This window comes from Rousettus aegyptiacus, unplaced genomic scaffold, assembly GCF_014176215.1.
Source record: "Rousettus aegyptiacus isolate mRouAeg1 unplaced genomic scaffold, mRouAeg1.p scaffold_m13_p_8, whole genome shotgun sequence".
In the NCBI taxonomy this organism is placed as follows: domain Eukaryota; kingdom Metazoa; phylum Chordata; class Mammalia; order Chiroptera; family Pteropodidae; genus Rousettus; species Rousettus aegyptiacus.
The window spans coordinates 31,887,737-32,031,915 of NW_023416311.1; the positions used below are offsets into that span (position 1 = coordinate 31,887,737).

Below are 144,179 nucleotides of genomic sequence, written 5' to 3' on the forward strand. Positions count from 1 at the left end.
AGGTTTCAAAGCACTTTGTCTCATTTAAAATTTTCTGAAATGGGCTTCTGAGACACTTGGTAATTTCTCTTCCAGTCATCTTACGTTATATGCTATTTATTATAAAAACAGAGTCTATTCTACAACTTAATGCAGCTTATATAATGGGAAATAATTATTCAAATATTTTTCCTTTTCTTTGACTTGTATTGTGATTTCCTTCCATTTTAAGATCTCTGGCAAAAGTGAAGACTAGGTTGAGAAAAACTACCTGTGATTTCATTCAAATCAAATGAGAAATGCAGAATGCCACCCATGAGAATTAGGCATCTCTCCTTTGGTCTTCTGAGGCTGCAGTGAAGGAAAGATTCTTGGCCAAATTGAGGTCCCTGTAACTTGATATTTCAATACCTCCCACCAAAGAATCCTATCAGTGTTTATAAATTTTAGAAAAATCTCTCCGTTCTTTAGCCCCTTTTCAGTGATGTATTTTCTCATTCACTTAGCCATGTATTAGGTGGTTTAGCATTCACTCATAACCTGTTTAATGTGGTTTGAAAAAGGAATCGTTATTAATATATCACATCTCAAAAGTAATTGAGATGGATACAATTCATGATGTAATTCATTGACCTGAACTTGTTACCTGTGCTGAGAAAATCATAATGTGGACTTTGCCAAACAAACTAAAATATCTTGACCAGGATTCAATTGAGTATTCAAAGAATCAAAGGCGAAGAATCAAAGCAAACTAACAAAAATCTCCTCTAATGAGAATGCTGTTTAAAAATACATAGTTTAGCTTTGAAGAGAGAGAGAGGAAAAAAAAAACAAAAAGCTAGCTGAGCAACAAGACTCTTAACACTTTTCAAGCAGAGACACATTTTAATTGTTGGATCGTTTATGAATTTTAGAAGGGAAATTGGTGATTTATGTGCCATTTCTAGAAAAGGGAAAAGAGAGGCAATTGGGATTCTATATGCTGTGCTTCTGTTATGGCTCAGAAGATGGAACTGCAAAAGGCCCATTCTTCCCTTTAGGGACTGTATTTCATTTGCCAAAATGAATGTAGGATATCAAGTCATTCATAATATTTAGTAATATTCTCCCAGGTCAGTAGAAAACCATTGTGTACCAGACATTAGCAGAGTAGAGCATGCTGATAAGATCAGAGGTGCTGGGAATAGTTTAGCTTTGTCAAATGACAGTCCCTGGCCATGAAGGTTATTCAGTGGGGCTCTCTGTTCAATTATCAAAAGAAGTACTAGATATCTGGTTTATTTGTCTGTATAGATACCCTCTTTCATATCCTGGCCGAAGCTATTTAAATTAAAATCCTACAAATGCCATATTCCTGGAAGAAATCTAAAATGTCTATTTACCTGCCAGGGTAGAGAAATAGGGATGGTGTTATGATAGTATGTGTGTACATTTCTGGCATAAATATTTACTCATCTCTGCTTGTCAACAACTGAGTAATTTTTTTGTCCTCCCACTTGGAGTCAGATGATGTCCAGTGAACATCACCTCCCGTGGAGGCTGCTAGTATTTATCTTCCAATATTAAAACAAAGCTCTTGATTCAGGCAATAGCAAGCCAAGAAATTTCTGAGCATTATTTCTCCTTTTCTAGAGTCTTCCATAAGGATAATTACCTTAAAGATTATAAATCATTGTGCTATTTTTTTCTACACAAGTCACAAGAATTTTCTTGGCCAGAGGTGAAAAAAAATAAAGTACATATTTAAAATAAAAATAAAAATATTTATATCTTTCAAAAATTCTATTGTTCTTTTAACTTTTAAGCATGTTTATGAAATATTTTTACAATTATTTTTAAAATTATTTTTTTAAAATGTTTACAAAAATGGAACCCTTTATAGAGAGTCTATAAGATGCCCAAAAAGTTCTTATTTCAACTATAAGTCCTTTCTTACATAGACAATTAAATTTTTAAGTTCTGTGAGGGTACACACCATTGTAACTTCAGTAACCACCAAACAGTAAGTGGTTAATAATCATTTGTTGAATGAATGAATAGAAAGATAGAGTATTGACAAAATGAAAGTCTTGTTAGTAATATAAAAACAATAATGGAATAATAATACAATTATATAACTTTACAATTGAACGTTATTTTGATTTAGTCTGTGGAATTTTTAATAATTATTTTCATCAAAAAAGTCATTCTGTGAAATTATTATGCTTAGTATTAACAATATATTTAATTATTCCTCCATGTTTGGCCTTTCCTTGCTTTATTAAACATGTTTTTACATTCATTTCTTATGAGAGGACTTTAAAATGGCAAGGACAACTGACTCTGAAAATAGCATACCATGCTGAAAAACAGTAATGGCAAACACACAGAAGCAAACTAGACTGTTTACTTGGCAATTTTAAAAGCTTGTCACATGTATGATCATTATTTCATTGTAAATTATATGGTGAAAATTTAGAAAATTAGTTTTATTTATTTTTGTTTTTCAGAAGCCTTTTATGTCTTCAGGAAACAGAAATCAAACTGTTGTTGAAACTTAGAAAATAATTTAGAACAGTGCTTAGACTTTTATATTTCTTTTTAAACCAATGTAGAACAACAAATTAATATTTATAATCTGCTATGTACCAGTACCATGCTAAACACTTCACAGTATATAAAGAGAGTATATGGCATAATAACTGCGTTCAAGTGACATATTTTTTATAGGGGAAAAATGTAACTAACAATCATGAACAAGTACTAAATTACTCCAAACAGAAGGAATTAAGTCTTAGCTAGGGAGAAAAGAAAGCTGCCTAGCAAAGATGTCATAAGGTGGTTGAAACTGATCTTGTCTCTTATGGATATGATTCAGAAAAATGAAAAGAAGGTGTGGGCATGTCTAGCCTGTGAGTTAACAGGAACCTGATAGCAGGAAAGGAATGCACATGGCATGAATGAAATCAGAATACTGGCTCAAGGAGAACTGGTGGTGCTTTATTAGAAGAGCATATGAGATGCTAGAACTCTTTTTAGGGCAATGTACAAGCTATTGTTAGCAGAGGTGTGAATGGAAGAAAGGATTTCTTTTAGAAGCCACATCAAACCTGAACATTGTTCACTTGTCAGGGGAATAATTCGAAATATTAGTTTGTTCTTTCCTCCTGTGCTCATTCCATGATGGATCTTGAGATATGGGGTTGTCATTTGCTTAGGGCAAGTTATCTGATGGGGCTGGAGAGCAAAGACTCCAAATTCTTGGCTCCTAAATTCAAAAGCATTGATGTGGGTGTAACATACAATTGCAAAAATATCTGAAAGGAAAAGCAACTTGGTAAAGTACATCTACAAGTATATAACTGTCTCCAGATCGGAAAACCATATGAGCTATTCAGGAAAAGGGAGCAAATTTGGAAGAGAATCAAGAACCTGTAGACTTTTGTCTTCCTTTGTGCTCTGCCCCTGTCCCTCCCTGTAATTCACTCCACATCTGAAGGCCGGGAAGGATACAATGGAATTGTCATTTAAATTTTGGTTTCTGATAACAAAAGGGACTGGTGGACAAGTCCCCGGCACCATCATGATGGAAGAGAATACATCACTGGTCCAGTGTGAACTCCAGACTGGAGTTCGCCACCAACCCAATGTCCCTTATCAGAACAGAATTTGCTGATAATAGAGAGGGGTAAGAGACAGTGTTAAGGACACAGTGAGAGCCTCTGTGCATCCCTGAACCCTGAATCTCAAGATGTGGGGAGAATAAGTAGGATATGGTAAGAAACACCAAAAGAAGCCTAGAGATTGGGCCAAGGAAAATGCAATATGACAACCAGAGACCATGGCAACATCACAAACTTCTAAATAGATAAATTCTGAGCAGAGGCTGATGACCAAGCTCTGATTACCATTTTGACAGGTGGTAAATTGTGAGATATACCTGAAATTTGAAGTAGACTAGTTAAAGCTTAAAGGACATCTTCATAGGATCAAACACATTGAAACTAGGAATCAAATGGTTTCCATAGGTTTTGAGCAAGGTTTTGAGCAAGGTTCCTCCAACTTAGACTCAAATCTAGGGAGAAAAGAGGTGAGAAAAGCCAAAGATGAAGTTTTATCCAGAATGTGCCTGGGTTATAAACTAGGATGGCTGAGAAATTACCATATTTTCACAGTTTACCTAGAATAAATTATGCTTATGTTTATGTACATGAAAAAAATGAAGACTTAAAGTCAGAAAATGTATTTTGATTATAGAAAATAGTGTTATATTTTTGAATTCCAGTTCATGTCCTTGCAATTCAACCTGCTAAATTTATCTTTAGGGTCCTTCCACATTAAAGTTTTTCAATTGCTGGTGACTTCATTCTCCATTTTGGCCTTCTCTGCCCACCCTTGCTTCAGGGGATCAGGGTTCAGAATTATCTAACCCAAACTATCAATAGTGCTACTATTGAGAAACCCTACTGTATATAAATTTTCTTCACTTCTTAAGCATTTCTACCTGTGAGTGGAAAGACCAGAAATGGTCTTCTGGATTCAGCCAAAGATCTGAGTCTGAATGGAACCCTGAAACTTCCAAGGCTCATCAAGCTATAACTCTTGCTCTTAACTCACGGAATATTCACAAATTATCATGAACATTTCGACCTTTTCCTTTTATCTGTACTGTGGGATACCTCTGCCCAAATCACTATTCTGTTTAGATGTTGCCTTCCATCAGCAGCAGCAGCATGATATAAACAAAGGCTGCCATTAATTGAATTGAATTGAATGTCATACTCTTGGTATACATTTTCTCATTTAATCTGCACAACAACCCTCTGAAGTAGGTTTTACTATGCTGTAACCAAGGATCAGAGTTAATAATTATTTTCCTAAAGCTCACATCACTGGTAAGGAGCAAAGCCATAATATGATGATAAAAACTTTTCTAATAACTATTCTATACTCCATTACTCTCTGCCTACCCTTTCTTTCATCATTGTTTTCTAGGAACTAACATAGTCATGCACCATGTTCTCTCTATTGGCTAAACGGGTTGTTTAACATTGGTCTAACCCCTACAACATGACTCCAATTTTGAATCAGGACTATCTAGAAATGTCTTTGTTTTTGCAGACTCACCAGATTGGAGATGAATATACTCTTGAATATCAGCACAAACCAAAACTAAATCCCAGTTTACACATTCCTTTGACAATTTTCTGGGCTGGAATCCAGTCAAGAACCTCTTTCTGTCTATTTAGTCACCATGTCTCTTTTGTCTCCTTTCTCTATCATGACCTGACTCTCTTGAAAAGTATTGGCTAGTTTTTTTGTAGAATATCTCTCACTTTGGATTTGTCTGATGTTTCCTCATTATTAAATTCAATTGTACTTTTGGCAAAAAATACAAAAGACATGATATTGCGCCCTTGGTCTAGAGATGAAGCCAAGAATATGACTGGAAAATCTTTTGTTAAGACCTCAAAAGATCAAAGATAATGCCTCAGAGAACTATTCGGTCACACAAAAGCCCCTTTTGAGATTAAAAGTGTGCCACTGCCACCTTGGGTTGAAAGGACAGAGACAGTATAAAAGTACAAAGAGGAAATTGGATCCTCCAAAATGTCAGAAAGCAGCCTGGGAAAACTACTCAATGGCAAACATGTGACATCTTTCATGTAAAGAGAAAGATGACTCATCAGGCAGGACTAAGAGCCCTGTTGTAGATTGAATTGTGTCCCCAAAATTTATATGAAGCCCTAACCCTCAGTGTGGATATAGGGCCTTTAAGGAGGTAATTCAGATTAAATGAGGACATAAAAGTAGAGCCCTAATTGGTTAGGACTGGCATGTTTCTAAGAAGAGGAAGTCACACGAGATCTCTTTCTCATGGTACACGCACAGAGGAAAGGCCATGTGAGGACTCAAGGAGAAGGAGGCAATCTGCGAATGAGGAAGAGAGGTTTCACCGTACACCAACACTGCTGGCCCCTTAATATTGGATTTCTGGCTTCCAGAAATGTGAGAAAATACAATTCTGTTATTTATCCACCCAGTCTGTGATATTGGTATGGCAGCCCAAGCCAACTAATACAAGCCCAGAGGACTGAGCCAGACGAATGATTGCTGGGCCAAATCAAGGCATTTTCAACATTTTTTCATTTAGATTTCATAATTGCAATGAACCAAAGCCTCATTTCTGGCTCCTATTTCCCCGCTTCTTTGACTGGGAATAATGATTAGCCTATGTCTCTTCTCCTATTGTATGTTGAGTGTGTTAAGAGCAAATAAACTGGATCTTTAGTTTCACAGGTCTGTATGTGAGAGAAACTGCACATAAAGAGCTGTAATTGAGTAACTACACCTGAAAAGACTTATCTATACCTGGACCTGATTTAGATGACAAGATTCGGGACTTTGAGCTGATGCTGTAATGGAATGAGATTTTGGGGACCTTGGAATGAGGTAAATGTATTTCGAATGTGAGGAATGTTAACTCTTGGACTTAAAGTGCATACCATAGTAAGCAGCCTCCCTTATAGCCTCCACTGATCCCCACTTTCCGGTATTCTCACCTTTCTGTAATCTTCTCCTTGTGGGCTGGACTTAATTGACATGCTTCTAATGATTTGAAGGTATAGCAGAAGCAATGGCATGTCATCAGAAATAGGCTGCAAAAAGGCTGTGGCTTCTTAAGTTTTCTCTCTCAGTCACTCTCTAAAGAAAACCACTGCCATGTTGTAGAGCTACCCAATGCCGAGAACCATCTGAGCAAGGAACTGACATCTCTGGCCAACAGTCAGTGAGGATCTGAGGCCTGCAAAGAGCTACATAAATGAGTTTAGAAGCAAATATTTAACCTAGTCAAGCCTTGAGATGATTTAAGCCCCAGTCGACAACTTGATTGCAGACCTGTGAGAAACCTTGATCCAGAGACACCCACCTAAGCCGTGCCCAGATTCCTGATTTGCAGGACTTTGAGATAATAAATATTTGTGGTTTTTTTAGCCACTAAGTTTTGTTATAATTTATTGTGCACTGAAAAATAACTAATACATTTGTTACCACTGCATCTCTCCTTCTTGAAATATCTCTAGTGTGCCTTTAAGTTTGTCTTTCATCCAATATTTGCATTTACCTTCCAATTCTTAGTCTATTAATCTCTTAGATCAGCTTATGCTAATTTTATATAGTATAACTAATAAGTAATATATATTATACCTTATATGTTATAGTATATATTAGCTAGTTATAATAAATTATATATAAGTAGAAAAGATTTTCTACCTATAAAGCAGAGTAAAATAGTGCAGAAAAGGGGCCTGAGAGACAGCAAGTGAAGAGGGCTGAGGAGAGATTGAGAATTCAGTATAGCCAGAGCTAGAAGTCAGAAGTCATCAGAAAAATGTAAGTGACATCTCTCATCAACCAGCCCCCAAAGAAATCAATACAGCTGCTGGAAAATATGCTAGGTTTCCAACAATATATGAGGAAAGGAGTCAATGAACTTTTTACTTAAATATTAAAGGAAGGTGACTCTAGAAATCTAGAGTACATGTGGTTTCTCCAACAGGCCGATGTCTTAGTTACACACCCAGACACAGACACTTGCATACAAATATGCCTTCTGTTGATGAAATCAGAAGCAATACTACTACTACCGATGCCTTTTAACACATACATAAGTTCACAGCGGGTTTTGTGAAAGAAGAGAGAATCAACTTTACCATCTGGTTCTACTATGCCAGTGAACTCCCAGATATGATGGTGCCCAAACAGAGGAGGGTTCTTAAAGATATAATAATAAACAAGAATATCATATTCAATTGGCATAAGAAAAGATAGTGTTTCAGTCCTAGTCTGTGGATTGCAGTAACTTTAAGTTAAATATGAAGTAACATTTTTACTGGTTGTAAAACTCCTGTGGTAAACCAAATCCAATTTACTATGTCTCAAAATTAAAACCCAGAGTTTTTGTTTCCTTTGTTTTACACAATCAAGGCAGCAGAGGACATTGTGAATTTTATATAAGAATTTTTTATCCCAGCCTTAGAAATGTGCTTTTTTTTTTTTTTCAATAACAGCACCCATGATTCACAACTCTACTTCAACCCATAAAACTAAGAATTTTCATCTCAGTCACCTAACTCACTGTACTGGAGGAATATTTTATTTTTCTTGGATTTTATTGTCAAACACAAAGGAATAATATTACAGGGCAATTTTCTCTCTGTTGCCCATAACAATGATAAACCAAAAATGTGTACAAGTAAGAGTAAAATATGGTGTCAATCAAAAAACGATCAATTTTGCCATATGAAGAATTATTTTTTTTTAATAAAAATATCTTCCTAGTGTAAGTATTAACCTGTCCTTGATTTCTGAAAGGAGGATGGTTTTACTGAATATAGTCAAGGGTAACCAATATCTTATTTTTCTCTCATATTCTCATTTTATGAGTTAGTCATTTCTTAGTTTAAAATTACAAATTGTCATGTCCCAGCAGCCCATCATGTTCCTGAGTTTATCAAAAACATTTTAACATTGGAGTAAGGAAAGCAAAACGTTATTTAGAAGTAAGTCTGTGTACATATCTATATACACACTTACATTCAGCCACAAGCACGTATGTATGCCTGAATATGCGTGCATGGGTAGGTGTATGGAATGAGAGAGAGAGAAGGGAAGACGGAGAAGGAAAGGGAGAGAGAGGAAGGAAGAATAGAAACCAGCACGCCATGCTCATTCTCCTCTCTGAGCTTCTGTTTATCTACGTCTTGCTCTCTTGACAGTGTGTCCTTCTGTCTCCTCTCCTTATCCAGCTTCTTCTTATCATTTAAGATCTTTTGCAAGTCTTTCCCAGCCCACACTGGCCCTCTGTATTCTTCCTCTTCTTCATGTCTTTTTAATATACACCACATAACTGAACATTTAACTACACACTTTTATTGTTCTCTGAATGGTCTATTTGTCAGTTTTGTCTCCCCAACTAGATTATAGATGCCTTGAAGGCAAGGACTCTGTATTATCATTATGCATTATCACATCCTCCCTTGCTATGCTATATTGTGGATGCTAAATAAATGAGCATAACCATAACGAAATAACAAATTTCTAATGAGCTTGTAATTTTGATTGATAAATTATAATTGATTCTTAAATTGAGGCCTAAACTTTTTAGACTGTTTCTATGCATTTCAGACATCTATGTCCTCAATTCGAAATATAATATAGCTTAGTGGTTAAAGTCACGCTATTTTTGAATCTCAGCTCTCCAATTTACGAATTGTGTAATCTTGAGCAAGTAACATAAATGTCCTCTGCCTAGACTTACTCTGTTAAACAGGGATAATGATAGCAGCTAACTCACAGAATCCTGGAATAATTAAAAGAATTCACGATCAGCATGTAGAATGCCTGGTATAAAGAACCCTGCAAATGCTGACTATTCTGCTATGGTTGAATGAAAATCGTAGCTTGGTAACCTCACAAAACTTGGCTATAATTGGTTTCAAAAAAAAAAACAAAACAAAACAACAATGTTATTAGTCTCATGTTCTAGAAGACAATCTAAGAAGCTATGGGGAGGTGAGGTCTAAATTAAATCATGGGAGGTTATACCAAACACAAGGCAAGAATGATCAAGCTCAGCCTGTGTCAAAGCTTAAAATGTAATGTCTTTCCCCAGGTCTACATGTTTTTTAGATCCCTGACCTAAGGTTTAGTACGGCAAAGTTGATCTCAGGAGCAACGCTAATATAATAGCTTGGCGTTTTGGAGTTAATATGACCAATAGCCTAAGAAAGTATGTGATTAAACTAATAAAAGTGGTGTTTATTTTGGGGAAGGGATAAAAAGGTTATATGTACATGTATATGTATATGTATGAAATAAATTCATTAAATTTATGACTCTGCTATTTGGTATATCCCATATGCATCTGTTGCTCTCTTGAGAACCTCATTCAGAGGAAAGGTGTCTTAGATAAGTTGTAAATGGGTCCCTTGGCTTATCATTATCTAATAATATCCTATCACAGCATAATGTATTTCATAAGACCTTTGTGAAAACTAACAATAATGTTTGTAAAGTTCTTAGCGTAGTATTCAGTACATAGAAGAGGAAGAAAATAATATGTGTTATACCTTTTATTATTTTAGTTATTACACTCAGGAAAAAGAAGCTCAGAAAAAGTTACTCTAAAGTCAGTTAATGGCAGAATGAAATTCAAAACACGCATTTCTTATTATAACTTCCTTACCTCCATTTTCCTCTGTTTTATGTGCCTTTTGAATCCTGGGTAGACTCCAGATCAATGGCCCCTCACTCTGGCACTGCCAAACCTGGTTTTCCTTCCTTTCCTCTCACTGTGGCCCCTTCTCATTCACCAGATTACTTTCCTTCTTGTATCCTCGAAATGGAAAGTTTCTAAAGGCTCTCTCTTTTCCCTGCACTTAGTAACCCATTCCAACTGTCACTACCTTAGAACGAGTTCCTAAGTCTATATCTCCATTCTGACATCTGTCTTGTGTGCTGTTTTTTTGGTTTGTTTGTTTGTTTGTTTGTTTTTAAATGCCTATAGCACCTGGTCTTCCTAGGTGGTCTTCCATCCAAGTACTACCCAGGCCAGACCCTGCTTAGCTTCCGAGATCAAACAAGATCAGGCACGTTCAGGGGGGCATGGCCATATACTTGCATGCTGTTTTTTAACCCTGTCTTTACAATTGCTTGCTACATATTTCCCAACAGCTGTTTTGCTGGCACCTTTAAATCAAAATGATGGAATCATTACTGGCTCGGTCTCTCTCTCTACTCTCTCCAACCACATGCATCTTCTAACATTTCCAGTTTTAATAAAGGAACTATTCTTCCTTTAGACTCAAACCCTCAAATGCTCTCCCCTCTCCTTCCAGGTCCAATCATATATGATTTGTTGTCATTCTGGAGCTACACTAAACAATAAGGTAGCTGCTAGCAACATGTAACTATCTAACATTTAAAATGTGGTTGGTCTGACTTGAGATAAGCTGTAAGTGCAAAATGCACACCAGGCTTTGAACACTTACTACAGTTAACAAGAGTGCAAAATATCTCATTAACACTTTTTACATCAATTACATGTTACAATGACAGTATTTTGGATATATTCAGTTAAATAAAATATATTATTAAAATTATTTTTTTATATTTCTTTTTATTTTATTTTAATGTGGCCCCCAGCAAAGTTAAATTACATATATGGATTGCTTTATACTATATATTTATATATTGTATATTATATTTATATATTCTTTATTTATATATTGTTATATTATCTTTATATATTAGACAGCATTGTTCTAGATCATTTTAGTCTCCCTTCTCAACATTTCTTGAATTTCTTCCATTCCAGCCTTACTATTATCATCTAGTTCAAGCTTCTTCCAGTGCATACCAGCTGGTCTTTGCGTATACATTTTCCCTCCTCCAATGTCCTCATCCATGCTGCACTCTTTCTCCAAATCAATCTTCCTAATGAAAGGTTCAAATCAAACCATTCCCTACTCAGAAAAAAAAAAAAGCAATTACTTCTCTTTGTCCATTAAATAAAGTTCAAACTGTTATAGCCCCCAGCTCACTGCTTCTTTACATATTAGCTGTGATGCCTTGAGATAATAAGGTAATACAGAGCAAGATGATGCTCTATTTAGCTGGAAGAGTCATCTTTTTTTATTTTTCTTTCTTGAAAGGGAAGGAGTCACATGGCAAGTCTATAGGGACTGGTCCATGACTTTTACTTGACCTGCTCAGAGGAAGTTATCCTTTGAAATATTTTACAAGCTGAAGGGATATATCTTCTTTCATAAGTTCACCAAGCTATCAACCTGCTGACAAAAACTAGCAACTTTTATAAAAACAGGGTAGAAGGAGGGATTCCTGATGCCACTGAAGAACAGTTTTGGCTCCTCTTTTGAGATGCCAAGATTGGTAATAGTGTGCTGTAAAGATCTCAAATGCCTACATTTTACCTGCCAGTGGTAAAAAATAAAATAAAAAACAAAAAACAAAGAAATATCTTAGAAGAGCAAGAAATAACCAAACTTTTCTGAAGCAATTAATTGGAACAACTGGAAGTACAAAGGGAAGAGTGACAAGACCTCATGCAATTATCTAGCCATTCAGTGCTATTTTCTGAATGCCAAATGATCACTAGAGCAGATTCAAAAATTTTTGCTCTTCCAAACTAAAATCTAATACCATTTTATTTTATTATTATTATTTTTTAACACTTACAGCACTTAGTATTCCTACGTGGTCTTCCATCCAAGTACTAACTAAGCCTGACCCTGCTTAGCTTCTGAGATAAGACGAGATCGGGCACGTTCAGGGTGGCATGGTCGTAGACAACTAATACTATTTTAATATTAAATCTGATTATTATTAACGTGTTCACAGTAATCACTTCAGTTTGATTTTCAAGACCAAAATCTACTACCGTTTCTTGTAACATGACCCCCAACATACCATCTTACCCTGATTACTGCTCATTTCAGATCATTGATACTAATTCCAGGCCTTTTCAAGGCCATAGAATGGTAGAGCTTGGAGAGAAGTTGGAGATCATCTAACCTAACTCCTCATTTAGTAAATGAAGGCCCTGAGGTCCTGGAGCTCATGAAGCGAATTTCTGGCAGTGGCCAGAACCCAGATCTGCCACTTCTAAATCTTCTGTCTTCTTCTTCGTCTTTCTTCTTATTTTGCATATTAAAGTTTCACCTGTTTTTCAAGATAGATAAATGGCACATCTTTGATTATGATCAACAAGCAGAGACCTACCTTTTTGGCACACATTAGGTACGTAACTTGCTGGGTGTTTGTGATCTTTAGCTCCCTTTTTGAATTTTAAACATGTTGATGCCAGTGATGCTACCTGATACAGTGTGCAGCCAGTAAAATGCCTTCCACATGGAAACCCTTCGTGCATTTTTGTCAGATTCATGACTGAACAACAACAACAACAACAAAAACAACTTAGCAACTTTGGGCTTTGACTATTATTAAATCTGTAATATGAGACAATGGTTACATAAAAATGTAAAAAAGTGTAGGTCATAATGCAATGCATTTTGGTCTCCTTGAATAAAAAGCTTCCCCCTACATTTCAAGTTTGTTATTGATTTCTTTTTAAATGTCATCCTTTCTCTTCAAGCCTTTCTTTTCATAAGAACAAGCAGGAGGGAATTAGTGAATTATAGCAGAGACCACACTATTAGGGATTTAAAGATTAAGTTTGGAAATCCATCTGTCTCTTTAAAATATGAAGAGACAGTTCAGCTGAGTACAGAAAGGCTGCCAGCCAAAAAGATTCAGTCAAGTTAAATTGAAAAAGAGTTGGTTAGTTTTTGCCAGTGGATGTTTAAGTGTAGGATAATCCATCACCCCAATTCCTCTTTCCTGGTGTATTTATTAAGTAAATGTTTATTATACTAAATTCCATTTCAAACTGGGGTTAGGGGTGACTTTTAAAAAGCAGAAATTTCTTATAATGTGGGATTAGTTTAAAAGGGACAAAGCCATCAATACGTTTCTATTTTTAAATGTGCTGTTTACATGAGACTAGAAGGATGGTTAGAAAGTAAAACTTATCCCCAAATGAAAACTAGCCCTGAGGAAAATCCCCACATGAGATACAAAATTCCCTCACAGAGAATTTTTAGTAATTTTTTAAAATAGGAGAGGGTGAATAGAAAGAACGAAAAAGGCAGTAACAGGCCTTCCATGTTTTTAACCATAGAGTCAAGAGTATGGAAGTTTATCAGCCAGTATTTAGTGGCTTTGGGGATAAGTAGATATTTGGGCACTTAATCACTTAATTAAATTCTCTTCTATGCTATGCAACAATTGTTGAATATTTGTTATATCTAAATCAGTGTATTAGCTAGGAAATATAAAGTAAATAAAGATGATTACACATAATTTCTATCCTCAAGTTAACCAGAAATTTCACAGTGTGGATGCTGTTTATAGATCAGCTGATTTGTATATCAACCACCTCCTCATTTATAGACTCTAGTACTGATTCCTTAGGGATCTGAGTTACCTAGGTAACTTTCCATTCACCATTTAACAGTTCTTTATTTGGCCTAAATCTAAGTGTTTTCATTAAATCCATCTTAAAGATATTTCCAGAAATCAAACATTGGGCAGTTATGAGATCTAAAGACCTCATTCAAGACATTTATATTTCAATAACATTTACTCATATATCATATTTTACTGAATTTTATGAAATACTTTACATTCACTGAAAAACTAACGGAGAATCATTTTGTTTCTAGAAGGTAAATTGAAACAGATCAAACTTGAAGGGCATCTTGGGGACAATTTTACTAAAATTTTTTCCTTCTTCAAAAATTATTAGGTAGTAAATAGAACCTGAACGCCTTTCTGCTACCCATTAGGCACTTGGTAATATAAGTTGATGAGTGAATGAATTGTTTCGTGAAAAATGTAACCTTTAACATTTGGAAACCTTCTCTTGTTAAAGTTTAATTACCCAATAAGGTAAGCAAAGGTGGAGAATGACTCAGTAATGTAGAACACTCTAAGAAAACAAGCTGGCGTTTCCCCAGGACAAAAGAGAGAAGTTACATTTTGAGAAGAGTTGCTGACCACAGGGGCCTTTCCATTCGACCTTAGTGTTATCCTGTAAGACACACCGATTGTAAGTTTCTCCCTAGAGGTGTTTATCCCATAGAAACCTCACCACTGAAAGCTGTGGCCAATAACCTGATATCCTGGAAAACAGTCCAACGTACGGAGCAGAGCTATCCGATTCCAAAGAGTCAACGGGATTTATTGCCAAAAATTCCTTTACAAAAGTTAGAGGACATATCATTCTCATATTTTGCCCTCCTTGGTGAGATATTTAAATAAACACATAGTTTCATTCTTGCACTCACTAGCTGGGTATTCTTTAAAACTTCAGTTAACAGATCACTCAAAAGAACAGTGTGACCTTCGTGAAAGCTAAGTCTTGGAACTCTGTGAGGAAGGTAATTACAAGATTAATGTTTTCCCTATTTAAAACTAAAAACTAAATATAGCTGCAACAACCTCTACTTATCTTAGAGGGGAGGTAGGCTGGCAAGAGACAGGGATTATACTGCTAGAGAACATCCACAATAAATTTTTCCATGTTTCAGCATTGAATACGTTACTCGGGGACTGTGAAGCAGTGTTTGTCACACGTGCAGTGTATCTTGTTTTATCAACAAAATGTGAGCTTAATTTATTTCTTTTTGGAATGTGAAGAGAAATCCATTATTTTCAAATGTTCATATTTTGATGTTTAATATTTGGGCAGTATTTTAAGCATGCAAAAGATCATTGATTTATTTGCTAATAGTCCCATTTATTATTTCCATTTTATGGGGAACGTGAAGGAATTCAATTGACTTTACCAAGGTTAGCAGCAAAGCCATGATAAGAAACCTGAGAGTGAATCCTTTCTGCTTTCAAATATTTTGAAATATTTGGCTCATGTAAAGAAAAAAATATTGTATGATGAAAGAGCACTTCTGGGAATGAAAAAGAGAAATCTGTCTCTCAATGCCTAGAGGTCTACACTAGTTCCAAAGATAAAGCTTGTGTTTTAGGCACAGAGCTCAAATTAATCTTTTCTTTAACTGGACATTTTCCTTATTATTGTCCTGAACTTGGAAAAACAAATGGAAATAATCGCAGCATCACAATTTTATAAAAATGTCCCTTCATAGTTTTATTTTTAATGATAGCATTTTGTGTTTGGGACATGTATTTAAATAATTTAGTATATCAGTGAGACATGCATGTAAAAGATCCCTCCTGCACTGTAAAAGTTATTGAGCCAATAAAGCTTAATAGTCAGTTACTATTCTTCTCATTTAGTCCTTGTAAAAATACTATGTGGGGAAGAGGCTATTACTATTATGCCCATTTTACAGATGAAAACATGAGGTTTAAAAGTTACCTCATTTTCCCCAAGTCGCACAGTTAGTAAGCGTTGGAGTTTGAATGTAAAAAAGTATCCAAAACAAAACAAAATTCAGTATATTTAGTCAACCTCACAGCCCTGTCAAAGCTACTTTTTAGCCCATAAAACCTCTTTCCTCTTTCCAAGTGGATTCTTGAAAATAAGAATAATCACAACAAAAACTTCAGGGGAATGTTGATTCAATTTAGTATTTCTGGAAAACCTTATTTCTATTTCTAGATCTCTCCTTACTGCTAGAGTTTCTGCCATTGGCCTGCTTACTAGTGCTGTTTTATAGATAGAGAAGCATTCAGGGCAAACTGAAATCAAATTCACTTTGCCTCACACAGGCCAGGAAGCCTGAGGCATGTTATCTAATTTCTCCTAGTCTCTTTCATATTGGTGTTCAGTAAATGGTTCCCAATTTTCTAGCTATAATTTTTTTTTTTTAGCAATTAAAGGGTATTTAATTTAGCGATTAAAGGGAGATTAACTAGTCCAAACATGTCAATTTACAAGTGAAGAAAGCGAGGCCCAGGAGAATTAAGTGACTTTAAAAAGTCCCTCAACTAGCTCCTTGTAGAACCAGCAACGAACCCAAGCTGCCAGAGTCCCAGGCATGTGCTCTTTCACTATTTTGTGCTCTTCTCAAGGGGATTAATATATGATTGATGATCTCTGCCACCAGAAATTTTCCTCAGGCAGATAGCGCACGATTATTTTTAGGTATAACCAGAGTTACTTACGTGCTGGGCAAAGAGGTGGGTGTAGCCAAAAGTCTTTTCGCTGCCTATGAGTTTTAAGCTCCAGCAAATGTGGATAGAGTCCCTCGTTGCCGTTTGTGTGACTCCCACTTGCCAGTTTGGATCCATACCATTTTAGCTGAGCTTGGAAAGTTACATAAATATTATTTTGGTGGTTTTCCTGTCTTCCGAAGCTTTGCTGCAGACTTAAATAAGACCTCATGCTTCAGAGGTTTCTCCTCCGTGAGCATTTCCATAAAGCCTCTTCATGGAGTTTTCCTGCGGAGAGCACGTGCCTGTAGCACTGCCACTGGCTCCTTAAATACATTGAGATCTCCGTGGCATGGCCCAGGGTTTTCTCTTGGGCTCCTGTGTTCAAAGTTTACCATTATCGTGGATAAATATATAGATGGCTTGCTGAGCCAAATTACAGATTACACAAAGGGGGTGAGTGCAATGAATGTGATAACAAAGGAAACGGGTATAAAAATCCTAGAATATGGACGAAATGTAATATAGTAAAATCAAAAAGGGGAATTTATTTTTTATTCCTGGACTTGGGTGCAAAATTTAAAAACTTTACAAAGAGAGATGGGAGTTTATGTTTGAAAATGCCCAAGATTTTAGGTTGACCGTGAATTTGATATAAGTCGACAGTAATATGGCTATAAAAAAGATCATTTTATCTTATACTGTCTTACAACCTGTGAGTTTCAGAACAAAATAAATAATTTAGTTCCATTCATTTTAGTCAGACTGCATATGGACTATTTTTTTTTTTATAAAATAGGACATAGAGCATCCAGAATGTTTGATAAGAACAAGAGATGATTCAAAAGATATGACAATATGAAGGATGGTTGAAGAAACTAGAATTTTTTTATCCTGGGGGAATAACGATAACTGTCAACAACTATGAAGGAACTGAGATTGTATTTGCAAGCTGACAATTAGCCTGACAGTGTCATGGATGCTGGTAGGAGACACAAGACAGAGACAGAAGATCGTTTGTTGTTTATTACTCGCAGCTATCACAGTACCCAGAGTATCAGCATTTTCTTGTGCCAGTTCTTTAAGTTCCAATTCCCACAGGGCAACCCAGAAAGGACCAGATAACACTTGCACACACAGCGAATTGCCATTACAGAAGAAGAACCCAAATCTTAGAAAATCCCAGTCTTTTATAACAGGCTGCAAGCAAACCTGCCCAACCATTTTCCTAGGGGAAGAGAGATACTATCTCTAAACAAACATCTTTGAAAAGAACACAGTGCTTTTAGTGCCTCTACTGGAAATACATGCTGAAAAGGGGGAGATACAGGGAGAATTATCTTTTAACAACGATACCTATATTTTGAGGTTTGTCATGTTAAAGAGTATTAGAAATCTGTCACTTAAGAAAACACATTATCCAATTGTTGAAAATTACAGAAAGTTGGTCGACAAGGAAATATTTTATTAAAAAAAAATTCAAAATGAGATGGACTTTTTAAGAACTTAGACATGTTCAGACAAAAACCAAGCAGCCCTTTGTTGTGACTATTGAATAAATATTCACATACCAGAGAAGTACAGAATTTAATGTTACATTAAGCTTCTTCTATCACTACACTTAGAACATAGAGGGAAAGAAAGAAATGAAGTAACTAGGGAAAAATCCATGACAGAAAAAGATATAAAGCACTTTCAAATTTGAAATACCTCATCGTATATCTTCTGGTGCTCTATCTATATAGCAAGAGGATCTAGACATCTGATAAATCAGAGATAGGGCCGTATCCAAAACCTTGATGAACTTGATGTTATAATATCCCTTGTCACACCTTTTAGTTAGAGAGAGAGAGAGATAGAAGGAAAGAAAGAAAACAAGTCAAAGTTCTGTTTAGAAATAAAGAAACTTTGAAGCCTTATACTACATTGATTATCTTGTGTTTTGAGAAACAGAATCTTTGCTAAGGAATACTTTATAATTTGCCTGAAAATGCTTCTGGTTGTCCAGACACTTAAACTGAAGCTTAGGAATGTCCCAAAAGAAAATACAGTGCTCACAGGGGTTTTTTAAAAGAAACAAAACAAGTTCGTTTCCCCCCACTCTGCCCATCAAAAAAGATTACTTAAGAATAATCGTAATGTCAGTTAGCATATGGACATTTGTCACTTCATGGATTTATTAACTGTTCATTCTATTTGAATTCATCGCACACCACACACATGTAAGATGATACAACTGTAACGGATGGGTGGCAACATGACTGTGGCCATACCATTTGGCCTCTATTTCTTTATATGTAAAGACGTGAGGGGATTGAAATAGATGACAGCAATATTTATCTCCATCTTTCCAAACCACAAAGAATCCTTCTTAAAAGCTGGAATAAATTTGGAGCTCTGGAGATGGTAGGTAATAAGGCCTAGAAGAAAATAAAGGTGGAAATCCCCTCTGAAAGATGGTTTAAAGGGAATTTCTCATCTTAAAACACAGAAGCATCAATCAGGATATTGGGTAGGCTATGGGATGGAGGGATCTAAGAGTATCTTATGGTGCTTTGGAACAAGACATGAGTGTAGTTTATGGCAGGAATCTGTAAACAAAAATTTCACTCTTTGCTAAATCCTGTGTGGAGTCCTATTTTTTAAAAATGACCTTGGAAAGGGTCCCAGACTGGCTGAAGAGTTGGTCCCTGGCTGATCATGCCAGAGGAAGCTGTAAGATGAGGAGGCTTTGCTCCTGGACAGGGAGACATCTGTCTGAAAACCATTCCTTTATTCTTTTAAGAAAATGGAGATACAAAGTTTAGAGGGTCCTTCTTTTACATCTCAAAACAGATGACCTCTCCTGGCCTGGGTCGGTTCGATCCCAGATTGCATGCGCACATATAGTGATTTAAGCACTTTTTCTGGAGATTATGGCTTTACTCTACAAACTTTCGTGATTAAGTAATAATTGAGATACCCCTCTGGCATAATTTGTCTCAGAAGGCACACATCTCAGATGTCAGAAATGATATCTCAGAATTTATTTAGTATTTTGAGGCTTAAAATATTTTTATATGTCAATTCTAAAAATTGACAGCCTGTCAAAACTACAAGGTTTTAAAAAATTATTTATGATTTTAAATGATTTCACAAATGATTCCATATGGTTTATACATCTTACCATGACCATATTCAACTTTGACAGTGCACAAAATTTATCAATATAATTACAGTACAAAAGCTTTAGTGTTTCAGTAAAACACTGTGTAATGAATCCAAAAAAAAAGGAATTTTAATACATATTTTTTCCTATACATATTAGCATCTGCTCTAACTTCTGCCTCCTAAAACTATTGCTTATTTTGTATCAGCTTTAACCCTTAAAAATAGTAAAAGGATGATCTGGGTTGGAATGTTCATTAGTTTAACAGCAGGAGTCAAGTTAATCTCCTTCATACCTGCATGTTAGATTTACTTCACTCAGTGTTTAAGATATTTTTAAAAGGTCTCTTGGAGGGAGCAATTTTGATCTAGAACTTGGGGTATCTTGGGGGCTTAAATCAGTCAGAACTCAGATCAAGAATGAGTTTACCACATTTTTTTTTTTTTTTAAATCAAAAGGCAGCTCTGTTCTAGAGTGACCTTGGGAAAGTAATTTTTTCATCCTGGGATGCAGATAAAGACGATAGAAGGCAGCTGCACTCATTATAAATATCTTGTAAGGTAAGCAAAATGCTGCACTGTAAGTCCTGTAGCCAGAAAGCCAGGAAAGAGAGCGCTTATGTGACCTTTCAGGAATATGCTGTTCACCCCCAAGGAGCCAAGAGTAATTAAAACGGAGGGTTAGTACTTCTCCGAGGAGGGATCAACTTACTCCAAACAGCCCACAGCTTTTTATCACTTGGTATGGTCCTCTTGCTCTGGACAAGGGAGGGGTGGGGAAGACCCAGTGAGGGAGGTTGAACAAAGAGCAGTAATCTGAACAAGAAAAAACAAAAATAGAGTGGAGAATAAAGGGGGGAAAGAAAGAAGGGCAGGCTCTGGGAGGCCCTATGCCACTTACTGGCAATCCTGTGCTCAAAGGCCTCATGGAGGGTAGGTGGCTATTTTGGTCAGTTCCCATTATAGATGTAGATTCTAGATGTAGATGCAGCCCTGAGGAAGCGAGTGGAAACTGGACTTGACAACCACTCTTCGTGTCATATTCTTTCTCATGAATCTACAGTGACTCTCATACTTCATCTTGCAGAACCCTCTGATGTTCAGATACTTTATGTTTCCTACGCAAGCTCCAGCTACTCCTCCGAGCACGTTCTCCAGCTCGTTCTCCAGCTATAAGCCCCACACCTATACCTCCTTTCCTTTATTCTTCGGTTTTACCTCCTCTCTTCCTTTGCATATGTCTAAATCACCTCCACCTCCTAGGTCGAGGTATAATTTATTTCATAATAATAACTTATGTTGCATAAAGCTTTGCACCAAGCACTTAAACATGTACCATCACACCTGAGCCATTGCCTCCTGAGCTATTTTCTTGACTATCTTGGCCCACACCCACCTCCCCTATATTCCATCTCCTAGAGCATTTGCTCACTGATCTAACTCTACAGAATCAACCTCTAGGAATGGAAGGCTGCAGTAATCTACATTTTCAATAAGCTGCCCAGAAAAAAACATTGTTTATACATTTTTTACCATGACCATGAACAATTTGTATGGTAAAAAGTAATGTGTGAAGATATGTACAGTTACCAGATGATTCTGGTAGTGTGAGAACCATAGGTCCATATCAGTCATTTCAACAATGATTCGGGCACATTTCTTCTTTCATACTTAGCTCTCCAACAGGGTAGAAATGTACTCAAGAGCAAGAACTAGCCCTGTACTTTTCCTGTCTCTCCAGTTCTAGAAACGCCAGGCTCAAAGCAGATGCTCAGTTAATACTTGAATGGGCTTGATTATACTCCCAATAAAATAAGAAAAAAATTAATAAGGACCTACATGGTGTGGAGCATTTGAAGAAAAAAGAAAGTTTTATAATTAGTGGATTAAAGAAACATGTATTAATAAGAATAAAAAAATACTCAGGTGACTTAATAGACCACAGGATGACCACAGGTCAGCATCCATATATTGCTTTAGACCTAGTGGCAAAGAACCTCTGAAGGCATCAATAAACTTGTAGCTTGTAGGAACCACAAGGCGGGTAACTCTTGTAAATCTGATTCATTTTTGAAGTGGCATGTTCAATTATAAATTCTACAGCTAAAGAAGAAATTTGAATAGTTGGACAAAATTAAAAATCGAAACCCCATACATTCCTGGTGGGAATGTAAAATGATACAGCCTCTTTGAGAAACAGCCTCATGGTTATTCAAAAAATTAGACATAGAGTTAACATGTTACCCAGAAAATTCAATTCTAAGAGTATACCGAAGCAAATCAAAAACACATATCTATACAAAAACTTGTACACAAAATGTTCACAGAAGCATTCTTTTACTAGCCAGCGGATAACCATGAAAGCTGACAGATAAAAAAATATATATGGTATAACCAAACAATGGAAAATTATTTGACCATACAAAGGTATGAAGTGCTAATCATGCCACAATGAGGATGAACCTGCCTTGAAAACATGTTAGTAAAAGAAGCCAGACATGAAATGTCACATCTCCTATAATTTCATTTATACGAAATGTCCAGAATTGGCAACTCTACAGAGACAGAAAGTGGATTAGAGATTGCCAGGCCTGAGAGGAAGGGGTATGGGAAGTGATCGCTGGTGGGTGTAGAATTCTGGAATTAGACAGAGGCGATGGTCACGTAATTCTGTGAATATACTACAAATCATTGAATTGTATGCTTTAAAATGGTAAATTTTATGGTATGTAAATTAAATTTCAATAAAGTTTTTTTTTTGTTTTTTTTTGTTTGTTTGTTTGTTTTTTTATTAAGTAAAGGGGAAGAAATCAACAGCAATGTGGGTAGAGGGCAATGTGGGCAGCAAGACTTCCAAGAAATGTTTTTAAAAAAATAGGAGACAAGAAAGCAGTTTTACTAAGGGCTGCCTTTTAATTAAAAAAAGAAAAAAATGATGGCTAGCCATGGAGAAAAAGACATAGACTATAAATACAGCCTGAGGGCTGAGGGGTTTAGGTTGGATATAAGGTTTTCCTACTGACAAGTTGGAATAAGAGGTTTTTCGCATCTCTCTTTTTGGTGGACTTAAATAGTGCTTAGAGTAGGTTTTATGTGAGCAGGACAATTTGTAGAAGGCCTTCCTGAAATGGGAGAGGAATGAATTAGATGACCTTTCATGGTTTTAGCTCTTTTCTCTCTCTCTTGAACACTCAGCATTCAGTATAACACACTGCCTCCAGTACATTTAGTCTTAGAGAAATAAAAGAGGAGACACTTTGTTTCTCGAAAACTTTTATTTGGTTTCTATATTCAGTCATAAATACACAGTTCTCTTGAGACTGTAAACATCTTCTCTGAACAATTAACTTCCATTTAGAAACAACTTGAAACTGCCCTTGCAACCTTTCATTTCAATTGTTTACAAAAAGAAGGTAATTTAAAGTAATGTATAGTTACTTCTACACATTATTAATATGAATACATAGAATGTACTTGACCTGACGAATAATTTTAAAACCTCCATAAGCCTTTGAATTCAGTTTTATCTGAAAAGTAAAATATCATCCTCGCTCATATTTTCCCAGGGATGTAAACATGTCTTTTAAGTCCTCCCATGGCCTCCCGATGTTCCTTGCTTTATGCAAAAACAAGTACCTGCTTTGGATCCACTCAGCCCAATGTTCCTCACTCTGCCTTGGACTCAGATTCCCATGAAAATAAAACAAACTGAGGGACACGATTAGAGCAAGGAAGTCTCTTCTTGGCCCTGTCACCAGATTCAGATCAGAACCTTTCTAACCTTTATTCTCTGATCAGGTCAGATAGTGCTTTATATTATGGCAAAGTTTATATCAGTATTGTTGTTCTTGGTTTCACCATCATCCACATTCAACAATATTCACTCACCGAGTAAATGTAGAAATTTTAACCTTCCTATTTTGAGTTAGTAATATAAGTCTCCATTTCCAATATCCTCAGATGTTTTTAACCCAGCAGCATGTCTACTGAATAATGGACTATAGTCTTAGGAGAAGGTATTGTTAAAACTTGATTTGTTGAGAACAATGACTATAGGTAATTCCTGGCCAAGACATGCAGCACTTCACCTCCTCTGGATGGGAGCCTGCCTCTGTCCTGCTAAGCAAGGGCATGGTCAAACTGCCCTTTCTCAAGGCCTTCAAGTCCATCAGCCCAGGTCGAGGTCGGCATGCTCCGATATGGGTCCAGAAGAATCCGGAAGCACCTGACGATGAGGATCCCCAGGAAAATAAACAACAAAATCACAAAAACGAATGTGGTTTTCTGCTCCAGAGACATGCTAGAATCTGACAATGTGTTCTCAAGGGGCACTAGGGGTGAAGGGACGGGCTGTCCTCCATCCATCGTCCAGGGCAGCCAGAACACAGGATCTCCCGGTTTCCTTTTCTTCCATCATCCATCTGCCGAGAGCATGGTGGCTGCACTTTGGAAAGGCTGAGTTATCTGCAAGAAGAAAAAGAAGGAAAGGAAATAACTAACAAGAGAGTGACTTTATTTCTAGGTTCACAGTCTTGTTTTTCAGAGAGAAGGAGGAATCTCTAAACTTTTTCACCAGAAATGCCTAATTCTGTATAATTACAGGGAAGCATTTTTTACTCTTGCATAAAATTATCAAGCTGTCCTCAGAGCAGCCACCTGAGGCCGGGAGGGATGGGAGGAGAAAGCAATGAGTACAGAACATGAGAAATGTTCAAGGTAATGTAGACCTCAAGGCGTGCCTGCCAGCTTGACACCCAAACCTAGCCTCTCCTGCCAAGTCTATTCTAGATTCCCTCCAATAATATCACTTTCACAACAGTCCTGTAATGATACCATTGCTTGAAAACCAGCTATACGTAAGGACTGTGGCTACACTCAACATACAGTGGCTACCCTACTATAAGCTCCATGAAAGTAGTGACCTCTACAGCCCCAGTCAAAGAAACTGAGGCTAGAAAAGGTGATTAATACAGAAACTCTCTCAGGAAGCATGGAGTTCTGGGCTCTAGCCTCTAGCTTCCATTTTACTGCTAAATGAGTATGGGACCTTGGCGAGGTCACTGAACTGTTAGAACAGAAGTAGAAGTGCTTGTTATATTGTTATAATGAGGATGAGTGTCTGTGAAAACTCTTTGAAGAGTATACAGAGAAGAAAAACAAAGTGTTGTTTCACTTAAGACATGACTAAGAGAACCAGGATGCTTCTCTTTTGCTTTTTGTTGCCTGAGCCAAGAGAGAAGGGAGGTGTTTCAGACTTCCAAACCACCACACTCGTGCTGCTTTTTTCTTTTTTCTGCAGAAAACAAAGACCAGGTTCAATACTTGACCCCGGGAGGTACCTAGAGAACTGAGCTAGGGAAAAAGAATTGACTGAGTGAATTTTTAAAAAACCTTACAGCAGCTTCCTACTGTTTAAGATCATTTGGTGGAGAGAAAGAGAAGGAAAAAGCTGAGTTATCACTATTTCCATTTTACTGGTAGAAAAAATAAAGGCATGTGGATGCTACTGTTTGTCAAATTGAAGTACACACAGAAGCTATCAAAAGCTTCGGATATTGAACTAACAATATTTAAATCAAATTTTGCAAAGAAGAGTACCTGCATTATACATTACTATCTAGAAAATTATGTGACATTTACTTATGAATCTGTCTATAAGAAAAATTACATAACAGAGCCATCAGGTATGGAAATAAACATGAGTTAAAAAGAATTGTGCTCTATGAAAATAAGCAACCAAATAAAAGTAGAAATTATTACCTAAAGCATTAACACAATATTTCTTCAGTTAACTTGCAATCACTGCATTGAAGTGTGACATTAATAATCACAACGACAGTTTGCTTATATATTGACGCTTCAAAGTTTATAAAATCACAGTTTTAAAAACAGTTTATAAAGGAAATGTCAAGCAGTATCTGGAATGGAGGAGTTACCAGTTTGGGGGGCAAGAATATTTTGCAGTTCATGACTCTGAATTTTTTTTTAAAGGCTGGGAAAGTTGCAATGGATTCATTTATTATACGTTTTTATTTTGAAGGAAGATTGGGATACAATTTGACAGTATTCATTTATTTTTTAAAATAAGCTCCTTAGGAATATAGAAGATGTTCATGGATTGGGTTTGGTTTTGGTTTGCTTGGGAGTTAAGTCCAGACAGGCAACTGGTGCTGAGGGGAGGGGTCAGGAAAAGGGTGGCTAGAGCTTCCAGTGCAGCTCTCCTGAGGATGTCCTACTCGGGCTACCTGTACCAACCCAAAATATGCAAACCAGGCTTAATCATATGAAACCTAAAATTCTCTAAGGGCTGGATCAAAAGAAAACCATATGGTGCTGGAGGAATAGATGCCTAAGCCATCCCTGCCATGTTCCCTCTTGTCCTTTTATGTCCTGCTCAGGATCCCCACACTTCAATCCTTGCCCCCTCCCCACTTCCCTCCCCTCCCCACCCCCAGCTGGCTTACTGGAATCCTATTCTATGTCCATTTGCCCTCCAGCCCAAATGAGGCCAGGATCCTTTTCTTTGTCTATTCTCAACATATCTGAGACAGGCATACATTTTCAGAAAGTTCTTTATGAAAATGCTGTATAACCCCAAAAGGAAATATAGGAAAAGTGAAGGTCATTAATTGTGTAAATGTACAGCATAAAGATTCCTGAATTTGAAGAGGTCGATGAGAATAGTGAAGAACTGGATATAGGACACTTTGAGCCTGTGATAATTACTCCCTAACCACAGGCTGGCTGACTAGTGTAGTAATACCTTGTTCAGTCTTTCCCTTCCCTTCCCTGGTCTCCACTTGATAAGAGACACCTTGATACCTAGGGTCAGTCTTCCCCAGCCTTGGCCTTCAAACAAGGCAAATGCCAAGCCCTTTTCCTCCTAGCTTGACATCTCACACCTCCTAGGCTTCTCCCATGACTCAGGTTTTAGAGCTAGTACACCATTATTCGGTGAAGGGTTACTAATCCTAGAAGCTCTAGTAAATAACCTAGTCATCTGATTCAGATTAGAACAATTTAAAAATCAGTTTTAATTTGCAGTTTTTCCACTTTGTGCTGATTAAAAGGCAGATGCAAGGATATGGATAACTCTCTTTGCAGCCTGATTACATGTTTTGAAAACTCTACAGCTCTTTATAAGTTGTAAGCCTCTCCCTTCCCAGCATACTGTGGTGCCCAAGGTGCTACTAAAATAACTTCATTTGGTCTAATCATTAAAGGCTATTGAGTATTTTACCAAGGAAAAGTTAGCATATTGACACATTAGTGGGGACTTGTCTATGAAAACTATTCCACTTTGAAGGAGGGGAAAATGTGTAGATAGAAAGCGAATTGAAGCTAGATATTGCTGGGACTGAGGGGCTGCTAGAGAGAACTTGGGGGGTGGAGCAGACCTGGGGTGCTCTGAGCAGAGGGCCCAGCAGGAGAGGTCTGGGGAAGGATAGGAACGTTGGGTAGAGATGATAAGATCAGGGGGTTATAAAGGGATATAAGGATACAGATCCAGAAAGAAATGCCAGCCATTTCATAATTTTGTCTAGGACTAATTGAAATCCTTGGAAGAGTCTGCTTTTTTTAAAAAAAAAAAAAGCTGCAATCGGCTCATCAATAATTTACAAATTTGGAAAGCTCAACAGCATGTTTAAGTTCAAGGAAACATCAGATATAATAAGATGCAAAAAAAGAACTAATGTAATCACTTGACAACCCCAGTACAAAAATATTCAAAAACATGTAAATTTTGAAAAATGTCTCTCTTAGAGTAAAATATCCCTTTTTGATATAAAAGATTCTTAGAAAATGTTCACAATTGCTTTTAGCAGAATAATGAAATCTTTCTTTCAAATGAGTGGTGAAATCTGGGTAAGTAAATTATTTCAGAAGGTTTTGACACACCCATCATAAATGTTAATAACAACAAAGGCAGTTATTTTAAGTGTAAGAAGGACCACAGTCACTCACAGCGGTATTTTAGTCCTGACTGGCCTCCCCCATCACGCAGCACGTCTGTGTCTTCCCTTTGCCAGGTCCGTTTGTGTGCGCTCAGGAAATAACGTCTAATTTTAAAACTGGACCAAGGAAACCTTAATTAAAAAATGCCATCTTTAAAAATCCTATAATATATCCCTTTTCTCGAGTCAGGTTCCCCAGACTCTGATATTTGCAAAATGTAAAACACCCTGAATTACTTATGAAGCCCTGTGCGAGCAGTTCATCTTAGCCACAGCCATTCTATTAGCTCCTCGCTTTAGCTTAAGTAATTTGCAAAGAGGCCCTCTCTTTCTTTCCCCATACTTCCTGCATACTGCATCAAGATTCATCTTTCTAAGCTCAGATTTTACCCCTCCTCCCCTCAGAAAACCTTTTACTCCAATGTCTGAGACCCTAACCCACCCATTAAGTCCCTCATGGACCTGACACGCCTATTTTCTGGACCACAAGTTAGGTCATATTCTGACAATGAAGTTTATTTAAGTTATTAATTTATTTTCATAACAACTTTTAAAAAGAACACACATCAAATCACACTGGGTTTCAACTAAAATAACCACTGTATTGATAAGAACAAACTGACATGTAATAGGGTCTGCAGACAGCTGAGGAGATATCCTCACCTGGTCTATCTGCAGCTTCACCCAACACCCGCTGTTCTTTGAACACCTCTAGCATTCCCGGCTCTGAGCTTGAGTCACGATGCTCTCCTCCTCACCCGACTCCCGCCTGTGGATTTCTCTTCTTCCCTTAGAGTCCACACCAAATACCACCTCCTCAGTGGGACCTGCATCTCTCCCTTCACAGAAGGGAATGCGTGCTTCCTGCTCTTTCTCCAGGAGCACTGCACCTGCATTTCTGCCACAGCACTTGTTAACAGGATAAGTCTCCATGGGGTCCATCTTCTTCCCCTTATTAAACAAGCTCCTTGAGGAATTCCTTGTTGTTCTAGTATTACTGCCTTTTTCAAGAGAGGTTGAATCACCTCTCTAGCCCCTTACAGACCAGGGAACTGAATTCAGACTTCAGGGTGCCAACTGAGACAGATAGAGGGTTAAAAAAGAAGCTTATGTCATACAGCTGAACTGGGATGTCAGACGATTGTATTTGAAATAGATCTTGTTTCAAAGAATCACAGATAGTCTGAGTCACGGTGACATTTTAATAGTAGTCATAGCTCTCATGGTTTGAAAAGCAGTTATGTGGCTCTTTAAATTTTCCTTGGCCTCAGTGCTGATAGGTAGGGTATGAAATGTAAAAATCAACTGGAGATAAGAAGTTTTCCCCTATTTAACGGGTTGACCCTTTTTACCTAATCTGCTTTTTTTGGTGGGGAAGGGCAGCCATTTAAAATACCCTGCGTCTAAATGTCTGACATGGAAACTATAAATGTCAACATTTATAGTACCCTTCTCAGGCTTAGATCCTTCCTTTGGACATTTCAATAGCATGTCATTATACAATTTCACAATAAGAAACAATATTTTATCTGAAGACAGTATGTCTTAAAGGAATGACATGTTTCTTTTTTCATTTTTGAAGTGACAGCAACAGAATGGGTTGAGTACAATTGGCACCACACACAGGCATTTGATTCTGCCATCTCACTTTTGTGGTCATTGACTCTAGTACCTGTCCTCCTGCAATGGGTTGCAGTGATAATAATGACAGTAGAGACAGTATACGTGCAGTCTTGCCTGGCACATAGTGAGTGGTCCATAAATGGTGACAATGAATGAGTATTTCCTCTTTATATCATTTTTGTGCAAAATAAGTTTTCTTTCTAATTTCTGCTATGCAAACAAGCACTTGAAGGTATGGTGATTATAAGTAAACTGCCAGAAATTAAAAAAAAAAAATCAGTTACCAAAAGGGTAGCATTCCCCTAAGAATGCTGGATAGCGAGTCTCTTTCCGGCATGTGGGAATGAGTAGAAAGTCGTCATGCCTCCGCCGCTAAAGGAATGCAGGGCGCAGTTAGGCAATGTTGTCCGTATTTTAAGTACTCCTAAACCACGTAATTGCCACACCTAATTTTTAAAACTTCTAGGCCAGAAACCTAGTTATGTGACTTGACATATTTTCGAAAATAGGTGCAAAAACAGTTCATCCATTGAGCAAGAACACTCGCAGGCTTGTCCAGTTTACATTCACATGTGACCGACGAGACACTCTGTCCTACAAAGACATCCTGTGTACCTTATTTATATTTATCCTGCAGACGAGTGAGACCAATCTGTAGACTGTAACAGGAAGGGAATTGGCTGGGTAAGCGGGACTGAATGTGTAACAACTGCAGACGCAAACTTACTCAAAGTGAAGCATTATTCTGCCACAGTTCCCAAGCTGCCTATTGAAATGTTAACGTGGCTTTTAGTGATTAAAGTAATACATATCCTGAGACTGAGGCAAAATAGAATTATCCTTTGCTTTTTGAGTTAAAGGAAGCCTCAGCTGCATTGCTGTTTGCAAACCTGGAGTCTCTAGAGTTCTAGTCCCCACTGCACACACACCCCAAATGTGTAAACATCCCAGTCAACCCTATTATACATCTCTCCCCCACAATTGCAAGCACTCCACAAAAGTCACCTCATCATCTAAGTAATCAAATCCCTATCCAAGCAAAAGTTTTTTTTACCTATAAAAGTGTACGTGAGCCCCATAAACAGTAACTTGCATTCCAGGATATACACACAAAGAGGCAAAATGTTTCCTATAAAGTCAAAGAATTCATGGCCCTCTTGGTGACCAGCCAAGGACTTCGAGTAAAGCTTTCCTGGCTCTTTCTAGGCACTTTATGCATTTTAACCACCACCTCTCCTCTTTTGTGGGGAGGCTTGCAGAAACAGATGGCGACTTCCATATTCTTTTCCAAATACAGCCCTCCTGTTCCCATACAATAGCCCTGATGCTTCAGAATTCACAGGAAGGCTAAAGGTAAATATTATTTTATACGTTCAAACAATAGACCTAAGGCTACTAGAAAGCCCATAAACAATAATTTAAAGACATGTGAATGTGGTCAGCTACAAATGTCAACAGGCAGTTTGGAAACTGTTGCCAGTCCCCCTGGCTGCCCTGGGAGGTCTGTTCCCTCTGGCAGCCTCTGCAAAGTCAGCCTCAGACACTAGTGGACCCTGCCATTCCCCACTCACCGATGCTCGTGAGCCCTGGGCAGGAGACCTTTCTCTTCAGCCTGAGCCCTAACCTCAGCTTTACTTCTTCTCTATCTTCATCTTTCTTCCTAACATCTGCTTGAAGAGTTTTAAAGGGACCGCAGGGCAAGGCTGCAGCTTAGCTGAGAGCATCAGAAAAATACCACCTAGTCTTAGTAACTGGTGTATCGAAAGGCATCATCAGCAAACTGGAACTTTTAATTTCAAACGATAAACATTACTATTCTACTCAGTATTCTTTCTCTTTCCTTGCGTGTTTCCTAGTGAAAAAGAATGTTTGCTGATCCTCGAAAGGCTAAGGGTGCACACTGATAATCACTCAGGGACACCAGGGACCGTCAGCACTATCATTATGAGTTGTTGAGCTGTGATCCTTCGTAAACAAATTAAAACATCCTTATTATGTTTCGGAAGGTTGGATGCTTTAGGCGAACAGAAAAAAAAAAAAAATACTGTCATGGCCAAATAGCTTTTTCTTTGCAGCTTAGCAAAGAAAAAAGCCTGTTTTACCACTCCTTTATCCAGTATCAGTAGCATTATGAACTTAAGCATGCTTTAAAGATAAACGCATCATTGCATTCCACATCCCCACCATTAACTTTACCTACCAACTGTTTAATTAGACTTTATCTGACACCTAGATCTAAAATCAGAACTTGAATCCAAAAGGCATCTTTGCAATTATTGCTCATGCATAAATTGTAAAGTTAGAGAAAAGCATTTAATTAGCCTGTCACAGACACAGTTTGGGTCAAGTACCTGAATCTGGCTGAACAAACACTTGATCCATTTCCTGGTGGAACAGTTACAGGTAGTTACAAGCTTCTTTAGTTTCCATTCTTCCCGACCAGGCTGTGTGAAAGCAGTAGACAGTGGTAGCTAGCTGCAAGCAGCTGATGGCACACTCCACATCTGAAGCTGTTGTTTCAGGCTTAGAAACTTCCCATTAAAACCCTGGAGTTAAAGGAGCATCGTCTTTCTGCGTGAGGCATCATTAGCGGCCAATACGGCTGCTTCTTTGAGGCAAGCCATGATTTCCATTCTGCCTCAGCAACTCTTCAGAGGATTCTGCTTCAGTGAGTAGAGGCAGTATCCTAGCAGTGTGTCTGAAATCATCTTCAAGAAAGCATTAACATTCAAAGGGAGTCCGGGGGAAAACATCACGGGGCATTCCTATACCTTTTCAAAACCAAAGCCATAAATCTACCAGCGTTCTGCGCTTCCCTATTGATTATTGGCATTGTCCCTGTTTGAGGATGTCAGTTAGTACCTTGCAGCCACCAGCCTCCGCAATGATTATAGTTTATGACCTTCAGGCCAACTTAATTAATGAAAAGACTCTAGAGAAGGGCACCAACTTAACATTTGGGAGATGAAAAAAAAAGTCTCCTTTTTCCTAAAGAAAACAAAATTGACCTTTCAGAAAAGCAGCCAGTGTAGGAGACAAAGGGAAAAAGGAAAATTAAAAAATAACAAAACCATATTTTTGCCACCTGTTTGTAAATTTGCTGGGCTGTCATTTGCTTGTCCAGTGTCTCCTTCGGCCAGCCTGCATAATTGTGACCTTGGCAGGCACCCCACCCCATACAAGCCACCCGAGACCACTGGATGAATAAAGATAGACCGTTAGTGAGAAAGGTGTTCTAATTCTACAGATAGTAGTTACATGGCACAGTGCTTAAACTATTTTCCTTGAATAGAGTGCCTAAGTAAGTTTGGAAAATATCATAGGACAAAATTTATCTTTTTAAAAAAGTGGATGTCTGGAAAGAATTCAGCATGATCCTTCAGACGGAACATTCTCGTGTTTTGGCAACTCACCATTTTCTTTGTTGAAGTGGAAGCACAGTTAGCGACAACACCCACCCACCCACCAAATGATGGGGTCTGTGATATTTAAAGCTGACTCTAACTGTGCCTGTCGTCTACGCTGTCTCTTCGCCTTGTGAGAAGCTCGGGGACTGAAAACCCACACGGGCTAAACGTTAGGCTCTAGCGTCAAAATCAAATGCCGAACATTAGAACCTAGCCTCAAACGAACGTGAAGGTTTTTTCCTCCATGATTCCTGGATTTTTAACTGATTTCCTTTCCAGTTAGTTTTTCTTACTGTATTTTATCACGCACACAACTCACACACTCACATTCACACGCACACTCACAAACAATGGGACAAATAAAATCCAAAAGAGCACCTTCATTCAATACTAACTGGCATCCTTTGTACTTTTCAGCGGATGGTGCTGATAGAGCGCCCAATAGAGGGTGGTCAGGGAACTTTCTGACCCCACCCTCCCTTATGTACTTATCATTCCATGTGGTTAAGAAAGGGCTGTAGTTAGAAACAGCTGATCCTGCCCAGGAGGCCTCCTCAGATATTGCTGTAGCCTATGTCTCAGAGAGGTGGAAGGGAACGTGAGAGGCCATGGCTGTTCTTTAGCTATTCTGCAGGCTGAAACCACCCCAGAGATGAGCACCTGGTCTATTTTTAAAACTCTCTTGAGAACAAGGTTCCACAACCCCCTCTGACAACTTCTATTTAAACTAACTCCTCCTTGGCTTACTTAGTCTAAATAAGCATATTTTCTTCTTATTCTACCCTTGCTGCAAAAAGTCAATCATTAACCATCACGAAACTTGTTAGAATGTCCTTCTCCCAAGGAAGCCGAACTAGGCGAACCAAAAAATACTAGACAAAGATCTGCTGCTACCAAGATGTTGAAGCCAATTTGGATATTTCAAGATAATTATAACTGGAATTATTGGACTCACCCAGCCCTTCTCCCATATAATCATGCTTTGTAAATCATTATGAAATCTTAAACAATGAGTAAGGATTTACAAAAAGTCCAGTTCTTTGAATATTTCATAGTAGGTCCTATTTCTTTAGTCTTTTATAATCTTTAGAGCTCTTCTCTGACTTCTTCCCCAAATTTCTGCTTTCCAGTCCAGCTCTAAACAGGGAGCCTCGAATGCCACACAGAGCTGTGCGAACCTCAGACTAACATGGAATTGCGATGAAATAGGATGATTTCGCAGATGTTTCTGCTCTGCTTCTCTTATCCATTGTGATCCCGGGGTTATTCCTGGATGTTAATCCAGCCTTTCTTTTTAACCACACAACATCGTGACTTAGTATTGTTAGAAATCTATATTCTAATTTTAGTTCTCTGCTTTCATGTTCTTTAAGTCACAATTCTTTCCTAAATGTCCTGTGTTGCACTTTTCCATAAAGAAATAGACAATGAATATGAAACAGGCTTCATGAGTCATCAAGATTTACACCAACACAAGGCTGTATTATTCTTGTTACCATCATTGTGTTTCTTTCTGATTCTGCCTAATTCTCAAAATAAAATTGAATTGACTCTTGGTTTAATCTTCAAAATGTAAACAGGATTTTCTTTTCATTTTCGTCACTGGATTCTTTGTAAAATTCTTTCCTTCTTTCCTTTCTGTAGATTTTTTCTTTCATCTATTCAAGAAACATTCATTAAGTGTCAGATATGTTCTATATTAGATGTTGCAAAGAATAAAAAATATGGGTCCTGGCTCTTTGTTTAAGTTTACTCTGGTTGTGCACTGTACAATTAGAGGAAGCTCCCAGGAAAGGGCCCAGAGGAGTTTGGCTTCTAGCAATGATTACTAAGCTTCTTGACTAGCCCACCTCCACTATTTTCCACTCCCTTACCTCCTTGTTACTATTCACCCAGCAGACATTTGAATTATGACCTCAACTTTCTACAGGACCTCATTTCACAAAGTCATCTGTGGCTTCTAATTGCCTCAAGCTACAAAAGAGGGGGAAAAAAACTTTCAACACTTATTTTCCTTACTCTTTGCGGCAACATTGAACATGACTGACCACTTTCTTCAAGGAAGGTCCAGATAAAAGAATACACGAGGTAGGGTGGAATGGTGGGAACCAATATCTCAGCCCTTAGACATGTTGGTGCCCCATTGGTGTCTTCTCCCTTCATAGTCTCTTGTTTGCCTTCCGAGGCTGAATCCAGCGAAACTCATGTAACTACCAGCAAATGTGAAATTGAGGGTGGAAAAACAGGCAGGCTAGGATATACCTTAATGACTTTACCACGTTTAATTCATAAAAAAGGAGTGAAGTCGGTGGATGTGTGTTATTTTTATTTTTCTGTCTTCTTGGATTTAAAAAAAAATCATGTAATTAAAAAAAATTTTAATTAAGATTAGCTCGATTTCCAATATCCCTTTGATTTTCCTGGTCTAAGTATATTTATCCACCCAGTTATCTTCACAGGTCTGTGAACTTGCAGGGGGGCGGGGGGAAGTACAAGGGAATGGCGGGGAAGGTTTAATAATATTCACACCAACTCTATAAATTAGGATCTATATTCAAGCATTATTAAAAGCAAGCAAGTTAAAGTCCAACCGCAAATGGCAGACTCCTGGTTTGATCTTTTCTTGAATGCGTTTCTGTATACATCACATTTGTGTTATGTTGAATGCTCAATTAGTAGCTGATGAATCTGGAATAGAGAAGTATTCGAAATGAAAATGAGGAATGAACAATGCTTCGACTCAGTAAAAATGTATTTGAAAGAGAGAAAACACTGATAGAATGTACTACTTGTGAAAATTACAAATTGCCCTACAAAATTAACAAGTTTGTTCATTCCTTCCTTTGTAAGTCAAAAATAGTAAAGCCCGTAGGAAGGAAATGTATCATGCTCATGAAAAAAACTGTTATCTACTCCTAAAAAGGAGCAACTTCACAAAAGGTCCTGTAATAGTTCTGTTTAGAAACAATATTTGCAAATTTTTAGTTATTAATTCTAATTATGGTTTGATATTATCACTATGGATTTTTCACTGTTCCAAGAAATTCATACTGAGGAGTTGACAGTCTGGTGGGTAAATTTATTCTTTTAAAATGACTCGTACAATAACAACAATGTACAATGACTTTGAAATACTTTATGCCTTTAAAATGTCATATAAAGTGCTAATTAGAGTTTTATACAAATCATCCCTCCAAATTTTTATGCAGTCATTTTGGCACTGTTCTTGCTCTCTATCAAGAGCTGCATTTTAGAAGGCAAACTGTGCTGAAGGGACTGTTAGAGGATGAAGGAGTTTAGAACACTGAGATGATTTAGAAAATGAAACAGAATGTACCTGAGAATTACCGACCTGTTAGACTGACTTTTTTATCTGACAAAATTCCGGAACTAAAAATCTTGCCACTGAAGAATCAATTTGAAAACACCCAGAGGAGAAAAATAACCATAGAAGAGGTTAAAAAAATCCTTGTTAAAAAAAAAAAAATTGTGAAAAACCAATCTCAATTTCTGATACGTAAGCTTGTGGAAATGGTGGAAAGGGGGCAGAGGAAATGGTAATAAAGAGAAGCTACGATATATGGTCATCAAATGCAAATTCCAGCTGCCTCAGTGCTCTATCTTACAGATGATGCAATTAAATTGCTTTAAAAAATATTTAACTTTAACTTTAAAACATTTCAATGTTTCAATGGGACCAATCAAAAGTTCTAGTCATATAGCATATTATTTAAAAAGGTAGATATTAAGGGTATATCTTCTAAACTGGTAAGAAGCCTACCATCTATAATTTTGCCTATAAATAATATATATTCTATGTTTACATATAGAGTGCAAATATTATAAAACTATCTAGATTTATGTTATATAGAATATTAAATTACCTTAGGAGTTTGTTAAATATGTAGGTTTCATGGGTCCATGCTCAGCTTATTTAATTCATTAAGGCCAAAAACCTGTATTTTGAATAAGAAACCTATATGATTAACAATGTAGGGCATATGAAGGCTACACTTTGACAATGATATAGATGACATTTTTTCTTCCTCCTTGATTTTTTGGCTATTTTAGGTATTTTAACTATGTGAGGAAATAGCCCTAAGCTTAAAATTTGGAATATCACAGACCTCTTTGGAAGACTGACTAAATCCATGGACCTATCCTTAGAAAATGCATGTACTCCGCTTTAAGAACCTTTGGCTGCAATTCCTATTCCCGCCCTCCCTCCTTCTCTCCCTCCCTCCCTTCTTCCTTCTTTCCTTCCTTTCTTCCTTCCTTCCTCCCCTTGTTACCTCCCATTAAATGCACAGAACAAAAGCCCACAGTGATAAGACAACAGCATAAAACAAGGGGCAGAAAGAAGCTTGGTCTGTTTCTGGGTGGTGAAGTAGAGCTTAGAAAACAGGCAGAAGGGTTGACAGCTAAAGAGGGATTGGCAGCAACAATGTGGGTGACTGACTGCCCAGCAGGAAAGACTAAAGTCAGGATGAAAGCAGGCTAAACGTAAAAAGAAGTAGAAGGCATGGGGACAAATGAGTGACTCCGCTACCTTTCAAGGTTGTGGAAGTAACAAGTGGGCAGAGAATCCTGATGTAGCTCTTGGTAGTGGTGAAGATGGAGTTAAATTATCACTTAAGATAGCAGGAACAGAATAAAGAATGTCAGCATCAATAAAATAAGCAAGAGTGAGGTTATTTGTTAATAAGAAGATAAAAGAAAACTAAAAAGAGCAACAGTTAAAATTTCACTCTCTCAGAGGTTAAACCTGAAAGATGAGGGCAGGTCACAGGATTGCTATTTTTCATTATAAACCCCTCTAAGCAATTTGATTGTTTAACCATGTGCATACTGTTTAACTAAGTGCAATTTCACTTTGCAGAAATTGTCAGTGTAGTATAAGCAAACCATTAACAAATAAAAAAGTCTTGCCTAAAATCTGGGCAGTGAATCTCTTATGGTAGCATCCTCGGTGTTCACAGCAAATGAGTTTGAGGACAGGGTGTTCCTAGAACATTCAGAATCTCCCCTCGAAGGCTGTAGGTAAATAAAGCTATCCTTCTTGGTCTTCCTGAAACATCTTGTTGCTCTTAAAATGTGATTTCTTATAATCACATACAGTGCAATAAAGTATAAATCATTGCCCTGGTTTTCCCATGTTATTGCAGACATCTGTTTTTATATGTGTTTTCTGCTTATTCATTTATATAACTAACTTCTATTTAATTATTCATTTGTTCATTTATTTATGTGTATGTTTTTATACCCCATTAAAATTCAGAAACGTTTGAAGAAAGCTGTGAAGTAGATTACATGTCATTAGTGGTAGCAGAATATCACTTTTATTATGCATTCAATGAATTTTTCAATTGCTGATCTAAAAAAGACTGAATGTACTTGTTTTTAATATTTGAAGAATAAAATCTTTTTATAATGGTTGTTAAGCAAAAGAACTAGATACCATATTTAATCTAAAAAAAAATACTAGTTCTTTTATAAACTTTATCTTGCAACCATTATAAATACATAACATAATTTCAATATTTTCAGGGTATATTACTAACACAATGGTAAAAATGTTGTGTGGTAAATTAGCAGGGACCGAATACAATTCAGTAAAAATTTTCAAGGAACTCATAAAAAAAGGCAACTCTTCATTTAAAATGCTCAAGAAAAGCACATTTAAAACAACCCGAGCTAGAGCAGATATTAGCCAAGACTTACTTCCATTTGCTTTCCTCTGCATGAGAATGCCCTTCAACATTACTTTCAGAAAGGGTCCTTGCTTCTGTTCTCAACATTTTTCTTAATTCAAAAGCGGATGTGGGATCAATTGAGAAAAATGAACATTTAGTGTTTTCAACAGCCCTGCGATTGGTGTCACATATCATGAATATGGTTAGGGTCTCGGATCAAATGCCAATGCAATATTCAGTGGACTGTGGATTACTAATGTGTAAGCCAGGAAAAGCTGTGTTTGCAAATGGGAAAAGAATGAAGAAAAATCTCTTTATCATTCCCTGCACATGTCCACATTCCTAGGCCAAGTCAGGATGGCAGAATCGGCCATTCATCATTAATAGTCACCCCTTTCCTGGTCCTGCCTTTGAGAATTAGCCTCTATGATTTGAGATGAGCTCTTGCTGGCTCCTGGGACTCTGTCTTGATTTTCCTCTAGGGATAAAGTCCATGGTTTGTCTGTCTACCTGATTACAGTTCCTTGTATCTTTTTTTTTTTTCAAAACCTTTCTTATTCTATAGTTCCATCACCCACAAACCACAACTTTTCCTAAGCCATCTGTTTAAAATAATAAATTACCTGTTCCTTTCAAGTATTGCCCATTCGAAAAGCTACCTGCCTCACGAAATTAATATTAAAAAATCAATAAAATTTATTTTTGCAACTCCAACTAACGACCATTCTTCTTATATCTTTTCAATATCTAACACCACAAAAGCAACGGTATAATAATAATGGTGATGATGATGATAATTAGAATAATGACACAATCACAGTTACAAAACTCAGCAACCTTGTACCTTTGGTCTCCTTAGACTTTGAACTCTTAAAATGGCAAGAATTGGACCCTTTTATGTGTTTTTATCCAGGGCAAAAGTGTGTGTGTGTGTGTGTGTGTGCATGTGTGTGTGTAGATTTGTTCTGTCTTTGTAAGATATTTGAGAATAAAGGAAGCCGGGTCTCCTATTAATTTATTTTTTACTTGATTATGATATTAGCAAAGATAAAAAATTAACCCACGGACTTCACTCTTTGTTACAAATCATCCTAAATAATTGTAGTCATATTTTTTCCTTGTTGCCTTCTCTTGCAACATCGTCTTACTTTGCCTGTCATATTAAAATAAGTCTAACCAAGCATAACTATTAATTACTAGCTTCCAACCAGTAATCTTCATTTGCATCAGTGAAGATAGGCTAGATAATGCTGTGATTAAAAAAAAAAAAATTCAGTGGTAGAAAATAACAAAAATTTATTTCTTGCTACGTGTTCATTAAAGGTCATTTGGAAATTCTGCTCCAATGTCATCATTATCCTCATCCCTAGACAGAGGGGCCAGATAAAAAGGCAGAGAAAAAAGAGCATGGAAAAGCACATGACAACTCTTAAGCTCTGCCAGGTGGCTTAAGCTGCATTGAACAAAGCAAATCCCATGGCCACATCTGAATTTAATAGGCTGAGAAGTATAAACCTTCGTAGGAAGGAACATGGAACACTGCCGAACAGTGACACAGTTTATCATTAAATTCAACTAGAGTTTCACCCTTTACATAGTGACTCGCCATAGATTATGCCCCCACAATACCCTTTCTCTGGCATACACTGCTCCTGATCTCAGCATCTTTGAGCTCCATCCTACACCAGTGCCGCCTCTCATCCAGCCCTTGTTCCAGTTGCACCTGATCTTTTTTTGGATCTCCTGCTTAAACCTCCTTGCCTCCCTTTGCTTCTATTTCCAGCTTAGATTTTGATGCCTGGGTTCATTTGGTTTCTTTAGCCTCTACTGGGTCTCTTTTGGATTATGTTTTGTCTCCTTTCTATCTCTGCACAACACGACAGTCTATTTAGAATGTTAGCCTTCTGACACATACCCAAAACTCGTTGGATCTTTGGTAATGGGCAAAGTCATGGTCTGACAATTCCAGATCCACTCCCACATCCTGGCTCCAGCCCTAATGGGTCAGGGATCACACCCAGTGCCTCACAGAGGCCAAACAATATACATAATATTATCCCAATTTAACAGATATATGTATAGAAGTTTTAGGGTGTCAAAATGATTTGCTCAGGAACACAGAGACCACACTTAAAATATTTTTGCCCACCTCTCACTCTCTGCAGGGCCTAAGATGAATAGACATGACAGTATATCAAAATAACTCAGAGTTTGATAGGGGCTTCTGAAAAAACAATGACATTAATTTCTGAGTGGGCAGAGAAAGTGGACACTACAAGAGTCTGCATCAAACCTGGAGTCTGAGCATTGCCCTTCTGGTCCACAGAAATGTCTTATTCCAGCAGACAGAGAGAAAGAGTATGGCCCGGGTGAGTCCGAAAGGTGGGCGGGAGGCAGTGAGCTGGATCTCTGTAATAAGGCAACCAACAATTTCTTGGAGTTGAGATCCTTAGAGAAAAGTTACATAGGTTCCCCTTTTCCATAATTCTGACCTACTCACGTCATTTCAAAAATAATAATGTTAATCAGAGATTAGTTTTATTTGTCTTCCTTGTTCTCATGTGCCATCTCTTACTGTTTTACTTTTTTTTTTCTAATTGGGCAGTGCCTCGGAAATACTTCTTGTAACTACCCTGACCTTGACCAACCCCTTTCTTAGATGCACATAGATAAAATCAGAATTTTTAAAAAGCAGCAACATTTCTAATCAGGTAGCAGTGTTAACTTAGACTACTGGAGACTCCACAAGTCATAAATATTGCTTCATGGTTTTGCTTCTTTGCTATCTTTTGAGAACACAAGCCTAATACCTTCCTGACACCTCCTCAGAGCAACCAAAAACCAATCAACCAGACAAACACCCTCTAAAGTCAGTGTTCATGACAGGGATTGGCTCACTCACCTTCTGTGTGGATTTAAAAGTTTTAAGGTTAATACAAGTTCTTGAAGTGGCCACTGTGTGGCAAGTCTACTACTGAGCAGTTGAGTCCCCTTGGCCCCTTACTCTCTGTCTCTACTTCTTATATTTAGTTGAGTTTGCTCTTGAATTAAAGTATTGCATTATTGGTGGCTCCAAACTGAGTATAGGATTGTTTGGGGGAATAGATAGTTTAACTTATAAGTCCACAAAAATTATTACAACTTGATTTGAAGAAAAAATTTCCATCAATATTTTTCATGTTCATGTTTTATCTTAGAAAATATTTTCTCAAAATTGCTCTAAATAGTTCAGAACCAAAAGAGACATCTAGGCTCCATCTCAGTGATGTGTTACTGTAGGAGGTACCAATAAATAAGGCACTCAATATTTTGGTACTTTAAGAAAACCGAGTTTCTTTATTTCAGGAAGAATTTTTTAAGTAAATCATTTACTTTTTTTTTTTTTTCAAAACTCCACTATATTTATCACATTTATTTTTAAAATTTATTTTTCAATTATAGTTGACATACAATATTATATTAGTTTCAGGTGTACAACATATTGATTAGACATTTATATCTCCTACAAAGTCATCACCACAATAAGTCTAATATCTACCTAGCAGAATACACAGTTAATTTGATATTATTGACTATATTCCTTATGCTATACATTATATCTGCGTGACTAATTTTTTTATTAGTTTCAAGTATATAGTACATTGGTTAGACATTTATATAGCTAATGAGATGATCCCCTGATTACTCGACCTTCGCTCCAGCTCTTCACATAGCCATTACATTACTGCTGACTGCATTCTCCATGCCATGCTCCCCATCCCCTTGACCAATTATCAACTACTAATTTGTACTTCTTTAAACCTTCCCCTCTTTCTTCCAGTAACTCCACCCACCTCCCCTCTGGCCGTCACCAGATTGTCCTCTATATTTGTGAGTCTACTTTCGATTAGTTTGTTCTTTTTGTTCCTTAGATTCCACGTATAAGTGAAATCATATGGCATTTATCTTTCTCTGTCTGCCTATTTCATTCAGCATAATAACCTCTAGGTCTATCCATATCATTGCAAATGGTAGTATTTTATTTTCTAATGGCTGAGTAATATTCTTAATATTCCATAACTTCTTTATCCAATCATCTGTTGATGGGCATTTAGTTTGCTTCCATATCTTGGCTATTGAAAATTGTGTTGCCATGAACACAGGGATGCATAAATCTTTATGAATTGTTGTTTTTGTTTTCTTTGGATAAACACCCAGAAGTGCAATAGCTGAGTCAAAAGGTAGATCCATTTTCAATTTTTTGAGGAACCAGGGAGAATATTTTTGAGTTGTAGGCTATATATCATAAACAGAATCCAAACAAGCTGCAGTTTGGAGGAAATTTTATACAATATTTGACATGATAATTCATTCAGAGCACTGTAATCTACTACTGAGAAAAGAGGCTTGAGAGTTACTTGAAAACTGCTGGGCCCTCCTCTTTGGCCTGTGGGAGGCAAAGTAGTTCGAGGACCCTAGAAATCTGCATTCTTACAGTGACTGTGGGACAAAGTTATCCCTAGAAAGCTATCTCTTGGTCCCCACTTTCCCCAGCTATTAAATGAAGATTTTAACTAGACCTAAAATTCTAGGATTCTACCTCTATCATATGCCCAGAAGAAACAAATCACCACCATCTTCCCATGCTTGGATAAGCTTACCAGAACACTCACCATCCTCATCAGGGTAATTGGAGGGAGTACAAATCCTTCAAGAACTTCACCTTTCCAGGATAAAATGGTTCCACCAGCATTTTAGGAGGAAAATTAGAAGACATTTTTTACTTCTGGAGGATAACAGAGGTTTATTAAGTTTTCTTGGATGTTTTTTAGAAAAAAATATTTTGCAATATTGCCTTATAAACTGCTTCTCCCCAAGACAAAAAGAACAGGGTGACCTCATTACAATTTGCCTCAAGTCTTCACCTTGGAGTCAGAAGCCAGGTGTTGAGACTTGAGGAGTGAAGGCTCTGAACCATAACGGTAAGTATGAGGCATCTCCTTTGCAGGAGCTCCTACCCCGTTCTAATATGTATACTGGCCACTCTCTGGAGGTAAGAGAGAATTGGGTCTGTTGTGAATGAGGCACAATAACAACTTCCATACACAATCTTACCTTTAAAATTGAAAATATCATCTATCCAGAAGTGTTTTCCACAATCCACTTGAGTATCAAAATAGTTCAATGTTGCATGTAAACTAGTCATAGAGAATTATACTGTTATTCTAAAATACTCAAGCTTTATTCTTACTGATAAATTATGAGGAAGAAAAATTCAATCCTACAAGCCCATTTTCATAAACACAAAGAAAACTAATTCAAATCCATCGTGATTTGAGTAATTGGTTTGATTCAAGCTTAGTGGCTGGTAATAGCACGGACTATGATCCTTTCAAAGGTTACTATTCATAAAATAAAAATAAATTCAATGGATTTCAAGCAAAAGCAGATTCTGTGAAGACCTAAATAGTCATTACAAAGAGCAATTAGAAAACATGATGCTTTCATTGGTACTTCCAATGAAAAGTTCCTTGTGATGCTTTCCTCGATGAGTTTTTACCATTAGGATTTTCCCATAAAGCAATTGACTAAGTACCTATATTCAAGCATTTTCACCACTGTGGAATCTTGTCATATTAAATAACGTGATTTCAAGATTATTTTTACTGTTAGCAGTTGTCATTTGTGTTGGCCATGCCAGCTCTCTGATCTATCTCTTCGTGATTTTCAGAAATTACTTAATCACTGTAGTCCTCAATCAGCTTGGCCCTGACCCCGAATGACTCTCTATGCAATACACAGTCAGCAACATCTTAATATAAATAACATAGATGAAACTTTGCTTAAAAATTAAACTAATAGATTATAGACATATAAAAATGAGATTTAATGGAAGGTCAGGCATTTATAGTTACCATCGACATAAGACATAAAGCAATTCGAATAGCATTGTTCTTCTCTCTTAATTTCTCTGTGCATGTTACATGGGGATACTAGGACTTACCTATCTCCTAGGGTTTTTATAAGGATCAAGTGAATTAAATTTATATAAAACAGCTTAGAGTTATTGCTGGCCCATAGAAGAATATGTTATTATGTAAGTATAAGTACTATATAACCATAAAAATTACTTTTGTCTTTTTTCTTCTGATAATAGCATATCTCCCCATGATAAAGTGTGTTATCATTTTTCATTTCAACACAAATCTAGCAATTCAAATGCAAGTATAATATTAAAAACTAACTACTGCCTATTCTCAAATTGGAATTGGATCCCTAAAGAAACATTGAGCTCTATTCTGGATCATTAATGTACATATTGTAGTTATTTTTCATTGAATTTTCACGATGCACCAAACAACCTAAATGTGCTTTACATGTAATAATTCGATCCTCACAAATTGGGTATTGTTATCCTAATTTTGCTGCTGAGATGTGGACTGGTTACACGGCTTGCCCAATATCACATATGTAGAAAGTGACAAATGAGGAAATCAAACAGAGGCTGCTGGCCTCTAGACACCACTTGATCAACCTCTACACTGCCTCTTGATATGGATGGCAAACTCCTCATTTTAATTCCTGAGCTCACAGCTACAATTGTGCAATAATGGACAGATTAGTATTAAACTATTACCATCTATAACTCAGCAGAATTGCCCAAGTTCAGATACTTTACATTTATTTGTTGAAATTTAGGAGATTTTAGATATAAAGCAATTCAGTTTTTTCATTAAGCTTCATTCACTGTGGGAAGAGCCATTTCCTTCTGACTCATTGTAACTGTGGGGCCACCTTATCTTGCATTAGTTATGATGGTTAAATACTATTGATGGAAAAAGACTCTAAAAATAGAAGATGTTTTCAGAATATTAAACACTAATAATTGATCATGGAAATGTAACTGCCACAGGCAGTTACTCACTTCCCCTTTAGAGCAGTACTTACTTCATGTTTGCATGGTCAAACTTCCTATTTTATATTCTAATTCAAGCAAGGGTCGGCAAACTTCCCGTAAAGGGCCAGATAGAAAATACTTTCAGTCTTGCAGGCCAGGTGTTCTTCAATTCAACTCTGTTGTAGCATAAAAGCAGCCATAGATGATACATAAACAAATATGTGTGTCTGCATTCCAATAAAACTTCATTTATGGACACCAAAATTGAATTTCATGTAATTTTTCACCTGTCACGAAATATTATTTTTCTTTTGATTTTCCCCCAACCATTTAAAATGTAAAACCCCCCAGAGTTCATAGGCCACACAAAAACAGTGGTGGGACAATATGACTCATGGGACCTAAGCCCCTGATCCCTGTTTTAATTCATCTATAAGCCCTTTAAGGGAAACAAAAATATTTTCTTCATCTAAATAAATGATAATCAGATGCTTCTAATATCAGCAAAGACTATAAATGCTCAGGATCACAGGGATTTGCAAACCAGGACAAGGAAGGAGAAAAGAAGGAAGAACAGGAAAATAAATAATTGAATGTCACATCCCTAAGAGTTGCTGAAATTGGACTGTACTGTCTGTGAAAACACTTCTCGATAAGGTATTTGGAAACATTGCCTTTATTTTTCACTTTTAGAATTCGGGTCACAGTTGAACATGCATTGCTCAGCAGTGCTTCAAGAGGCTGCAGGGGCTTTGCTGTGATTAGCATCAGAACTGAAACGATGGGATATGAGCCATGATTGTTAATGGAAGCGGTGGCTCCAACCCATTATCATTCTGCATGGCAGGCAGAGAGAAAACAAATTCGAATAGAAAGAAAGAGGTCTCGAGCTCATTTATGTGTTTTGATGCTAGCCTTAGTGTTGAAGAGCATTTCCAGAATAATTCGAGTAAGCCTACATCTTCCTGAAACTAGCCTTGAGATGAAGAGCTGTCTTCAGAGTTGAATGATGCTTCTGGGTTTCAATGGGCACCTCTGACCACACTGAACTCTGCCGATAACTTATGGTGCGAGTGTATCCGGTGCCCAGGGGAGAAAGGAGCTCAGTGCCAGTTCAGAAAGTTTCCTACTTGTTACTGTCAGATCACCATGGACACATTCTTTCCAAATGAATAGCAAGATTCCTGGGAGAGGTAATGCAAGGCATAAGACCAAATCATTTAAAAAATAACCACACTACTACAGCTAAAAATTAATACACACGAGTGACTATCTCTCAGCCTTAGAGCCTCCAAAACTTGGGTAACGGCAAAGGAGCAGAAACTCTGGACTATTTTCATTCCAATAGGAGAAATCTTAGAATTACTAGGCTGTAATAAACTTCAGATATCACATAGCTCTCCTCGACATTTATCAGAACGATGCTTAGTTCATTTCAGATGGAAGAAAACCCCAAGAACTCTGCATCCACATTTGATCTGCTGTCCCAATATTTTTGATCCTTCTACACCAGATAGTATCTTTGTGCCTTTTACATCCTGGAAGCAGTTTGTCTGCTAGACCCATTTTTCCAGGAACTCACTGATGATTATGCCAGCCCACAATACCAAAAGCTGAAGATAGAACTTTGAAAATTTTAATGAGTTTATAAAAATTGTGTGTTTTTGTTCTCCCTCTGCACTGGTGATTAACAAAACCTTGGGGATGTGTACTGTAAAAAAGCAAGATATGAAGTTGACTCACAAATAAATAAACAAATACATACATACATACATACATACATACATACATACATACATACATAAATATATAGATAAATAGGTGGTCCTGGAGCACCTCTCTAGTGTAGAAATTGAATTGAAAAAAATGAATTTAGCATGTTTGATATCATTCAGGAGCAATCAATTTTGTACCTGTAGTTTTTTGTTTGGCACAATATAAACTCATTTTTTACCATCTCACAGCAAAAGCTCTTCTTTCACCTTCTGTAAGTCAAGCACCTCTATCTCTTCTCTTCAAATAGCTTCGTCAATAGCACATACGACCTAAAACTTTGTCTGCTACCTCTGAAAAAATGTGAAGGTCTCACACCAAATCTGCCTGCTTTAAATATGTATTCCCTCTATATATTACCCTTTTAATAAGATAATGATATTATGTAAATACTTGTTTTTACAGCTTTGTCCCATTTTCATTCTGCATGGCAGGCAGAGAAAAAAAAAAAACCCAAATAGAAAGAAAGAGCTCTCAAGCTTGTATGTTTTGGTGCTAGCCTTAGTGTTGAAGAGCATTTTCAGAATAATTCAAATAAGCCTACACCTTTTCGAACCTAGGAAAATCCTTGAGATGAAGAGATTACATGATGCTTCTAGGTTTCATTTGGGCATCTTCGGCCACACTGAATGAACTCTGCTGATAAACTGAATAAATTGAACTGTTAAATGCTTAATGTGTCACAAATGTATACAAATGTTATGTCTTAGATTGAAATTTAGGCTAGTGCAGGTCCAAGTTTAACTTATTTTATGTCCCAGAGTTCTCCCTAGACATTGTCTTTAGGGCTGACTCTTTGTATTGTCAGTTCACGTGCTGACTTCTAGAAGAGCCTTCTATATTTCCCTGCATCAAAACTTACCAACCTATATCCTCTTTATTAGGACTCTGCTCTCAACTAGCTGTCATTAGGAAGAAGTTGTGATAAGCACAATGGTGTTAATGAATATTAGTGTCTTACTATATCACTCATTCCGGACTACTGTACTTTAATCAGGATTATATTGAAGAGAATGAGAATGTCAAGAATGAATCTGTATCATAGCTGGAATTGCAGGCCAAAAAGGGAGATAGTTTTCAGCCTGTGAGCTTTCTCAAGGTTCTCATACGTGAAGAGATAGGCACCTCACCACCCACCCCCTAAGAAAGCTAGCCTAAATTGCCCAGCCTAGAGAAGAACTTAATAAACATTCTTGATAGTAATAACTATACACACAAATTGTAAACGAAAAACATTCATGACACATAGCAAAAATTTTAAGCTTATGATTATAAATGGCCTCTTAACATAAGTTATAATGAGAAGTCTCTAATCTATATGGAATTTATTTAAACAATACTATAATAAGCTGAACTTCATATTGTTCATATGCTCAAGCTATACATGGCTATGAGCATAGTCCATTTATGAATTTTAACCCACTGTACTTGTAATGTCAACTTAATTTAAAATTTTTTTCTTGTATAAGTAGCTCAACCTTAATTAGATATTTAGCCGCAATGAGAAAGGAAAAAAAGTATTTGCATTTCAAGTAGCTCATATTTCAACCAGGCTTCGTTAATAATATGTGGTCTCTGATAAAGGCATAAGTAAATGTTTCTGAAATATGTGCTGCGGTTAAAGGCAAAGCAGCAGACAAGATCAGGAAAACATTAGAAAGTTAATAAATCAGTGTTCCATATATATTTCTGTGATTAGAAGGACAAACGATTTTCAGGTTAAGCAAAACCATTTCCCTTTATTGCAAATATAAATGTTTGAGAGTATTACCTGAACTTTAATCACTACTATTAAATTCCTATGAGTATTCGAAATTTTTAATGAAGGCATGAGTAATGAATGATGAGTAATAAGAGTAATGAATGATGAGTAATAAGAATAAACATGTAAATGGATCCTAAATCATAAACGTGCTTGTTTTTTTTCTTAGAGGCAAGTAATAACAAAAATTCTGTTTTAGATTTTTTGTTTTTATTTGTTGTTGTTGATGTTATTGTTTTTCTTGTTTGCCATAGCATAAAGTTGTATTCGTGTAGATCCAAGCTTTCAGGAAAAATTTAGAAATGTCTTTAGAAAAAGCTACATCATTACCATAAAAACATTTTACATATATATATATATATATATATATATATATATATATATATATATCTCCAAAGTATTTAAAGGGGATGGTTCCTTGCATTTTTAATTATATTCACTGAGTTCTGATTAGAGTAACTTTCTGCTAGAATTCACTATTTATTGCTTACAATGTCTCTTTTTTTTTCACAGATTAATTTAGAAAGTGATTCTCTTAGTAATTAATTTATAGATGAAGGTACTAAAATTGGAAGGGCATGTAAGTCTGTCTCTGTCTCTATGACTATGCCTATCTGTCTGTCTCTCTGGTGAGGAGATAAAATGATTTGCAGAGCAAAAAAGAAAATCTGAGCTTTCTGCAAGGCAATGCAATGTGAAAATCTGCCAGGCATTGCTGCTTTGTGCCTCATTCTTAAGATAATTGTATCCAGTAGGCTTGTTCACTCTCAGTGGATGCATGTAGGATCAACAAATAGGCTCATGGATGCCTAAAAGGAAAAAGAGCTCAAGCTTTACCATGGCCACCTTCATTTCCAGATCTCTTTCCAGACTATGGGGTCAGTAACACTGGTGACAAGGCCGGAGGCTAGAATTGACAGCTGTGGCACCCAGACCCCTTCATATTTTCTGGGATGTGGGTAACAGAGCATAGGGGCATACTTTGTCCAGGATTAGCTCACAATTGCCTGGAGTAAAGAGACCCAGACTCCTTCACAGATACTATGTCAAATAATTCTTGTAGAAGCTAATTGATGCCAGCTAGTTGATGCCATCATTCTAAATGTACTAATGAGGTTGGAGTGATTACACACAGCATTAAACTCCAAAATCTACACTCAGAACAAATAAACCTTTAGACTTTTGTTGTAGGGTATAGAAAAAGTCCCTTTAGCATAGAGTACTAACAATTTCTATTTTGATGCCAGGAAGACAAAATTAATATTTTGAAAAAGATTGTTATTTCTGAAGGGCTTAGATTTTAACAGGAAGACAAGGGGAGGTTCTCTGTCCCCCCAAGGCATCTATGGAGGCCTAGCGCTCTCTGCGATTTTGATCTATAAAAGGTCCATTAAGGCAAGACAGTGTTGACAGTACCCCTTTCCTCCTCCCTCTGGAAAGTAAACCTCAAAGCCTGAGGTGTTGGGGTGTGGGATAGTGTGTCACTTCTTGACACCAGGTGTGCTGAGCTTAGGTTAGAAGACGAGGCTGCAGCTCCATGGGGGATTTTCCACTGCAGCTAGCTGGCTGCACGCTGGCAATGTGGTGATGTTATTCAGGCTCTCCACACATTCTTATCTCTGTCTCCATTGGCGCAAACACCCAAAAGAACAGAAAACCACAAGACACATTCATGTTTGAATCAGGCCTTAGATCCTCAGGGGACACCAACGGCTTGAGGAGTGGTGGTGCCTAACGGGGCAATGGAGGGGACAGGGAGGCAATGTCGCATTCATCACAGCTCCCATCAGAAACACTTCTGGGGTGAGTGGGTGCACTTGTTCAAGTGTGAATGAGAAGTGGGAATACTGTAACACTTCATTTATGGATTTCACAGCACTGCAGGGGAGGAGTGAAAAGATTATTCACAGGAGTCTCATAAAAGCTTTCTTCTAGACTAATTGTATTCTAAGAACATATTTCACCTAAATATCTTGAATAATGGTGAAAATGTTAGAATGAGTAACATTTATTTTTTTGTGCGAGTATATGATAAGGACATACCCATACATATAATCTTAGAAAATCTTAAACATAAATAGAGATACAAATAAAAATGTCATAAATTCAAGTAATAGAAATATAAGTATAATATCAATACATAAATAATATCAATACATAAATATATGTATATATATGTATATATATAATGACCTGATTGTTTAAATCATCTTATCTTAAAAATGGAGACATTCAGCTTTCCTTATCAGTCCTTTCATTCTCTTTCTCTCTGTGACTAACTAACCTGGAGCTTCCCTAAAGGGCAACCAGGAACTTGAAGTGTTCATGTACACTATGGGATTTTTAAATTAGAGTCGCAATTTGTATTTCAAAATGTAACATTTCATCCAATCATTCTTTCCAATGAATCCCAGTTGGTGCTACTAACAGCAGAGTCGTACATTGAGCAGGGGTTCTCTGTTTCGAGTATGCACACAGAGGCACACAAACACAGACACACACAACTTAGTTGACTTCCCACACTGAGAGTGAGAACACCTGCCCTCTCAATTCCACCACCAAACATTTCTCAACCGTGAGGAAAGAGGCAGAAGGAGATGGAGGAAATCCTGGTTTTGACTGAGTATTTACCCAAGAGACTGAGAGTGAATCTACAAGTAACACAAATTATCTAGAAGTAACTAGATAAAACTTTCTGCTATTAGGCAGAATGAGAAACTATTCTATTCTGAGTTCAGGATTTAACAATAAATCAAGTTGCATTTGTTTAGCACACCTCGGTTGTGACATTATGTTATATGACCAACTGTGTGATTTTTAATTTCGCTCACAAGATTTAAAACTAATATCCAGAAATTCTGGAAGTACCAAATGGTACTCAGAATACTTTTTGAGTTGTAAATAAGGTAGCAGTTTTGCTGGGTGAATGCAAAAAAGACTGAATGAAAAATTCTTATGTTTGTAAACCCAAAGTTTGATATATGCTTTAATTCACATACTTGTAAAAGTTACTGTCTGATAATGTTGTAATAGTCTTGTCTTCACTATTCATTTTAAAGTAAATGAAAGGATTAGAGGATATATTTTCTAGGCAAACCAAAGAGACTGCAGAATCACCCATACGAAAACAAATATTTTCTTACGGATATATCACAAAAGTTATTAGCTAAGAACTATATCTTTTAAATCTGCTGTTAGGATTCGGGACATAAAATATAAACGCAGGAATTACTTTGTCATAGAGAAAAATGCAAATTCTCTACATATGCAATTAATTCAAGTAGAATGCAACTGAAATATTTTTGATCTTTCCCAGTCATGTGAAAATAAACCTAAAATGATTTTTTCCTCTATAAGACAAAAATTGATTTTGAACTTCATTAGTAATTTTTATAAACAAAACTAAAGAAAAAGACATTTTCATTTCAATAATTCCCATTAGTTATTGTTATTTTATTTGTCTAATCCCAGGACAAAAATCAAGGAGGCAAGACTTTAATAAATTGAATAGATTAACTTTGACAGCAATGTTCAAATTGTCTGAGAAAGAGCATGGATCAAAATCAACTGAAAAGAGAGTGCACCCGTAGGCATAGATGTTGAGGCATACTCTACTTACTGAGAGTCAGTATCGCTGATGGGGACACAATATGTCTTCCTAATTGGCTGAGGCAGAAAGAAAAAACAATATCTCATTTATGAATTTTTCAGACATTACATAATACTAGCATCATTCTAAATACTTACACATTCTCAACAACTGACTCTAGTTAAACTGATAGCATTAATTTATACAAAATAAAATGTGCCAAAAAATCTAATAACTGCATGTTTCTTTTATAACATCACTAAAATTATACATCTGGAGATTAATAAATGTTGGGACATGCTTTTTAGCCCATATAAAGAATGACTCAATCAGATAATCTCCACTGTATTGAATGAAGAATCACAGATTTCTGTAGAAAGCCTCAGTTGCCACAGTAAAAACAAAGGGTCTATGTTCTTCAACATAGTATAAGGAGCAGGGATTCCTTAAAAGAAAACCGAGCTACAGGCATTGTTCTATGTTATAAGAACCCTGACCTTGCCCACCACCTCATTGGGGTGGAGCTCCCTGCCTTCCAGGTTTCCTGCTTAGAGTAAGTCTGGTACAGCGCCTCTTCCATGATGCACGACTTCTGTGACCACTTAAAAAAGTGGTGACCAACACATTCCCGGAAGGATACCCAGCTCTCACTAATAGAAAACTAGAATAGAGTCTGAATGGTTGGATATAAAGGAGAACGATTCTCATTCAGGCGGAACATGTTTTCCTCTTCATTCTTGTCTATGGTAACTGCTGGCTCTTATTCAGATTTTGACTGACAGAGAGACACCAATATTTGGTGTAAACTATAATTTTTCATTATCTTATTTATTCTCAGTCATATACCTTCATGGAACTCATCAATAAATGAAGTGATTTCATTGACTTTTACTACATCTACCTCTTGCCTCTGGAGGGAGGGCTGGCAACAGAGAAAAGGACTTGCACTGTCCTTGGCCAAAATTTTCAGTCGAAGCCCATGAACCCTTTGTCCTTCCTGATGGGTGCAGAGCAGCCTTCTTGGAATCCCTCCTCATTATCTTCCTAGGGATTCCTTTTGCTTCTCTTCTGCATTGGATTTCCTGTTTCCTGTTCCCATGTTTTTCTCTGTCTTGATTCACTCCCTCAATTTAGTGAATCATATCTTCCAGTAGTTTTCCAGAATAGAATCTCTCTCCTGTTTGATAATATCTGTATTCTACCCTCTCATCTGATTATATATAGTTTGGCTCTGTATTGATGGTACATAGGAAATAATCTTTCTGTTGTTAAAAAGGATCTCTCCATTTTTCTAGCTTGCAGAGTTTGTATGATTTTTTGATGCTTTGTACGTGACTTTTTTTACATCTGGAAACTTTGGGAATCTTTCCTGTGCCCGGTTCTGAAATTTCACAATGATATGCCTTATGTAGGTCTATTTTCATCCACTGTTTAGGTGTCCTATGAGCCCTTTTAATCTGAAAATTTGTGACCTTAGGTACTGAGGAAATGTCTTCAATTATATTCTTGATGCTTTCCTATCTTCTATTTTCTCTGTTTTTTGCTCATTTTGAACTTCTATTATTGTATATTAGATTTTTGGAGTCTTTTCTAAATGTCTTATCTCCCTTCATTTATTTTTTGTCTTTTTGTTGTATTTTCTGAGCTATTACTCTAACTTTATTTTCAACTCTTCCACTGAGCTTTGCACTTTTGCCAACATCTTTTTAAATCTCCAAAAGAATACTGTTTGTTTTCTGAATTCTTTTTTTCTAGCATCTTGTTCTCAGTTCACTGATACACTATCTTTTCAACTCTTTGGAATACTCATAATAGGTTTTGGAAGATTTCTTCTTCCCCACTGGTTTCTTTTTCTGCCAAGTTGTTTTTTCCTTGTGTGTTCTGGCTTTTATCTTTTATCTTGGAGGTCGTCCCTGGTTAGAAGCTCTGAACATGTGTGTCAGAGCTTCATTATCATGTGATCTGGGTGGGCCATTTGTCAGAAAATTGAGATGTCAATGATTTTAGGTATTTTCTCTTAGGCTGCTCAGACTCCTCAAAGAAGAATCTTCCTGTGTCCTATCTGAGTGATGGAAGCCTAGTCACGCATCTAAGTGCTCGGCACCCAGTATTTGTAAATTCACCTAAGCCTGTTGTTTTCAGGATGGTTAGCATATCATTTATCTGGGGACTGGCGGTCTCATCTCTGCCCTCTCCATAACCTCTCTATTTTGTTGTGGAATCCATTTGAAATTTTCTGCCTTAAAGTATTACATATGAGGAGTGTATTACCATCTCATTGACCAGATCTAGTCTTAACTCATTTATTGTTCAGATATGATGGAAGAATCCACAATATGACTTCCATGTACAGATGGAAAAACTCTGTCTCAGTGATATACAGGTTTTTCTAAGCAGTAAGCTCCCCTATCTACTGGAGACCCCTGATAATCAACTTATTTCTCAATATGTAACCTTTTTTCAAGTTCCAATGCCAAGAATGTAGAGCCAGTAAACTGAAATTAAGCTGGTGCTTGTAAAGAGTAAGCACATAAGGCTCATGGTAAATGCTTAAGGTAACTATTATCTAAATTTTTACTTTCTTTTTGTGCTATTAATTAGCAATAACCTCCCTTTTTAAAAAGTAATTAGCTAAGAGAAACAAGATGAAATATAAGTACTGGTGACAGTCATAAGAAATTCTTGCAGAGTGTTTGTCCTTGAGTCATTTATTTTTTCACACTAGTACTCATTTCTCTTATGATTGCCCCTAGTCTCCATATCTTCATTTATTATGAGTTTTCTTTTCTGTTTGGCATTTTCTACTTGTGTTTTTTATTTTCCTTTTTTTCTACTACTTCTCCAGCCCCTCTTCTACAAGTTTCTCTCCCTGGCTTACAGAGTTAACTCATGATCAGTAACATCTTCTAGTCAACCTTCACAATTACCAATAAATCGACCAATAAATAATTTTATGAGTAAATTAAGCGTATGTGTGTGTGTGTGTTAATAGAAAATGGATGAACCCAAGAAATAAAGCATGAAAGGTATAAGAAACCACCTTCCTGAATATTCTATGGTTATACGTCTTTCCATGGAAACCAGTTATGTTAAATGTACATAAAAAGTAAAATAAAAATGTGGAAGATGTATCCCTGATTATACTTCCTCTAGCTGGCATTTTGCCCCCGACATTGGCACTGTCAGGCATGATTAGCATTCTAAAACATCCAAGTTCACAGTGTCAATGGCTTGTTTGTGAGTTTGTCTGGATAAATAGAAACTTGTTCTGATCCTGTTAATGTCATTAACAAAAAATAACATGCTGGCAAGTTTTGGGTTTGAGCTTCTGTCCTCTCTCTGCCAAATTTCTATTTCTATTTCTAATTTCTGTAATCAGAAAAGACGTATTTTTAATACTGAAAGTGGCTTGATAATAACCAACATTTATTAAACATTCACAACAAGCCATGCAGTATGCAAAGAACATGCATTATCGTATTTCATCCCTTCGAATCTTTGTGGTATTTGTAATTACTCTGCAGATTTCACAGGTGGAAAAACTGGTCTTAGATTAATAACACACTTTAAGTTACCTGGCCTGTTTTAAATTCATAAGGATGAGAAGAGGCATCTTGTCTAAAAAAAAAAAAAAAAACTGCATCTGGGGTAATCAAAATCTATTTATATAAAAGGATAAAATTACTCTGAACTTCCAGAAAATTTATGGCCAATGCTATTTAAATTAGCAGTTGATTCTACATGATTTTCTACTATTTTTTAATGGTCTTCATGGGAGGGTGTTTTCTTCCTAAGATGTTTGCTAATGTTTGAAGGAATATTCCTCAGGTTCTTGTGTGGCCTCTGTCTGGGAGTTGACAATTACCATGTCTTTTGCATAAAAAAGAAAAAAAGAAAGAAAAGAGAAGAAAACTGAGACACAAAGCCTGACAAACAAATGGGATTTCAGAACTTTTTAATTTACATATGAAGCCTGCTAACATTATATAAATTTGATTTCATTGGTTATGCTTTAATCGATTGCCTCTATTGAAAAGAAAAATATCCGTGGAAACCGGAGTGTCTCATAAGAGCATAGTGAATGGCTGTGGTGCTCTCAGTGCCCGGTGTGGCCCCAGGCACCCCATACCTCTTGCCTTCACCTAGAAATCACAACTTTTTCATACCAAGGGGAGATTTTTTGAATCGACAGCTGCAAAATAGACTTCTAGGATGGTGGAAAATGGACCATTTCACTGAATGTTTGAGATCTCATCTCAAAGAGCAAGCTAACAGTAATCAGATAGCCACTGTTTTTCCTATCCCAACATCCTCAGCTAAAGATAGTACAAAGAGTGCAGAGTAAAAGATACTCAGGACTAGAGAGCTTGCCCTATAAAGGCAATACATAATAGTAAGAGCACACAAGGAAGAACGTGGCCAAGACAAAAAAAAAACCCACAAAACTTGATGGTTTCCTAAAGTCTAAAATTGAATAAATAAATGGGCAATGGACTGTGTGGAAAAAGAAATACTGTTGCAGAGGGCAAGGGGCAGGTGGGGGCTGCCCACAGCCTGAACCCTGGCTGTCGATTCAGTAATATCTTAGGAAGAGGGCTGCTGTTTCTTAGGAAGAGAAGGGCTTTGTCACCGAGGTGTTCTCTTCTTTTCTTTTTCTTTTTTTAATTTAATTTTATTAGTTTCAAGTATATAGTACATTGGTTAGACATTTATATAGTTTATAAAACCATCCCCCTAAATGCTCTTCCTCTCCTCTGGCTCCCCACCTAGCCATCACATTACTGCTGACTGCATTCCCTATGCCGCGCTCCCCATCCCTGGGACCATCTATCAACTACTAATGTGTACTGAGCTGTTTTCTTTTGAGGAGAATGTGAGTCCTAGGAGTGTTCAGGTAAAAAAAAAAAAAAAAAAAATTCAAGTCTAGTCACTCTTCACTTTGATTTTCAATTACCTCCCAATTACTGATTTGCTTTACAATACTGATTTGCTTTGAAAGTTGCATTCAAAATATTAGGTGTGACACCCACCAAGACATTATAATAGTCATGAATATTTACACAATTAATCACATTGCTTTAATAAAAATTAAAAGCTGTTAGATATTCAAGGGGAAAATCGACAAATCCAGAATCATAAAGAGAGAATTTAATACAACTTAGAAACTGTTTAAGACAATAGGATGTAGAGGATTTGACACTTATGATAATGAGATTGAATTTATATTTATAATCCAAGAAATAGAGATTACACACTATTTTCAAATGCCTATAAGAACTTTATAAAAATTGACCTAGGTTAGACCAAAATAATCGTCAAAATCAAAAAGCAGGAATCATACAGACCACATGTTTATACTATGACATAGTGACTATATAAAATTGTAAAAGATAAAAAGCCTATGATTATTGAAATTAAAAAATTATTTTCTCCATGACTCAAGTTAAAGAAAGAAATTAAAACTGAAATGAAGAATATTGCCCTCAAAATAAACTGTGATATTCTATTAATTAAAGCAGAAAAATAGATCCAAAGGGCAAAGTCCAGAGCAAATGCAGGTATGTATCAGTATTTAGTATTTGTTAAAGATGGGTTTTGAGCCAATAGGGGAAGAATGTCTAATTCCAAATGGCTGGCTATTCATTTGGATAAGGAAATGAAGCCATAGAACCTTTTTACACTCCATGTAAAAATAATGTAATATTATAAAGGGGTTGGCCTTTTTAGTAAAGCTACAAATTTCTGAAGTCATAAAGAAAAGGATTTGATTATACTGAAAAAAAATCCAATATGAAAAATAACAATCTGAGGGAAACCATTATTTGCAATATACAACAGACAATAGGATCCTATTCAAGATATATAAAGAGTGCCCACAAATAAATAATTACCTATTGTGAGAGACTCCAAATACAGACTGAAAGGCCAAACCATATATAAAAATAAAACTCTAACACACAACCTGCAACAAATATCCCAAGAAGTCAAACAGTTGTCCCTGTGGCATTCCACACAAAACAGCCAAGACTAACTGCTGCTCGCCTTTTCCCCTGCTCCCATCTTTGGACCAATAGGAGAAAGCCAAATGTGCACCCCTAACCAATTATATTGGATGCTTCTGGTGAGCCCACCTACAGCTGCCTCCGCCCCCAAACTGCAATCAGGACACACCTGAAGCTGTCCCTTTTCCACAGTGAAGCTTTCCCTCTCCTTCGCCTGTCTTCGAGTCTCTGTCAAACACAAGTGATAGTCGCTGACTCTTGTTACAGCAAGCTCTGAATAAACAGACTTTGTTTGTTCTCATTTGAGTGGTCATCATTTATTTCCACAATGGGAACCCTAGTCACTAATTTTTTTAATGCATGTGAATTTATAAAAAAAAGTTTTATAAAGGCATATTTCTGATTGCACATTGATTGGACATGGAAGGAAGTGCTTCCATTATTTTTTCTAAACCTATCTGTACGATTTGAAAAAAAATCCCAGGCCCTTCTGTTGTGTTTCATTCTTCCAATTCCCCCTTAGATATAAACCCTATGGTTTTAGTGCCACTCCAGTAGATTCTATCAGGGTGTAATAAAAGTAAGGTAATCCAAAACAATGGTTTAGACCAAAAGGCGACATCTCGGAGTTTCTCTCTCTGTGTAATCCAGTAGTAAATAAGTCCGCCAGTCAGTACTTAAGCACCTCAGTACACTCACTTCTCATGTCATTTTACACTCTCTAAAGCAGTCAGGGAGCTGAAATAGTATTGGTCTTAAAAATGAGTAACTCAGAAAGGGCTAATTGCAAAAGAGCCCGGGTGAGCTGTTTTTAACCCATTTGGGCTTTTGGTTTTGTTCAATTCGGTTGTATTTAGTATGTTTTCAAAATATGCCAGATTATAACGCTCATTGAAAGGCAGCAGCCATAATTGAGTGAACTAAAAACAGCTGGAGGCTGAAGTCCTGAATGACTTTCCCTCAAAGTACAGTGACAGAGGACAGGAGCAGAGTCAGGGCCTCAGGAGAGAGGGACTCAGGCCTGGGAAGCCTGTCACCTTTCGAAACCATTTCATTTGGGGAATGCAGCGCATAAACAGTATACTGAGGCTGATGTTTTCTTGATGGTGTTTTTAAGTAATCGGTATCTGCTAAGACTCAGAGGTCTAGAGAGGCCCAGGCTACTTGTTTATTGAAAAAGAAGAAATGGAAAAACAGGATGCGGTGTGATATCAACTTTTTAAATGTTCAGCCCTGATCCTATACCTATGTGACTGTCTAAATAACCCAGTTTGGAGGTAACCTTTGTGAATAAAGCTTGGGCCCAAGGACAGGGAGAGAGCTGAAGGCTGTTAAAGATGAGAGTTCCAATTACGACGGCGCAGTACATGTAATTATATTTAGAAATTATTCGTTTTCCACATTTTGCTCTACTATTATAGATTTTCTTATTTTTAAGTATTAAATACCTTAAATAACTACTGTACTAGTAAAATCAACATTTACATTTTTATATAATTTCTGCTTGTTGCATTTTGCCACGTCTATGCTTTCTTTAGTCCATTTCCTAGAACTAATGTCAGTTTCTAGGCTGCCCTTATCCAAACACCTCAGTGTCACCTTTCTAAGCAACCAAAGGCAACTGAAATGTTGTGTCTGACTAGCCCTTGTATCTTATCCTTTTAAAAAATTCTGTTACAATGTAAGAGCTAACATCCAAGTGGCTCAACCTCTATTACAACCTAATACCTTCAAGCAAATTTTATTCAGTTCAGATAATTTATTCTGAGAAGTAAAAATGTTAGGCAACATATTCAAATTTAAATAAAAAATTATTGCAAATGCTAGTGATAATGTTACTAGGAAGTGACTATAAATTCTTGGAAGGCAAACTCGGAGTAATTCGTCTCCCATAGACCTTCAATGAGTTTTGTTAGTAATTTATGAAGATATTTTCCTGCAGCGGGACATTGTAGTCCAGTAAATAATAACCAAGCAGCAAAAATATCAAAAAACGGGTTTCAAAATACTGCAGAAAAGGATTGTAGGGCCTTTCCAACTAAAGGTGACTTGGAGAAGTCATGGAATCATCCCATGAAGCCCAGAGAGTTTTATTCTGTTTTCAATGTATTTACAAATAGATGATGAATTAATTACAATATTTATAAGTCTTGACTCTTGATTTCCATATATGACTAAAGAGCATATCTAAAAGGAGACATTTCTTCGGGGTTACTTCTAGCTGAAAGTATATTGATGGAGTTTGAGATACTTTTATACCTGACATATTTCTGGTTTCCATTAGTCCACATTTGTTAGTGGTTAAAGAACACCTTCTCTGAAGCAGACATATTCTAAAATATGTTCACCTTACTTTCCTCTAGCCCAAATAAGACCCAAATTTACTGCTAGAATTTCTGTGTCAGGGGCCTTTTCAGACCCCACGTTTCCCAGAGTGGACAAGACCTTTTCCCTGAGAACAGATCTGAGGACTGTGGCTCACATTAAATATCACTCATGTTTATATCATCCACATAAGCATCCTTCTGATAAAGGAGAAATAGTAACTCCCAAGTATCAAAGTAATTTTAGTTCCTTTATGAAACAATATGGTCTTTTAGACCCTAAATCTCTGTTGCCTCTCAAAAACATAGAAAATTGGTATCATGGTATAATTCAGCCCATAACATTCCTTTTCTCCCAAAATTCATATGTTAAAGGCCTAACCCCAAGTACTTCAGAATGTGACTGTATTTGAAAATAAGGTCCTAAAGATTTAAGTTAAAATGAGGTCATTAGCGTGAGCCCTAATTCAATATGACTGGTGTCCTTACAAGAAGAGGAGATTAAGACACAGATGTTACAGAGGAAAGACCGTTTGAATACACAGGTAGGAGAAGACAGCCATCTTTGAGTCAAGGAGAGAGGCCGCAGAAGAAAGCCACACTGCCAACATCTTGATCTTGAACTTCTAGCCTCTGCAGTTAGGAGAACATGAATCTCTGTCGTTTAAGCCACCCAGTCTGTGGTACTTTGTTATGGCAGCTCTAGCTGGCTAATACAGAGAATAAGGCCTAGATGCATGACCCAGCTCTGCACTTTACTCGAACAAGTAACTTAAATCCTCAAAGTATCAGGACGTATTATTATGAATAAAGTATTATTCACCAAAATGGATGTAATGTTTTCATCAAACCTCCTAACAGTTTTATGGTTTTGATTCTGTCTCTACGTGACTGGCTCTTAAATGTCTACCTCCTGCCTTTTCCCTAAATATACCCTCAAAGCCATCTGTCCCCTCACATCTCCACCAGGAGGTCTAATAGGCACGTACATTTAGAATGTCAAATTTTTGTAATAAAGAAGGAAAATTTTCAAATATGCATATATTTTCTTATCATGACAAAAACAAACACAAGAGCAGTAAACTCAGAAGTTAGTATCCAACAGGCCAGTGGTGGTAGAAGAGAGAGAGGAGCGGTGACACTTCTCTGAGAGTATCGTTCTGGTTTGGGTTTTTGAAAGCATGTTGATATCCTACATCTTAAAAAATAAAACAATTAAATAAGGGCAGAAAAATAAGATTGACAGTGAAAGCGAACGAATGAATTTAAATGTAAATCAGATGAATACCACAATCATACAGAAGGGAAGGAAGGAAAGAAGGAGGGAGGAAGGAAAAGGGTTGCCAGATATAGCCAGAAAAAAAAAAAAAAAGACACCCAGTTAAATTCGAATTTCAGATAAATAACAAATAATTTTTTAGTATAAGTATGTCCCCTGCATATATGCCCACTCACCACACCTTCCCTCTTTATCTCTGTGGCCTCATCCTGTACTACTCACTCATCTCAGCTCCCGACACGTGGACCTTCCAGCTGTTCCTTGGACATGCCAAGCAGCTCCCACCGCAGACCTTTGCACATGCTTACAGGGCTCTTTCCCCTCACTTACATTAGGATTCTGGTCAGAGGTCACCATTATCGAGAGACCTCATCTGCCTACAACACTCCTTTTTCCTCTGACCTTGAAATATTGTTGTTTTCTCTAACACTTACTGGAAGATACATATATACCTATATAAAAAAATAGGGTGTGTGTGTGTGTGTGTGTGTGAGAGAGAGAGAGAGAGAGAGAACATGGCACATAATAAATGCTCAATGGCCATTTGACGAATGAAGGATGTTATTGTTGGGCTAGTTGAATTAGTACAAATGTACAGCTCCTGACTGTGCAAATATTCTTTCTCATTCCTCACTCACTCTTCTTTGCATCTGGGGATTTCCTTTTTAAAGCCTAGAACCTTAAAACCAGTCAAGAAATTCAGCGAAAACAGTGCAAAGAGAGGTGTGCAGCCCTCAAGCTCTTTGTGACTAATCAACTCTGCTTCAAGGGCCTTGAGGAGCTATTTTTCTTCCAACTATAGCTTTTTCATTTAAAATGATAATCCCAGGTCTCATTTTGTATTTTCTCCCATACAAGGATGTGAAGGTCACCCACTTAGCGAACTCTTCAGTTGATGCAAAATGCATTTAGAAGCAGCGACTAAGGCAATATAAAAGTGAAGATGAATTGAAGTTATTTATATTCAGTAAAAATATGTTAGAGGAGTAAGGGAAGAAAAATGCATCTTTCCAGCAGCAATGCTTTATACATGGTTAAGAAATACTTACGGACCACCAACCACCAACTAAGATTACAACCCCACTTCTTCCCAGAAGTAGCTGGGCCAGGCAACAGGCAGGATAATGAAAACGGCACTCCCACAGCAGAGACTCAAAGGGTATGAGCAAAAACTTGAAACAATTATTATATATATGTATAATTTTATGCATAATGATTTTGTAATTATATACATTTACATATATAAAATAAACAATTTCATATAAAGTTAATTATAACATCAAAGTGATAACTAATGGAAAAGTAAATATTTGATTGGTTTGTTATTCTTACTTCATAGGTTAGTCTTGTTTAAATTCGAATTGTGGAGTAGAGAAGCATTGTAATCTTCTCTGGGCTTTGACTTCTCAAGGTGGTCATTTGGCCCTTTTCTACATGAACCTTCAGCTCATCTGCAAATGCAAATTCCATCCTCCATTGGTGAAAACCTTATCTTTCCCAGTAATATCTTTTCCCCTGACCCAATAGAGTATCTTTAGAGAATCTTGAATCTTTTGTCAGCTGCAGACAATCTTGATATTATTCCGAAATAAAATACTCAGCCCTTGTAACTTCTTGTGAGGGGTTACAAATGATAAAGAAAAAGTATTAACATTCTATTCCCTTAAATACATGCTTTTGACTTGTGTTGATGCCCTTGACAGAATTCTCTGTGTTTATAAGCAGTACATCAGACTGGGATGGGGCCGTATTAACACTGTGGGGCTGAACCACCTCTGAGGGGCTTTTAAATCTTATTTTTATTGGTAATCTGGGTTATTCAATACCATTGTTCTAAAAGTCATTATAAATCTAACAAGAACAAGTTTAACAAGAATTTAAACCATAATTTTGTGATTCAAGGAATTAACCTTTAATCTTTTTGTAATTGACTATGTTCAGACAGTTAATTTGGATTGCCCATGATCGTGTTTTTTTCTTTCCAACTCAAATGAGTTTTGTGTCATTTAATAGCAGTATATTTCATATTGCCAGTCATGAAATCAATTTTGTGGGTCATAACAAGTAGTTTCTTAATGGAATAGAATAAAATAGAAAATATCAGAGTACAGCTACAGGGAGAGAAATTATTTTTCATAAAAATTTTGTTTCAAACTATGTAAATGTGTATCTATAGTCTGTATAGGTGTTAGACTGAAATATAAATGTCCTTCATACAGTGGATTGCAATAAAAAAAATGTGAGAAAACCATGGATTTAATATTTGTACTTTCATAAGCAATTAGCAGGCACCCATGGTAAGAGATAAAATCTAATTGTTAGTTTAACTGGGAAGAAAAACGAACACTATCTATGTGAACTGATTTATAGATAGATGTTCAAAAATATTAATGTTTCTCAAGAAAAACAGGTACTAGACTACAAAGAAAATATGTTTCTGACTTCTTGAAAATCAAATCTCTAACTCACCTTAAAAGTTGAAGTAGAAAAAAACATTTCTTACTTACCTTACATGAACTTTTAAATTAGGATTTATGATGACTGGGCTTTGTTGAAATTTGATGAATAAAAATTTGAAAACTTTTTTATTAAAATACAGACAGATTTATTAGTATTTTAAAATCTCGAAAGAGGCTTTTCCATAATTTCATATGACAAACCCTGTGATGAATCTTAAGTGAGGGGAACGAGATCTTTGGCATCCTAAAGGGTGATATCAAAGTTGGGTGCTGCATAGATGCTACCCTGGTCTTAAACCTTCGGCAGCTGCCTGTGTTATGATTCCACAGAGAATCAGGCCACGGAGGGAGAGCAGCTTTGACTTCCTGCGGGAGTCCACACCAGTAGAATAAGATTCCAGCTTGGGGGTTGCTCTAGGACTGAATGAAAAAACTAGGAAGTTGCACATACAGATTTACCCTAGCAATACTCTAGGGGAAGTGATGGCCCAGGTGTTTCTTGAGATCCACTCAGATGACCCTCTAGACTTCTGAAACAGCCTTGTATATTGGGGGTCATCACGTGTGCCAGTCTAGGATGCAGCGCTCTGACTGTGACCATTCAGCCTATTTTTCCCTCTGGTAACTAATCTATCATTAGTTGCTGTTTGCCAGCATTTTGGCAACTCATTTCTCCCTATTTCACTCCAAAGAACCCTCTTGTTGAATGTCACCCTCTCTTTGAATAGAAAATCGGCATAGAATGTGGTACCTGAGCAAGAACTGAACAGTTGACAGATGTATCTGCATCTTGATTTAGGGCTTCTGGAAAAAGTCTTGGTGTAAAAGTTAATCTACTCCATCAATAAAAATATTTGAAACTCATTGACCAGCCTCTGAAAACCTCGACAAGTCATTTCAAAATGGCACAGACTATAAATGGAAAATGTTTTTGCTGGGAAGAAGTCCAAAAAAGTAAAGCACTCCTAAAATTTATTTCACAGCATCTAGATATTCCTATTTTCATTCTCTCTGCAAACAGTGATGCAATAGTTTAAAAGCTAAGTTCCTAAGCCTGAACTCTATAAATAAACTGTCACCAGAGAGACCCTTGTGAGACAAGGTGGTATAAATATTAAAATTATAATGGTGGTTACAATTTAAACTTTTACCCTATCCTTTCACATGTTTCTCTGTAGAAATCAGAATAGTGCCTGCTAATGGTAGGGCATCCTGGTGTTCTGGTGATCAAAAGAAAACCCAGCTAGAAAGGTGTTGAGGCCTATAGAGGATTTGTATGGTATACAGAATAATGTCCCCTCCAGAACCTGTGAATATGTAGCCTTACATAGCAAAATGGACTTTGCAGTTATGATTAAGTTAATGACCTTGAAATGGTAAGTTTATCCTGATTATGTGGGTGGGCCAGATAAAAGGGACACAGGAGAAGTCAAAGTCAGGGAGAGAAGATGTAAGGACCGAAGCAGTAGTCAGAGAGGACAGAAGATGTCCTGTAGCTGGCCCTGGAGATGGAGGAAGAGGTCCAGAGGCAAGTAATGCTGGCAGCCGTTAGAAGATGAAAAAGATGAGGAAACGGAGTATCCCCTTAAAATCGCCAGAAGGACACAGGCTGGCCAACACCTTGAGTTTAGTTCAGTGAGACTGACCTTCTGAAGAGTAAGAGAGTAAGTCTGTGTTTTAGTCACTAGGTTTGTGGTATTTATAGCAGCAATAGGAAACTAATACATTTACCAAGCTCCTAAAGAAAGAAAAAGAAATAGGGGGAGCCCCTTCTATAATTTTTTTTGGAGCCCCTTCTATAATTAATAAAACAGCTACATGGTTCCCCCTTCCCGTCCCATCCCCAAACAGGCCTTAGCCTGAGCACTTCTTCCTCAGTTGCTACTCATTTAATAGCAGAAAATAGAGGGCGAAAAATTTCCTTACTCACCCAAATATCCTGAAAAATTCCATGATGGAAAATTTCTTGACATAATATCTCAGAAAAAGTACAATTTTAGAGAGGTAAGAATACATAACAAACTGGATAAGTACAGATACTACACTTACTAGAACATATGCAAACTACTGAAGTTTTATAAATAAATCAGGCTTCTTTGAATGTTATCTTAATTTCTAGGATTTCTTGGATTCATCTTTGCTTACCTTGGTTCATATAGAAGTTTTCAAGACAGGGAAAACAAAGAGGATGGATTCATTTCGCTTCTTTTTCTCATATCTCTACCATATTACCAGGTTATTTCTCATATGAGATATATATTTTACTATTTACTTTAGAATGAATCAGGCGATTCAATTGAAGTCCAAATCAACCACATTTCAACAAATAAGTTCATTTAGCTATTTTAAATCAAAACTTGGTAAAATATTTTCTTCATCATTAAAACTTCAAGAACAAACCCATGCTGTCAGATATTTATTCTTCAAATTCTATTTCTTTTTATTTTAGAATTTATCACTAAATAAAGACTCCTTTTTAGCGTCTCATCCACTTACATTAGTGGTGCTGCAAATGAGGAAGGGTAAAATGTAAACGCCACATGGTTTTGCTTGGTAATGCTGGGCTTCGTGTCCCCCAAAAAACATATTGTGAAGAAAAGAGAGTCTCGAATTCTCTAGCGTTTGTATTTCTGCAATAATCTCCACAAGACAGATGTTTCTTTAGGTTCAGTGAAGGTGTTCACAAAACATAAAGAAAAATCCTGCAAAATTCAAATTTGCATAAGATCTGAAATATGAAAGTTTGAATTGCAGAATTCAAGAACTTGCAGGAAAACCTAGGAGGTTAGTATTTCATCTTATCCTGGTAAGTTTCTCTTTTCAAATGAGAATCGGCCCCAGTGTAAAATACAGCCTGAGGTGTAGAAAGTTCACACAAGAGAGTATTCACCCTAAAAACTTGCAAATAAAAAAGGACCATGCAGCAAGCTGGCAGTGAGATGAGAAACAGCCTCTCAGAGGAAGGTCAAGAGATGATGTGGAGTGAAAAACCTCCAGGGAACTGTCACTTTCTGAAAAGGAAAATGACAAAAGTGACGAATTTCAGAGAGTCTGAGAACAAAGGATAGAGGTTGAAAAACGGAATAGAATCAACCTGCCTTCTTCCTCTGAGACACCATTCAAGGTCATTTCTTTCAAATCTCTTAGTTCTCCCCCGAAGAAAAAAAGAGGAAATCCTTGTCCCAGATTATTGCTAACCAGGAACAGGTGCCTCCTAACAGAGGTGAGGCTGAGAGCACAGGGGTCTGGGTTCTCTGAGCCGATAGCCCGTGGCCCCCGCCTTACCACTCAAGCTCCTTGAGGACTTTTCTTCAATATTAAACACATACTAAAGTACCTCAACATGATCTCCTGAGCGATAATGAGCAAGATTAAATCCACACACTCAACACACAGATACAGACACACGTACGCAGAGACATGTACTCATGCACATACTCACACACAAATGCACAATAAAGAGTAATTAAGCCATTTCTTGACTGGTGGCAACTTTTGCCATGTCACCGTCAGAGAATCTTTCTCTCTTCTTTCCTTCCCATCCTTTCGTGTTGCCCCTTTCCATTTTCCTCTTTGCTTAGCTAGCTTTAAAGGTACTGGGGGAGAGCATCCAAAACATTTGTTTGCATGCTGATAATATTCAGTGATTTGAAAGTCTCTCAAGCCTTACCCTTTATTGTGAGAAACAATGAACAAACTCTAGGCAAAGAGCCCCTGAATTGGGGCCAAACGCAGATGAAACTGAGAAAAGTGCTGAATGTCTTTCGAATAAATATGCAAACCTATCTTCCAACCAGTTACTCTAGCCTCAAAGAGATAAAGAGTTGAAAAGCTTCTCTTTAGAGAGTAAAATATGTACTATTTGTCCAATGATGAAAATTCTTTGCTTTAAATATCTCCAAATTTAGGACATATAAAATATACAGATATTCATTATTTAACTACTTTGAGATAATTTTATGTCTTTGGGGTTCTAATCATTTTTTTTGAAAGTTACTTTTAAAGGCATTCATTTTTAGTGAAAGCACTAAAATACAATGTCATTCTTCAATGGCAGTTTTCCATGCACTAGTTTTTACTTTAAGTTGTAAAAACAACATTGCTTATACTGCCAAGTACTGCTAAAAAGGTCTCTGCATCATAAAAGGATTTGGAGCCTCATTTATTATTATCTAAATTGTACATCGTATACTTGATAGTAACATATTATAAACTCAATACCTTTCCTATCTAGACCAATAGATACCATAATAAACAATTCAAAAGTTTTTTGAAAAGCAAGATTTGGTGAATTCCTAATCTAAAACAAATCTTTTTATTTCCTCAAAACAAAGGCTGGTTGTGTGCCTGCCTCAACAGTTTTGTCCAGCAGTGTTTGGTAAGCCCGGGCACTTAAAATGGCACTGAAAGAGATTAGATGAAATGACAAGGAGGTTAGTGGGTCTGAATCCATCACCAAAGAGCAAAACTCTGAGGCATTATGACTGGCTTTTGTTTCCCACCTTGCAACACACAAAGTTATTTATGTTTTCCTCAGGGAAAAAGAAAATAAATTTCAGAGACTCAAACCTATTAGCATTGACCAAACTAACCTAAAAATCTGTCCTACTCAGAGCTAAAGTAATTTGCTGCACATCAAAGTTTATGTCAGTTTTTAAATTGAATTTGAGGTCCAAATTCTCGTGGTGATGACCACATTTCTTCAGCCAAGTAAGAATAGGGGAGCCAATAGTATTTCTGTGGTCTAAAATTGAGGTTCAGAGTGTTGAAAGCATCAGTACTGATCTTGTGATTTCCTAATATGACTGCAAATAAGAGGATTGACTCTTGAGCTCTGTACAATATGATATGTGAAAATGCAGGGTGATAATAAAGGACAACTGATACAGAATTCATTCAGCTGCCTTTTATGACACAGGAATAACTTCAGTTATTGGCTCCTATACTCTCACACATAGTACTTAATATAAGACAATAATGCTGGATTTAATATTGATCTGTGTCTAGTTCCTTACAACTGCTGGAATATTCTGGGCTGAACTTATGCATTGAATATGTCAAAAATAATCAAAGGATTTTAACTATGCCATTATTTTAAAACCCTTTTTCATTGGATTTATTGCCATCAGAAAATATAAGCTTTAGAGCCTTTTGTATTGCCAAAAATGTCCCATCCTACCAGTTCCTACATACCTTGTCACTCCCTGTCAAGAGATGGAATCTATGTCTCTTGCCCCTTGAAATTTGGTGGCTCCTGACAAATAGAAGGTATGAAACGTGACACCACATGATTTCTGAAGCTAAGTTGGGAAACACCATGCGGTGTCTTTCAGTTTCACTTGGGATACTCACCCATGGAGCCCTAAGCTTTCATGCCAGTAAGAAGTGCCAAGTGGCCATGCTGGGAGGAAGGCCAAACTAGGCCATACAAAGAGACCACATGGCGAGGCCCCAATACTACAGAAGAGAGAGGTGCCTGGTCAGCCCCCAGCAGCTTCAATCACCATCTGACTGCAGTCACACCAGACTCCTCAAGGGTTCTGCTTGCCGAAGCCCCCGACCAAGTCATCTGTGGATTCCTGGTCCACGAAAACTGAGAACAGTAATAAATTATTTTTGTTGTTTTAAGCCACTAAGTTTTGCGGTAATGTTATACAGTATTAGATAATAGAAAACAACTTCTACCTTCTACCTTAATTAAGGGACCTTTTCAATAAGGGGTCTGCAGTAGATCTGTAGTGTACGGCCCAGATTCTCCCTCTATCTCTCTCTATCCCAGGCAGAACTAAGAAACTCATTCTCCCAGGAGAGAGGAATGTTGGCTGCTGTGTCCCTGTCTAGGCATTGCCCTCAGCCAAAGGGAGATGCCTTGCCCAAGGTATGCCCCTGCGTAAGGACGGCCCACTTCCAATAGTGATTAATGCAGGATGCTAAGACCAGGCCTCCTTGCCTTTATTTAGGGAACACAGAAGGGTCATCACAGCTCCAGAGTTCCTGGGGGATAGGCTAAGGCCTTGGCTGCAACAGTATTAGCTCCATTTCTTCCTCTGTTCAGTCTTGCTTCCCTCACTCCCTTATAGGTGATATTCTGAGTGTCTGCCTCAGTAACCTACACACAAATCTCCATTTCAAGGATAGTTTACAGATAACCTAAACAGGCTTCAATCTGAGGTTAATTGTCATTGGAAAAGAGCGTGAAATCTGGCTCTATAATTCCCTGGGTTTTCCAGTAAACATCAGTAATAACTAAAGAGAACTTGATTCTTATAATAATGTGAATAAAGTTTCTAATCAACTGATTATAACCTATAGACTGAGAAGTTTCCCAGACAGTCTTTATGGCATCCTTTACTCTTTCTGACACTGGCTAGAAATTACCTAATTGTCCTGACCAAAACTATTTTGCCTTAGGAATTTTTAGTCAAAACTGATGTTTCAGAAGAGAATGTGTTAAAAATAAAGCCATCATATTATAAATCTACATTAGCAATGAAACACCTGAAACAAGACCATACCCATTCCTAAATCTGGGTCCTGGATGTGTAGAAGAAATCAAATAGATATCCACTTATTTTAAGAAAGAAGACTTTTGGCAGCAAAACTTATGAGATTTGAAGGTGCCTAATTCCATTTTTCCTAGAAGAAAATTGTTGTTTCCTCTCCCATTTCATCCACCAGTCATCTTCCAAAAGTGGTTCATTTCTTCATAAGGACTGTGAAAAAAAAGACCGAGTTCAGAGATTATTGCTAGAGGCTGATGGTGTGAAGACAGCTCAATGATTTAAACCAGAGGACATTTTTATTTTTCAAATCAGGCCCTATCTTCTACTTCAGGCATTTTATAATTCAAACAAGCTTGAAGCTCGTTTTCTCACTTGTCCATCCTATATTTGCAGACTCTTCTATATCTTTACATAATCGCAGCTCTCAACAGGAACTACTGGCTTCTTAACTTTTTCAAAGTCCTCTTGTGGCCATTACATCAGCACACACACCTAACTGGCTTCTCAATAATCTGCATAGTGTAATATGGAATTGTTCTGGGAAGCAAAATAACGTACTAGTCTTTTTGATATTCAAATTATGTTATTCTAATCCCCCACTCCACCTGTGGAGGAAAGTATTTCTTCTATCTTTGGGGTCTTTCAACAGAAAAGAAGCCCCAAAACTCAGATGTGTTTACTCACTCCAGTGGGTTAGTTTTGATGATGTTCTTCCAGAAGAGAAAATGGAACATGCTCCTGGGTCAGAGTATTAACCTATTCAGGCTGCTGTAATTAAAAAAACAAACAAACAAACAAAAAACAAAAAACAACAACAACAACAAAACAAACCATAGACTATGTGGCTGAAACAACAAAAATTTATTGCTCACAGTACTGAGACTGGGAAGTCCAGGATCAAGGCTTTGGTGAAGGCCCACTTCCTGCTTCATGGATGGCCATCTTCCTGCCATGACTTTATGTAGTGAGGATATCAAAGGAGCTCTCAGAGTTCTCTTCTATAAGTGTACTATCCATTTATATGGGTTCCACCCTTATCACCTAATCGCCCCCCGAGGGTTCCATCTCCAAATATCACATTGGGGAGTTAGGATTTCAACACAGGAGTTTTGGGGGCATACAGTCGGTCTATAGCAGTCAGTCAAGTAGTTGGTGCTCTTCAGTTATAGAGGTTGTTATTGCCACTGTGCCAACGCAGTCTTTACCTGCTAAAGAGACTACGCATCTGCCAATGCTGACCTGGTTGAAGTTTCTCCCCATTTGGGAAAGCAGCACTGGTATCTTAGTCAGCTAAGACTGCTCTCAGCCCTATAGCTTTCTAGAGACACAACTCTCTACACTACACACAAACTCATTCATCATCCCAAGGTCACTCATGATGCTAAAGTAGCTGGGCCAGAGGTGTCCAATCACCCAATACATTTTCTGCCCCAAATTGCATTCTCTGACACCCAAACACCACTTACTACCATGGTTCTATAGCTCACTCCCCTTGTAAAATGAGTCACCAATGCTGCTTTTCTAGTGGCTTAGGGATAGGCCAGAATCCACAGAATCAGGGGTGCTGCTGAGATAGGCCAGTCACCTCAAAGCCAAGGGAAGGTCAATAATCACACTAGATCTCTCTACCCTCTGATTTCAGAGCACACCGACTTCTTGACTTAGCATGATTCTTAGTCAGCATTCTGACTGTCTCATTCCATAGCCTACCATCAACAATCAAAATATAGACCCCCTATCCCAACACACATAGGTTTGATTTCCCATAACATATTAACCAACGGCAGCAAGAGTCTTAAAACAGTATCATGATGTGGTGTTTCTCTAATTCAGCTCCACTAGGTCTAGGGGAACTCAAGTACTATTCCCCTCAAAATACAACTTGGAACTTCTGAGAATTCTCAGAAGGATCCTACACATGCTCCATGAAATATTCTTTCAATATTCACAGTTTTCACTTTTTAGCTATTACTGCTGCCTATCTTGAAACTGTCTCTTGTCATGGTTGACCACAAAGTATTACTTTCAACTGTAACCCATTGTCACTTGTCGTTGACAATGCCCACTAGAGGCACGGCACTGTGGATGCATGCCAGAGTGCTGCCACCGTGGCGACTACCTGGCCAGGACACTAACATGATAAGGCAAAGCCACGTCAAGACAAGTACTGTGCACACTAAGGGAGCTGTCTTTCATCAGCGCCACCTCTGGAGTCCTAGATTGGTGTCACTTTATCTCCAAGAGTTCTTTAGTATTTGTCCCATCTCATTTCGGCCCCTCTCTCTTGGAAATGGACCAGTACCCCTGAGGGCAATTATAGATTCATTCTGTGCTTCCTCAGAGCTCACTTGGTGCAAGATAAGCAGCATGTTTTGCTCTGCTTTCAGGATATCTTCTTGCCTAGTGAGTGCCCTGTTCTTACTGGGCAACAGAGCCTGGCAGGCCCATCCACTGGTCCTCCAGACATGCTCACACACACTCAGACCCTGGGGCGAGCACAGCTCAGCCACCCACTGCAACTTTTGCTACCAGCATGAGGCCACACTTACTTTATGGATTAGGGATGATTGATGGCTATGGGCTCAAAGCCTCTGGAGAGACATTGAGATCAAGGTGGGTGCTGAAGTTACTTTGACAAGACTCAATTACGTGCTAAAATTCAATGTGATGAGATGGGAAGCCTCTAGAAAGTTTCCCAAAGAGGAAAAGAAATGTTTAGGGGCCACGGCTCAGTTATAATATTTTTATTTCTCCCCAATTTCAACACTGATGATCCCTTTGATTATCCTTTAGCACCTATGTTTTCCCTCAAGGATGAATAATATTGTGTTTGTTGTGTGAAGAGAGAAACCCTGTAAAAGAGAAGATGTCTATTTTATGACAGCCTCCTCCACAGGCCCAAGGATTTAGAGCACTGCGAGGTTCTTTAAGGAAAAAATTTCAATTTTCTAAAATCTGTGAAAGGGAAACTGTCAGCTCCATTCCTAAGGAGTCAATTAATTAAAGTTAAGTCCCCTCAAATACTGCCAAATACCAGCTCCAGATTAAGGGACATGGACACGCATTACGCTTTGACCTCTTGTCACCGGTGGAGTACCGGGCAGATTTGTGGAAAGTAGCTTGTGTGCTGATCCAACAGAAATGGGTATTAACTCACAGCAAAGGAAGATAAAGAGTTCAAAAACAATTTCAAGCATTTAAAGTTTAGGGTTTTTTATTTTTCTTTCCTCTCTCTCCCTCTCTTTATAAAGTTTTCACCTTTTTTTTCACCCACACTTGTATTTCTTGAATTGCTTCAGTACTGCCTTCTCATGGTGGTTTTTGGGAATGAAAGATTACTTTAAAGTCTGTCTGGTTTGTATTTTGAGTAGCTACCTCTCTTGGCTTTCAGATGTACAAAGAATCGGTGTGATTCTGTTGCAAAGCTCCCAGTTTAGAGCCAGGCACAGAAGGGTAGAGTAGGTCCCCAGGTGTAAGAGTTGGCTGTCCACATTGGAAAAACGATAGGTCTGTCATCAGTGGAGCATCAGCCCAGTGGGAGTGCTTACTCTGGTCCTCAGCCCTAAGCCTTTTACCTCAGGTAGAGGCGAGTGTGAGAGTTCAGGGTCTGAGATTTCTTCTCTGCTCTCCATCCTCCAGGTTCCTCTATGAAAAGGTAATCTCAAGTCCAAGCAATTATCATTCATTTCTACTTTACTAGAGATTAGTTTATTAGACTGCTTTCCCAGATAATGAGAGGAAACGTCATGGAGCAGGAAAGTTTAAGAACGCTGGGCTTCCATAAAGGGGTTTTAAGAACTAAAGAAGAGGAACACGGCTAGGTGAACTGGGAAGAAGGAAGCAAACAAATGGAATATCCATTATGTACCATAACAACCCAATTAAGTGAACATTCCCCCAAAGTAGGTACATATTATTTTTGGATTTTTTAAACATGAGAAAACTGAAGTTCAGAGAAGTTAATAATTTGTCCACTTCAGCTGTGGAGCCAAGATTCCAAGTCAGGACAGCCTGATCCCTCTGCCATGGTCTCTCCCTGGAGTCTGTCCCATCAGTTAGATCATTTTCCCACGGAAGCCACAGCTGGTAGAGGCTCCTCCACCCCTGAGCCTGCGACAGATGGTTTCAGAGCTCCCTCTATGGAGGCCTGGAACTGTCCCTGCTTCCTAACCTGCTGGCTGAGAGTTGCTGAGAGTCTAGTTGGATGTGTCTTAAACCAGATGCCCTGTAATAATAATTAGAAATAACTAACATAATAATACCATTGTTTATTGAAGGCTTGCTCTGTGCCAGACACATGCTAAGCACTTCACAGACACTGTCTCAGAGAGAATACAAATTAAGCAAATACCATCATCACTGGTCATTGGGCTTTGAACCCCAAAGCCACACTATGTCAGTGTGTGTCCAAGTCATAGAACCTGCTTATTAACTGCTCTACAAACCAATTTCATTTTATTTTTCTCTGCCTATTAAACACCTCACCTGTTCTTTCCTGACCCTGAAATGAAGTCTTAGGGATGTCTCTGGCTTCTAATACTGCTTAGATAATAAAAGTTCACTGGTTTCCTTCAAACTTTGTTGAGTTCAGCCCAGCTAAAAATTACAGAGTTCAGTCTGTTCTAGTAGAATAACAAAACTCCTAAATCATTCAAACTTAAAACTTCTCTCCCAATCATTGCACTCAGATCTGCTCCACCTTAGAATTTTGCCATGAGGAAGGGGAGGAGCAATGACTGACTTCTTTCCTTTCGTCATCTCCTCTTCCCCCCACCAGTTTCTGTTTTGGACCACTCTGTGACCGGGCCTGGGGGTAGGGCTTAGATAGAAAAGGTACAGATGTAAATTGGTGTCAGTGACCTTTGGGCATGAGTCATGTCTGAGGCTACCTTTCATTCTTGTGGGGCACGTTGGCAGGTTCCTCAGAGAACGCAGCTGTGGCCTCTTGAACAGGCAATGCCTCATTTCTAGCTGTCCACTTGGCACCCCCTCAGCCTCTGAGCTTTAGGATTCTATGCCTCCGTGGGGTCTACTCTGTCCCTTCAGAGTATCTGCATGGACAGGCTGGCTCTTTCCAGTGAGGCCCACATCGGATCCAAGGAAAACAATCACTCTTGCCCTGCTGTCTTGTTCACTCCCAAAGAGATGCACTCTCCTTTTGCTCTGCCAGCTCCAGGCTGACCCAGCCACAGAGTCAGACCTGGGGATGAGGCGTGCCAGACACGAGGTCAAGTTGTGTGAGTGGTTCCTTGAAGCACTTCTTACTTGGGTTAATGGGTAGCACTTTCCCCTTCCCCATAGCAAGACTTTGGGCGAGGGAGAAAGGGAGAAGAGAAACACCACAGCGCTCCAAACCGCCTCTGAAGGAAGCGTCTGTGAACCCTCGATCAGTTTCACAGAACCTCCGCCATCTCCTTAGCACGCCCTGCAGATGGAAAACAGCTTTGGCACTTGGTGTTTCATTCTCGGCTTTAAGGCTCAAGCTGAGACAGCAGAGAAGCTTCTGAAGTCCTGTTACACTCCAGCAAAGGGACACTTTCACATTCTCACTCTTTTCTTCCATTGCTGAGAAATTCTGTGCTTCACAACTATCAAAACTCCTTGTACTGTCAGGTTCTTGAGAGGCAAACAGCGCGCCCGCTCTGCCGCACACACGCCATGACTGCGTGCAAACCCCATTTCCCAGGGGAAGATGACGCCATCTGGATTTTTCATATTTTTTGAGCTATGTAATTTTTATAGATTTTTTTTAGTCAGCCCATCACTCTCAACAATTTCTGAAATGTTATTGCAATTGGACTGAAAACAATTTTATTACCATTTTAAAGATCCTCTAGATTTCCTTTAAGCCTACTTGAAAAAAAAAAAAACTGTCTGTCATAGTCTAGCCTTCTTCTCCAAACTTTAAATATGCTGCTTAAGACTTTTATTTTCCTCTCTTCAATGATAATGTGAAGCTCATATAATCTGGGAGAAAGTTTCTCTGAGAATAGGTGTGAAGATACTATTTTCAACAAAATGTATTTTTTCCATTATCAACTTTAAATATATATTAATCCATCTCATAGTAGTTCCTTAAAGATCACAGGCTAAAGAATAATGATCAAGTTATAGCTTGGATTCTCTGTGTGCAATACCAATATATTTTAGCTAAATTTTATTTTTAAAAAGAAAAAAAATACTTTGCGCTCGGCAATCAGTCACTAAAATTTTATTGACTCTTCTTATTCATTACCAATGATTAACAACAGTCTGAGAGTCAATATTGTAAATATACACATTGAATTTTTTGTTTTACTTTGTAAGCATAATGATATCATTAAATACCAATGTGCGGTGGTAGATAAGATATAAAACCAAAGCCATGGAGACGATGGCTAAGAGCTCTATTTAGAAGAGGACAGGATCTTGAACAGAAGCTTATTTAAGCCAAAGTAGTTGCTTCCCTTACTTCTACTTGAATAGATCTCAGAGTGATAGTCAAGGTGCAGGAGGTTGCCTTTGTGACAGAGAAGCTGTTCATTAGGCTACAGGCTGCTTGAGGGCAGGGAATGGATGCTACGTAGATTTTTAAAAAGCCCTAGGACAGCGTGCTGCCTATTATAGGTTTTACTACATGATGCTTATATATATATATCATTAATATGTGTTTCACGTCTCTTTCTGAAAGCTTTCTAAGGAGATGACAGAATCTCTGTGGAACTGAGAAAAATGTCTTAGGTGTTTTCTTTGGAGGCAGTTTGGAGTGTTGTGGCGCTCCCCCACACATTCGGACTTACACCAGCTTTACAGGACTGGTACTTATCACCACTGAGGTACCTCAGCACCAGAGTCCTGTCTCCAGAACCTCTTTCAATCTATCACATTTCCCCCATCAAAGGATTCGTCACTGTTTAAATAGTCTTGTTCATTCGTTATTAGCATACTTGCTTATTTGCCTCCCCCGCTGATGTTTAAACCCCAAGAGGACAGAGCCCTTGACCTTGTTTGTGGCTATTTATCTGGGACCTAAAATAACATCTGGCACCCATCAAAAGAAGTTCCACCCACTGGCCAAAGGAGCCTTGAACAAGGTATTCCACTGCTCTAGGCCTTGGGTCTTTACCCTAGAATCATGGTGCTGCCCCAGGTAATTTAAAGTTTCTTCAAGCTGTAAAAGAACACTTTTTTTCCAAAATATTAATATCTTTATATAATTTGCCTTTTTCATAAATTCACATTATTGATGAAGGTAGGAAGGGGCCATCTCCTTATTGGTCACCATATTGACTTTCCATTATAATATATGTCCTTAACCTAATCTCTCTGGTATCTGAGAATAATTTTAATATATGATTAATTTTTTTCCATTAGTTGGGTCTTGTTCTTTAAATATTTTATCATAAGCCACCAGAATCTTTTTTGTAGAATTCCACGGTCAGCTTTACAGTCTGTATCTAAGACAGAAGGAAGGTTATAGAGAACCAAAAGACAGGCTGGGCAAAGCTCCACAATAGAGAAGACACCAGTTTGAGAAGCCAGAAGGATATACAATTGCAGGAAAGACAGAGGAACAGGAGAGGCATAAACAAGGACAGATCCGCAGACCCAAGAAACAGTAGAAGAAAAAGATATCCATACCGATGCCAGGAAATTCCAAGAAAGATTCACAGATGTTATCAAAGCAAGACCATACCCAGCTATCTTTAACTCTCATAACACTAACAGAGACCCGATACAGTAATTCTTTTGGTTTGATAATAATAACCACTGAGAGAACATGAAGCTGGCAAGTTACATTTTAAGCCCTCAAATAACATCCAGAATTTTCTGAAATGTTTTACATAAAACTGCAACCATGTGAAGCAAGGTGGCTTTACTCAACATTCAGGACCCATAGGTCTGGTGTGAGCTTTTTCATTTTGCAAATCAGTGTGTCCAAACACTTGCTTCTAAGTGGCAGAAAACATCAACGAAGGAGCTAACTAATTTGAAGTGAGTTTTCTTTGGGAACCTGGCAGTTATCAGCTTCCTACTTTCCAGAGATCATCTTTGCTTGGAGTTTATCCGTAAATAATCTGGATTAAGAAATTCCAACCGGTTACCCTTGCCTGTTTGTGTGGCAGGTGTAATATTATAAAAGCGTCGTCATTCACCATCTTCTACCCTCCTCAGCTTTCTAGGGAAAATTCCTTAGCTGAACTACTCAATTTTCTGTCCGTTGTCTTGTGGATTGAGTAGTGGGTAAAGTGAAAAAAAAAAAAATTAAAAATTGGAGACACTACATTTATTTACATGAATTTTAAAAAGAAAGGGAAAAAATCGTGAGCTGACAAAGAAAACTTTCAGACGCAACAGGGAAAGGAGGAAGCAAGCCTGAGAATCAAGAGCAAGGACGAGAAAACCAGCAATTCCTGGCTTGGGAGAGACCTGGAGAGGCAACTGGCGGCAGCGTGGGGCTTCGCAGAGTTGGACAGGTAACGGAGTCTCAAGGCAGTTCCGTTTTGGGTTACGTAATGCGATCTCGCTTCAATGACTTCACTACAGACTCACGTGACGTTTTAAGATGTGTGGAAAGCAGAAGTATTTCTTTTATATGTATGTTATTGACTTGGACTGGACCTTAAAGCAGGAGTCAATGGCCTTGACTTGGATAGAGTGAGAAAAGTCACATAATGAGATGATGGCATTGGAAGTTTCGCCCTTGAGAATGAAGTCACTGAAATAGCCCAAACCCAGCAAGAGCATTTAACCCTAACCCACATGTGCCCCTGAGCAGGACGGAGGAGCGCTCACGTGCCCTCCACTCACGACTTTCTCCTGCTGCAGCCCTCAGCTGGATGGCAGGGCCTAGCAAGCATCGCTGCAGTGACTGCTGAGCACTGCCTCGTCTCCTGTTGCCCCCACCCTCACACAGACCCCACCATATTGTTTCCGGGAGGAAATACTCCCAACGCATACAGCATGTCTGACATTGAGGATGATTTATTGTCTTCCATAGATTTTTCCCTGTATTTCATGTGCTGTGAAAACAAATAATATACATGGATATAATCCCTTGGCATACACACATATTATTTTAAAAGAAAGTAAGCAACCCATCTTCCTAATCATAACCGTGATTCAACAATGGGTCGTGTCACAGTTGCTCATGAATTAATGTCTATGGGTATTTCCAAAAAATAAAATTAATCACTTTGTCTTTGGAGGTTTGGAGGTTAGCCCTCTTGGATGCATGAAACTAGACTGAACAGTCCCTAATGGTGACTTCCTCCTCAGTAATAAGGGAATCCTACTTCCTTTTTTAGCTTCCTCCCTCCCAATCCATTCTCATGCTGTAGACCAAAATATGTCAAAACAACACACACTGTAGCCATGTTCAGAAACATACAATGTTTCCCAATTATCAACTGGATTAAAGCCACTCTCCTTTGCTAGGTTTCCCATACACTGGCCACTTCACCTCTGAAACCTCACTAACCACAGCCAACACCCTCTACTCATTCCAACCCCCGCCCCTGTGTACATCCAGGCTACCTCTACTTTTGCCGGTCTGAGACCCTCTTTTCCACCTTCTCCCCACTGCCCATACCTACTAGACCCTTTAAGGTCCAGCTTAGGCATTCCATTCTCCCATGCAGCCTCCCTGTTGACAATAGTCCATGCCATGTTGATAGCTTCAGTCTTCAAATTCCTTTGAATTATTGCTTATACTATTTGTAATTTTCTTGGGGTTGGGGGTGGGGATTGTATTCTGATTACCTACTTAGTTATCTTACATGGTTTAGTCCTTTAGTGTATCAGTGTATTGAAATAATAGTATTTATGGTGTTGCCTTTGTAGTGGGTGAACCTAGCTTGGCAGGCCCGTCTTCTAATGGGCCTTACGCAGAACCTTTTGGCAAGCTCATCTGGTTCAGTGGTCAGTTCATCTGGCGCCCAGAGATCCATCTACTTTCAATTCCTATTTTAATTACCTTGTAATGGCTCTTTTACTAAGATTATAAAAAAGATAACAAAAAAGATAACTTAAGAAGCAATGGTTTCACATTATGGGCTATGGAATAAATCCTATTACCACACATTTAAATGATACATTTAAATCATACAACAAAATGGATCAAAAGGTTGTTCTTTGGCATATTTATAGATATCATACATACCCACAAAGGATGTTCAGTGGTCAAATAGATTCAGTAAATACTGGGTTAGGGAAACCGGTTTCCTTATGCTAGCATTTCTCAAAATCTCATAACATTTGCACTGGGAATCCCCCTCAGTGGATTAGTGCATGCTATACTTGTACAACTGAGTTGATCACAGGACCATTTTTCTATGGAACAACTTCTGGCTGCTACTGGTGTGGTTCAAGGCATTCCCTCCCAAAGCCCCCTTCCTCAGGATCCTGCTTAGCAAGAGGAGGCTAAAGGCAATGTTTATTTCTGTTCCTGACTTCCTCTGTGTTTTGCTTCCTGGTCTGGCCATGTGAAAGCCAGGTCTTTCTTCTCTTTTTTTTTTTTTTTTTTTTTTTTTGAAAAGTCTGCTCTATTTTTTGCGTGTTTCACATTTTTTATGTTCACTGTCAAGCCACATCACAAATCTCAGATAATTCTTAACTTCTTTTGCGTTTGCTCAGTTTGAATTCCAGTTCAGAGAGGCAGCCTTGTGCACTGATTGATACCATGGACTCTGGAGTCCCATGGAAAGCCGGGCTTCCTAATATAGCTGTGCCATTCACCAGCAATGCAAACTGGACATTTCTTAAACTCTCAGTGCCTCATCTATAAAGCAGAAACAAGTATGGAACACACTTTGTAAAACATTGTGAGAGGTTAACATATGTAAAGTATTCATACAGAATCTGACCTACGGAGAGCGCTATTAGTATTAATTTGCAATATGGTCCTCAATGATTCTATTTCTCTAACCATAGCTATTGCTGTTACTATTAGCTATTATGAGGGTCCGTGTAAGTCCTAAAACATCAGGAAGTCTGACTTATGACCTTTGAAAACTGCTTACTATACTGGCTTGAGAAAAATCTTCCTTCTGTGTTTTGGTGGGAAAAAGAAATAGAATAATTCAACTGCTATTGATGAGAAGAAAACAGCTTCTAGGCTGAGTGTTATCTCAGATTTATTCCCTATTACTCTGTGTCAGGGGTCAGCAAAAATTTCTTCTGTCAAGGGCCAGAGAGTAAATATTGCAGACTTTCCGTGGTATGGGTCTCGGTGGTAACCACTCCACTCTGCCACAGCAGCATAAAAGCAGCATAAATGCTAAGCGAATTGGAGTGGTTATGTTCCAGTACACCTTTATTCACAAAATCAGAAAGCTGGCTGGATTTCGCCCACAGGCCTCGTACCATTATCAGCCCGGCATTTCCCAGTCCAGTGAGTTGAATAGGAGTTCCAGGGCAGTTCTGTATACCAAATGTGAGAAAGGAAGCCCACTCCTTTGGGAGCCATATGAGATGAGAAAAGACAGTCCAAGAAAAAAAAAAGCCAACAAATTTTGGGAGTTGAGATAACTGCAGGGAACTGCAGTACAGTCCTGGTGACATTGTGAACTTTTAAATGAACGTTGCAGAAGCCTGTCCTGCCTCAGGATTTTATATTTCCATAAACCAATAAATTCCCATTATTGCTTAAGACAAGTTGGGTCAGATTTTCTTGTCACATGCAAACCAAAAGCTTCCACTGCTACAACATGATTATAACTATATTAAGTACATAAATGAACACTTTATGGTGAATGTTCTTGGTGTTCAATTTGTGTTTTATATTTAGTTAAAACTTTTGCTGACTTACTCAAAAAAAGGAAATTCAACAATCAAAACCTATTGCAAAATGAATTCAGAGCCACTGATCTAAAAATTTCTAAAGTGCTCGAAGACATTATCTTTCAAGTATCTATTATTCCTATTTTATTTATAAAGCTCTCTAGTATTTTGGTTATGTTGCTTCTGGCTCTTCTGTTATTTTACATAATGAAAACAACAAATTCAGCCCTCAATCTATAATCCCTAATGGTCTGACTCCAGTCGAGGACTCTGAGTAAAAACCGGAGAGGCATTTGCACTGCCTTTCTAGATCAACTTCCTGTAAGATTTTTTTAAAGCCTCAGAGTCAGCCCTGAACAGAAAGCTAGTTCCAAGATGCTGCGGTGACCATTTTCTCTCTTGTCTAGTGCAGACAGGTTGGTGCAGGGCACTCGGGCAAAGTGTCCGGGAATGTTGTTCACGTCCACCTAGAATCTAAATCTCAAACACACGAAACGGTAATGGCCTTACTCTTATTAGCATTTACCCCAAAGATAAGGGACTATGCCTGTGAGAGTACAGTAGGAATTCAGCACCTCAGACAGGGTCCCTGCTTACACACACTCGCACACACTTTCAGGCACACCCTGTGCTCATAGAATCTCACTGACTTGCTGATCACCACTGGATAATTTATGATGTAAACAGTCCTTACCTTGCATATCATTTCGCACACTAGCCAAATGTCAGCACTCATCAGGTCCCAGATCCCATATGGACATTTGCTTTGGGTCTTTAATTTTGTTCATGTTATAAGTCAGTTTTCTATGCTGCTGTAACAAACTACCGTAAATTTAGTAGCTTAAAACAACACAAGATATTTTATCTTACAGTTCTGTAAAGTGGAAGCATGATATTGGTCTCACTGTACTAAAATCAAGATGTTAGCAGGGCTGCATTTCTTTTGGACTCCTTTGGAAAGAATTTCCTCATCTTTTCAAGCTTCTAGAAGCTGCCGCAGCTCGTGGCTCTTGGCTTCTTTCCATCTCCAAACCCAGCCAGCAATGGGGACCGACTCATTCTCACACTGCCTTACTCCCACTTACTTTCTGCCTCCCTCTTCCACTTTTGAAGACCCTCGTAATTATATCGGCCCACCCAGATAATCTTCCCATCTTAAGGTCAGATGATTAGCAACCTTAATTTCATCTGCAATCTTAATTTCCTTTTGCCAAGTAACCTAACATATCCATAGGTTTCAGGGATTAGAACATGGACTTCTTTGGGAGGCATCATTCTGCCTACCATAAGGGAGATGACTGAGGAAAAATAAACAAATAAAATACATTGAATTTGTCTACAGCCATGCCACCCTGAACGTGCCCAATCTCATCTGATCTCAGAAGCTACGCAGGGTCGGGCATGGTTAGTACTTGGAGGAGATCACCTAAGAATGCCAGGTGCTATATGCATTAATATATATTCAATATATATATATTAAATTATAGAAAATGATAAAAGCAACAGAGAAAAGTAAAGCAGGAAATGGAGAGGGTATGCCAGACATGTGTGTTTTTTAATATAGGTTGATCAGAGAAGGTATCATGATTATAGGGGACATCTGGGTAGATCTCCAAGAGGTGAGAGACCTAGCTACGAAGCTATCTTTGAGAGAAGCTTTCCAGGCAAAGGGGACAATAAATGTCAAGGCCTAGAGGCAGGAGCGTGCTAAGAGTGTTGAAGGAGTTGGAAGGAAACCTGTGTAGCTAGAGGTGTCTGAAGTAGGGAGGGAGTGAATGAAGATGACAAGGTCGGAGAGGGGATGGTGAATGTTTGCAGGCTGTTGAAAAGGTCTTTGGACTTACTCAGCATAAAAATGAGGGTCTTTGTCTTCAGTATTTTGGAAACGTTTTATTTTAAAATAATTTTAGATTTATAGAAGAATTGCAGTGATAATCCAAAAAGGTCCATATGCTTTTCACCCAGCTTTCCCTAATATTCACATCTTATATAAACAAGGCACATTTACACAAACTAAGTGACATTGGCGCAGAACTATTTAGTAAACTATGAACTTTATTCATATTTCACCAGGTTTTCCACTAATGTCCTTTCTCAGGATCCAATACAGGATAGCATGCTGGACTTAGTTGTCATGTCTCTTTAGCCTCCTCCAATCTGTGATAGTTTCTCACCCTTTTCTTGGTTTTCATGACCTCGGCACTTTTGAGGTATACTGGTAAAATGCCCCTTAATTTGGATTTGTCTGATGTTTTCTCATGATTAGACTTGGGGTATGGGTTTTGAGGAAGAATTCCACAGAGGCGAAATGCCCTTCTCATCACAGCATGTCATGGGGTACATATCACCATTGTGTACTGCTGGTGATCTTAACTTTGACCACAGCCACCAGGTTGTTCTACTGTAAAGTTACTATTTTCTCCTTTCCATACTCCATTCAATAGAAGAAAGCCTTAAGTCCAGCCCACGGTCAAGGGGAAGAGAGATAAGCTCCGCCTCATGAAGTAAGGAGTGTCAAAGAATTTGTGGATCTATGTTAAAACCACCACAGTAGTTAATGAGTGGCTTGAAGGAGATACTTTGAAGCTATGAAAATATCTTGCTTCTTCTTAAAATTTTGCCCACACGACATTAGCACCCAGCTGTGGATGTTGACTGTAGCAAGTGTTGTTCGAATCGTGGTTTCCTCTTTCTTTCATTCCTGCTGTTTAATATTTGGAATTCTTCTGTAAGGAAGATTTGTCATTCCTTCTCTCTTTGGTTATTTATTTATATGAGTATTATTTTGTCCTTTCGATTGTAATTCCATAGTGTCGTTATTTATTTTGTTTCTCCAAGTGTTCCTGTTTTGGACATTGGGAGCTCTTTTGGGTCGACACCTGTGTCCATTTGACGTGTCCCATTTTTTTTTATTTTGTTTTATATTATTTTAGCATACCTTAATTTCCTGGTACTATAAAATGCCCTGGGCTCATCTTGTATTTTCCGTGTCCCAGCCCTAGAATCAGCCATTTCTCTGATGAGCCCTGGTTACTTTTATGGGAGCATGGGATTAAGAAACCAAGATCTGGGTGCAGATGTGTCATTGATGAGATTTGGGCAGATTTTTAAAGGATCATTCTGACGGCTGGGTCAAAAATAGGTACATGGGGGTGATTGTTGCAGTAATCCAGACTCCTTGACTGTCATCTAGAATAGTTGTGCAGTGAGAGAAGCTGATCATTATGAAGTCCTGCGAGTGCCCTTTGGTGAGCCCCTCACAAACCACAGCTGTTATTCATTCGTCAAACTTCTATTGAGCCCCATTGTGTTCAGGCACTGTGTTATCTGCTGATGATGCAGATGTGAAAGTGAGGTTTCTTTCTCCATGGGGCATCCACAGTCTGGTACAAAAGGTGCAGCACAGTGCGATAAACAGGGGAGTAAAGATTTGTTAAGAGGTGAAGTGTTAGCATAAAAGAAGGAAGAACTTTTTATTGGAAGAGAAAAACAGAACATAAGGTTAAGAGTGTACTTTTGAAGTCAGATTTACAGGATTGGAATCTGGTTCTGCCATGAATTAGCTGATGAAATTTTGAGCCTCAATTGCCTACTTAGAGGGGATAACAGCACCCACTTGTGGAAGAAACCATGCTGCATCCACTATGAAATTTTGTCCTCATCCTGCATTTGCTGCTTTCCCCGCAGCTACAAGGGACCATATGTCAGATGGTGGTCAATAGAATGTGAGGAGTGCAGTCAGATGCCACTCAGAGGCCTGGCTCCTAAAACATCCCTGCAGTCTTCCATACACTCTCTCCCTTCTGCCAAAAAACAAACAAACAAACAAAACAAAAACAAAAACAAAAACTCTGGCATGGTTGAGGCACATCAAAGGGGCTGAAAGGTGGGCTTCTCAGGAGAGCTGCCCATCCAGGAACACAGACTCCAGACTCTACATGAGAGCGGGAAACAGTCTGGCTGTAATCCTGGGACTGCTTACTGCAACAATTGGCCTATCCTGATTAGCACACCACCCACAAAGGTTGCTGGAACACCTAAATGAGATTAAAAGCACATGATACACTCCCGATAACTGATAGCTGTAATTATTATCATTGCCATGATATACAGATGGGGCACACTATAGAGCTGGGACTCGAGGAGGTCTGTAGGTGGATGAAAGGTGAGGAGAATCTAGAGTTTTGAGCAGAGGGTGAAAAACGACAGGAAGGGAAAAAAGGGCAGGTGAGAGATACTGTGATAAGGGAGCAAGGGAGGAAAATTGACATGGGACAAAGGGGATCAGGAGTCGTCCAAATCGTGGGTGGAGCAGCTGCCCTGGAAGTGCCTCCTCGCTTCCCAGTGTCCAGGCTTCGATGCGCTGGGCAGTGCGGCCAGCCCGCTGCGGCCACTGACAGCTGCTCGCTGGTGTTTCTCCCTCAGCTGCTCTAGATCCAGATGGAGAAATTAGAGGCCTGGCTTTTTCATTTGTTTTTGCCTACTGGCAAGATCCTTCCTGGACACTTGTTTTTACTATTTGAAATGTGTTTCTTTTATCACCTTCCGGCCACAGGAACAATCTTAATGGAGGTAGGATCCGAAAGGGAGCAGAAAGCTCCACTGAGGAGAGGCCGACCAAACAAAGGACAGAGGCATTCTTTGTCTCTCTGGGTTGTGAGGAAACAAAGGACAAATGTGTAGAATAGCCCTGGAAAGGCTGCAAAGGACGCTTTTCCTTAGTGCTCCCTTGGGCTGTGCGACACAGACTTTTCTCTAGGCTTAGGGGCTCAATCTGTGGCCATGCAGCAATTTTTTTCTTGGTGTATAGCTAACCAGCCTGGAAACTGAGGCACGCTTGACCTCTTTGTCACTATCATCAAGCCCACAGAGTCGCCTCCTAGTGGAGGAAAGTTGCGTTGCTTTAAAGGGCTCTATCTCTGCTAAACCTACTGAAATTCACTTAACCAAAAGTCGTCATTCTGAGCCCCCATAAATGTTGTTGAGCTTGGGGAGTGGTGAAGGTATAGCTCTTGTTTATGAGATGAAAAGGAACCATGTACACGACTGGAAAATTGACACCAGCTGACCGGACCAAATCAACCTCATTTATTATAGAAATCTTATCCTACAGAAAACCACATGTCAGAAAAAATATAGCAATAGACATTTCCAGGCAAAAGTACTACCAGTGCCTGAAAAATAGGAATAGCTAAAACAAAGAAAACCAGATAAATAGAGTTTTGATGCATATGAATGAAATTTCTGAAGCATTACAGCGAGACGTTTAGGTTCCTGCACGAAGTTCATCTGTACCAGTCCTTCCCTACTGCCTCTTTGCCTTGATGTTTTTCCAGATTGACTTGTCCCCCAATAAGCATTTGGGAGCAGTGCTTCCTGCTGAGGGACCCGCTTTGACCAGGCCCCAATGACAACACAGAATCCTAAAAGAGCCTGTGTGTATAAATTAAAGCGCATTAGCCATCATGCCCTTTTCCTGGAAAGGAAATCACATCTACTTATGTGTATCTGTAAATCAAAACCTACTTGTCCATGGCATACTCACAGACATGCCAAAACAAAACCCAAGCCAGCTTGGCTTAGACGAGGGCTGAGCACACAAAGAGACCTATTCACGCCTTTAGACTTCAAGAGAATCTTTTGGTCCAACCAAGGTCAATGAGAAGATCCCTGCCTGATTTCAAAGGTTACTTTTTAAAGGTACAGTTCACGACTGCTGCTATAAATGTTTTTTCTTTCTTTCTTTTTTTTTAACCTTTAAAACAAACACTCAGAGATAAGAAACAAGTGTAAGAGGAAACATCTAATTTGATTGGTGGTCATATTCCTCTAAGATAGGCAATTGATGCCATATAGTGAATTAGCTGTAAAGTCTAATTTAAAAAAAAAAAAAAAAAAAACAAAACCTCCTACACTGTGGAATTTTACTCACAGGCTGTACTGTGGAAAACTTGAAATGTCTACAAATATCATCAATATTTAAATGTACAAACTTCTTCCATAGTCGTTTTAGGGGGAATTTTCTTTCTTAGGTTTCTTTCTTCTTTCTGTCTAGTTCCTTTTCTTTGCCTTTTCTGTCTTTTTCTTTCTTCTTCTTTCTTCTCTCTTTCTCTTCTCTCTCTCTATCTCTCATCGTCCTTCCATTGCCTTACTCCCTCCCTCCCTTTCCCCATCTTCCTTTTCTTTCTTGGTTCTTCGTTCTTTCTTTCTTTTCTTTCTTTCTTTCCTCACTTTCCCTATTTCATCTCCCTCCTACCCACTTTTGTTTTTCTTTTATCTTCCTTTTTATGAAAGAAAAGGAAAGAAAAAGGTACTAACACTTACTGAGCACCTACTTTGATGACAAGTTCTCCATGTGTTGTTCAGCAATCATAAGGATTCCTTCCCTTGGCTTAATCTGAAAAATCCTGTCATGCTTCCAGTGAACTTATTTTTAATAGAGATTTGTTTTTTAAAGCCACAAAGGTAATTTATTAAGTGCAATGATTTAAGATGTTGAAGTCCTCTGACGAATTTAACATGCCCAATCATATCTAAAAAGATGCTCCACCTGTGTCTTACAAAGCATGCTTTGTTTTTAATATTAAAATGCACACACACACAAACACGTGTTTTCTTTTCATTACATAATTTGCGTGCAGTTTTATTGGTTGTTTCTCTCTTTACCAAAATGGCTTCTAAGATGCGTTTGGGGGAGCTGATTTTCTCCCAGGTGGCTCCACACCCTCATGTTTGACAGGTCTCTCCCATGGTCTTCTAAGTATAATAACTCACACTCATTGAGGTATTTGCTCACAAAAAACAAGAGGAAGGCACCATTTGATCCTTATTTTATGATGAGGAAACTGAGGCACCCAAAGCTCAGATAGAGTGTAGTCCCTAACTGATGGAAAATCCATACCTTTTCCCAGTCACACTTTAGCCCATGCCAGGGGGTGGAGCTCTGGGAGGCTGGCCAACCGCTTCAGACGCAGCTGCCAGTGCCTTCCCCACACATTCCAGGAACCCTGTCTGCACATGGAAATGATGGTAGCAGTAATCTCACTGCTTATATAGAACCTGCTCTCTCCGCGTTTACCTGTTAGCTCATTTCACAGATGAGGAGACTGAGGTCATGTAACTGAGGTCTAGGTGGTTCACGCAAACACTGATCAAGAAAGTTTCTTCTGTTTTCCAGGGCATCACACGTAAGGTTAGGAATCTCTAAGAGAGAGCTATAGCGTGCTAGATTTCCTAAGTGTGTTTGGCCACAGGACCTTTTATGTGAATCGAAACATAAGGTTACTGCTGTGCCAGATGCCTGGGCAGTACTGGTCTTGACAATTTGATTCTAACAGTTTTTCCAGGGTGTGCATATGAATTAGTTATCAGGCTTTGTATTTTATTTTTATTTTTTCCTGGAAAGAAGCAGCAAATCTGGGGACATGGTGTGGCAGGGAACGCCTGAAGTGTGGTGACAGGGCTGAGAGATTTAGGAGGAGGTGAAGATGGTGGTGCACTTGTGATTTAACTTCTCCCAGGCTTGGGTTTCTAATATGCAAAATGGGTATGATAACATCTGCCTTGCAGTGTTTTAAGGATTGGAGAGGAGAATAGTGTTTGGTATGGGGGGTGTGTGTGGTCAAAGGCAGCTGTTATTTATTACCCTGTTACCTCTTATAACTAGCAGTCTCCCCTTGGCCAAGTTTTAAAAAATTAGTGCAGTCCCGTTTCTTCCTCTGTAAATTAGTTTAACAATCTTAGGAAGAGAAACGGGAAGAAATATTCTTCTTCCTAAGACCATTAAGCTAATTTAAATCTAGCCCAGTGCCAGGCACTCTGTGGCTTCTTGACATGTGATGTTCACTTGTCCAGCAGGCCCTGCCCTCGCACTAGGAGTGGCCCTTTAACCCCGTCACCTCAGTCCTGGAGGAGACGCACAGAGTCCAAGGGCAAGACGGACTCACCCTTCTGAACCCTTCTTTTACCTTCTATTTGGGCTAATTCCTTTCTCCTGGGTTCACTAAGCTCATCCATCAAGCTTCACACAGTCTGGTGAGGAGCCGGTGGTTTAATTTCCATTTTTAGAGTATGTAGCACAAAGCACATTGTGATTGAAGACCTCCCTGACACCACTCAGAAATGCATGGCAGCTAATGCACTCACACAGCCCCTGACGCACTCGCTCCCACAGCCTGAATTTTGTGACCTCTCGCCAGGTGCTAACTATAGCTGACCCACCATTGGGTGTGCCTGTCCGAGGGAGGCAGAGTCCCTGTAATTCTATTCAGTACAGAGTACCTGTCAGCACTCAGCAGCATCGAAGAGTTCTATGGCAAATGCTCACTTTTTATTATCATTATTTTTTTGCCAAAGCACAAGACTATGGTTTAGGGAAAACATCAGGATGAGAAACAATGAGCCTTGTTTTGTTTGTATAAACTCAAGCAAGGTCTTGGCACGGGGGTCAGCCTCCTGACACAAGGCTGGTGAAAACTAGACCACTGGCAGGCAGCTTCTTTATGACATTTTGTTTCTGTGCAGTCCCATGCAGGTCACGTAAACCAAATATCTGAGCAGTTTTTCCTTCTAAGCTTTCAATAGATCAGGTTATGTCTAGGTGTTTATAGAAGCACCTATATATTACAGCGTAGAGTGGTGAATTTTATCTTGCGGTTTTGCTGTCTGGGGTGGGATGGGGTGGGGGGATCATTCTGCCCCTATGAGCCATTTTAATTTGTTGCAGGGTCTGAAATAAAAACATATGCGAAGTTCATAGAAGGTTTTACACATTACCTGGCACATGGTAAGAGCCAGATAAGTGGTAGCAAAGGCCACATAGTCATGTAGTTTTGTGAAAAACATATGTTCCTTTTATCTCCAACTTATTAGATTTCTGAATTAAAAGAAAACCCTGAAAACCCTCCGAAGTCAAAGTTAGCTTATTCCTTTTAGTAAGTATGGTTAATAAGGATGGATAGTGGGGAAACTTACTGTGAACCATTTCCATGTGACATTTTACGTGCAACTGGTGCCCTCTAGCGACGGGGGTAGAGTCTCCGGCCATGCATTGTCTCGTTTTTCAAGCTAAAGAAATCCACAATTCCTAATTTATCCTACCCCAGATTTACAGGGCAGGAAGAGAAAATAGAGAAGCTGGAATGCAAGAAGGTGCTTTGGAGTGCCTTTATAATGCAGAAGGCAAATCCCAGAAGGTATCCTTGGGTTCATAAAATAAGGGTCTTAAATGGCTTGGAGGTTTCACATTTCTCCCAGAGATGAGGACACTCCTCTGCCAGGTATCTCTGGGAACCTTTGTAGTGTGGGAACTGAGTTTTTCTAGGCTGCCTCAAATGATTCAGATGTGCTCCAAAAAATGGCACAATTCCTCTTGGCTCTGAGAGAATATAGAGTAATGAGGCAGAACTCAAACGTTCCACAATCTCTAGCCAGAATAGAACATGGCCCTCTTGTGGGCTGAAATCCCTTCAACCCAGCAAAGGACCAAAATATCACTCACCTAAGCATCCTATGCACACATCCACTGCCCAAAGCCTTTCTCCCCATCAGAACAGCTCCCCAGCCTGTAAGACCATCTTCGTTGATGGTACTCACTTAGTCTCCAAGACAAAGACCACATTCATGATTCTGAGCAGGCATCATCACCTAACTATGGGACATCTTCTATTCATCTGTCCTGGACACCGCTGCCTTAATCCAGGCCTTGATCATTTCCCACTAAGACTGTTTTCATGTCTTCCAAGTTTGGGGTCCCTCTCTCCTGCTAATTCATCTTTTACACTGCTATTAGCTGTTTTTCTGAAATGTACTTTTTATTTGGTGATTTTATGGGAAAAAATGCATAACATGAAATGACCCTAACCCACTCCTTCAGCCTATGCTATTTCCCACATGATCGTCTTCTTGTGTTCACACATGCTTTGCCCTCATTGGAATGTTGCAGACCCCTGGCCAGCCCTTGTGTCATCTCCCCTAGGAAGCATCCTCAACATCCTAATAGCTCCTACCCATAATCCCACATTATCTGCTTCAACAGCAGTGCTGGTCATAGGAGTCTTACTATCATTTGCTTATGCATTTGTCTCTGCTTTGATCTCTTCCAGAGCAAAACACCAGGCTTATTCTTTCTTTTAAAAATTACTTCCTTTACTAGTATTGTAAATTACTACCCACAAAAATACTAAATCTAGAGCAATATAACTGAATGCTTTTTGATTTTTTGAGATGTTGCTGATATACAATATATTAGTTTCCAATGTATGACATAATTTAATAGTTGTATATATTGCAAAATGATCCCCACAGTAAGTCTGGTGAACGTTCATTACCATACATAGTTGTTTTTTTCTTGTGATGAGGACTTTTAAGATCTCTCTTAACAATTCTCATATACAATACAGTATTATGAACTGCAATCACTACGCTGTACATTACATCTCCATGACTTTTGTACCTTTTGACCACCTTCGCCCATTTCATTAACCCCCAACCCCACGCCCTGATTCTGGCAATTGCCAATCCCTTTTCTGTATCTATGAGCTCAGCTGGGTTTTTTTTTTTTCAAGTTTCCACATATAAATGAGAGCATATGTTGTTTGTCTTTCTCTGACTTATTTCATTTAGTATAACCACATACCCCAGAGTTGCTTGGCATGTAGCAGCACACATGCACACAAAGATGATAGATAGATAGATTTTTATACAACTTTGAAGAACATTTTCATTTTATACCTCAGCAGTAAAAACAAAAGCATAAAATTCAGCACCTGACAGGGTAGGGTTTGAGCCTTCCTGCCACCTCTTACTAGCTATATGACCTTAGACAAGTAATTAACCTTTTGAGCCTCAATTTTTCACTGTAAAATGGGGATAATAGTACCTTCCATGCAAAGTGAAGACTAAGGTAATATATGTAGTGTGCATAAGAGTACCTGGAACTAAGCACTCACTGCATGGAGTTTTATCTATCTATCCATCCGATATGTAATACACACATGGATATGATTAAGTGGATTTGATCTTCCTGCAGCAACAGTGAAAACTCAGAAAATCTAGTTTAATTGTCTCTTGATGTCATGTTGAACATATCTATACTTTCCACCCTAATTCTGGGCACATTTTCACTTTCGTTTGGCATAGACTGATTTTTTTTTTTTTTAAGCTTATTCAAGGGGCAATTATTACCTCATGGAAATATTTTCTACCATTCCTTAGTTTCACACTAAGAAGCAGGGAGAAGTGTGTTTTTACTACTAGGCAATTTAATCATTTTCCTTGCTCTCACCTCCTAAATATCCACTTGGGCCAAGTCAGCTGAAAAAATAGTAAAATCATATAAGCAGACCTCCACTTCATCATCTTGTCTCAGAAACTCCTGCTGGCAACACACATTTTATACACCCGAAGTGAGGTGTTTGAAGGAGACAGATGGACTCCAGCTCTCCCTAATTTACCACTCTCCTTTATCATAGCATCAGATTTGTAATACATCGTCTGTGTGGCTAGGCTGGCCGTCTCACTGTCCTGAGGCTGAGCACAGGGGGTCTGGGAAGGAGGCCTTAGCTGCCAAGTCCCTGCTGACAAGACTACTTGCCTACACCCTTTGAAAGCATTTAACATAAGCAAAGAAACACGGGGAAAAGACCTGGCTTGCCAACAAACCATTACGCAAATCTGAAAATGAGGTATTATGTTTTGCTCTATAAGTATTCTTTCCATGACAAGCCCTGTTAATTGGCGCTTCAGCTTTAAAACTATTTCATTTTTTGTTGCAGAAAAGACTTAAGGATTTAATTAGCTGTTTGTTAGAAGCACGTGAATTTTTCCTCTACCCATTGTTTTCACGTTAAATAAGTGATAAGGAGTAAAGTTAGAGGAAGAGTTTTAGGCTATGGCACTGGGTCCTCATTTTTATACTATCGGGATTTATCCTGTGCATACCAACTCTGCAAAGCCTGAGAAAACTCATCTTTATACTATTTGGGGTAACACATGGGTAAAAGAGCTCAATAATAGGAAAATAAAAGGGAATAATAGATAATCTACATGACAGACTCAGTCTCCTGCCTCCGCACTGGGCCCTCAGATGGGTTCATTCACACGGGCCCTTTAAGATCTGTTTTGCAGTTTGCTGTCTAGCCTTGTGGTTTCTTGCAGACGCAAGCCCTGCTGGCTTTCAAAGCCAGATGCTTTATGAGCTCTTCTCTCATGGGCAGGTCTCAAAAGTTGGGGTGCCAGATATGGGTATCATATCCTTAGCTTTTTAAGGAGCTTGAGGTTGTGAGTTCCCTCCCAATTGTGAGGGGTTTAATGGCGAGGTTATATTTCAGCCTCTTCTACTGGCCTCAGTGTGGGTTTTTTTTTTATTTGTCCATATGTCGGAGTCACTTGGCTAGATTTTTTTTTTTTTCCCCAGAGGAAATTGCTCCATATTTAGCTGTAGCCTTGATGTGTCTGTGTGAGGAGGTGAGTTTAGGATCTTCTTGTATCACCGTCTTGAACTGGAACCCCAGGTTTTTCCAATTACAGTTAATGTACATTATTATATTAGTTTCAGGTGTACAACATAGTGATTAGACATAGATATATAACTTATGAAGTGATCACCCTAATAAGTCTTGTACCTGTCTGACACCAGACATAGTTAGTACACTATGACTGACTAAATTCCCTATGCCGTATTTACATCCCTGTGACTATTTTTATAACTGAAAATTTGTACTTTTTAATACCTTCCCCTTTTTCACCCATCCCCTAGCCTCTTCCTATTTGGCAACCATCAGTGTGTTCTCTGTATCTATGCATCTGTTCGTGTTTTGTTTTGTTTTTTAGATTCCACATATAAGTGAAACCATATGGTATTTGCCGTTCTCTGACTTAATTCACTTAGCATAATACCCTCTAGGTTCATCCATGTTGTCACAAATGGTAAGGTTTCCTTCTTTTTTAGTAATATTAGATTATATATGTACCACATCTTTATCCATTTGTCTATCGATAGACACTTAGGTTGCTTCCATATCTTGGCTATTGTAAATAATGCTGTATTAAACATAGGGGTACATATATCTTTTCGAATTAGTATGTTGGATTTCTTTGGATAAATACCCAGAAGTGGAATTGCTGGGTCATATGGTAATTATAGTTTTAATTTTTTGAGGAATCTCCATACTATTTCCATAGTGGTTATACCAATTCACAATCCCACCAACACTACACCAGGGTTCCCTTTTCTCTACATTCTCCAGAATTTGTTTGGGGCTGTCTTTTTGATGCTAACCATTCTAACAGGGATGAGGTTATATCTTACCGTGGTTTTGCTTTGCATTTCACTAATGATAGTGATCTCGAGCATCTTTTCACATACCCTTTCCCCATTTGTATGTCTTCTTTGACAGAATGTCTATTCAAGTTCTTTGGCCATTTTTAATGGTATTATCTTTTTTTCTTATTGAGTAGTATATGTTCTTTATATATTTGGATATCAACCCCTTATCAGACACGTGGTTTGCAAAATTTTCTCCCAATCGGCAGGTTCTTTTTATTTTGTTGTTTCTTTTGCTGTGCAGAAGAAGATTTAGTTTGATGTAGTTCCCCTTATTTTTTAATTTAATTGTTTGTGCTTTTAGGTATCATATCCAAAAATATCATCGCCAAGACCCATGTCAAGAAGCTTTTCTCTTATGTTTTCTTCTAGGAGATTTATGATTTCAGGTCTTACATATAGTTTTAATTGATTTCAAGTTAATTTTTGTGAGTGGTGTAAGATAGAGGTCTCGTTTCATTCATTACATGTGGATATCCAATTTTCCCAGCACCAGCAACTGAATAAACTGTCTTTTCTCCACAAAATATTCTTGGCTCCCTTGTCAAATATTAATTGATTGTATATGCATGGGTCTATTTCTGGCTTCCTGATTCAGTTCCATTGGTCTATGTCTGTTTTTATGCCAATACCATCTGATTTCATTACTATAGCTTTATAATATACCTTGAAATAGGAAAGAGAGATGCTCTCTGCTTTGTTTTTCTTTCTCAGGTTTGCTTTGGCTATTTGAGATCTGTTATGGTTCTATACAAATTTGATGATTGTTTTCTCTTCTTCTAAAAAAAAATGCCTTTGGAATCTTCATAGGCATTACATTGACTCTATAGATGGTTTTTGATAGTACTATTTACTATTTTGGTAGTAATATTTAAACTATTAATTCTTCTAATCCGTGAACATAGGATACCTCATCATTTATTTGCGTGTTCTTCAGTTTCTTTAATCAATGTCTTGTCGCTTTCAGAAAAGAGATCTTTAACCTCCTTGGTTAAACATATTTCTAGGTATTTACTGTGTTCAATGCTGTCATAAATAGGAATGTTTTCTTTAGTTCTTTTTCAGGGAATTCATTGTTATTGTACAGAAATACTACTAATTTTTGTATGTTAATTTTGTATCCTACATCTTTATTGAATTTTTTTATTAAATCCAACAGTTTTTGGTGTAGTCTTTAATTTTTTTCTATATGTAAAACCATATCATCTGCAAATAGAGACAAGTGACTTCTTGTCATGTAAGATGTGTCAAGAGGGAAAGAAAGGAAGAAAGAAGGAGGGAGGGGAGGGCAGGGAGGGAGGGAGGGAGGGAGGGAGGGGGGGAGGGAGGGAGGGGAGGAAGGGAGGAGGAAGGAGAAGGAGGGAAGGAAGGAGAGGAAGGAAGGAAGGAAGGATGGAAGGCGAAAGGAAGGGAGAGAGGAAAAAGAAAGGGAAGAAGGAAGGAATCCTTCCTTCCTTCCTTCTTTCCTCCTTCCTTCCTTCCTCCCTCCCTCCCTCTCCTTCCTTCCTTCCTTCCTTCCTTCCTTCCTTCCTTCCTTCCTTCCTTCCTTCCTTCTTTTTTCGACTTATTGCTCTATGCTGAATAACAGTGGTGGGAGTGGACATTCTTGTCTTATTCTTGATTTTAAAGGAAGAGCTTTCAATCTTTATATATAACCTTTATTATGTTTAGGTACATTCCTTTATACTTAATTTGTTCAGAGTTTTTATCATAAATTGAAGCTGAATTTTCTCAACTGCTTTTTCTATGTCTATTGAGAAAATCAATATTTTTTTCTTTTCACTCTATTAATGTGATTTATCACATTGATTTGCGTAGGTAGAACCATCCTTTCATTTCAGAAATAAGTCCTATTTGATTATGGTGAACGATCTTTTTAATGTGCTGCCGAATTCTGCTTGCTATTTTTTGAGAGTTTTTGCATCTATATTCATCAAGGATATTGGCCTGTAGTTTTCTTTTCTGGTAGTATCTTTTTCTGGTTTTTGTACCAGAGTTATGCTGTCCTTGTAAAATGAGTTTAGGGGGGTTCAATCCTCTTTGATTTTTTTGAATGAGTTCAAGAAAGACTGGTATTAATTCCTCTAATTCCTCACTGATACTCTGTGCAAATGATCTACCCATTGTTGAGAGTGGGGTATTAAAGTTCCTAATTATTATATTGTCATTTATTTCTTCTTTTAGCTCTATTAGTTTTTGCTTTATATATTTAGGTGCATAAATATTTACATGTTATACCTTCTTGGTGAATTGATCCTATTATATAATTTTCTGTCCCTTATTACAGTCTTTGTTTAAAGTCTATTTTGTCTGCTATAAGTATAGCTACCCTACCTTTTTTGTTGTTGTTGTTAATGTTTTCTTGAAATCTTTTTCATCCCTTTTTTCTATTTGTGTGTTTAAAGCTATAGTGAGTCTCAGGTAGGTGGCATATTATTGGGTCTTTTTTTTTTTTTTTTTTTTTTAGCAATTCATCCATTCTGTCTGGCTGTTTTGTACATCTATTATACCTTGTTTCTTATCTTGCTGTCTTTTTTGTGTTTTGATGTCTTTTGGTATCAGCATGCATTGACCTCTTTTTCAGGTTCTTTTGTGTAATTACTACAGGTTTTCCCTTGTGGTTACCATGAGGCTGACATAAAATATCTTGAGGTTATAAAACCCCATTTTAAACTGATAACTTAACTTCAATTGTACTCCTAAACTTTAAACTTATACTTTGCCTCTCACATTTTAGGTTATTCATATCATACCTTACATATTTTTTAAATATATGGTAACTAATAAGATTATTGTAGTTATTATTTCTACTACATTTTAAATCTTTTAAACTAGAGTTGTAAGTGCATTATGAACCATTACAATATTACAGAATCTAATTTTGTATATTTACTATTACCAGTGAGTTTTATACTACCTTCTATGTTTTTATGATAATTAGCATCCTTTTACTACCACCCGAAGAACTCCTTTTAGCATTTCTCATAAGGTAGGTCTAGTGGTGATAAACTCCCACAGCTTTTGTTTGTTCAGGAAAGTCTAGCCCTCCTTCATTTCTTAAAGACAGCTTCGCCAGGTATGGAATTCCTGGTCGAGTATTTTTCTTTCAATATTTTGAATATATCATCCCATTCTATCTTGGCCTGAAACATTTTTGTGTAGAAAACATCAATAGTTTTATGGATTCCTTTGTATGTAACTTTTTAATCTTGCTGCTTTCAAAATTATTTCTTAGTCTTTGATTTTTCACAATTTAAGGATAATGTGTCTCAGTATATCCCTATTTGGCTCAATCTATTTGGAGTCTATTGGCCTCATGAAGAGTGATCTGGAAGTTTTCAGCCATTATTTTAAATACTCTTTCTGTCCCTTTTTTCTTTCTGGAATTTCCACAAGGCAGATATTATTTCTTTTGACAGTGTCTTGTTATTTCCATAGGCTTTCTTCATTCTTTCTCATTACATTTTTCCCTTTTTGCTCCTCTGACTGCATAATTTCAAATGTCCTCTCTTTTAGGTCACTATTTCTTCTGCATTGTCAAGTCAGCTTTAGAATCTATTGAACTTTTCAGTTTACTCATTGTATTTTTCACCCCTAGGAATTTTTTTTTTTTTTGGATGGTTTCTATTACTTAGTTGAATTTCTCGTTTTGTTCATGCATTGTTTCCCTAATTCGTTTCGTTGCCTGCATGTTCTCGTGGTTCACTTAATATCTTTGAGGATTATTCTGAATTTTTGACATTTCACAGATCTCCATTTCTTTAGGGTCAGTTATTAAAGCTTTAATGTTTCCCTTGGGGTCATGTTACCTGATTTTTCATAAATCTTAGTTCCTTATGTTGGTATTTGTGCATTTGAATAATTTCCTCTTCCAGACTTCATAGGTTTCCTTTGGCAGAGAGTTCTTCACCAGTAAGATCAGTTTGGGTTTCTGGGTGTGTCTGCTGGCAACATCCTTGGGGTGGTAGAGCTTGCCATCCGGGCCTATTTATGAGTCAGTCCACTGTTTGAACTCTGAGCTGAGTGGCAGGAGAGATGGTGCTGAGAACCATTGGATAAGACTACTGGCTTGGTTCTCTGCCCAAGCAAGTTTGCCTGGGTTCTCCGGTCAGAATTACTAGATGGTCACGACTGGATACTATACTCAGCAGTAGATGGGTTTATGAATTAGCTTCCTTGCCCTGGTGTGGTAGCATTTGGGGACCCAATGCATGTACAGCTTGTTGACTGGGTGTGCACTAATCAGACAAGGTTGTGCATTAAATTCCCTGGCCAGACAAGGCTACCGGTTTTGTTCTGCAGATGAAGAAAGCAACTGGCTGTGCTGAATTCTAGGTAAGCAGGGCTGTTGGATGGGCCTCACAGATTCACATGTGCTCTGGTTAAGTCCTTGGTTGGGTAGGCTGAAAGCTGTATTCAGCCATCAGTGGAGTTGCAAATTAGTTTCCCTGTCCAGGCAGTGGGAGAATCAGCTCCACAGTCAGTAAGGGTCTTTATTTATGGTCTGGACTCAAGTTGACCCGCAACTCAAGTTCCCTGGCCAAACAGGGCTCCTAGCTTTGCAGACTTATTAACTCCTGCCTGCTGATCTCTCTGCTCAAGTGTTGATGGGCTACTTAGCTTTCCAAGTGTCCAGCAGGCTTTCTAGTAGGTCAGGGAGCTTCACTCAGTGGTAGTTGGGAATATTCTCAGTTCCTCTCAGAGGAGGGCCTGCTCAAAGCAGTTTCTCAGGTTTTCCCAGTCAGGCTTTCTGGTGGGAAAGGGCTGAAAGCTATATAGGCTTTCTGGTGGAAAGTGGTCCAGGCTATGAATTAGCTCCCCTGCCTTGGTGGAGGCGGGTAACTCTATACACCCAGAACTGGCTTTGTTCTGTGCGTTTGTAGTGCTGCATTCCATACTCTGTTCGAGCATAGCCATACTACACAGCTCCAGGTATTTTGCCTGCCTTTATGTTCAGATGGAGCAAGGAGTTACACTTAGCAGTGGCCTGGGCTATGACTCAGCTACCTTGCCTGGGTAGGAGCAGCTGACTGGGCTCCAGGGCTGGTGAGGCTCTTTGGAGATCCAATTCAGGCATACCCACACTCCCCAAGTACCCTTGGGAATTCTGTCACCAACTTGGACCAACTTGGTTCTACAGATAAGCCAAGTCACTGGTTTGGATTACTACTTGAATGCTGCAGGTAGGAACTCATTATGCCAAGATACAAGTGGTGCTGGTTGTTATAAACCCATGCCCACTTCTCTGTCACAATCAGATTCCCAGTGGTTAAGCCTTGCAGATTTCTCTGCAATCTCCATGAAGCAAGACTGGATTGGGGGCTCCTAAGTGACCCATAACACTAGGGGACCTATGGGACCAGGATACCTGTTGGCATACTGCTGTGCTGGACTAGAGGAGGAGCCGTGTGGTCAACCTACCCATCTAATTTGATCTAGGTCTCTGGTGCAGGAGGGTAATTCAGCCTCACTCCCATGTTCTTGAATTCTCAGCGGTGTCCTGTCACTGAATACTTGTCGTGCAGAGGAACAAAGTCAGGAATGACCTATGTTGCCATCTTGGTGACATCACTCTCTAAACTATCTTAGGACATGCAGAAAGAATCAGGAATTGTATTACAACCATGATTCTTAAAGTGTGTTTCCTCACAATGAAGCAGCCTCACAATGTTTAAATAATATCTTAAAAGGTATGTGGTCAGTACCTTGCTTGAAGACTAATTGGACAATTTGGACATTTCTGGCTTTAATCCTAAAAATGATACTCAAAAGTAAACCTAGCTTATGGTTTCTCAAGTTTGGGAGAATATTCAAATATTACAAATGTATTCATACCAGCAGCAAAACCCAAAACGACACTTTCAAACCAAAATGAAAAATATGGAGCAAAAATGTTTCCTTAAACATATTATAAAATTAAAAGTATACTAGGGCAAAGTCCTCATGCTATTATTTGAATTAAATTGAATTCAGCAAACATCCGTAGGATTAATTATGCTCCCATAACTTCCTAAAGCAAATATTTCGGGTGTTTGGGAAGAGAACGGTTTAATGTCACATTGCTGGACGTCTCTCTCTCAAACTTAAGTTGTTGTGATGATACTGGGTAAGTAGCTTCGTCTGTTGCAGTTACCTCACCTGTGAAAGTTCTTACTCCAATGCCTAACCAACAAAAGTCCTTATCACATACATGTTAGCTCCTCTTAACTGCTTCAAATTCTTAACATGTTCATTTTAAGGATAATTTAAAGGATTTTCTTCATCTGTGAATTTTCTATATTACCTTGCCAATTTTGTCTTTCCAAAACTTTTTTCTCCTCTAATTAATTCTGGAACAAAGTATAATTTAACAATGCCTTTCCTGAGCTCTCAATTGGTATTTTTCTAGTCTACCGAAAACAGTAGTCGTCTTTTGGCAAACAAACAACCCCCCCTCAAATCAATATTTCATTGCCTTTTGTCAAGTACTCCTTCCCATGCCAAATCAAAAAAATCCGGAATTATAGGCTCAAAATAGCAAATGTAAATAAATTTTCATTTTCATAAAGACAACACTGGTGGAGATCAAGGATAAATTAAACTCAGCACTAAGAGGTCTTCTCGTCTTCTCATGAACATAGGCCTTAACTTCTTTGCCTAATACCTCTATCTCCAGTGTTCTCTGATCTTGAAGTTAGCAACTCTGGTATAATTGAATGTTATAGTTCCCATTTAAAAGATAATGTTTGAAGTTTTGAAGTTTTTGGTCCATTAGAATTCTTGGTAGCCAAAAGCCAGTTTAGGCAAAAAAGGAAATATGGGTCTTTCTAATATTAATATGAATTAGCATTTAAAAAACCACTATACAGCTCTGGGAAGTAAGTTGAGGTATTATTTATTTATAACATATGTACATACTCACAAAATTGGTTTCATCCAATACGTCATCCTGCACAGCATCTTAAAAATGAACACTCAGCATATTCTAGGAGTAAAAATCCAATTTCTGATTTCTTAATAATTTACACATAACTCAACATCTTTTATAACACAGAATATTATCAGTTTGGCTTCAAAGAACACAAATTACTGTGATAAATTTTTTTATAGCCAAGGAACAAAGTAAATCTAACAATATATTAAAGTAATTTAGGTCACCCTGAGTAACACTAATTTGCATAATTTTTGAATAGATGTACATAATACACATCTGTACTCTTATCTACCTATTATCATACTACCGTTTTGTCTATACTCATTCATCACAATTTTTCTATCTCGTTAATCCTTGAGAGGAACGAAGAATGGGGAGGTAATAAGAGACTGGGAACTGAGAACTGCTAGTGTTGCCTGAAGCTTTCCGACTCCTGAAGTCTGTGGCACAGTTCTAGGGCCAGCGTTACCTGACAAACTTAACAGCGGACCCTGAACTGAGGTTGATGTTAAATTACTCTTCCTGTTTTCTTTCACACAACTTAAACAAAGACATGTACAAACTTCTAAAGTTCAGTAAGTAGTTCCCAGAGTATTTCAGAAGGACGAAAAAAATTACAAACATGACCAAAACAACACTGAGGTGAAGCGCTATATTGAAGACAGGTTTTTATAAGAAGCTTGGGGGAGAAAAAAAGCAACTCTCATTAAAAATGATAATGTGGGAGTTATAAGGAAATGAGCAGAAAGGGAAAAGAACAAGGGGCAGTTAGATGATTGGTAAAGGAAACCATGGTCTTAGACTGATGATGATCAGCAACTTATGCCAAAATACCAACAACACTAGAGGACTGCCTGGCTAAGGCTGCTGTGGTGAGATGATGAGTTATTTTCCTGGCCCCTTATACCAAACAGAAATCTAGGAATGAGAAAATAAACAAGATGCTGGGAAAGCTGAGCATGTGGAGTCGGTCATTCTCTGATGCCTTTCAAAGATAACTCTGGGCCAAAAAAAAAGAATGGGAGAGGCCAGAACCAGATCATGTATTTATCTTTTCCTTTTGCTCTTCACTAATCTTCCTCCTCACCTACTCACACTAAGCCAAAGAGCAGAAGGTTTACCAAATTACCAGGTGCAGGAAAATTGTCTGGCTTTGACCAAGCCATAGAATAACTCTGCCACTGCTATTTAAGGATTCCAGGAAAACTGTCACCTAATGGGATGTTGGTGTTTGTGATTCTATGAAAACAACCCTCAAAAACGTTAAATAAGATATTTGAGACTTGGTAAAATAAAAAAAAAAATTAAAACTTAGACTTTTTTAGGATATGTAGAATTTCTCTATAACAGGACAGAAAGAAGCAAAAATGTTTTAAGTACAAGAATGCTTTTTCCTTCATCCCTAATTATGATCAGTCATTATGCCATATCATGATAAAATACTACTAGAAAAGGGTAGCTTTTGACATCAAAGGAGAAACACAAATGGTAGAAAAAGGCTTCTCTTTCTTATTCATGAAAGATGGAGAAAACAGATGAACTGTTCTATAAATGGCAATAAAGAGAGAAAAAAAGTATTCTGTCCCTATTACTATTCTGTCCCACAACAACTGGTTACATCTCTTTTCTCTCTTCTCACTTGTAATGACATAGAAGTCTGAATTTCACTGAACAGTCATTATACAGTGCTTGGAAATGTTAACATGTACTGTAGTTGCAAAATTAATACTTATTCATCTCATCTCCAGGTAAAAAACAGCAAAAATCAAATAAGTACTTGAAATAAAACATGTAATGACAGTGCAGGGTAAGAGTTCAATATCCTTTATAAGACTGTGCTAATTCTTTTACACCTTAAGAACTGCATAGAAGAGTAAATAAAAGTCAAATTACATTTATATAAGAAACTATCAAAAGTTATTTAAACTTGCATATAGAGTTCAAAAGTATAAGACAAACTATTTAATTTTGATTTATATAAATCCAAAAATGGTAAAATATATTATTTGGAAGAAAAAGCCTTCACTAAATACCAACATAATGGATTAAATAAACCATATTGAATATAAAAAGTTTCTTTGAAAACTTTCATACAAAGTAAAGGCAGAATGGCACAAAGTTAGAAAAGCAGTGTTTAAGACAAACTTAGTAAGAACCAACCCTAATTAAAATAAGAGGCACACAATTCCATAAACAAAGTAATTACCTCTCAAAATTTCTTTATTACAGTGGGAAAAATGAGCAGAAGCAGAAATAATGGTGTTGTCAGTTTAGTGGGAAGTACTGAATAGCATTATTCAAAATGCCCCAAATTCTTCCAACTGAAAATATGCTTGAATAATTTGCCCCTTAATTGTCACATAGCAATGAAAAAATAAAACATAGTGTTGAGTATAAATCTGTTAAATGCCAAAACCTATTAAAAGAAAAAAAAGAAAAAATTTGAATTATTCAGACTATGTGTGTACATAACCAAAAAGAAAGGGATCAATTCTATTAATTCCATTATTTTGGCCCATATTAAATGCACCATCTCCCTATGAGTAGGTGTAAATTGTTGAGCACACAGCTCAGCATCAGACCTGAGATCATGTGCACACATAGAAAGCTTCAAAGACTGACAGGGAAGAGATTAATCGTGAGTTAAAAGAGACAATGCTTCTAAAGAATATTCAATAAACATGTTCTTTAATTAACTATATCTTCTTAAAAAACAAAATAATAAAGTACATATCATATCATTAAGTTAAATGTCTTAACACATGAATCTGTACCTTATAAATTTGGTGTATCAAATAGTTCTATAAAAATATTTACATATTTCCTTTTTTGAGAACTATGGTACATGAAATTATATAATCATAAAAAGGATCTGTTTCTTTTCATCTACTGGCATAACACCATGCCTTTCTAGGGAAAAAAAAACTGCAGCCTACAGGAAAATTATCAAAATTGCTGGATCATGAAGCTATCCAATTTAAGAAGATATAATCCCTTCTTTACCATCAGGTTCAATGTGAGGCATTCTCAGAATCTTCGGTAAGTCTTCTCTCACATGGTCCTGGGTGGTAGGCGCTGTTTATACATGCCTGCCATCGCTTTGGCTGCACTGTAGATCATCTGTCGACGTGACATGCCAGTGAAAGTTAAGTGCCAGTCAGTCCGGCTGACGTTTAGTAAACTCTTTTCCAGGACTTCACCCACTGTCACCAAAAGGCCTGACCACCTCAGATTGTAGTCCTGGGGAGTTAGACTTTGAGCCTATTGAAAAATGAAATTGACATTATTTATATAACATTAAAAATATTAGAAATAGCTACAAGTGACATTTCAAAATCTCTGAGGTTACTTTTAATATAGAATATGACAAACTGAGAAACAGCTAATGCTGCCAACTGTATAAAGTTACAAGGCTATAAAAGAATCAATACAATATTGTACATATTTAATTGAAATGTCCACATTAAGCTCATTTTATTGTTTCAATATACGTCTTAAATCTAAAACTCCATCTAACAGCTCAGAGTCAGAGGGGTTAAGTTTTATTTCTACATTCAGCGTCACTTCAGGTTAGTGATAAAATCAGTGCTAAAATAGAAATATCATCTATATCTTTTTACAGTCATAAAATCCTACGAGGAAACTGCATATTAAAGGTTCATCCTATTCAGAAAAGAACAGTGCAATTAATTTGTAGAGAAGTGTCCTCAGAAAGTTCTTTTTCATGTGACTATGTTAATACATATGAAATAATATCTCGTCCAGGACAGCATCAGCCATAGTTACATCATTTATATCTGACCCAACCTATATCTGCTCCCACTCATCATTTATTCACCTACACAGGAATAAGAGAAGAATAAACTCATTGCCTGATAACCAAGAATGATGTAATTTTTCTGTTTTAGGGTGTTAGCTGTAGTTCAGAGAAATATATCCACATGTAGAATGGATCTAGACAGTAATTCCCAAATGTGCTCCATAATACAATTGCCTGAGATGTTTTTTTATTTTTTTAAAACAAAACCAGTATTTTATATCCTACCTAAGACCACTGACTTAGATACTCGATAGTACGTTCCAAGAGAAAGAGTATAATAGTTACAGAACAGCTCCCAAGTAAATTTGTGCAAAAAGCTGAGCAGCTGGGAGCCTGCTCTGAATTCTCTTCCACAATGGACAATGCACTATCAGTATTTCACTAAATTTCAGAGAAGAGAAGCAACAGATTAAACACCAAGGTCCTCAAAGACTTCAGTAGAACTGCGGTTCTCAAATACAACATGTACACAAAGCAACTGAGGACCTTGTGAAGCTGCAGCTCCTGGTCAGACATCTGTGCAAAGAAGTTTGCAAAAAAAGGGTCAGCAAACTTTTTCTGATAAAGGCCAAATCATAAAAACTCTAGGATTTGTGGGCCAGTCTCTACTGCAAATATTCAGTTTTGCTACTGTATTTCCAAAGCAACCATAAACAATATATAAATAATCAGGCAGGGGTGTGTTCTAATAAAACTTCTTTACGAAAATAGGTAGGTATGCTAGATTTGGCTGCAGGCAATTTTTTGCTGACCTCTAATTTCGAGGAATGTTAAAGAGTGACAGTGATAGAAGCATCCTTACAATTATAAGGCTTCTAATATTTTATTAAGTCTGATATTTGCTTTGATTTTCCAGTGCACACATACCCTAATCCTAAAGCTAAGCATTATCAGTATAGTTGCTACATCTAGCAAATGAATTTCAACTCATTGAAATCCTTTTTCTCTTTTAATCTGTTCAATGTGCTGAATTACATAAACTGATTTTCTATTTTTTAAACCATCTGGCCATTCTTGGGACAAATCCTTCTTGGTCAGGATATGATGGTGACTTATAATAAGAAATATATATTTGGTCTTCAAATCCTTGGAATTTCCTAAGTGATAAGAGCTATAAAGGGCCTTTCTGTTACATTAATGAGGTTTCATTTGGAAAGCCCTCAGGTTACCTAAGGATGGTGGGGCATGTTTAGGGGGATCGGGGGGACCAACCCTGAGTAAGAGGGTTGAAACTTTCAGCACCACTGAAAGCTGAATGTTAAAGCAGGTATTATGTAAAGAAGCTGAGTTTCCTTAACCTGGATTTAATCTTAATTTGCTAGGGAATACCTCCTCTGCCTAGTATTATAAAACCAAACCCTGTTGAAGTCCTAATGGAGACTATCGTTAGGAACATAAAAATTGATGGAATTACCATGAAAGCTTGCTTGAGAACTGGTATGCTTGAATGGGCTTTCTATGAAATGGCTGTGTTTCTTTTATCTGACTATATTTTGTAGATGGACACTGTATGTCACTGGGGAATGTTTCCTCTACCTAATAACATTGTAAAACAGAAGGCATGTAAATCTGCCCTTCGAGCACTGTTAATTAGATATGCTACATGGCAATCAGTAAGACTCTCTGAACCCACATAGAAGCTGGAACGCCGATAGGGACAGAATCTCTGTGTCATAGCCTTATGTGGAACTTATACTGGAGCTTATGGAAAAAATCTGTGAGTGCCTCCCAGCCAATGCCTATTGAGACTTTGGACTAGAGAATTTCCATTTGAGGAGCATTTACTACCTTGCTATTGGACATTATTAATTAAAGCTATTCTGTGAATGAAGGACATAAAATGATCTTGAAACCTGAAAAACACCCCTAATGCCTAAGATGATGTTGAAAACACACCCTAATGGGCATGGTGGCACCCAGAAGACTTGCACAGTAACACAGGATCATGCTGCCCAGGGAATGCAAGGAGGGCACAGAACCAGGGAGTCTCTTTTCTTCTAGGACCAACTCTAGAGACACCTAAGGAACTGCTCAAGCTGATCCCGCATGGCCAATGCCCAAGGAACAGCTCTCATCTGAACAACAAAGAGTTGCTGGTTTTTTGGATGGTAGTTCTAAGGGGAATGGACAACACCCCATTTGGAAGGCACTGCTCTGACTGCAGAAGGTGAAAACAAATCAGCTGGGTGGGCTGAAGCGTATGCTGTTTTCTCAGCAGTGATAGGAGAACTGAACAGTGGTTAAGATCCCCCATGTTTTGGTTTTTACTACTCAGGGGCAGTGGCCAATGGTCAGGCAGCAGGATAACGGGAACCTGGCCTATTAAAGGGATGCCCCCAATGGGTTGAGGGAAAGGTACTTGCTGGACTAGTATTGCTGCCTGCAGTCTAGACTAGCACGGTGGCCAAAACTAATGTCCCTTCCAAAGGTGGAAAAATTTTGGATACAAATGGAAAGAAAGAAAAACAGTAGCTATGGGTGAAGGAAGGAATAAATTAACGAGGAAAATTGAATATAAAGCTAACAACTCAAAAGGCACAGTGCAAGAGACACCATCTCTTAGCTCAATTATACAGGCATACCTTTACTGTGCTTCACTTTATGGTGCTTCACAGATGTTGCTGTTGTTTTGTTTAAAAAAAAAAAAAATGAAGGTTTGTGGCCACCCTGCATCAAGCAAGTCTATCAGCGCCATTTTTCCAACCTCCTCTGATGATGATTGGCATTTTTTAGCAATACAGTACTTTTGGGAAAAGATATGTCCATTGTTTTTATAAACATAATGCTACTGCATACTTAACAGACTACAGTACAGTGTAAACATTACTTTATATGTACGCAAAAACCAAAAAATTAAGTGTGCCTCACTTTACTGCAATATTCGCTTTACTGTGCTAGTCTGGAACCAAACTCACAATATCTCTGAGGTATTGCCAGCTGTCTGAGAGGGTGGAGCCATTTATTGCTGGCACTACTTATGCTTTTGGAACCTGAACAGATCAAATAGAATCCTGAAAATCTGAGTGGCCTTACCCTGGGAGACATTCTCATATATAATGGATGGGACAGTTATTAACGACTGAAAAGGATTCTAGTACTGTGCCAGTACAAGGCTGTTTTATTCTAAGGGATCTGTGTTTGAAGACTGGTAGGTGGACACTGTGATTTATAATAAGAAATATATATTTGGTCTTCATCCTGGTTTCTGGCATAGAGCTCCTAAAAATTGGAATATCCTGTGTTAAGAGCTATGAAATTGTCTTGTTGTGTTAATAAAATGACTTCTGGAAAGCTTCACTAAGGTCATTACGGTTGAATCATATGAAACTGCCAACATTTGACTGTTTTTCATTTCAGAAACAACAATTTCATATCGTTCAACCTAATACTAACTTCTAAATCAACTGTGACAATTTATACTTTCTAAAAAAACCAACCCTCTCTAATTTTCCTAATTTATTCATGACCATATGATTATTTGCTTATAATCTTTTTAATCACTATCATATTATAGTGAGTTTAATATTAACATCTATAAATATTTTCTTGAGCTTCTGAAATTATGGTATAAGTAAAAAGTTCAATAAAATTTCTAAGCATCAATAAAACTCTAAGCATCAATTCTTAGTCCATATCTGAACTATAAACCCATAAGAAAGCACAGGATCCTTCCAGGGATTCTATGAACACATGTCAAATTTATACACGAGTGGATACATGTATTTTCTTAGAAAATAACCCAATCGCTTCATCAGATTCTCGAATGCCCAAATTCCCAAGTTTTAAGAGATTGTTTTGAAATGACACTTCACAATGTACATAAGAAACAAATGTGATGAAAATTTTATGAAATGAAGGGCAAGAAAAAAGTCAACAAAAATACCATTTAGGAGTACAAATATTCCAGTGTGAATATATATTTAACATTCCATTTTACTCAAAGAATTAAAGATAACATATAAAAATATAGAAGGAATCAAAATCATTATACATTATTGCTTAGTCTTCTATAGACTCTGTGGATAAGTAAAGACAGGTTTGTTTGTTACCAAAGATGAACTAAGAGTAAGATCAAGACAAAAAAAAAAAAAAAAAGGAAATGAAGGTAACAGGAAATAAAACGTGAGATAAAGGGGAAATTAAACGTAAGGTGAACATAAAACCAGAAGAAGTAAAAATTTTTTATCTTAGGGTAAAGAAAACAATCATAAAAACAGAAAAAAATGAGGAAAATAGTGATTAACCATATTATTTATTACCTTTTCAAAGACAGTTTAAAAATAAAAGTAGGAAGGCACTGAAACATGAATAGGAAATTGAAAAGCAACGAAAAAAGGTCATTTCCAATGAAAAATATAACCAAATTTTTCATTTTGAAGACAGTATTACAAGTTTCTCTGTAGCATACTGAAAAAAAAAAAAAAAAGGAGATAACTAACCTGTTGTACAAATTCCAAAGGCACTGGGGTTGCCTGTGTAAATGTTTCGAGGTGAATGCCATGGACAGGATCTTCAACTATCAAACAACCAATGTCAAACCACCTGTAACAGAATATATGACTTATCAGCTATTAATGTGGTAGATAATCTACATTGAATAAACAAAAAGTAAAAAGTATAATCATTCATGTAAAGCATTAGCACATTTCAAAAAGAAATGTTTTTCTAATTTTTAAAAGGTAAATCTATAAAAATAAATAAAATACCCTGTTGGCTTAATTCCAAGAGGAAAAAGTAGGAATTAACAACAAAGAATAACTGAAATATACTTATCATGGAAAATTCCTTTTCTTGTTAAGATAGGGGAAAAGAATGGGGTACTCAAATATGCAACAGATAAGTTTACTCATTTGGACATGCAAATAGTTTGTTATAATATTTTTTAAGTCAATTGAGAAAATATGAGATTTTATATTACCATGTCTATCATTAATACAGAGCCAACTAGCAAAGTCATTAGCAAATTAAAAAATAAGTTCATTCAAAGAAAATAACAAATCCTTTCTTCATGCCTAATAAATCCTTTTAATTACATTTTCTGAATTGTGCACAATGAATCAGTTTTTGAAAACAGCTTCATGATTAAAATGGACTTAAGTGAAATCAACTGTAACACTTCTAGCATTTTAGCTAACCAAAATCATAAACCACCAGATGCTCTGAATCCTGAATTTAATTAACAGGATATGCCGCAAGAAAATGTTCAATGTCTATTTTAAAAAAAATATAGATCTAATAAGTATAATGAAATATAAAGTGGATCAGGAGACTAACTTACATATTCAAAGCAACAAGTATAAATAGAATAATATCAGCAAATAAGTATAAATAGAAAAACAAGTAACCTTTCTGAGTATTAAAATGGTAGTTTATAGTATTCATATCCAAAAAAAATTAAATTAACTTTAATAATTTACTTGGTATACTAATCAATATTTTATTTTGCTTTATTTTTCACAATTTGTGTAGAGATAGTAGAGTGTAATTGTGGTGACTTAATTGTTAAGTATGGTCTTCCTGAAAAGAAGTCACTGAAGGTAAAGAGATTTTGTGATGCTACTGAATATATTTTAGAAAACACCAAGGTCCCTTTGCTCTCTAAAATACTATCATAGTCCTGAACATGTTAACCTGGATATCCCATTCTCATTAGCTCAATAAACCTAAAACTGCAATATCCGTCATCCCCACCAAAACCTGTCCATTTCTTTCACAACCAGTGCCATTGGCTGAGAAACTTTCAGTTCTCCTCCCTCTTCTTCCTACTTCACCTCGCTCCCCACTCCAGGAAGAGCGGTGATCTCCACTGATCACATTCAAGGACAGTCACTGAGAATCTCTCTCCCTCTCCTTATCCTCTCCATGTGGCTGGTGAAATGAAAATGGACTTGACCAATCTTATACGGAGGCCACATATACCTGTAAAAGGCTTAAGAAGTGTGGTTCTAAAATATTTAGAGTCTGTGTAGCAGAAAAAAATTTAAAACTAGAATCTGGGAAACTGATATAGGTGAATCAATTTGTATTTTACAAAAATAGACCATCTGCTATCACCAGTCAATTCACAGAACAAAGGACACTTTAACACATTTTAAGAACATTTTAGCACATTTAACATAACTGAAGACTTTACTATTTGATAGGTTTATCTCAGATTAAGGACAGTCCATGCTTACAAAGGCATTTTTCCATGTGTGTTATACACAATATGCTAATCCGCAGTATAAACTGAAACTAAGTTCATCACAGACAGCTAGCTCTATACTGGCTCTACTCTCTGCTAGAAACCAAATACGTTTGGGATTTCTTTTTTTGGCCAACTTGCTTTTTCTGGATTGGTCTTTTTTTGCATCATTTCCTTGAATTTATCTTCTGTGCATTTATCTCCCACAGGAACACCACAGAGAGAAGTAGCCAAAGAAAGAACTATCAAGTATTTTAGATCCTGGGTTTGCTGTCTGTTCTCCCATCCTCCCTCTTTCCCCCTTTTCAACTGTACTAGCACAACCTTTTCATCCTTTCTCCTCCTTAAGAAGCCATCAACAGAATTCCTAATACTATTTATTATTTCTAATATGCTACTCTGCCGCTAAAAAGGAATTTGGTAGGAAAAAGACTACATCTAGGCATGGTGGAGCAGTTTATGGCAGGCCGGTGCTCCTAATAAAAAGCTGGACACCATCTACTTCAAGGCATCAAAGACCCACAGAAATAAGGAGGACAAAATCGAGTAACATTCTGGACAGGGAGAAACTTTCAAAGGTGAGCTGAACACTGAGTGCAACCCAGCTGCAACTCACCTTAGTCTGTACAGACACTACCCTCTTACACACCTCACAACTCTGTTAAATAAAAGAAAGGGTGACTCCTCAAGTTAACGTGAAAACTCCACAGTTTCTTATAAACAACGTCTGGCTTTTAAAGATTACTAGGCATTCAGAGAGCGATAGATTATCAAACCAAAAGAAAAGGAAAGCTAAAGGAGACCCACATGTGACCAACGTACTGGAATTTACAGTAGACACAATTTTAGCATATTCGAGAAAAGAGGTAAAGACAGCCAAAATAGATGAGAAGATACTCCTGTGCAATAGGTAAATTGAATCTATTTAAAACAAACAAACTAACTAACTAACTCAATGTATGGGTGAACAGCATGCTAGAAGGTAGAAGAGGCAGGATTGTTGAACCTGAAGACAGGTGAATAGACAACACTCAAACTGAAGAAAAGAGAGAAAAACCGAGGGTGAGAGGCAGGGGAAGCAGTGACAATGTGAGAAATGTTCACCTTCGGACGGTATTTCGCAAGCATGCAAGTAGAATCATCGAAAAGAGAAAACAGGCCAGAAGCAAGTTTTGAAGATATAATGGCCAAGAATTTTCCAAAACTGATGAACGACATCAATTTGATAACAGAATCAAGCTCAGTGAACCCACAAAATATTAAATACAAGAACAAATAAACCTAGGCACAGCTTAGTAAAACTAATAAAATAATAGAAAAAAAATCCTAAAAGCAGCCAGAAAAAATAACACATTATCTTCATAGAAAAAACACTGAAACGGATGGCTAACGTCTTAATAGAAATGATGGAAGCCAGAAAACAATACAACTCTTAAAGTGCTGAAAGAAAAAAAAACTGTCAACTTAGACTTCTATATCCAGCAAAAATATCCTTCAAAAAGCACTTTCGGATAAACAAAAGCTCAATAGAGTTCATAGCCAGAGTCTTCCATTACAAAACAGTACTGAAGGAAGTTCTTTAAGCAAAAGGTAAATGATCCCAGTCAGAAAAACAAAAACTGCAGGAAGGAATCCAGAGAGTAAACATAAATGAATACTGACTGCACAGAAAAACTCTAGTGATATCTTAAGAGTTTCAAATATGTGTAGAATAAAGAGATGTGACAATAATGCTGCAAAAGATGAAAAGGGTAAATGTTATTGATTCCTGTATTCTCAAAAGTCATCATTTTTATTATAATGTAAAATATTAAAAAGGCACAATGTAATCACTAAAGTAACCATTAAATGAACAGTGAAATAAAAGGGTAGAGGGAAAAACAAAATAATGATCACTGGGTGGTTCCCCGGTGCTTACACAGAAAATTCAAACATCTAGCATTCAAAGCTCTTCATAATCTATCCCCAAAGCGCTTCTCGATTTCCTAGCCAACAAATGTTCAGTGAAGCTGATATATAATAGCTTAATTATCAGAATATATCTTAATTATCTTTAGACTTTTCCTCCATCCAGAATGTCCTATTCTTTTCCATTTATACAAATTCTACCCACTCTTCAAATTCAGTTTAAGTTCCAATTACTCATGAATCTCATCAGAGATTATTTCCACTGAACTTATATATAACATTTCCTATCAGCAAAAAATTATTTATTTTCTTATACAATCATTTAAAACTACTTATGTATATATATACATATTTTTTCCTCTAACAGGTCTATAACATACCCTTAAAGCTGGAGAATACTTTTTGTACACTATACCCACAAAATCCTAGTACTAGGCAGTGTTATTCAATATTCAATGAATAAAATATTAAGAAAAACAATACCACAATATGCTTACTAAAGAAGGTAGAGTTCCAAAGTTGGGGAGTTCTTTGAATATAAACCAATTAAATCAATTAAGAAGAGTTCTGTCATTAAAAAAGCCATCTAATAAAAGTACAATACCCTCAAAATTGATAAATTATTTTTTTTTTCCCCCAAACCAAATAGATGATAGCTTAGCACAACTCAAATCTGGTACCTGCCACCAGGTTCTCTTGTTAACACCCTCCATTAGTTCAAAAATTATGTAAATGACTGTGTTTGCTATCGGTGGTCAATTATATCCAACTCAATATACCACTGATCACCTTATATTTAGCGCTATTATATTAAGTGATTATTAACAGATTCTTAGAACACAAGTATTATCATCTCCATTTTATAGTTAAGAAGAGCTACACAGGTCCCATAGCTAGGTAAGTGATATAGATAAACCAGAACACACTTTTCTCTCTGGTTCTAAAACTGGATATATTTTTTGCTAGGTATTCACTGTGAGCCTCCTAGACCCAGTTATATTTTGCTCTGAAAGGAAATATAATAAGCCTCTTACTGAACAATTATATACCAAAAATTGTACATTCTAGAAGAAATGGGAAAATTCCTAGAAATATACAACCTACCACGACCAAATCATAAATAAAAATCTGAAAAAACCTATTACTAATAAAGCTATTGAATCATTAATAAAAAAAATTCACAACAAACAAAAGGACCAGATGATTACACTAGTACATTACACCAAACATTTAAAGAATACCAATCCTCAAACTCTTCCAAAAAATTCAAGAAGGTTCCCAAACTTACTTTACAAGGCCAGCATTACCTTGATACCAAAACCAGACCAAGATACAAGAAAAAAATATTTACAAGTAAGTATCCTTGATGAACATTGACGCAAAAATCCTCAACAAATTATCAGTGAACCAAATTCAGCAAAATTAAAAGGATAATACATCGTGAACAAGTGGGATTTATTCCAGGGATGAAGGATGCTTTAACACACGGAAATAAGTCGATGTGATACACATTAACAAAACAAAGGCTGATAAGCATACGATCATCTACAGATGCATAAAAGGCATCTGACAAAATTCAATATCATTTATGCTAAAAATTCTCAACAAAGTGGGCATAGATAGAACATACCTCAACACAAAGGCCATATATGACAAGCCCACAGCTATGATCATATTCAATAGTGGAAAGCTAAAAGCTTTCCCTCTAAGATTAGGAACAAGATGAGGATGCCTACTCTTACCACTTTTATTCAATGGTATTGGAAGTCTTAGAGCAATTAGGCAAGAAGAAGAAAAAAAAGGTGTCCAAGTCAGAAAGTAAGAAGTAAAACTGTCGTTATTTACAGATAACAAGGTATTATATTTAGAAAATCCTAAAGACTACATCAAAAAAACTGTTAGAGCTTATAAACAAATATAGTAAAATTACAGGATACAAAATTAACATACAAAAATCCATTGCATTTCCATATGCTTAATAACAAACTATCAGAAAGAAAAACTAAATCCCTATCAAAATTTCTATGGCACTTTTCAAAGAAACAGAATGAAGAATCCTAAAATTTGGATGGAACTACTAGACCCTAAATAACCAAAGCAATCTTGAGAAAGAAATGCTGGAGGCATCACACTCCCTGATTTGCAACTACAGTATAAAGCTGTAATAATCAAAACGGTATGGTACTGGCATTAAAACAGACATATAGGTCAATGCAACAGAACAGAGATCCCAGAAATAAACCCACATACATGGTCAATTGATTTATGAGAAAGGAGCCAGAAATATACTCTGGGAAAAGGATAGTCGGTCTCTAATAAATGCTTCTGGGAAAACTATACCATTATCTTTATACCACACACAAAAATTAACTCTAAATGGATTAAAGATCTGAACATAAGATCTGAAATTACAAAACTCTCAAGAAACTATAGGTGATAACCTTCTTGACATCGTTGTTGGCAATGATTTTTTAAATTTGGCAAAAGCAAAAATAAACAAGTGGGAACACATCAAATTAAAAAGCTTCTGCAGAGCAAAGGAAATCGACAAAATGAAAAAGCAATTTACTGAATGAGAGCAAACCATATATATAAGGGGTTAATAGCCAAAATATATGAAGAACTCATAGCAAAAAAAATAATAATATTCTGATTATAAAATGGGCAAAGGCTTAAATAAGACAGTTTACCAAAGAAGATAGAAAGGTGGGCCACAGGTACATAAAAAGGTGCTCAATTTCACTAACCATCAAGAAAATGCAAATCAAAACCACAATGAGATATTACCTCACACCTGTTCAAATGGCTATTATTAAAAAGGCAAGAAATAGCAAATGCTGACAAGGATGCGGACAAAAGGAAAATCTTGTACCCTGTTGGTGGGAATGCAAACTGGTGCATCACTATGAAAAACAGTATGGAAGTTCCTCAAAAAATTAAAAATAGAACTACATATGATCCAGCAAATTCCACTGCCGGGTATATATCCAAAGGAACCAAAAACACTAACTAAAAGTGTCCACTAATGGATGAGCTGATAAAGAAAATGTGACACCTATGCATGAACATGTGCATGCAAACACACACACACACGAATATTATTCAGCAAGGAAAAAGGAAAGCTTGCTGTTTATGACAACATGCATGGACCTTGAGGGCAATATGCTAAATGAAATAAGTCAGACAGAGATAGACAAATCTATGATCTCAGTTATTTATGGAAACTAAAAATAAGTAAGAAAACCAGAACTCAAAGAGATACTGAGAACAGACTGGTGATTGCCAGAGGTGGGTGTGGGGGCATGGATAAAATGGATGAAGGAAGTCAAAAGGTACAGACTTCTAGCTACAAAATAACTCACAGAGATGTAATGTACAGAATACTATACTGTCTATTTGAAAACTGCTAAGAATGATCTTAAAAGTTCTCTTAAGAAAAAAAATGTAACTATGTTAAAAAAAAAAAAAAAAAAAAGCCTCTTACTTGTCAGGTAGCAATTCTGCAATGAAGTTTTCTACTGACACAGCAGTCTGTTTTTCATGGATCACTCCAGTTCGCCGCAAAGTATCTATCCGTTCCTGAGCCCCCTGAATAACAAGTGTAGGTTAGACACCATTTCAAGTTATTCAGTATTAAACATACTAATTTATGATTATACAATCAATATATGCATACATTTATGTACAAATACATATATACTCACTATAAACATTCAAATACAGAAGACAAAAAGTAAAAAAGTCCAATGTGTTCCCTCGGTACATAGTATTAACAGTTTGAACTGTACCTTCCAAATTATTCCAATGTGCATTAGTATTTTGGTTGCTATTGCGAAATAGATGATTTTTATATTCTATGTTCCAATTGGTTATTATTAACATAAGGAAACTACGTACTTTTTAGTGTTGATTTAGCAAGAGGCCTTCTAACTAAGTAAAAATCTTTTATTAATCCCAGTAGTTTTTTAGTTGATTCTCTCTTGAATTTTCTGAGTCGGCAATCATATCAACAGTAAATATGTCTTTTCTTTCCTCATAACTTTAAAATATACACCAAACTGGAAATGTATACATTAGACCAAAGCTTATTCAGGAACATTTTAACCATTTATGAAACAAAAGTGAAGCCCTGTAAACACTATACAGATAACTCAAAATCATGAATTAAATATATTAGTTAAAAACTAAAAACTGGATTAATGAGAACAAAGTTGCTGTTTACTACTTTTATCTGAATCACTTCATAAATAGCAATCATGAAGATGTGTGAGAATATGTTCAAAAAGTAAGATAAAAATTTCTACTTCTGAATTAAATTAGCCATGGATAAATACTCATTTTTATAATGGACAGCAGAGCATAATAGTGAATGAGATCAAGTGATCAATTCTTATTCAAATGAAAACTGAGAAAGCTAGAACACTTCTAGAGACAACTGATTTTATCTCAGAGATAACTGAAAGAAAGAAGGTGACAACTGTATGAGGACAGAGAAACCAATTTAATACATAAGCTTATCCGAGTGAGGAGTTTCTCCTATGTGGGGTCCAAAATGGACATCCAGAAGGATGTTCCACCCCCAAAGCAGCAGCCAATGACATATATCTGTGGAGAATGTCACAAAGAAAATAAAATCAATTCTAGGAATCCAATCAGATGCTACGAATGGGGATACAGAATAACGTACAAGAAAAGGACTAAAAGATTGGTGGTTTTTGATGCTTGATGAAACATGGAATTCTCAGAGGAATATCCTTGTATTTGGACTTATTATTTATTGTATAGCTTTGATGAGTGTGCTTATCTTTATAAATATAACTCTATACACAATTTTATTTTAAAAACTATAGTCTTTAGGTATCTATTAATAGTTAATATAGAAACTTACTGGATTTCATTAACCAATGCCACCATCATAAAAAATTAATAATTTTAAAATACATTATGAACCAGCATAATAAATCTTTGAATTGAACACAGCAAAAAAATAAAACAAACAAAAAAATAAAAATAAATGTTAATTCAGTAACTGTTAGGGAATTAGTGGGATGTTTAGAAATTCACCCCTCTTTGAAGGTGGTATTTCAGCTACACACTACAAAGAAATATTCCTAGAACTTATGCTTATGGAACAGAGACTAAGTTTGTTCATTTCCTTTATCCTACAGCTCTGGACTTTATACTTCATAGGGGTCACAAAATATTTCATTGAAATTAGCATCTATAAGAGAGATGAAAGTGAGCTAGGTAGACACTTTTAATTCTTTTTTTCTTTGCTTATTTATGGAATCTGGAAGAGAAACAGAGGGGGTTATACTGACCTCTCTTCTCCTCCAACCACATTCTTTAAATGTGGCATCTTTTGGAGTCACAATTACAGACGCTTTAATATTAGTCCCTACCAAGAGTTTGAGAATAGAATTTTACCTTTATTTTCCAGGCGTATAATAGGTGATCAAGAATTAGATAATATAAAGGCTACACTAAAGTTATTATTTCAGAACTAAAGAAAGATACACAAAGGCCCCTAAGAGCTTGCCCTGTACTCTAAGAACTTAGAGATTTGGTTTAGAATATTAAAATTTCATGCTTTTTCATAAATGCTTGTAGATATTAATTACATCTTTATTTACTGACTATAAGCTAAAAAAAAATGGTCACAACAATGATTGGCTTGTCATATTTAGTGCTATGTTTTTCACGGTTGTACCTTTTCTTGCTGATTTTGCTTTTTAAAATGGTCCCCAAGTATAGTGCTTTATAAAGTTCTGTCTAGTGTTTCTAAGCACAGAAAGACTGTGATGCACTTTACAGAGAAAATGGGAATGTTAGATAAGCCTCAGTTAGACATGAGTTACGGTACTGTCAGTCATGAGAGTTCAATGTTAATGAATCGATATTACTGAATACACACACACACACACACACACACACACACACACACACACATCAAGGTGTATTTAAACAGAAGCAGATATAAAACAAAATTATAGATTGATCAGCTGGCAAAGATGCTGTGACTACAAGCTCACAGGAACCTAACCCTCAAGAAACACATTAAGTGTAAAGTATTATTAATAATGATAGTAATAAAAACTTATAAGACTCAAGGGTTATTATATCTTTAATAACTGAACACTGGGTTGAGATCTCTTTTAGGACTACTTAACTCTCTTCTCTGCATGTTTCCTCCCCTTCCCCCCCCCCCCAATAATCATAACCTATCTTAGGTTTCTTTAAAAGTCATTATATCTTCATAACACTAGAGTTGTCTAATTAAAAACCAAGCTTATCATTATTTCAGTATGTAAAAACCAATTAGCTCCATAGAAACCATAGAATTATAAGAATTATAAAAAAATTCACTGCCGGTTTCTATATCCTGTAAAAGGTGTTCTGTTACTCACTTTTAATCCAGCTGCATAGCCTACTGGTTGTGGGGCAATGTTGGACTGAACAGCTTCCCCTATAACCACAGCTAAGCCAAAGACCTCCTGGAAGGCATCTCGGATAGCAGCAACTTTTACTTCTTTATTTGAAGTTACTACGATATCCAGTTCACCTCCAGATTCTACAAAGACCAGAAGAAAAGTTTGATTCAAAATTAAAATTATGAAATTCTCATAATTACCATCATGTTAACATTTAATTTCCAAAATTATCACTAACCTCACAGAACAATCCAAGATATAGGCATCATATTCCAACAAACACTTAGTCCTGAGCAGTATACCAAATTTTCCTTAGTTTTAAAAATGAGAATATAATTTAAGCAGAAGATGGCACATAACTTTTAATGGTTCTGAGTATCATATCTGCCACAAATAGAGCACACTGTTCTGTAGTCTGTGAAATACTATTCCAGAATTTATTAGTAGCTCCCCCTGAGAAGTGTTCTGTGGTCAAATAGGCTTGGGAGATGATCCACACCTTATTTCTTTCTTGGAAATTTACAATGCACATTGACATAAAGATTCTGAGAAATCCAACAATTAAAAATCATGGTTTTAACCCAGTACTTTCCCTACTTAAATCTGTTCATTGAATACTTTTTTAGCATATAACAACAGCTCCTAAAAAGTGTTCTACAGGTATCAATTTGAGAAATAATGTTATAGCCACTATGAAAACAGTTTATTTTTTACTATATTACTTTATTAACTTAGCCAAGTTTCACTTTCTGATTAGTTTAAACTCTGGACAGACACATTTACTGCATTTTTAAGATAGCAAATCAAAATAGTTTTTCTGTTAATAAAGACATCTGTCTATTATACACTAAATTCTAATACCATATGGATGCCACAGTTGCCAGTCCTTTATCTATGGAGCAATCATAGAAATAAATATCTGGCTTGTAAAGTTTAAGTTACACATTAGGGATGCTCTACCGAAAATGAAAATGACTGTTACTGATACAGTTTATCAGAGTTGCGCAGAAATTCTGCATTAAACAAGACTACCATGAACTGTGTTGTTTTTTTTAATCTCGAAAATAGTTTAAAATATGAGTTAAACATTTTTACTTTATATCCCCATCATTGAAAAAAAAAGCATATACCACAAATGGATATTTATAAATTATACATCCATTACTGTCCTAACACAAATATGCAAGCAGAAATAAAAAGTAAAATACCAACTTTTATAAAACTTGAAATTTAAAAAGGCTAAGAGCAATATGAAATTAAAATATTTTAAAACATTTTTAATATTTCAATTATTTCAAAAACCTGAGTACTTTTTAAAGTAATTTGATCAAATATGCTTAATCATTTTTAAAATCTTGATCTAACATTTTGTGATACACTGAATTCAAAGACCTGGTCCTAAACACAGTATATTTTGCTACTTGGCATTAGGCAATCACTGGTAAGAGATTTCTCAAGAAAGCTGTTATAAAATATTTTGCCTCAGAAACAGTGCTGTGTTTCTCTAATATCTTATAGAACAATTAAAAATATTTTCCAAATATTTGGGCTTTCTATTATGGATCCCTTCCACAGATCCTATTTTTACTGGAATTTCAGAAGTTACTAAAACCTAAAAGCAATGGCTCACATAGGAGAGAAAAAAATAACCTAACCTTTTTTTTTCATTTTTTCTCATACATGTGGGACATATTTCTTGACCCTAGCTGAGTACTACCTCCATTAAGCTTCTGCTGAAAAGGTTTTTCAGACTTTCTGTTGATGACTAGTATTACTTTTCATGATAACAAAGTGAGAATTAATTAAAAGAATGTAGAAAGTTAAACTGTGTTAAAGTCCATATCTAATAGCTCTTGTGCTTTTTGATACATTTAATGTTGTTAAATCAAGTGATTTCTAGAATATCTGTATAAAAATATTTTAAGTTTCACTTTGAGGTTTGTTAGATAAGAATGGTCTTGCTTTTGCTGCCTGTCAAGAAAGTGTCAGTTTTTCACACTCAGTATAACTTTTTAAAACTAACTAATTTGTCAGGAGCCATTCTGAGACATGATGGGAGCCATTATGAGGCACTGAAGAAGTCACGTAGCTAAAAGCCATAGAATGGTTGCTGAGTTTGTTTAAAACAATGGTTCTAGGAAACAGGATGTTGGTAAGCCTCATAAAGTCACCTTTTAAGGTAATGGAATGTTATACTACCATGGAAACAAGAACGTGTAGGATCTTATATAATTGACAAGCACTGTTTTAGATATGTATGGTGTGCTTTGTTATGGTAACGTGGTGATTGATTATGGTATTCAAAATCGCATAAAAAGGCTATGCTAAATAAACTCGGGCTGCAGCTCTGACTGCATGCCCTCCCGAAGAACTTTTCTGTCTTCTTTTTTTCCCCTTAGGCTTCACCCCTCTCTTTCAGGTGCTGTTCGATCTCAGCCGGCTGGCTCAGGCACTAATTAAGATGATATGTTATGATATTATCTAATAACAGAAATTTCTCTTTGTAGCCATCTCTTTATTCCCCATTCCTTGGTTTTTTGCCTTTTTCTTGATGTCATGCAGACTACTTGTTTCAAAAATAGTCGAGTTTGAGTCCTGACTTTATCATTATCCAGTTTCATTATTTTGCTGAAGTCACTGAGTTTATTTCTTCATAGAAAAATACCTAGTACTTCACAGGGCTTGCTCTAAGAATAAATAATTGTTTTCACTGTCTAACACAGTACCCATTAAAAGAGCAAGAGCTACAAAAATACTAGTTCCTTTCTTTCTCTCACTCAAAATAGGAGCTTGTGGAAAAAAGCATATGATACAATCATTATATCAAACTTAATTATTAATATATAAAACTCAATATATATGGTAGGGTCCAATTTCTAAATCCTTTTGCAATTATAAACACCAAGAATACAGCTGATTTAATTCTTGATTCAATTTTCTACTTCAAGAGAAGCAAAATGACTAAATGTAAAAAAAAAAAAAAATGAACATGGTTTCAATTTTGCTCCACCAAGCTTTGTGATCTAAAATACCTTAAATCTCTCTGAATCTAGGTTCCTCATCTAAAACTTGAGGAAAATAATACCTACTCTGCAGAACTCTTGTGAGGATTAGTGCCTGGTAGAGCATTTAATAAATAGTGCTTATCATTATTAGATCTGGTTCTCTGACACTTACTAGATATTAAACTACCAACGGTCAAGACTCATGAAGGCTATTGACTTTTAATTGCCACTGAAAATTTCTATTCAGGCACCTGGTACACAGCTTTGGCTTTTAAGTTACCTACAACAGAATTACTAATAATTGGTCAGTGATACTGCTAAACAATTATGTATTTTCACACGCTGGAGATATACATTAAAAATTAAATGGAATACAGTATGTCTGAAAGATTTTTGGTAATGAGGATTCAAAAATGGTTAAAACAGCTTTCACAATAAACCTAATAATCAGATATTATTTAATAGATCAACTTCCTCTAAAAATATTATTCTTGAGTTAAGCATAAACACAATTAAAATAGATATTAGATAAACATCAAAACCAAATATGAACAAAGCATCACTTTAAATGTCAATAGTGAATAAAGGAAAATTCATAAAAAGCAACACTAACCATATTTATACCTAAAGTCAGTAAGTATGTACACTATGAATTCATATCCTTATCACTCCTCCAAAGTTCATTCTGAATTTTCAAAACATATTTAATGGTATTTAACTAAGAAAAAGAGGAGTTAAAATTACAGAAACTAATACTTGACAATCAACTTAACACAAGAGGTGCTAACTTCGGCAGCATATATGCTAAAGAATATCGGGATTTCCACTGATCACAAGACCTGTGGAATTACAATCAGTGGCTGACATTGGCACAACTTTTAAAAAATATGGCAGCTGCTGGTCTATCTTAAGTACGTACTGATATATGGAGCCATGCCAGGGTCCAGCGTTGTAATCATGCTTTCTACTGAATGTTTTGTTTTATCAAGCACAGATTTCACCATGGGATTTCCGGCCACGCCCTGCATAAAACAAATTAACATTTAAATATCCACTCTAAGCAAAGGAAACTATGATCACCTGGTAATTTAAAAAAAAACTTCACAGACTCATACTTTTGTAAAGTATAAGAAAAATAAGGTTATGGCAATGTTAAATTGCTATTAAGTTTCAAAATGTTTACTCTCAATTTCTTTTATCTATCACAAACCAATAGTAGTCCGCAGACCACATTTTGAATATCACTCGCCTGGGAAGTATGTATACTGCATACACATATGTGTGTATACATATTTATTTCACCTGTCTATATATGTATATATCATTTCATTTTCTTTCTTTCTTTCTTTCTTTCTTTCTTTCTTTCTTTCTTTCTTTCTTTCTTTCTTTCTACCTATCTATCTATCTATCGATCATTCATTCATTCATTCATTCATTTAAAAGATTGGCAAAACTTGTCCATCAAGGCCCCAAACATTATAATCGGATGTCTCTACAGACTCATACTTTGTTCCCTAATAAAAATAAAAACAGTAAAAACATCTTATCTTCATTCCTCCAAAGCTACCTATTAATTTACTATACAATATTCTGCTATGTAGTACTAAGCTTCTTTTTTCCCCAGTTCCCATTTCTTGCTTTATTCATTCCCAAATTCTCCCTTTTAAGCCATCCTTATTCCTCTAGATTCTCTTTCCTCCAGTAACAACTGACATTCAATATTATACTTTATCATATTGTACTGCACTGTATTATATTAATTATACTGTATTAATTATATTACATTATATTATGTTATATTAATTTTAGGTGCACAGTGTAGTGGTTAGACAGTTATATAACTTATGAAGTGATCACCTGATTCTTAAAACCACACAATTAGAAGGAACCAGGTATGAATACTTCCTTCTTGAACTACCCTTCTCTTACGGTAAAAGATACTAGAGAGTGCAAGGACTCCAAGAAGGCATCTGGCTAACAGGCCATGACTCCACCTCTTCCAACCTACCATTAAACTAAGGTGATTCAGAAAAAAAGATGAGTTCATTAACACTGATATTTAAAACTGCTGACCAACATTATGCTGAATATCAGAAGAGTTATTCAGAAGCCCTGTGGAGCTGAACTAGGTATTACAACTGATAAGTGATACAATGACACACGCTCTTAACAAGGAAAAAGGTGACAGTTTTCATACAAAGAAAACCTTAAAAAAGCACAGAGGGATATAAAAAAGCCAGCTTAGAAAAATGTCATCTTCATGAAACATACAATTAAATTGCAGCCACACCATCGGACAGTGATTCCAAAATTCATCAAGTAAAATACATGGAAAAGACTAGTAAAAAAAAATTTATAGAAAACAGAAATCAGCAAACTTATACAGCCCAAAACTGATGTCTTTATGAATGCAGAGATTTGGAAATGACCTAGCTTACTCATCAATGAACACTCCCCCAACCCCGCCTCAGCAGAACAGGTTTTCAATACATATTAATATGACAGAATTATAATAATTAAAATAGTATGGTACTACTGCAAAGACAGGCAGAGCAGTGGCACAGAATACAGAACCCAGACACTGACATTAGCCCCCAATTTGGAAACTAAGATAAAGTGACATACCAAATCACTGGAATATGATGTTGAAACAGTCAATTAAGTGGTCAGGGAAAGAATCACACTTCTATCGCACATAATACAATGAAGTATGTATCAGCTATGTTAAATTCGTAAGTGTCAAAAACCATAAAAGAATAAGAAGTCACAGAAAAACATTTATCATGTTATGGTGAGAAAAGGTCATTTTTATCATTAAAAAAATTGAAAAGAAAAAAAATTGTAGAAATTAGTCCTGAAAATTTAGAAGTTTTTGTGTCAAGAAGCACAATAAGATTAAAATGTAAGATAAAAATGGAGAAAACTGCTACATATAGCATATAATAAAATATTCTTACTACATTGAGCTCTTATGAATTCATCAAGAAAATCATCCTAATTCAAAACCAGGCAAAGAATAAAGACATCACAAAAGAAAACTATAAATAGCAAAAAAAAAAAAAAAAAAAAAATCATGTAAGAAATGTTCAAATTCAGTAACAAAGAAGTGCAAATTAAAACAAAGTATTTTGTTTTTGCCTATAAAATCAGAAAATGTTGTATTAGTAATTTTTAAAATGTTCCCACTGATATTCATGAGGAAATAATCCTGATAAAACAGAGATGAACATAAAGATTTGTATATAAGAGTGCTCATCACAGTTTTATTGATAAGTACTACAATTAAAAAATGCCAAAACACATTTGTAAAATAAAACATGGGTAGTATATGCAATGACATGCAAGGCAAAGCAGCCAGAAAGAAGAAAGAAGAAAAATATTTTGTGACTAGAAAGATATTCCTGATATATGATAGGTAAAGACAAACAAAAATAAACACAAAATAGTGTCTGTCCACATCACTACCCCAATTTGATTTATTTAAAAAAAGAGTACATCTACATAGATATGTACATACAAAACACATGAGGAACTATGGAAACTGGTCATAAGATTAAAAAATATTTTTTTTCCTTATACCATTTTGCATTTTCAAAATTCTCTCTAATTAACGTCTATTAGTTACATAATATAAAAACTAAGCATGGTTTCAAAGTAAATACTGTTTACCTTAATAAAACCCCAGAGTCCACCAGCAGATGCTTCATCCTGACCTCTACCAATTCTAGGATCTTCTTGTTCCTCTGGAAAAGTAATGGCCGATGTGGTTTCAGTTCCCTGGGCCAGAGATGTCACACTGGCTTGCTGAGTAATGGGAGTTGGCAAAATACCTAAAGTAAAAAAAAGTTTAAAATACATAATTTATTACATAAACTATTTCCTTGAAACAAAGGAGACACAATATATGAAATGAGTAGTTCAAAATAGCTTAAATAATTTAACTACATACTCAGGCATTTCAAGATTGAGTTATGGACTCAAAGAATCACCTAAAGCTTTATAAAATACAAGTTAAACACAATTCCAAAAAAGAAATTTCTTTCCTTACACTACCTGCCCTAAAAATAGACAAAAAGTACACATATTAAAAAGTACTTCATATTTGCTCTATTTAGCACTTAGCACTCAGATGTGGATAGCTATGTAGTTCTATTCTCTTTTATGCATAAAAATAATTGACATGAGAATCCAAGCCCATCACATAAAACATGTGACAATTAGTACACATACTCTGTATGCCCTATTTTAACTCAAAAAAGAAAATTTACATATACATTAACATGGGTATAATATTTATACTCTTACAAAAAATTTTATTTATAAAGGTAGATTCACAAAGTTGGATAATAAAAATCACAACAAAGTTGCTTCCTTTCCTAAAATGAGAAACAACAGGCAGAAGATGACATGGATGAAGTTTTGATATTGGTTTCCAACAACCATTCCAGGAAAATCAAAATAGTAGGTATAGCTGACCTAGAAAAGAAAATGGCCCAATACCAATTTATGGCACATATGAGCTTTTATTTGGTTGTGAAATTTTACCTGGCTAAATAAAACTACTCCTTGGATCATTCGGTCCTGATAATTTTTTAAATAAAGCTTTAAAAAACTCTCAAACTTTACCTTGAAGTTTCTCTTTAAGTGCACAAAATGTTAGGACAAAATTTTGGAATTTTGTCTGACACTCTATATGCTAATCACATACTACTAAGTTTTACGACATATAAAAATCATATACTGTCACAGCAATTTTATTTTAATATTTTAAATAGGAAAAACAAAAAGAAGAAACAGGAAATCAAAGAAATGCATTTAAAACATTAATGCAGAGAAACTGGAACCCTCATACACTGCTGGTGGGAGAGCTGCTTTGGAAAGTTGTCTGGCGATTTTTCAGAAGTCAGCAATTCTGTGTCTACATACATACCCAAGACAAATGAAAATATGTATATATTAAAATTTGTACACAAATGTTCATAAAAGTAGTATTCATAATAGCCAACAAGTGAAAACCCGAAAGTTCATCAACTGACGAACTGAATAAACAAAATGTGGTCTATCCATACAATGGATTATTATTCAGCCATAAAAAGTAAAGAAGTACTGACACATCCTACAAGGATGAACCTTGAAAATATTATGTTAAGTGAAAGAAGTCAGTTACGAAAGATTGTATTTTATAAGATTCCATTTATATGAAATGTCCAAAATAGGCAAATTCACAGAGACAGAAAGGAGATTAGTGGTTGGTTAGATCTATGAGGATTTGGGAGGAAGAAGGGAGTGACTGCTAATAGTTACAGGGTTTCTTTTTGGTGCAATTAAAAGGTTCTAAAATTGATTGTGGTGATCATTGCACAACTCTGTAAATACATTAACAACTATTGAACTGTACACTTTAAATGGGAGAATTATATGGTACGTAAATTATATCTAAATAAAGCTGTCATTAAAAAAATAAAACATTAGCTATAGCCATTTATTGCAATGTATCAGTAAAAGAGAATTACCTGTTACTGGCGGTGCAGAAAATGATGGCATCAGAGGTGTCTGGGGAGCTCTTCCTGCATGTCCTCTCGTGATGTCATAAGCTGAACCAACAGAAAATCCTGATGTAGGAGGACCAGAAGAGGGTGCAGACAGAACAGTACTTGGGGCAGAAGTTGAAGTTGGGAAGTGAGATAAAGGAGGATTACTGAAGGCAGCAACAGTTGGTGGAGAAACAGGAGGTGGTACAGAAGTAAGAAGAGGTGGAGCAGAAGGAACTGGTGAAGGAGGCACAAAAGGCAACGATGCAGAAGGCCTCACAGGAGGAAGAGATTGCTGAGGGGTAGAGTATGCGTGAGGTGGCAAGGACTGCATAGAAGATACATTTGGAGATGAAAAGGAACTGGTTGCAGCTAGAAAAAAGTGGGGAGAAAAAACCCACTAAATTAGAAATGCTTTTCACTTAGTTTTCAAAGTTATCTCTTTACTTTCTTCTTGTAAAACTTTTAAATATAACAGATCATATCCCAAGAATTATTTTTTAAATGTGTAATTCAGAATACACAACAAACATGATTCAACGCAAATGACTTTTAACTCCCTCAAGTAAAAGCAGCAGCTATCTAAAATTATGGTACTATTCCTAAGATCTGTTATTTGTCTGTTTTCATGTTTTAATAGACTAAAGCTATTTCTAACTCCTGCTGAAATGAGCATAGTATACACACTGAAAGTTCAACCACTTTGGTCAGAATATTAATCACCACAGAGTCACAGAACATGAGACAAAATCTTTTAGTATATTTTTGTCATATGATTTATCGTCAATATGAAAATAAGGTGCCTTTATACAGCAAAACATACATGTTTCCTGTCTTTGGGCCTAAATAAAAAAAGACCGATTTCCCTTCATCGCGGCAAAGATCAGAGATGTTTTAAAATATGCATTCTTTTTAACTGACTCTGAGAAAAGGTAACAGTCTCTTTATTATCTTCACAACACACTAGATGCTAGACACTAGTCAACTCCATGTACCTAAAGGAACTGGGGTGGAAGACAATGCAGCAGCAGCAGCCAGTCCAGCAAGATTTGGTGGAGGAGTTCCAGGTGGTGTTGTCTCTATTCCACTCTCTTCCATCATTTTTATTCAGTTATGGTGTACTGTAAAAATATAAAAATGTACTAAGTATTACACATCAGTCAAAAGTATATTTTTAAGGCTTGTATAGTGAGAGAATAATTTCACTAAATAATCATTAAAGGATGGATGTCTGTCTTAATGTTTATAATGCCATTTCTTTCCAGATGAAGGGTCTGTCAAAATTCCTTAAAAAAGTGAGAATATTAAATGTGTAAGCATTTCGTACACATACTTTATAATTAGAAAAAAATTTTATGTTCACTATATAATCAATCATCCAATATATTGGTAAATAATATATACTATTATATAAACAGTATGTTAGTAAAAATTTAACTAGTATATTACTAATTTGTCACATGAATATTAGATTTATATCTAGGTTCCAGTCACTATTACATTTAAAATAAAAATAAATTATTTAAGTTTTTGAAATATTTCCTCTATCCCCATAAAGCTTCGTATGTGGGCTACTCCTCCTGTTGACATTCAAAAATAATAAAAAATACTCAATTCTTGGTTTTCCTAGTTCATATTCTAAAACATACCCAGTAATGGCTGAATGATATGTCTCAGGTTTTAGAAAAGTTAACTAGAGCAAAAGTGCCACTAGATAGCAAGGTCCTACCAGATGACAATAGATTATAAAATATGGGAGAATATCTTTAAAAATTATACAATTTCAAGCCTGTCTCTATTATAAACTTAAAACTTTTAAATCTTCCAAATATGTTGTTGGTGTTTTTACTCATTTAACATTCAGTGACGGTCAACTGCTTGCCAAGCACTGTACTGGTGCCTCTGGAAATACAATGAAAGCAAAAATGGAATACTTACACTTCAGTACAGGAGATAATCAAAAAACAACATCAATGTAGAATGAATTATAGCCTGGATTATGTGCTCTGAGCATAAGAACGCAGATGTTTGACATGTCTGATTTTCTTTTCTTTTTTTTTCCCAATATGATTTTGACTTGAAAGTCTGGGAAGAGTCTGTCAGGAAGTCACATATAAACTGAAATGTGAAGGATGTGGCAGAATTAGGCGAGGGAAAGGCAATAAGGAGGGAAGATTCTAGGAAAAGTGAATGTACAAGAGGTATAAAGACCCTATAAGGTAGAAGGAACAGGACACATTCAAGAAAATCCATGTCACAAGGAATAGAGAAGAAAAATGAGAACTAGAGACACAGGCAGGAGCTCAAACTGTGTTGAGCTTTATAAGCCAGGCAAAGGAGTTGGTTATTCTCAAGAACATGAAGTCACTACAAGGCATTTAGGCTGGAAGTGATCTTTTTTGTCTCTTAACTTTTTTGAAGAAATTTTATATTGACAAAAAGATACAAAAATAGTACAGTTTCTAAGTACCCTTAACCCAGCTTCTCCCAATAATAGAATCTTATATAACTATAGCACAATGAATCAAATCAAGAAAATTAACATTGGTACAATATTAGTAACTAAAATACAGACTTTATTAGGACTTCACCCGTTTTTCTATTTGTGCATGTGTGCATGTACATGTATAGTCCCATGTCTATAAAGTCTCATCATATGCACGAACTCAAGTAACCACCATCACAATCAGGACACAACTGTTCCATCATCCTTAAGAAATTCCCTAATGCTGCTCCTTTGTCACACCTTACCACCAACCACAAGCCCTGACAACCAAATATTCTCTGACGTTTTCTCATTTTGTGAATGTTAAAACAGAATCATACACGACATAACCTATTGAAATTGGCTTTTTTCATTCAGCATAATGCCCTTCAAATCCATTAAGCTGTTGGATGTATCAGTAGTTATTTCTTTTTTATTGCTGAAGAGTACTCCAGTTTATAGATGTACCACCGTTTACCTATTAATCTATTGAAAAACATTTAGGCTGATTCCAGCTTTTGACAATTTACATTTGTGTTTTGAAAAGATTCTTTTGATGACAGTATGCAGATTGGGCCATAAGGTAGTCAGAGTAAATGCAGAGAGACCATTAAGAAGGACACAGAAGTAGTTCAAATAGAAAGTGATAACACACTGGACATTTAGGGATGTGGGGAAGAGGATGCCTGTCTCCCAAGGGTCATTTGGCAATGCCTGGAGACATTTTTGGTTGTCAAAACTAGAGTGCTACTAGCATCTACTAGGTAAAGACTGAGGATTCTGCTAAAAATCTTACAACACAGGACAGCCACCACAAGAAAAACTTATCTGGCCCCAAGCATCAATAATGCCAAGGTTGAGAAACTTCAGCCTAGAGTAAGGTGATGAAGCAGAGATAGAGAAGATTCGAGAAATGCGTAGGTGGTTAGATTCAGTGACAGACTGGATATGGGAGCAATGAGGAAGAGAGGCATGACTTGGACAACTGGATAGATGGTAGTGCCATTAACTAAGAGAATATTAAAAAAGGTCAAGGTGTTTGATTTGGGAGAAGGGTGGTATGTAGAGTTTAATATTGGACATGCCAAGTTAAGCCCCTTGAACCATCTAAGGAAAGGCAATGACTTGATTTGCAGCTTAGACACCACATAAGTGTGGGTCTTTCACATTTACTGATAGTCTCTAAAGTCACGCTCTGAGATAGGTTAAGAAGAGAATACCAAATGAAAAGAGAGGATGACCCAACCAATCTCTGAAGAACAGCCAGGCAGAAGACAAGCTGGCAGAGAAGAATGAGAGATGACCAGAAAGAAAACTTGAAGACTGTGGTGTCCATAGGCCACAGAATGTTTCAAGGTAGAAACAGGCAACAGTATCAAAGTGTGCAGAGACACCAAAAAGGATGATATCTGAAAAATTCAATGATTTGCCAAACTGAAGATCAATGTAGTGAGAGCTGTTTCCATGGAAGGAGTGGGGACAGAAACCAGTTTGAACAGGACTGAGGAGTGGGAGTTAAGGCAAATAGGCACAACACTTTAAAAAGTTTAGCTGCGAATGGAGAAGATCTATGACAGTAAGTAGAGAACAGAGATCTGGGGAGGCAAAATCCGTTCCTTCTGTACCAAAACACCAAAGGTAGATAACCTGGGGATTTTTACCACTCCCAATAAAAGTTCTCTCTTCTTCATCGTCCCATTTTTCTATTAGTTATTCATTTCCTTCTACAGATGCTACCAATTCCTTACAGTGATTAGTGGAAGTCAGATTTAATAATAACCTTGATCCCTAATATTACATACCTTGGTAAAGGAACCTGTACAATGTATGCAACCCATAACATGAAACAATGGTCATTTTTTTTCAGTCTTTAAAATCATTACTATCTGAGAACTGGCTCAAAGACAATATTGCATAAATTGTGTATATATAAATGTAATACTTTCTACTAAAAAAAAAAAAAAGCTGTTGTGATAAGATAACGATGAAGTGTCAGAGTGGGTAAAGGTTTTAAGTGCTCAAGTTTGGGCACAAAACGTAAATTAATGTACAAACATTAAAGTGGATAGCTACTTATATAGATAAGGGAAACAGGATAACAGAGCTTTGATAACGGTAAAAACACTACTAGCAATTATTGTTGTACTACTACTGGTGAAAAAGATGGTCTGTACTACCAGAGAGTGAATGCTAGGGCAGGGGTCTGAGTTTTGTCTCTGCAGTCTCAGCAATGATCCCAAAGTAAACTTCCATAAATGTTCACTGAATTAAAGAGCAGCTGTACAGGAGAAAAACGAGAATGACAAAATGTGTCATGTTCGCAGAAAGGTACAGGTTCTTAAAAACTCTACCTTGAATGACAAAAACTCTCTTGGATAAAATTCTGCCAACCTAGGATACGGGCTACTCCGTAAACTTGCCTGAAGCAGGTCCCAGGTTCAGAGAGTAGAATACAAAACCCCTCTGGAGCAGCACCAGGTACTGACCAGGGAACCTTAAAGGATAAGCTACTTCTCATTGCAGGCCCGGTTTGTTGACCTAGGAGTTTCCAAGGCGGGAGCGGCCGAAATCCTGTTACTGGAACAGTGGCCTGCCCCAGGATATGCCACGTCTCCAGGCCGGGCTGGGCAGGGCTAAGGTCAGCAGGCGCCAGCCGCTGGTCTCTCCCCTGCGGCCAGAGCACTGGAAGGTGGAGCCAAATGGCCAGGGGCGCCGGCCTCGGTCGGACAAGAGCAAAGTGCCGCAACGAGAGCCCCCAAACCGCACCCAGAGTGCAACCCGCGGTGGGGTCTCATTGTCTGGAGAAGCGCACCAGTTCCCAGGATGCACCCTGCATGATCCCACAGCCTACGCCAGGAATGAACGACTGGGGCTCCGAAAAGACCCTCGCCTACCGTGGCGCCCGCCAGCCCGCCCACCTTGCAAGGACTGCTCCCCTTGGCGCCTGGCTTTGGCGCCCACATCCTGAGCAGCCGCAGTCCGCATGCACGCGCGTTGCTCCCAGGCTGATGCTCACCTGGGGCCCCAAGAGAGTGTCTGCGTGGCAGATGAAAAGTAGGGGACAGGGAGGTCGGGAAGTTGAGACTATGGCTCCAGGAAGACGAGGAGGATACAGACAAGATTTCCCTCCGCACGTCCCCGCCTCCAAGATGGCCACCGGCGGCGCACGCCCCTGCGGCTGCCACGTCGGCGCTCCCCGCCCCGCGCCTCGCCCCGCCCCGCCCCGCCCCGCGTCCCGCCCCGCCCCTCTCGCCAGGAACCCCGCCCCCAGCCGCGGGTCGAACCTGTCCGAAAACCTCCGTCGGAAGATCCTTTCGCCCGCGGAGGCTAGGCGCTGCCTTCCTACGGGAGCATTCTGCAGTAGGTCTGTCCTCATTTCCACTCCGCACCCCCCACATGCAAGAATGCACTTTTATTCTGTGCCGTGGACGCCCACGGAGATAGAGATGAGCCAGCCAAAGTTATCTAATCCATTCTCCACCTCCTGGCAGGACCACACTGCAGAAACAGGGGACTTATCCCATGTATTTCAGATTTACAGAAACAGCAATTGCATCAGGAGATGACCGGGTGGGGAAAAGGTAACAGCTACTGTACTGATTTTTCCACCAAGTACATGTATGAAAAAACAAAGACAAAGATGATCAATTTTCTAAATCTTCTACGTTCCACTTAAAACAGTACCTGAAACAGTCTGTGCTCAATGATGTACATTAAATAAATGAATGGAGTGCAATGGAGGAAAATAAGGAATTTGAAATCAAAAGTCCTGGTTTGGGTCTGGGACTACCCTAAAGCCAGTTGTGTGCTTGCATGACCTTGTATAGGTTACTTAGTCTCTGTAAGTCTCCATATTTCCATCTGTAAGATGGAAGTAATATGTGCCATGTCTAACTCAAGCGGGTAACAGAGTCAAATAAAATAAGGCATATGAAAGCACTTTTTAAACTGCCAAATGTCAAACACATGAAAACTTGTTTTTCTTGTTCCCAATGCCCTCAGGAACCCATTCATTGATTTAACATTAATTTATGTCTTGGACTTGATCGTTGTAAGCATTCTAAAATTCCTCACCAAAAAGTTAAGGCTATTTAACTATGCCCTGACTTCAGATCTCACTTTGCAACTACAGTAGGTTGTTCCCTTTGGTGATGACTCTTATCCCATCCACTGAGAATGTGTGTAGGTGGCTGTCTAGGTTACGCTCCAGAAAGTGCTGTTTAGGGTGGTGCTGAAAATAGTTATCATCTCCATCTTCTTTGGTCAACACCCTTAATAGCTAAATGGTCTTTTGGTTTCTCTATTCATTCAACAAATATTTATTAGTGGTTACAGTATGCTGAGCAGTGGTACCAGAAATGTAGCAACAAACAAGACAAACAACACTAAGTTAACACTTAGGAAGCTTTCATTTTCATAGGAGTGAAAAGTTATGAACAGGAAAATAAACAAAGCAAGTATTGTTGGTGATGAGGACATTGAAGCAAATTGATAGGGTGATATGACATAGAGTAATAAGATAGGCCACTTCACATATGGTGAAAGTGAGGGGCTTCTCTGAGGAGGTAAGATTTGAGTAGCTACCTATAAAAAATCAGGCCTAAGGTTATCTGGTAAAGTAACAAAATATATTAGATAGAGGGCAATGAAGGGCATCAGTGGAAAATTACAGCTTCATGATAGAACAAAAAACTGCTTCATTCCATAAAGTTTGTAATAGTCATATCAATAGGGAAGCATGTATTTCCATGTGGAGAGGAGCAAGGCTAAGACTGCACATCTGCAGCATAACCAGGAGTAGAGACAGAGCTGAATCTGCTCTGAGAGATGATGGCTCTGCGAAAAGAACAGTTCGTGAGTTATGCAATCACAAACGACACTTCAACAGATATTTCAAGCGTTCCGGCCAGGACCGAGATCAGGGCCCATCCCTACATCAACCCATGCAAAGAGGGTATTTAAGTTCCTTCAGCAACTAGGAAGGAGGAGAAGCGTTGTCCCAAACATTGTATGGGACATACTTGTACTAAACAATTACTCATTATTTATCTGGAATTCAAACTTAGGAGCCGACGATTCATGACTTAGAATCTGAGAGGCAGTGTATTATAGATTAAGACATAGATATTGGTACCAGATAACCTGGATTTGAATCTTGGTTTGCTTCCTCATGCCACTTCACTTCCTAAACACCTTGAGTTATGTTTCTTTTTATGAAATATTTTTTTAATATTTCTTCATATCATTTAGAACAAAACTAACATTACCATATATCTGTTTGTAGTTCATCTCTCGCACTGTGAATATGTGTCCATGAACTCAAGGACAATTTTTTCTGTTTTGTTCACCACTGTATCCTCAGCGTGAGTCCCATGTACTTAGTTGGCACTCAATCAACATTTGTTAAGTGAATGAATGAATGAATGAATGTATTGAGGGTCATAAAGCTAATGCTGTAGAGTGCTCTTATTCTTTTCAAAAGGCTCATAATTTCAATTTCATCAAATCAAAAACATTTTTTGAGATAACTTAGTTTTTCATTTTCTTCATATACATAAAATGCATTTTACTTCGTGTGAGTCAATGTAACTTGGCCTCAGAAATGTGATCTGAGAAAGGAGCTATGATTTCTTATTTCTTACATAATTTATAAGCATATGGCATTGTCCTTGGCTTAAATTTCTAGATGTCATAATTCCTGAAAACATTTCAAAAATTTTACTCAACCAATATTGACTAAAGCACTATGCTAGAAGTCATGGACCAGAAATAACATGAATGAATCCCTGCCCTAAAAGGGATCACAGTCAATAGGAAAGACAAGTACTCAAAGCATGAAAATTCAAGGAAGAAAATGTGAGGTCTTATGACAAATACACACAAAAGAATGGGGGGAGAACACAAATCATGGCATGACTACTTGGTGCTATGTTAAAAATGCTTTACCTTTTTCATACAGCTTTTGGGATAGGAGTAATTGCAGCTGGCAATCAGGAAATGGAGCTGTGTTGTTCTGTTAGTGCATTTTTTCATGCACCATTGCTTTTACGAAATAGGTCATCCCTTTTTAAGACTCTCTCTTCCTTTGGATTCATGATGCTGAATTAATCTCTTCTCCTACTCCTTTCAATTACTACTTCTGTCTTACAACATTTATTATTTTGTTAGGTCCTCCTGTCTTCTCATTTGAGAAATACTTATTTCTCATGGAGATCATGCACCGGAGTCATTTAACAAAGGTTTAAATACTGGCTCTGTCACATTTTATTCCTGCTATCCCCAGACACACACTATGAGAGCCAACATTGGGATTTATCTCACGTTCCTCTTTTTGGGAAAGATAGTAAACAGGACGAAGTCAGCAAATCTTCACCTTTGGCCTTGCAAGAGCCACTGCGTATCAACCACTAGTGCTCCGACTGCCTCCATCTTTCTGCATGCTCTCTCCTGTCCCACTACATTAGATGAAAAGGATTCAGATGCTTGGCATACCGCTTTTAAAGATTGCTAATCCCACTTTTACATTCTCTTCTTATAGATAAAAAATCCACTCTTAGAACTTTACCAGAAACCCTCATGCCTGCCTCTTTCTAATCTTCAAAACTTAAGTTCAAGTTTCTAACTACCTAAAAAGTTCACCATCTTCTCAAATTCAATCAAGTAAGAGATAAATTCATCACCTTATCCATAAAACTGTTTTCAGATTTTGCCTTTTCAATTTCATTTAGACTATCATTAATATCCAGTAGTCAGGAAAAAAAAAATGTTTCTCAACTCTCTCTTCTCCACCAACCATATCCATCAAGCCCCCAAACCTGTTAAAGCTTTCTACTGCCTTGTAGACTGTGGTAAAGCTCTTTGGAAAAAGTACCTCAGAGGCAGAAATAGAAGCAGGTGGGCCCTTAGGAACTTAGTGAAACCTTCCAAGGGAGGGATGATGAAGGCGAGACTAAGGTGGAGAAGGCATGGTCAAATCCAGGTTCTGCATAAAGTCAGCAGTTTGCTTTTTTCAGACACCTGATCCTACAAGCACAGCTCTCTCTTGCTTAGCAAACATAAATTCAGATTTTATTTCAGATGCTAAACACTTCTTTAAAGTTTGATTTGTTTTTTTCTTAGATAATATATGAACACATACAAAACTCGAAGATACAAAAAATGTGTAGTGACAAGTTTCTCTCACAAGCCTGTTCTCCAAACTCATAGTTCCCCTTCTTATAGAAAACCACTGTTCTGTATCTCACAAGAATGTGTGAGATACATATTCTTTTTCTTGTGTTTTTTTACACAGTTGGATATACATTAGGTACACTATATATTGTACCCTAGTGTTTGGTGTGTGTGTGTGTGTGTGTGTGTGTCTGTGTGTAAAATACCACATGTGCATGTAAAATACTGCACATAAAGAACCATATATACCTTGGAGCTCACTCCACATCACTATATTTACAGTACTGCATTTATAAAGAGCTACATATGCTTCCATTAAATGGATTATACTGCTAGTAATTTCTTTAATTTGTCTCAGTTCCTGAACATTTAGTTCATTCCAACATCAGCAATGCTATACTGATTCTACTTGATAGATGCCATTTTATACACATACAAGCACGACTGTAGAATAAATTCCCCAAATTTGAGTTACTTGATCAAATGGTATGTGTCTCTGGAATTTTGATAGATCTTGCCAAATTGCTCTCCAAGGAGGATGTATCAATTTATACTCTCACCAATGAAGTATGAGGCCTGCTTCTCCACGTCTCTATCTACAGTTTGTTATCAAATATTTGAATGTTGGGTGATTTACAGGTAGAAAAGATTATCTTCTTGCATTTATGTAAGTGAAGAGCAAGATTGAGCATTTTATGTAAAAGCCATTTGTATTTCTTTTGATGTGATATCTACCTTATATTATATTATTGATTTTTAAACATTAGTTTATAGGAGGTCTTTATACAATAAAGAAATTAGACCTATATATGCAATACATGTCACAAACATTTTGCTTTCTTTGTGTTTGGGTTTTGACTTTGTGTGTGTGTGTGTGTTGCAATGCGGAAATTTTTAATCTTTCTAGAGTCAAATTTATTAGATTTTTATAATCACTTTGTATATATTAAAATAAAACTCAGATGACATTTTTGTTGAGATCCTATTAAATAAATTACATTAGAGATAACTGACATCTTTACAATGCCACAGCTTCTTATCCAAACTCTTTTTATGTGCCCTGATAGCAGTAGATTTTTTAAAAATATAGAACTTAAATATTTCTTCATAAGTTTTCTTAGGCATTTTATCTTTTTCTTGTCATTTTTAGTATTTTCTTCTATTGCATTTTGTAATTGATTTTTCCTTACATATAGGAAGGGTATTTATTTATTTTATCATATTAATTTTGCAATCAGTCACCGTACTAAATTGGCTTGTTTCCATAAGCCAATGAATTGATATGCTTGTATTTACTCATCCTTTACCATATTTACACTTCTTATTTATTTTTACTGTCTAATTTTTTAAATAGACTAAGATTTTATTTATGTGCTAAAATATGGACAGTTTTCTCAATGTTTTATGAGTACGCGAAAGAATGTGAAGTCATGGAACTTAATTCTATGCAAAACAATGATACCTACCTATTACTTACATCATTTACATCATCCATTGACAAACATTTCTTATCCACTTGCTTTGCCATAAACTGAGTTAAGAGAGTTAAAAATTTCCTATAACTAATGTGCCTTTATTTCCTCTTGTGTTTCCTGTTACTTTTGCTTTAATTACATTAGTACAAGGTTATTTGATTCATAGGTATCCATAACGATGAGATCATCAAAGTGGATTATACCCTTTATCATTTTGTTCGCATTTTGCCTGACAGGCCTTTGCTCATCCTTTAATTTTCAATTTTTATGAGTTATTTCACCCTAGGTGTTTCTCTTGAATTTAAAAATATAATTAAATTTTGTTTTATGATTTGATTTGAGATTTTCTTCTTTCACTGAGGAGTTAATCAACTTACCTTTATTTATATGCCATACATGATTAGTTTTTACCTGATGTATTACCATATTATGTTTTCTGTTATATTGATTTTTTCTTTTTTATAAGTCTTTTATTATATTGTCTATAATGTTTTTGTGCGTGTATGTGTTGTCTGATAACTTAGTACATGTTTTCGTTCTAATAATTACCTTAATAATTATTACTTTATAAAATATATTTGACCCTCTATATAGTATCTATTGTCTCCCTACTATGAGTAAAGATGAAACCAGTAAATGCTCATGGCCTTTCCTTACTACTACCACTCATTTTAATGGATTATATATTTTTGGTAATATCTACCTTTATTGGCTTAATACAATTCCCATGAGGCTTCCTGGTCTTCCAGTCTGTATCTCCAACCTCAAACTCTAAGCTGAGAGGCAAAATCTATGTCTAGGAAAAGCCAGAAACCAAGTCGTTGTGGCAGAAAATATGAACAGGGCAAATACAAAAATCAGTGGCTATGGGAAATTCAGACATCTTATAGTTTCAGAAATCTGGGGAAAGAGAAACAAGGAGGCATTGTGGGAAGCAGTGCTTTTCAATTAAATTTGGAGAAGCAGAATAAAACAGGCTTACTTTTGAGAATACTCATAAAAATGAAGTACTCTATGGAGTCTGTGAAGTTGGAGCATGTGAAGCAGGTCAGTGAAGTAAATAAAGTTCATGTCTGAACAGGGGCGGGGGGGGCGGCGGTTGGCTGCTACTATTTAAGAAAGAGAAGTTGTTTCTTGTTGTAAAGCTCAACGTTGTGCTTGAAGATTAAGAAGTAATGTGGCTTTGCTTCTTTGCAATGCCAAAGATTGGTCTTGTTATATTATCTCCTGAATCTTCAACTACATTTTTGATTCTGTATTACTCCTGGCAATTTCTTGCTCCATCCTGTCCTGAATCATTTAGTAACTATCAAGTCCTGATGTCCACCAAGAAAAGGAAAGCTAAAAGAGTTAATAAATGCTGAATGCCTACTGTGTACCAAGCTCTCTCTGGAGCTTTTAATGTGTTCGCTCACTCAAATCCCAAATAATTCTAGGAGTTAAAAATTATCTTTATTTTTGATGAGAAAAATGAATCTCTAAAATGTAAGGGCTGAAGTCCACACATATAAGCAGTGGGATTTGAATTCTTGTCAGATTCTAAAACTATGTTTCTCTCTCTTCTCTTTTAATAAATAGACTATTTTTTTTTTTTTTTACAGCAGCTTTAGGTTCACAGAAAAATTGAACAGGAAGTACAGAGAGTTCCCATGTACTTCCTCCTAATTAGAGTCACCCACATTATTAACGCGTTGCATGAGTGCAACAGGTCTGTTTTGAATGATGAACCAATATTGATGATATGGTTTCAGTGTCCTCAAATTCCCCGATGCTCCACCTGTTCTAGCCCACCCACTCTCCCCCGGAATCCCTGGCAACCACTGATCTCTATAGTTTTGCCTTTTCCACAATGTCATGTGGTTAGAATCATACACTATGTAGCATTTTCAGACTGGTTTCTTTTATCTAGTAATATGCATTTAAGTTCCTCATGTCTTTTCATGGCTTATTTCTTTTTGTCACTGAAAAATAGTCCATTGTCTGAATGTAACACAGTTTGCTTATCCATTCACGTACTGCAAGACATTGTGGCTGCTTCCAGGTTTTGACAATTATAAATAATGTTGTTATAAACATTCCTTTTTGTCTGGACCTATGTTTTTCAACTCATTTGGGCAAATATCAAAGAACATGATTACTGGATTGTAAGGTAAGGGCATGTTTACCTTTGTAAGAAACTATTAAACTGTCTTTCAAAGTAACAGTGTCATTTTGCATTGTCACTAGCAGAGAATGAGTACTTGTTGCTCCACGTTTTTGCCAGCATTTGGTGTTAGTGTCATGAATTTTAGCCATTCTAACAGGTAGGTATCTAATTGTTTATTAGTTTACAATTCCCTAATAACACGTTATTAATAACATACTGAGCATATGCTTATTTTCTATCTGTGTATCTTCTTTAGTGATGTATCTATTCTGATCTTTTGGCGATTTTTTAACTAAGTCATTTTCTTACTCTTGAATTTTAGGAGTTAGATTTTGAAGATAGATTGGGTTTTTCAAGGAGTTGTTTCATTTCATCTGGGTTATTAAGGTGGTGGGCATAGAGTTGTTCCTAATATTACTTTATCATCCTTTATATCCATGAGAGTATGGTAATAATCCTATTTTATTTCTGAAATTAGTAATTTGTTTCTCCTCTCTTTTATTCTTCGTTGGCCTTGGTAGAAGTTTATCATTATATTGATCTTTTCAAAAAACCAGCTTTTAGTTTCATCAACTTTCACTATTAATTTCTTGTTTATAATTTCATTGATTTCTGTTCTGATTTTTATTATTTTCATTTTCACTTAGATATTTGAAGATTTCTTTGGCCCTTTTGTTACTTAGAAGTGTGCTGTTTAATCTCAAGCTTGTGGGGATTTTCTGCCTTTCTTACTGTTATTGGTTTCTAGTTTAATTCCACTGTGGTCTGAAAGAATACTTTTTATGGTTTCTATTCTTTTATATTTGTTAAGGTGTGTTTTATGGCTCACCATGTGGTCTATCTTGGTAAATGATCCAGGTAAGCTTGAGAAGAATGTGTATTCTGCTGTTGTTGAAGTATTCTATAAATGTCAATTAGATTCAGTTGATTGATAAGAGTACCATCAATTCAGTCCAACTA

The 144,179-nt window shown here is 37.1% G+C and overlaps 3 protein-coding genes, 1 long non-coding RNA gene and 2 pseudogenes across 8 annotated transcripts; 2 read left to right on the plus strand and 4 right to left on the minus strand.

Annotated features, from left to right (window-relative positions):
* Positions 1 to 10,519: 10,519 nt before the first annotated feature.
* On the minus strand, positions 10,520 to 10,638 carry LOC118607309 (annotated as a pseudogene).
* Positions 10,639 to 12,212: 1,574 nt separating this feature from the next.
* Positions 12,213 to 12,331, minus strand: LOC118606957 (annotated as a pseudogene).
* Positions 12,332 to 23,090: 10,759 nt separating this feature from the next.
* CTXN3 (cortexin 3) lies at positions 23,091 to 32,626 on the minus strand. 4 transcript variants are annotated; one of them, XM_016158995.2, is made up of 3 exons: positions 31,751 to 32,626; positions 27,787 to 27,893; positions 23,091 to 24,285 (listed from the first exon to the last, which is right to left on the minus strand). In XM_016158995.2, exon 3 carries the CDS (start codon positions 24,184 to 24,186, stop codon positions 23,941 to 23,943), a length of 246 nt encoding a protein of 81 aa, XP_016014481.1. In that variant the 5' UTR covers positions 24,187 to 24,285; positions 27,787 to 27,893; positions 31,751 to 32,626; the 3' UTR covers positions 23,091 to 23,940. The 4 variants fall into 4 exon arrangements, with proteins under 4 accessions (XP_016014481.1, XP_016014480.1, XP_016014482.1 ...); XM_016158994.2 differs by lacking the exon at positions 27,787 to 27,893; XM_016158996.2 differs by lacking the exons at positions 27,787 to 27,893; positions 31,751 to 32,626 and adding an exon at positions 30,971 to 31,729.
* Positions 32,627 to 34,284: 1,658 nt separating this feature from the next.
* On the plus strand, positions 34,285 to 61,150 carry LOC118606400. The gene is made up of 3 exons (XR_004952351.1): positions 34,285 to 34,894; positions 57,271 to 57,394; positions 58,575 to 61,150. It is a non-coding gene; the product is annotated as an uncharacterized LOC118606400 (long non-coding RNA).
* A 41,859-nt stretch (positions 61,151 to 103,009) lies between these two features.
* PRRC1 (proline rich coiled-coil 1) lies at positions 103,010 to 135,577 on the minus strand. Of its 2 annotated transcripts, none has more exons than XM_016159015.2 (9): positions 135,445 to 135,577; positions 130,939 to 131,064; positions 129,926 to 130,315; positions 128,082 to 128,242; positions 125,332 to 125,434; positions 121,384 to 121,547; positions 118,461 to 118,564; positions 111,324 to 111,426; positions 103,010 to 106,325 (listed from the first exon to the last, which is right to left on the minus strand). In XM_016159015.2, the coding sequence occupies exons 2-9, from the start codon at positions 131,042 to 131,044 to the stop codon at positions 106,116 to 106,118; spliced, it is 1,341 nt and encodes a 446-aa protein (XP_016014501.1). In that variant the 5' UTR covers positions 131,045 to 131,064; positions 135,445 to 135,577; the 3' UTR covers positions 103,010 to 106,115. The 2 variants fall into 2 exon arrangements, with proteins under 2 accessions (XP_016014501.1, XP_036081164.1); XM_036225271.1 differs by lacking the exon at positions 135,445 to 135,577 and adding an exon at positions 135,347 to 135,368.
* On the plus strand, positions 118,563 to 121,150 carry LOC107517862 (DNA-directed RNA polymerases I, II, and III subunit RPABC4-like). Its single transcript, XM_036225272.1, has one exon. It carries the CDS (start codon positions 119,529 to 119,531, stop codon positions 119,700 to 119,702), a length of 174 nt encoding a protein of 57 aa, XP_036081165.1. The 5' UTR covers positions 118,563 to 119,528; the 3' UTR covers positions 119,703 to 121,150.
* Positions 135,578 to 144,179: the final 8,602 nt, after the last annotated feature.

Coding starts and splice junctions, on each gene's coding strand:
- CTXN3 (XM_016158994.2), bottom strand. CDS start 24,186: ATGGATGGAGGACAGCCCGTCCCTTCACCCCTAGTGCCCCTTGAGAAC.
- LOC107517862 (XM_036225272.1), top strand. CDS start 119,529: ATGGACATCCAGAAGGATGTTCCACCCCCAAAGCAGCAGCCAATGACA.
- PRRC1 (XM_016159015.2), bottom strand. CDS start 131,044: ATGATGGAAGAGAGTGGAATAGAGACAACACCACCTGGAACTCCTCCA. Junction 128,243..129,925: donor TTCTGCACCGCCAGTAACAG/GTAATTCTCTTT, acceptor TTTTTACTTTAG/GTATTTTGCCAACTCCCATT. Junction 125,435..128,081: donor GACTCTGGGGTTTTATTAAG/GTAAACAGTATT, acceptor TGTTTTATGCAG/GGCGTGGCCGGAAATCCCAT.